Source organism: Anastrepha obliqua, chromosome 1, assembly GCF_027943255.1.
Source record: "Anastrepha obliqua isolate idAnaObli1 chromosome 1, idAnaObli1_1.0, whole genome shotgun sequence".
In the NCBI taxonomy this organism is placed as follows: Eukaryota; Metazoa; Arthropoda; class Insecta; order Diptera; family Tephritidae; genus Anastrepha; species Anastrepha obliqua.
This window is the reverse complement of record NC_072892.1, coordinates 38,588,058-38,731,114: the sequence shown is the minus strand read 5'-3', so window position 1 is coordinate 38,731,114 and position 143,057 is coordinate 38,588,058. Positions and strand designations below refer to the sequence as shown.

Below are 143,057 nucleotides of genomic sequence, written 5' to 3'. Positions count from 1 at the left end.
AGAGAAATTAAAGACATCAACAAAAAACAAAAGAAAACAAAAAATTCATAAAATGCAATATCTCTCAACTGTTGTTTTATATATTTTTAAATGGCAATGTAAAAAAAAACATAAAAGACAGACGAACGTGAAAAAATCTGTGGGTAAACTGCAGCGAGTGTATTGTGTGAAAGGCTGAAGCCCACCGTCAACCAACTGATTGGACCTTATCAGTTCGGCTTCAGACCTGGAAAGTCTACCATCGACCAAATATGCACAATACGCTAAATCTTGGAAAATACCCATGAAAAGAGAATTGACACAAACAATCTTTTCGTTGACTTCAAAGCTGCATTCGACAGTACGAAAAGGAGCTTCCTGTATGCCGCGATGTCTGAATTTGGTATCCCCACAAAACTAATGCAACTATGCAAGATGACAATGCTCAACACCAGCAGCGCCGTCAGAATCGGAGGGACCGCTCCGAGCCGTTTGATACTAAACGAGGTTTCAGACAGGGTGATTCGCTGTCGTATGACTTCTTTAACCTGATGTTGGAGAGGATCGTACGAGGCGCAGAACTTAATCGCTCAGGCACATTTTATAAGATATTTTATATCGATATCATCGGCCTTAACAACCATGCTGTTAGTTCTACCGTCTCCAAACTGGATAGAGAGGCAAAGCGAATGGGTCTGGTGGTGAACGAGGACAAAACGAAGTACCTCCTGTCCTGAAACAAGCAGTCGGCGCACTCGCGTATCGGCACCCACGTCACTGTTGACAGCTATGATTTCGAGGTTGTAAAAGACTTCGTTTATTTAGGAACCAGCATTAACACCGATAACAATGTCAGCCTTGAAATCCAACGTAGAATCTCTCTTGCCAACAAGTGCTACTTTGGACTTTGTAGGCAATCGAGTAGTAGAGTCCACTCTCGACGAACAAAACTAACACTCTACAAGACTCTCATTATGCCCGTCCTAACGTATGGCGCAGAAGCGTGGACGATGACAACATCCGATGAGGTGACGTTTGGAGTGTTTGAGAAAAAGATTCTGCGTAAAATTTTTGGACCTTTGCACGTAGGCAACGGCGAATATCGCAGGCGATGGAACGATGAGCTGTATGAGCTTTACGACGACATAGACATAGCGCAGCGAATAAAGATCCAGCGGCTACGTTGGCTGGGTCATGTCGTCTGAATGGATACAAACGCTCCGGCTCTGAAAGTATTCGATGAGGTACCAGCTCGTGGTAGCAGAGGAAGAGGAAGGCCTCCTCTGCGTTGAAAAGATCAGGTGGAGAAGGACTTGGCTTCACTTGGTGTGTCCAATCGGCGCCGGTTAGCACGAGAAAGAAACGACTGGCGCGCTTTGTTAAACTCGGCCAAAATCGCGTAAACGATTATAGCGCCAATTAAGAAGAAGAGTAGAAACTGTAGTATACCCATTCATACAGATGTGTTCTCGGAGGAGCCCATAGAGTATTCGGTATAACCAAGCTATTTTGTGGCGAATTTGTATATTACATTTTTGCATTAATTTTCTATTGATAAAACTAAAACTCCTATAATAAACTAATTTTCTATGGAACGATTCCATGTCAGGTGATCGAAGTATTTTGGATACTATCGTCAATTCATCTAAAAAATGGGTATTTTTAGGCTTGAGTGAAACAAAAAGTAAACTGAAATAAATCGAAAGAAAATTTAATAATTTTGAGTTTTATTCAATGTTGAAAATTATGGTCGTTGAACCGAAATACAGTCTTTCGAATAGAAGCGCGACGGGCAAAATTCATGCTTAGAGTTTCCTTATAAAAAAATTTAAATGCTGCTTATAAATAAGCGTATCCTTTTCGCAATACGCGTTGTGCAATTTGTTAGTTTCGTGAGAAATTTGGAAAGCTTCCGTTGTTTTTTTGACAAAATTAATATAGTTCCGCGAATGAAAAATGATTTGAAGCATTGGACATATGTACACACAATAAAGGTCCAAAAATGTCACATGCGCCTGCCGTAAAATATTTGAAGAAGTCGAAGACATTCACAAATATGTAGGCGCAATGGTATATGCATATATAATTGGCGCCTACATCCTTTTTGTGTGTTCGGCCGAGCTCTCCTCCTTGATGTTGATCCACAAATGGAGGGACCCACAGGTTTAAGTCGACTGAGAGCGGTAAATGGTGTTTTATGAGGAGCTTTTTCTTATGTATCTTAATGGCGAATCAAAATTTAACGAACGAAGTCCAGTACTCTCAAATAAAATGACCGACTGGAATTTTTTCAAGTATAAACTCGATACGTATATGGAAAATACCGACACAATTACCACCGAAGAAGATATTGAAGACGAAACAATAAAACTTACAACACATATTCAGAAAGCAGCTTGGATAAGCACGCCAGCAAGTAAACAAACACGAGATAACCATCAACAAAGATATCCACAAGAAATATTAAAAATATTAAGAGAAAAAAGAAAAGTAAGAAAAAAGTGGCAATCAACAAGGGTGCCCTCCAAGAAAACTGAACTAAACAGATTAACAAAATTGCTCAGAGAAAAAATACAGGAGCATAAAAACAATATCACAAAAAACACTCTGAAAAACTTATCAGCAGAAAAAACAGGTGAATTCTCGCTTTGGAAAGCGATGACGTGTGTCAAACGACCAATTCAACATAATCCGCCAATAAAACAGCAAAATGGTATTCACATTTGGGCTAAAAGCGATGCAGAAAAAGCTGACGTATTTGCCAACCACCTGCAGAAAATCTTTCAACCGCACGGAAAAACAATAAATTTCACTCCGCCATCAACTGTACAAGAGTTCGTTAAAATAAAGCATTTCAGTATAGATGAAGTTGCTACCGAAATTTCCAATTTAAAATTAAGGAAGAGTCCAGGGTTCGACTTAATAACCGCCGAAGTTTTGAGAAATATATCAACTAAGGCGCTAATGAAATTGACTTTTATAATGAATGCATGCCTAGATTGGAAATATATACCATTCCAATGGAAAGTATCCGAAATAGTAATGATACCTAAACCAGGCAAAAATCCGAATGAAGTGCCATCTTACCGGCCAATCGCTCTGCTTCCAGTAATGGGTAAACTTTTCGAAAAGCTGTTTTCCAAACGCTTAAAATCTATAATTGCATGTAGAAACATCATACCCTCACATCAGTTTGGCTTCCGGGAAAAACACTCTACCGTCGAACAAATACACAGGATAACGCATACAATAGAAGACGCGCTAGAGAGTAATAAAGCCTGCTCAGCAATATTCCTTGACGTTGCCCAGGCATTTGATAAAGTATGGCACGAAGGACTACTTTGTAAATTAAAATCCCTTCTTCCGTTGCAGTTCACTGACATTTTGGAATCGTATATAACAAATAGGTACTTTAGAGTAAAGCAAAAGCAGGCGTATTCGGAAATAAAACAAATATTGGCCGGAGTACCACATTCGCTGACGATACATGCATCTTAGCCGTTGGATCAACTGAAAACGAATCCATCCAGAAACTGCAGAAGTCCATTGACGAAGTAGTCACATGGACTGAAAATTGGAACATAAAGCTAAATTAAACTAAATCAGTTCACGTGGATTTTACTAACAAAAAAATTATCTACAAACCAGTTCATATTTTGTCAGCAATAGTGCCAAATGCTAATAGTGCAAAGTATCTAGGCATGACTTTAGATGTAAAGCTCAAGTGGAAAGAGCACGTGAAAATCAAAGCTGCTGAGCTGAATCTAAAGATGCAAAAACTCCAATGGCTAATTGGCAGAAACTCTGAGCTATCAACTCAAAATAAACTCCTCATATACAACCAAGTGCTAAAGCCGGTGTGGACCTATGGTCTTCAATTATGGGGATGTACTGCAAAGACCAACATCGACATTATACAGCGCCTCCAAAATAGAGTAATCAGGGGAATCGTTAAAGCTCCCTGGTACGTGCGTAATGAAGATCTGCACAAGGATTTAAATTTAAAAACCGTCTCAGACACAGCCAATTTCTGTGCAGTTAAGCATGCTGAAAAATTAAAAAAACACATTAACGCAGAAGCTTCCGTACTAAGCGATGAAGCAACTGTAAAAAGAAGATTGAAAAGAAAGAAACCTCAAGACTTAGTTGTCAATATTGTTTAAGCTACTTTAAATTGTCAAATGAAAATTACTTATTAGTTTTATACTAGGTGTAATCTTTATGGAATGTAAATAAAAATTTATAACATTTCAATAAAAAAACTTTCAATTTGATATTTCATACCTGGAGATTCGAACCTACGCACTCCTGAATGCTAGTCACAAACCAACTCATTCGGCTACAGCGGCCAGTGTACGGTGTTTAAGGGGACTTATACCTGTAAAATTTCGAAAAAAAAATTTTTTGTTTTTGTCATCAAAAAATTTTTAAAACGTAATTTAAGTATGTATAAAATTTTGTCAAAAAAGTCTTGCGGCATTTTTATTGAATTTTCAATTGTTCATAAAATTGGTTATAATAATGCGATTTAAGTCAAATATGCGCCGTTTTGTTCGATGACGAGTTCCCAACGAGATGCCAACTTCATAATGCCCCTCTTATAGAAGCTGGCTTCCCTATTGTCAAAAAACTCGGAGAACCAATTTTCACAGGACTCTCTTGTTGACAACTTCCGACTACCAAGCTCGTTCGCCATGGACAGAAATAGGTGGTAATCACTTGGTGCGAGATCCGGACTATACGGTGGATGCAAAACAACCTCCCATCCGAGCTCCCGGAGCTTCTGGCGTGTCAGCAAAGATGTGTGTGGCCTGGCGTTGTCCTGATGGAAGACAATTCGGCCTCTGTTGATCAAAGATGGCCTCTTCTGCATGAATGCTGCATTCAAGCGGTCCAGTTGTTGGCAGTACAGGTCTGAATTGAGCGTTTGGCCATAGGGGAGCAGCTCATAGTGGATGATTCCCTGCCAATCCCACCAAACACACAGAAGAACCTTCCTGGCCATCAATCCAGGCTTGGCCACCGTCTGGGCAGCTTCACCACTTTTCGACCACGACCGTTTGCCCTTCACGTTGTCGTAAGTGACCCACTTTTCATCGCCAGTCACCATCCGCTTCAAAAACGGGTCGATTTTGTTGCGATTCAGAAGCGATTCGCATGCATCCATACGGGCAAAAATGTTTTTTTGCGTCAAGTCGTGTGGCACCCATACATCGAGCTTCTTTTTGAATCCAAGCTTCTTCAAATGGTTTATAACGGTTTGATGACTCATGCCCAGCTCTTGGCCGATGCTACGACTGCTACTATGCCGGTCTCTTTCGATCAATTCAGCGATTTTATCGCAATTTTCGACGACAGGCCTTCCGGGTTGTGGCGCATCTTCGATCACCTCTGCACCAGAACGAAAACGTTGAAACCATCGTTGTGCGGTGGAAATGGAAACTGTATCGGGTCCATAAACTGCACAAATTTTATTGGCAGCATGAGATGCATTTTTGCCTTTATCGTAGTAGTACTTTAAAATATGCCGTATTTTCTCTTTATTTTGCTCCATGTTTGCGACGCTATAACTCACGAACGACTAAAAGCAAACAACAATTAATCAAACACGTGTTAGCACGTGAAAAGAGCTTTCCAAAAAGCTCTAGCGTGAACCGATGCGACGAATACAACTAGAACTACGTGCTTGCAAAGACAAGCTTGCGGAAATACCGCAAGACTTTTTTGACAACCTTATATTATATTGTAGATCGTCAACCGTGACGACTCTATTCTTTGAGTTCGAGCGCTGAGAGAGGTTTAGTTACCTTGTATTCAAACTTTAGACGCGTTTTTCTCAAAACTATATTTTTCGCTTTGGCGTTCACGATAGCTCGAAAAGTTCATGACCGATCTCCCTGAAATTTTGCACACATCTTTTTTATGATATTACTTTCTATGTGAATACAAGTTTTCGAAAATAATTTTTTCGAAGCAAAAATAGTAGGAAAGTTCGCCCCAAAATTAATTTTTTTTTAAGCATTTTATTCCTCGATTTTTTTTTCCATTTTTTTTAATTCATATAGAAATTATGATATTAATAAATAAAAAAAATTTTGGTTTTTTGTATTCAGGCCACTGACGTCGATGCTACAATGCCCGCCGATTGAGAAGCCCCGCTGCGACCTTCCTGGAAGAATTGAGTGTGCATCCACCATTTTAAGTGATTAAAATAAAAAGAACAAATTTTTATATTATTTAAATGTATAAATAAACTATATGCCAACTTTAAAAAAAAATATATTGACTTCTTTATTTTCAATAATTTTAATGAAAATTAGGGGAAATATGGCCGTTTACAGGTATCTGCCCCCTTAAACGATGACGACCTTCCCGGAAGAGGCCAAACAAAAAGCATCGCTACATCAGAAGCTCATTGATTTGTTTGTCACAAAGCTGTACTAATCGTTGCTGAAGCAGTTTTAAAGAAAATTGGTCTTAATATATCCAAATAAATAAATACTCAAAAATTAATGACTTTATAATTTTGCCTCTACCTTTATGCATGCAATAAGCTTTATTCGCTAGAATATGAACCAAATCGAATCAAAATATAATTTTACCAAATGTCTTGATTCCAACGGTTAAATGTTTAAAATAGTGGTTGCATTCCATCTAAGTAAAATATGTTCTAAATAACAGCAAAAGCGAGTCCTAAACATGGCGCACCATTAATCATAAAATTTAATTTTTGAGAAACCTTCTATTAAATCACGATTTCGTGTGATGGAAATCTTTATTTTGACTTCTACGCACTCCGTTGCTTGTCGGTTTGCACACTGCGGCTGTCTAGTTCTCAAGTGTCAAATATGATTGGCGTACAACGTCATTTGCAAATAGGTTGATTAACTTTGTGCCACCTTATATAATTTAATGTTGAAATGACTGCAACATGTAGACTAAACAAACAAGAAACAAAGCGACCTAATAATAATAAAGGGTGTTTTTTTTAGAGGTTAGGTTTTCAAGTTGGCACTACTTTTTTCGTAGATAGTCTTTTTGACAGCTGTCACTTGATTTATGCTCAGTTTGGTTTGCCATTTCATAATGAATAGACTTACACCTGAACAACGTTTGCAAATCGTGCAAATTTATTACGAAAACAATGGTTCGGTTCGCGCGACGCATCGCAAGAAAATTTTGTTCAGCGATGAAGCTCACTTTTGGTTGAATGGGTATGTCAATAAGCAAAATTGTCGCATTTGGAGTGAACATAATCCACAAGCCATTGCTGAGACGCCGTTACATCCTCAAAAAGTCACTGTTTGGTGTGCTCTATGGGCAGAGGGAATCATTGGTCCATATTTCTTTAAAAATGAAGCCGGCCATAATGTTACAATCAATGGAGAGCGCTATAGAGCCATGATTAATGACTTTTTCGTGCCTGAATTGGACGATGTTGATGTGGATGACCTTTGGTTCCAACAAGACGGCGCTACATGCCATACAGCCAACGCAACAATCGATTTATTGAAGGAAACTTTTGGTGAGCGCATTATCTCGCGCCGTGGACCTGTGGCGTGGCCTCCAAGATCGTGCGATATAACACCGCTGGACTATTTCTTGTGGGGCTATGTGAAGTCGCTTGTCTACGCAGATAAGCCCGAGACGATTGACGTCTTGGAAGAGAATATTCGGCGCGTTATTGCTGACATACGGCCCCAATTGCTGCAAAAAGTGGTCGAAAATTGGGCCTCTCGGCTGAAATTTATTCGAGCCAGCCGCGGCGGCCACTTGCCCGAAATAATTTTTAAAACATAATGGCAAACTCTTATCTTTATAATAAAGCTAAATTCTTGGCCATAACATTAAATTATATACTTTTTATTTCATCTTGAAAACCTAACCTCTAAAAAAAACACCCTTTAATTGGTTGGAAATTAGGGGTCTTTCAAAGCACGCGCCTAAAAATTTAGATACTTCCAGGCTTAACTAGTTTTGTTGAAAATACAGGTCTTAGCAATCGTATGTGAAAAATAACAAAATTTAAATGCCCACCATGAACATGTCTACAGGTAAAATTCGCCAAACAGTCGGTTCATGGAATGGCTAATGTTGAGAACGTCGAGATATCGATGTTGAATGCTGTTCGGTAACACTTGGCTCTATAGCAGCGATATTTTCAATATAACGTCCAGTTTTTGTTCTACCAGTGCTTTTTCTATCCACTACATAACGAGTTTCTTAAAAATTTTTCACCAACCTTCGAATTGTCTACTCATTTGCACAATTATTCCCATCAAAAAAATCTCGAATTCTCCGATATTTTGAAATTTTTTCACGAATTTTTTAATTGCCGACTCATTCGGACCAATATTTCCACCAAAAAAAATAATGAATTTTCCGATATGTTGTTCTTAAAGGTCGACCATTTTCATAATATCATTCGTTTCAATAGTTTGAACGCGCTGATCTATCGGGTAAAATTGTACGTCTGTTTACTAATCTTGACGAATGCCAAAAATGACATAAAAAAGGTAGCGTCTAGGAATTATACCTACACTACTGGCATCTAGGCGTCAGTTTTGGAATACTCTTTAGGAATTGCTTGCGTTTATGAACTCGTGGTAGTACTACTAAGTGCAGATTTACACACAGAGACATTTGGAAGGGAGACACTGGAAATTCGCTTTTGATGTTTCATTCGCGGCCCCTCGGACAAAATTATTTTCGGCGATATTCTTTGCTTTTGACGTTTCCTGTTTTAGCATCTTCTGTCTCGGATATATTCTACAATCCGTGAAAATGTAAAGTGGAGAACTTTTTTTTCACTTACTTGCTAAAAAAAAAATAAATATATATACTTCATATATAAATATAAATATATATATATATATATTTATAAAATTGGCACGAACACACTTTTTGGGTGTATGGCCGAGCTCCTGCCCCTATTTGTGGCATTCGTCGTGATGTTGTTCCCCAAAATGGAAGTAAATACTTAATTTAAAATTACCTTGGGTATCTAGAAATTGTTTCCATTTTGAATTCAACATAGAAATATCCCATAAGTTTTTCAAATAATACCTACTTTACTAGCACAATTCATCCAAGCAGCATTCTGATGTTTGTCATCGTTAAGTTCTTCCATTGGATTGAGAACCAACACAGAGCTCAGAACCATCTCCCACGAAAGAAGAAAACGAATGAAGCAGCTTATTGCAGCAAATTGTGTTGCAACCAACTTTTAGTTTGACAATACGAATAAGAAACACAAAGCGTGTCGCCAATACGGGAGACAAAATTCCCTTTCTCTTCCCCATCCGTCCTTAACCCCCGAATCTTTCGGCATCCTCGCTCCATTGTGGCAAAACAATAGTATCAGTCTTCACACCAAACTGCACATCTTTAACTCGAACGTCGAATCCGTTCTAATATATGGTTGCGCCACCTGGAAAGTAACTGCGCAGATCACGAAGCACCTGAAAACGTTCATAAATCGCTGCCTTCCAAATGCTTCCCTGTGTAAATCGGCACTAAGAACAGAGTTACTTTTTACTTGAAATCCTCGAAATGCACGCATATGTATGTGCGGGTATATTGCAAAACTGTTGGCTGTTTGCTGAACTAATTATAGTTTTATGTATTTATTTATTTAGATGAAATATAATTATAGATAATAATATAACACAATTAAGGGAACTTGCAGCAAAGGCTATTGGCCAGTGATAGTTTTGTATGAAGCAACTCGATGATATTAGCCTTAGAAATTACATTAAATTATAGTCACTCAAAATATAAAATAAACTAATAAATATTTTCACATATATTACATAATTCCTACTTAAGATATAACAGAGCGAATTTCCATTAACATATTATTACGAGCATTTTAATTGCAAATTTGCAACTGACAGCCAACAAGCTGATAACATATGCGCACAAGTATGCATACATATGTACATAAATAGTGCAGGCATACATACATATCCTGATACGTTTAACATGCGCCGAGTTACATACTTGCATTCATGTAAGTCCCACTTGTGTGCAACTACGCCGGCTGAAATTTCGATAGTGAATGTAAATCTCTATAAACGAGCGTAAAAGTGTCAAAGGAAAACGCTCTAAAGGTTTAATTATCATTTTAATAATTTACACTGGTACGTATAGTATGTATATATGTATATGTATGTATGTATGTATGTATGTATGTATGTATGTATATATGTTCGTACGCACATGTTTATGTATGCGTATGGTTTTGACCGTAATGAGCAATTACACATAACATGCCAGCAGCAGTGTGATGCACAGGCGTACTTACATGCCTACATGCAGGTAAATGTATGGCCATTAGGCCGGGTTGTGGAAAATCATTGTACGTCTGTTACATAAGTGCGTGGTCACTGTTAAATAATAACGACAAATGATTTTTCGAAAATTCGCAAATTTATTGATAATTTGGTCGTCAACACTCAATGCAAATACCTAAGTAGCAAGTCCAATCTCCTGCATTGTCTATTATGGCCTGGCACTGTGGGGCATACTTTCCACTAGTTTTTTTGCATATTCTACCGGAAAACACATCAAAATTTTCCGAATTTGTCGAGAAAGTTGATCTAAATTACATGGCTTTTTTTTTTGGGATTTGCATCCGGTGACTGAGATGGCCAATGTAAAGTGACAACTCCGTTTTGCGCCTTCCACTCGCTACACGCTCTACTCCGATGTTTCGGATCATTGTCCTCTTGAAGGATCCAGCTTTCAGTTTTTCTTGATATAGCATTGCTTAGCACATGGTAACAAAGCCTTTTGATATACACTGCTGGTCTTAGGTTAGACGCACCATCGTTTTTTTTAAACAAAATCAATTATTTATTATCATCCTTGTTCTAATTGTCCAAAATGCTTTTCTTATCAAAGTGCGAATCTTGTTCGAAAAAAAAAATGCTGACAGCGGCTTGATTTGCGAAAAGATAACTGTACATTCGGAGATTATAGAAATTTCTATGGCAATCACACGTGTTTTCGGTTGGTCATTGAATTAGACGCAGCTAAAATTTCTTTCCTATTGCGTGGACAAGTATAATCTTTCGTATTGAAAAAATATCAAAAATAAACAAATAAAGTGTTTTCGAGCTACATTTGAAGAAAAAAATGGGAAAAGCTGCTGTTATGAGCTTATTGGAACGTCAAAAAGTAGACTTCCTTCACTCCCAAGGACTGTCCAATCGGAACATTGCCAAACAAATCGCAGCTCCAGAACTGTTGACAGATATTTGAAGGATCCAGAGGCATATGGAAATAACTTCAAAGGGGGAAAAAAGGCACTATCAAAACAAGCAGTACGCCAAATTGTTAGAATTGCTTCGAATTCGACTAAATCTGCTGCTAAGATCAAGGAATTGGCCGGTGTAAAAGCAAGCCTATCAACTGTTCAGCGTACGATCAGAAATGCGGAACACCTGAAGCGTCTAAAAATCAAGAAAAAAACCCCTTTGAATGCAATACGCAAAGAAAATCGGCTTCAATTCCCGAAAGAATACATGACGTGGACTGTCCAATCTGACACTCGACTAAATGATTGGCGTTCAGTTGTATTTACTGATGACATACGTTTCAATTTAGATGGCCCTGATTGATTCCAATATTATTATCACGATTTGCGGAAAGATGAGCTATATATTTAAGTCGCCACCATAGCCGAGAAGGAAGAATAATGGTGTGGGGTGGTATCACGTTTTATGGAACAACTGACTTGATTTTCATCGATCAAAAGATGAACGGCGATCGCTTCAAAACATTGTTGGAGTCCGTATTTCCAAAATTAAAAGATCTCTTTGGACCAATTCCTTGGATTTTTCAACGAGACAATGCTCCTATTCATAACTCTCGAATAGTAAAATCTTTTATTTCGAGTCAAAACGTTAATATCATGACCTGGCCACCATATTCTCCAGATCTTTACGTAATTGAAAATGTTTGGGGCTGGCTAACACGGAAGGTGTACGAAGGAGGAAAGCAATACAAAGATAAGGAAACCTTAACTGCAAATATTAAACGTGCTTGGAGCGAGATTTCCTTGAACTACATAGATTCCTTGTATCATTCTATGAAGGACCGGATTTATGAAGTTATTACTAACAAAGAAGGCAGTACTCATTACTGAAATATTTTTTTTTTTGATTTCAAATAAATCAATTAGTAATTTAAGTTAAAATCCAAATACTTTTCTTATAAAAATTAAAAAGCCAAAGTGCGTCTATTCTAATGACCATGAAAAATTCGCCTTATTTTGAGTAGCTTTAAGAAAATCTTTGAAAAACACAATTTTGTTAAATATGTATAATCATTTGAATATTATATTTAAAGTATCATTAAATAAGAAATGTTTTTGCATATCAACTTTTTTCCTATCGTCCTTTAATAAATAAATATGAAGCAAAGTTGTATGCAACTAAACGTGCGTCTAACCTAAGACCAGCAGTGTATTTTATTCATTTTTTCGGCACTTAAATTCTCGGTAAATAAGAACAAAGTACCGAAACCTTTGTTTGAGAAGCACCCCCAAACATGGACCTTGACGAGGTGTTTAACAGCTCGTTGAAGCATCCTACTGGTGGAGGTTGTCCAGGCGTATTTGATGCTCGGAAATGCCCAGAAGGAGGAGGAGGAAGTGCTCCAATCGCGGTCCAAGTTTTTCTTCGCTCATTCCACTCGTTTTTCAACGTGTTTTGCACTCAACTTTGGTTTTTCCAAAGTACTGCGATATTTTAGTTTATTGGCAAGCAAGTGCCTGCGAATCGTTGCGTCAGATATGTCAACACCTTTTTCAATTTCACAGCACCTCCACGTAAAATCAAATTTGGATCTTTCGAAAATAATGCAAGAATCTTTTTTTCGCCTTTTTTGTGACTTTTCTTGCACTTCCGCGATCAGGAAAATCATCAACGTTACCGACCGTTACGGCATATTTTAAAGTACTACTACGATAAAGGCAAAAATGCATCTCATGCTGCCAATAAAATTTGTGCAGTTTATGGTTTCAACGTTTTCGTTCTGGTGCAGAGGTGATCGAAGATGCGCCACGGTCCGGAAGGCCTGTCGTCGAAAATTGCGATAAAATCGCTGAATTAATCGAAAGAGACCGGCATAGTAGCAGCCGTAGCATTGGCCAAGAGCTGGGCATGAGTCATCAAACCGTTATAAACCATTTGAAGAAGCTTGGATTCAAAAAGAAGCTCGATGTATGGGTGCCACACGACTTGACGCAAAAAAACATTTTTGCCTGTATGGATGCATGCAAATCGCTTCTGAATCGCAACAAAATCGACCCGTTTTTGAAGCGGATGGTGACTGGCGATGAAAAGTGGGTCACTTACGACAACGTGAAGCGCAAACGGTCGTGGTCGAAAAGCGGTGAAGCTGCCCAGACGGAGGTCAAGCCTGGATTGACGGCCAGGAAGGTTCTTCTGTATGTTTGGTGGGATTGGCAGGGAATCATCCACTATGAGCTGCTCCCCTATGGCCAAACGCTCAATTCGGACCTGTACTGCCAACAACTGGACCGCTTGAATGCAGCACTCATGCAGAAGAGGCCATCTTTGATCAACAGAGGCCGAATTGTCTTCCATCAGGACAACGCCAGGCCACACACATCTTTGATGACGCGCCAGAAGATCCGGAAGTTCGGATGGGAGGTTCTTTGCATCCACCTTATAGTCCGGATCTCGCACCAAGTGATTACCACCTATTTCTGTCCATGGTGAACGAGCTTGGTAGTCGGAAGTTGTGCACAAGAGAGTCCTGTGAAAATTGGCTCTCCGAGTTTTTTGACAATAGGGAAGCGAGCTTCTATAAGAGGGGCATTATGAAGTTGGCATCTCGTTAGGAACTCGTTATCGAACAAAACGGCGCATATTTGACTTAAATCGCATTATTATAACCAATTTTATGAACAATTGAAAATTCAATAAAAATACCGCAAGACTTTTTTGCCAACCTTGGAAAGTATTATATATTGGTGCACTACACAAAAATATCCGAAAAGACTACATTACGTGCGTTTCCACCAAGTGTCGACCAACATGGAAGCTATCGTACAGGGAGAAAATTTGAAAATCTGAATCAGTACCTCTCGTTAAATAAGAATAACAAAATTTTTCAACACAAACATTTTCAAGGATATTTAACACTTGTTAAGGCCTCGGCAGGCAATGGCAAACCTCCGAGAGTATGTCTGCCATGAAAAAGCTCTTTATAAATGATTTTTTTTTCACTACTACTAAATTTTCAGTGAAAAATAATTCTTATTTACATATATTTGTATGAATGTTTATATGTAAAGATTATAAACCAAAGGAGCAAAATTCGAATGAGTATAAGGAAAAGCTGCTAAGTTCAGTTCTAAACAAATATTGCGACGTTTAGCTTCCGATAACTTAAAACTTCCTACGGAAATTAATATTGAAATGCAATCAAAAGTTTGATATTGATAAAATATTTTCGCATGCACTCTAACAGTAATTTTAGCAATCATCGTTCTCGATATCAAATTAGAATTTTGCAAAGTCTTATTGTCGATTGTAGAATTAGAGAAGGTAAATCATCCTTAGGCATCCTCGCTCCATTGTGGCAAAACAATAGTATCAGCCTTCACACCAAGCTGCACATCTTTAACACGAACGTCGAATCCGTTCTAATATATGGTTGCGCCACCTGGAAAGTAACTGCACAGATCACGAAGTGCCTGAAAACGTTCATAAATCGCTCCCTTCGTCGGATTTTGCAAATTTTCTGGCCCCGCACAATAACCAACGCCGAGTTGTTGGCGCTAGCTAACTAGAAATCAAAAAGGAAAACGCGATGGATTGGCCACACGCTAAGGAAAAATGACGACAATGTCACTAAACAAGCGCTACGCTGGAATCCATTTCAACAAACTGGTAGGGGAATCGACAGGCCAGGTACCACCTGGCGGCGCTCAACAGAAACTGAAATGAAGTGGAACGAAGTAAGATGCCTAGCACAAAATCGTGTCCGTTGGCGAAGAGGAGTGGTTCACACCCTATGCTTCAAATAAGAATTAAAGGATCGCATATATTACTGGAAAGTGCTGAGCCATACATTCCAGTTCATGTCCGAGATAAAGTTAAAGAATATGCGCTGGAGTTTAAAAGACAAACGATAGAAGAACAAAGAAATTTGCAGTCTTCCTCATCCAATGTAATGATGTATTAGTATTTCTCGAATTGGATGAAGAGGCCACAGATATTCGATTAAAAGAAACCAACTTGCAAAAATTTTTGTAAATAACTTCCTTTGTTTTTAGTTCAAAACCCATATATAGACTCTCAGGGCGGAGCTATGGTGGAACTATGGTTGGAATTTTGTACTTGATTGACGTTGAGAGAGCACTGATGGTTTACACCGCTTTCCTAATATAAATTATTATTTTTCCTCTGTGTTAGGGGAACAACTTTTTTCCTTTGCCGGAATTGGCAATCGATCGACAAGGCAAACTCGTACTGGCGGTAAGAAAGTGCCCGTGAATAAGGATTTATGAAAAAATAATCTGTAGAGGAATCGCCAACGCTGAACAATTTTTTAGGGGGGAGCCTGCTTTAGAGGCTTCAAAAAATCGATTTTTTTGTGTTTTTTTTTGGATAGCAAAGAAATTATCGATTGAATCGAAACATTCTGGTTTTATTGTTATATATTCAACAGTCTTCTCAAATTTTTTCATAAAAATATATGTCATATTATGCCTGGTACAAGCATTTTGCCGAGGCGCCTCGAGTGTTCATGTGTCGTGCGGCGGGAAAGATGCAGGTCGCAATTTTCATCTGAAACCAAAAACTCAAAAAGTTTTTATTTTGGTATAGTATAGTTTTTAGCTAAACCAAGAAAAGTAAACAAAAAGTGAGAAATTCAACAATTTTTCGCTAATTAAAAAAAAAATTAATTTTTTGGGAAAAAAAATTCACTTTAGATTGTTTAAAAAGTGGGTTAATCATAACTTTCTTAAGGTTTTTTAGGTTCAACTAGAAGAGAATTTAATTCCGAATACAATCAATGTTATCTCATTTCGATAGGACGTTTAACTTTTTCCGTATCTTTCCCGCCAATTAGGAAAAATCGTAAAAATAAAAAATCGAGAAATCGCACTTCGAGCGATCCGGCCGCTCGTAGGTATATCTGCTCGACGCTTGCTCACAATTTTTTCTGTAACTCCGAAAATATTTTGAATTTGCTTCTAAAATTTTGAGGACACTTTCTTGAATAGTTTGGGAAGACATTTGTGCAAAAAAAAGTCGATTTTTTGAAGCCTCTAAAGCAGGCTCCCCCCTTAAGCGAAATAGCTGAAAACCACCTGCATCTGTAAGTGACGACGGTTTCAGAGAAGGCATCGCTTTAACATGAAATGTGTAGATTGCCAAAATTGAGAGATGAAAATATCTCGGATGAAAGGGAATACCTCATCAGCTGAGACATAATTAGGCATAAAAAATTTGCAAATAAGTTAGCTACTTCGCCAGGTGTACTTGTAAATTATCATCCAACATTAACGAAGCAGGTATACTCGAACTGTACTTTTTAGATTTTACAAGATTCCAAAATGACTTCGGATTAGCTTTGACGTTCCGCTCAGTATTAAGTATATAGTTTTTGAAAAGCAGATTATCTGTCTTATTTTTGTTGCGATATAATAAGAAGTTTTCACTCAAAATTATGGTTTATTTTGAAAACATTTACTTTTACTGCTTCAGCTCACATAGTCTTACTCTTAGTCTTCAAGGATTTATGTTATGTTATGTTAGTTATCACTAAAGGTTTCGCTGTCACTAAATATTCAGTACGAACATTCGTTCCCGTTCCGTTCGAACATGGCGATCCCCATTCTACCTTATTTTTATTGATTTCGAAAAAGCATTTGACCGCGTAGAACGCAGTGCAATTTGGGAAGCGATGAGATGCAAAGCCATGCCATCAAAACTAATAAGGTTAGTAAAGGCACTCTATGCAGACGCCAGCTGTAAGGTTATTCATGAACGGATGGTCAGTGAACGAATCCTAACTGAAAAGGCGTGCACGCCAGGGATACGTACTTTACCCCCCTACTATTTAACATCGCTCTCGATGTGATACAGACGACGGCTCCCAAAATGAAAAGAGGTATTCGCTGGGGCTTAACAAATCGTCTAGAAGACTATCGCGGCGAATTGAGGATCCAGTGCATATATTAAAGAGCGAATAAGGAAAGCACAAACAGCGTTCAGTAAACTAATCCCCATATGGCGCTCGCAACAGATAAGTAGAAATACCAAACTAGGGATATTTGAGGCTAGCGTAAAGTTGGTCCTCCTTTACGTCTGCGGAATGTGGAACTTGTTGCAAAAAGTTGCGCAAGCACTTCAAAGCTTTGTAAACCGCTGTTTGCGCAAAATCGTATTCTGGCCAAATACAATTCCGAACACCGCGCTCTGGCAAGCCATAAAGCAAAAAACGATTGAAATTGAAATAACAAAACGTAAGTGGAACTGGCTTGGCCACTCCTTACGCAGATCAAGCAACGACATCATCAGAAATGCGGTTGAGTGGAACCCGCAGGGCAGCCGCCGCAGGGGAAGACCGTCAAACACTTCGAGACGGATGATAGAGATGGAGACGGAGAAGAGGAATACAACATGTTTCCACGACAGTCGGTTCTACGTTACCGAAACGACCCGGATTTGTATCCGGCCAAGGACTGTCAACCCAGCATAATTCTAGCTATGTAAGTATAGGGAATGTTTATGCTGCTACAACAACAATAACAACGAATAAGACATGGAACGAAATTAAACTACTGGCGCAAAATCAGGACCAGTGAAAACAATTTGTTGAGACCCTATGTTCCATTTAGGAATAAAATAAATAAATAGGAAATAATGGAATTTGAGTCTTTACTGACACTGAAGAAGTAGTGGTAGTGATTATGCCCAACTCTGATACGGAGGTTTGCCATTGCCTGCCGAGGGGTGATCGCTATTAGAAAACACTTAACTACCATGCCTGGGGTTTCGATTCTGTGCACTTCCGAAAATTCACGCACCAACCCTTTATTACAACTACGTTTGAATGGGTTAGGCTACCCTTACTCCTATTTTGATTTGTTTTGCGCGTGGAATTCCTTTTGTGCGCGCGCTTACAGCTGAAAGTGAGTCTATATTTTATTCCGCAGATGCGATAGATTCATCTGTCATTTAGCATTGTCTATTTTTTATGCATCAAAGGGCACTTGCGGAAGTTGTAGGCGAGTTGGTTTCCTCTAATAATATTTGAACTTCGGTAGTGGCAAACTTTGGGTTATATTTCTGCTATGAAAAGATCCGCTCTCTAAACTTTGGAGTCAACTATAGGGCGGGCCATGTAAAATTTGCTTTTTGAATCGGCTATAAAAAAAAACTAATCAATATTTTTTCAAACTTTTTTTTTATTTTGAAGATTGAACATTGCTATTTATGAATGAAAAATAATAGCGTTCAAATGACTGCCATGACTGGCTTTACAGTAGGTCATTCGATCAACCCAATTTTTAAGCACTGGTGGGTTAGTTGGTTAAAGTGGTGATTCTTCCAGAATCCAACTAGCGCTTTTGCGCCATTTTGTTGCCACATCCTCGTTGCCAACTTGTTTAACGGTTTTTTACAGCATAACTATATCCAGTCTGTGCGGTTAAGGAACCTTATTAGGTTGTTAACGTCTAAGCCAGATAGTTGTTTGAGGTTCTCGAACAGTGGTTGGCCCAGGGTTAAAATTCTGTCCTTCCATAGGGCAGGGCATTCACAGAGGAAATGGAAGATTGTCTCCTTTTTCTCTGGTTGTTTACAACTGTGACAGTATGTATTGTGAGGGATACCCATTTTGGCTGCTTGTTCTCCGATAGACCAAAAGCCAGTTATGACTGCCGTTAGTCTCCAGGCGTCCCGTCGTTTCATTCTTATTAATGCCGACGATTGCTTGAGGTTGTAGGTGGGCCATAACGTTCTGCTAATTTTGCATTTCGTCTGGACTTTCCACCTACAGTCAGCGACTCGGAGGTATTTTTGGGAAATTGTGCTCTTGACTGCACCTAATGGTGTGAGTACCGATTCTGCCAGAACGTTGTTCATGGCAGATCCCCCTCTTGCCAGTTCATCTGCTTTTTCGTTACCTTCAATGTTCCGATGTCCCGGGACCCAGATTAAGGTAACTTTATGGTTTTCACTCAAGATGGTGAGGCTATTCCAACTTTGTTCCACCACTTTGGAGGTGGTTGTGGCCGAACCCAGGGCCTGGATTGCAGCTTGGCTATCCGAGAGGATAGCGATATTACCCTTAAAAGAGAAATCTGCGATTAGTAGCCTGCAAGCTTCCCCAATCGCCAGTACTTCCGCCTGGAAGACACTGCTGGTATTAGGGAGACGCACAGATTTCTCAATTTTAAGTTTGTGAGAATATATACCAGCTCCAACACCGCAGCCCATTTTACTTCCATCCGTATAGACTGTAGTGTCGAGGTTGTTTAGAGAGAATCCCTTATTCCATTCTTCCTTAGTTGGAAAGAGAGTGGCAAAATTCCTATTGAAAGTTACCGTCGGACGATGTAGTCAGTTCTCACCAAGATTAACTGAGTTTGTCGCAATAATAGACTAGCATGACCATAAGTTTTTTCTCTCCAGCGACCCGCTTCGTTTAACCTAAATGCACTCATGGTTGCCGTCTTCTTAATATGTAGGTCTATTGGAATAACGTGTGTCAGTGCATTGAGAGCCTCTCTAGGACAAGATCTGATTGCACAGACCGTTATTTTTAAGCACATTTTCGATTATTTTGGCTCCAATTTCATGAATGGCAACTTCGATTTCGTGTTTTAAAGCATCAATCGTCACTGGATGGTTCACATAGCATTTGTCCTCAACGGCTCCCTACAAAAAATAGTCCAACGGGCTTAAATCACAGCTCCGACGCGGCCAATTGATATCGGAATTTCGGCTGATTATTCGGTTTTCAAAAACGGTAGCCAAAAGTTCGAGAGTATCTTTGGCAGTGTGACAAGTTGCAGCGTGCTGTTGAAACCAGATGTCGTCCATGTCATCCTCTTCAATTTTTGGAAACAACTCGTTGAGCAAGTCACGGTAACGCTTGCCAATTATTGTAACCGCGGCTTCTCGCTCATTTTCGAAAAAAATGGCCCGATGATGTCGCCAGACCAAAAACCGCACCAAACAGTGACTCGTTGTGGATGCATTTGCTTCTCTACAGTAACGTGTGGATTTTCTGAACCCCAAATCTGACAATTTTGCTTATTGACGTAGCCACCGATGTGAAAATCAGAAAAGAAGAAGAAAACTCACCACTTTGGAAATAGGTTTTCAATATTTCCCAATTTTGTTCAAGCGTATAGCGTCCCATTTCGTCATTATGTCAAACCTTTAAAAAAATTATGAACACATTTGACATGTCATTTGTGTTACCATTCTCAAAAAAATAGGTGGTTCAAAAAGCAAACGCTATATGGCCCACCCTGTATTAGTTAGTTCCTTAAAGATCCTAAGGCGGTATTAATTTTGAGTTAACTCTTCCTCGAAATCCCTGAAAAATAGTGAAAATACTTTCAGTGCAATCATAAAACTGATTGTGGAGTTTTGCCATTTGTTTTTTGTGTTTTTGCATACCGTGTCGACCTAATGTTGATTTGTACAACATATACATATGGTATGTGTGTATGTATGTGTTTATGAGCTTCTACAATTTGACCTACAATACAAGTGGCGTTGATTAACCGAATTGCTCAACTGAGTGACTGTTTGATGGCCACACTGACCAGCTGAGTTAATGCTCGTTAATAAATACTTACATACATATGTACATACATACATATATGCGTACAGATGTATATAAAATCATTTCATTTATTTCATTTTCACGCACAGGTGACATTTTACAGGTGTTACAAGGATATTTCTGCTACTGTTCGGCTCTTGTTTTTGCTGCTGTTGTTTATGCAATAATAACAAATTGCGGCAAATTGCAATACAAAAGTCATTACTATCATATACATAAGTGAAAATGTTGTGCAGCCATAATGAACAATTAAGAGCGAAATAGCACGACAATTGCAAAGCAAACACAAGAAGCAGAAGGAAGTCAAGTTGACGCTGTCTGGTTTTGTTACTGCAATTCCTGTTAATCCATCAAGGATACAGTCATATCAGTTGCATTGGAAATATAATTGAATTGCTTGTGCTTGAATTCTAGGAACGAGATGGGCGAATTTTACTTGGATTAGTTTTGTATGCAGCAGGAATCTGCATAAACCCCCATTTAGTTTAAGTTATAGAAAATACTTTGTATTATTCCTACAGGCATTCTTTCTTTGTTATACCTACAGGCATTCATTCTAAAATAACAGTAGAAACATCCGATCTCTGTAACCGTACCAAAAATTAGCATGTACATACATATAATATTGTTATCATATTTGCTTTTCCATCTGTATTTTTCGTTAAGCTAACAGTGCCTGCTTTGCAGATTTGATACTATAAATAAGGTTGCGAAAATACATTGCACCCTCTTCTACTTGGTGCGTGAACAAATCCACATATTGTTTTTCACTCGGAAAAAATAATTAACAGGATTAAGAAAATACTTAATTCCTCAAAACATTGGTGACCCCGACGTGATCGAATAAATCATAATATACATATATAATTATTCGATTAACCGCATCGTATTAGAATTTTCGTATCCCAAGTAGAAGTAATTTCGGTACGCATATTTGTACGCACATAGTTTAAAACATATGTACATTTTCGTCGCGGCCGTGAGTGTTTGTATACCCATTTACACAAGTACAGCTATCGAAGGCAAACAGGTTGTTTTTCGCTTAAAATAAAGACATTTAGTGTTTTTTCTATTAACTGTTAACGATTAGTACAAACATAAAGACAATTAGTGCAGTGAAAAGTAAATAGAACTCAACAAAAGAAAATATATTTATAAAATGCCAAAAGAGTGTAAATCGTCTGATGAGAATCCTGGTGTAGCAGGTGAAATCGCTTTCTACAAAAAGGAAGGCAATGCGTTTCAACGCCAGCTAGATAATCTCAATAGCTTCCTTACGAACGAGCAGCTAAAAAACTTAGATGAGGCCGAACTTTCTGCGCGACTTAAACATGCTGAGCGTTTGCAGGCAAACTTCGAAAATGCACGATCAACACTTAGGCGATTGGACCGCAAGGAATTTGAGTCTGATGCTGACGAAATTTTCTCCAAAGTGTATATTGAGGTAGAGGCAAAAATTAATCGTTGGCTGAATACAAAACATAAGTCATCTGGCGCGCACTCTTCAACACTACGACAATTCTCTTGGGACGACATTACGCCGCAGCAGTTACAACGACGATCCAGGCTACCTGAGCTTAAAATTCCAGTTTTTAGTGGCTCCTATCTCGACTGGCCATCGTTTTTCAGCACGTTTACTTCAGCAATAGACAAAGACGTGGAGATGTCCAAATTAGAAAAAATGCAGTACTTGATCACCAGTCTCAGTGATGCAGCTTTAGACACTGTGCGCTCACTCGAGCCTAGTGAAGAGAATTATGACAAAGCTTTAGATTTATTAAAAGTACGTTTTGATAATAAATTACTTCATTTCCAGGCACACATAAAGGCAATTTTCGGGCTACAAGGTATGGAAATGGGCGCATCAGATGGGTTACGAAAATTAAGCGATCAAGTAAATGCACATCTTCGAGCGCTGCAAACTTTAGCAACTACTGAAGATATATATAATGGCTTACTCATTCACCTCATCACAAGCAAACTGGATCGACAAACGCACGAAAAATGGGAAGAGAACTTATCTGCACACAAATTACCTACATGGACTGACATGTCAACGTTTTTGGAAAGGAGATGCCGTATGATGGAGAATTTGGAAAACGCTATGGTCATACAGGCACCTAGCAAACAGGTGAAAAATATTGTATCTCAAGCAAAATCAAAAGCAAGCGTACTCGTTACTGTAGGTGGTGGCAAGCCCACTCCACTCTGTATTTTTTGTGATTCCAAAGAGCATTTCATTACTGGTTGCACTTCGTTTTTGAATCTTTCTCCAAATTTGCGTTATAAGGAAGCAAAAAAATTCCATTTGTGCTTAAATTGCCTACGCAAGGGTCACACTATCAAGCAATGCAAATCTGGCAACTGCAGGTATTGCCAAGCAAAACATAACACATTACTGCATTTAAATGGCAAGCAAGATAGTGTACCAAAACCAATTGTGGCATCGCCTGTAACAAATAGCCAGGTTACAACATCGCAATCAGCCCTATTAACATCATTAGTTGCAAGTCCCAAACCTTTAGCCTCGGAAAATGTGTCTAACAATTGTGTGCTGTTAGCAACGGCCATCATTTTAGTAAAAAATCGTGCAGGCACATTAATTCCATGTCGCGCGATTTTAGACTCTGCATCTCAATTAAATTTCGTTTCATCTCGGTTAGCAAATCGACTTCAACTTCGGTCTCATCATTCACCAGTTTCAGTATCTGGCATTGGAGAATCGAGTCTCAATGCAGACAGATGCGTCGACATATTTGCCCAAGCGCAAGATGGTCGGTTTTCGACATCGTTCACAGCTTCAATAACACAAAGAATAACAGAATATCAGCCGAATTTTGATATCAGAATTGAGGGGTGGAACATACCAAACAACATTAGCTTAGCTGACCCGTCGTTCTTTAAAGCAAATCGCATTGATGTTTTGATCGGTGCGGAATTATTCTACGACTTAATTTGCGTTGGACAATTTAGAATTGCTGATCACCTACCAACACTGCAAAAAACTAAGTTGGGCTGGGTAGTTTCTGGAGGCGTATCACATATCAGTAATAAATTAATAACTCTTTCGGCATTTAGAAATTTAACACCGCCACATGATAGCATTAATACACTTTCAAACATTGTTAAACGCTTTTGGGAGATCGAAAATGGTTTCGATTCTACTCCAGCATTATCGGAAGAGGACGCTTTTTGTGAGCAGCATTTTGTACAAAATTTTCGTCGTTTGCCTTCAGGGGACTACTCAGTTAGACTGCCACCTAAAACCGATCTTGATGCTCTTGGTGATTCGCATTATCTTGCTTTACGTAGATTCAGGGCGCTAGAAAGAAAACTCCAAAAGGATGAATCCACAAAACTTTTGTATTCGGCGTTTATGCAGGAGTATAAGGATCTTGGTCATATGTCGCTGGCATCATTTCAAGCAGACAAACCAGTTTACTACTTACCGCATCACTGCGTTAAAAAGCAAGACAGTACCACTACAAAACTTCGCGTGGTTTTTGATGGGTCCGCTAAAACTTCTTCGGGGTATTCGTTAAACGATTTGTTGCTACCAGGGCCAATCATTCAGCCAAAACTTTTTAATATCTTGCTTCGCTTTAGACTTTTCAAAGTTGCACTACTTGGCGACATATGTAAAATGTATCGCTGCATTAAAATGAGTAGCCCTGATGACCAGTTGCAGTGCATTCTTTGGCGCGATGACCCATCTGAGCAAATCAAGACATACAAGTTAAACACGGTCACATATGGAACGAGGCCTGCTGCTTTCCTAGCTATTCGAGCTATGCATCAGCTTACATTTGATGAGGAGGAATCATTTCCACTTGGCGCTAAAATCATTCGAAGAGATTTTTACGTGGATGATTTGATATCTGGTGGCGATTCAATCGAGGAGGTCATACAAATGAAGCAAGAGATCAGACAGCTACTCCTACGAGGAGGCTTTCCAATTCGAAAATGGTGTTCTAATGAAGTTGATGTTTTGAAAGATGAAGACGAAAGTAATTGCGAAAAATTCATAAAGTTTCATGATGGTACAGATGTGACAAAGGCACTTGGCCTTGTGTGGGAACGTATCTCAGACAACTTTCTATTCAGTTTCACACCAATCTTGAATTCGCAGAAAATTACAAAGCGATCTATTCTTTCAGTCATAGCGCGGTTCTACGATCCACTTGGCTTAATATGCCCAGTTATCACAAAGCTGAAGATCTTTATGCAAGCCTTATGGAAGGAAAAACTGGTTTGGGACGAAAGCCTGCCGCAATCGCTACAGTCCATTTGGTTAGACTTGTGTGGTCAACTTTCATTCGTTAGCAATCTTCATTTTCCACGATACGTGCTTGCACTGCAAGCCCGCGTTCAAATACATGCCTTTTGTGATGCTAGTTTATCCGCTTATGGTGCTTGTGTTTACACACGCGTTGAAAAGCACGGCGTCAACAAAATACATCTTCTATGTTCCAAGTCCAGAGTTGCACCTTTGAAGTCGATCACGGTTCCGAAACTCGAGTTGTCTGCTGCGTTATTGTTAGCGGAATTGGTTTCAAATATTTTGGAAAATAGCCAACTATCATATGAGTGCCATTGTTGGTCGGATTCAATGGTTGTATTGTCGTGGCTACGATCTGCTCCCAGTAATTTCAACATATTCGTATCAAATCGCGTGGCTAAAATACAATCGCTTACATCAGGTATGACCTGGCATCACGTTCCAACTGAACTGAATCCTGCGGATATTCTTTCGCGCGGCTGCACTCCAAAAGAGCTTCTAAATAACACCCTTTGGGCTAATGGACCTTCATTCCTCCAATTTGATTCAGCACATTGGCCAAGCAATATGGATTTCTTATCTAATCTTCCAGAAAGACGGCGCCATGTTTTAATTGCTGCAACTCAAATCGATGAAACTTACGGTTGCAAGTTCCAAAATTCATTCAGCAAGTTACAGCGCGTGTTTGCGTACGTTTACAAATTTCGCCACATTAAATCAAAACGAACTTTACCATCAGCTGGATTTCTCACAGTCGACGACATTAAAGGTGGTACACTGCTGCTAATCAGGCATATCCAACAAGTGCACTTCGCATCAGAATACAAAGTACTGAAAGAAAACAAACAGTTGCCTTCCGGCAACCATTTACTGTCACTCAATCCATTTATCGACGACTTTGGTTCATTACGCGTTGGAGGGCGGCTCTATAATTCGAATTTAGAATTCGAGGCAAAACACCCACTTTTGCTACCTAAGCAGCATCCAGTCACTTCCGCACTCATTGAATTCTATCATCGTAAACTATTGCATGCAGGACCGCAGAGCTTATTAGCATCAATTCGTCAGCAGTTTTGGCCTATTGGTGGGCGCAAAACAGTTTCAAAAATCATTAATAAATGCTTGAGGTGCTTCCGCCTTAAGCCCAGGGTACTGCAGCAAATTATGGGTCAACTTCCAACAGACCGTGTGCGACCATCTAGACCTTTTAATACAACAGGTGTTGACTATTGTGGACCACTCCAGTACAAATGTGAGGTGCGCAACCAGCCACCCGTGAAATGCTACGTATGTATCTTTGTTTGTTTTTCAACGAAAGCATGTCATCTTGAACTTGTCCAAGATTTATCGACGTCATCGTTCATTGCTGCACTCAAACGATTTATCAGCATTAGAGGCAAGCCAAGCACTATTTGGTCTGATAACGCTACAAATTTTGTTGGGGCAAAAAATGAGCTAGAAGAGCTGCGAAAACTATTCGCCGATCAAAATCACAATAGAGCAGTAGCTGAAGCTTGCATTGAAAATCAAATAGATTGGAAATTTATTCCTCCCCGCTCGCCCCATTTTGGCGGCTTATGGGAAGCTGCGGTCAAGTCCGCAAAACTTCATTTCTATCGCACCGTTGGCGTCTCTATTTTAACCTTCGATGAGCTTCGCACTCTCATTTATGAAATTTCTGCTATTTTAAATTCTCGTCCCCTTTGTCCAATTACAGAAAATCCAGACGATCTTGACGTGCTTACACCAGCGCACTTTCTCATTGGTGGGTCATTTACAGCCATAGAAGAACCAATTGTTACGCATCTAAATATGAACCGTCTAAGCCGGTGGCAGCGAATTTGTCAGATGCAGCAAATCTTTTGGCAAAGGTGGAGCACTGCGTATCTATCATTACTGCAAGAGAGGTCTAAGTGGCGAAACCCTATGGCAAACATACAACAAGGTGCTATGGTGCTTTTAAAGGATGACAATCAACCGCCTTTAAAATGGAGTTTGGGTCGGGTTGAACACACCTTCAGTGGCGCTGACGGATATGTTAGAGCAGCAATCATTAAAACAGCAAATGGGCCAGTAAAACGAGCTATAACTAAGATTGCAGCACTTCCGGTTGAAACAGATTTGGTTGAAAGCCTACACCTTCCAACGGGGGGAGTATGTATGCAGCAGGAATCTGCATAAACCCCCATTTAGTTTAAGTTATAGAAAATACTTTGTATTATTCCTACAGGCATTCTTTCTTTGTTATACCTACAGGCATTCATTCTAAAATAACAGTAGAAACATCCGATCTCTGTAACCGTACCAAAAATTAGCATGTACATACATATAATATTGTTATCATATTTGCTTTTCCATCTGTATTTTTCGTTAAGCTAACAGTGCCTGCTTTGCAGATTTGATACTATAAATAAGGTTGCGAAAATACATTGCACCCTCTTCTACTTGGTGCGTGAACAAATCCACATATTGTTTTTCACTCGGAAAAAATAATTAACAGGATTAAGAAAATACTTAATTCCTCAAAACAAGTTTATATTGGGTTAGGTTAGATGATCGTTTCAAAGAAAAAAACCAGTCTAACGGTTAGACGGGATAGAAGTGAAACCTTCCGTAAGACAAACTGAGAGAGAATGAGACGAAATCAGCATTAGGGGCGGGATAATTATAGGTTCATTATAATATTGCTATAAAGTTCATATTTTATTTTCTTCATTTTATTATTATTCATCCTCAATGTTTTCAATTTCAACAAATGATACGAGTGGCTTATGATAGCTAAAATATGATACAAATGCTTTGGTTTCGATGTTGTCAACATATCTTTGAAATACCGCGTCAATTGTTGTTTTTGATCGTATTGTCGGTTCAGTGCGATTGTTACACATTTTTAAATTGAATGTTGTATTGAGAAAGTCAATTGAAGGAACCGCTGTGTCTAATGCAAAATTTACGTTAAAATCGCCACTTAAAATCATTGGAACTTTATCGTAATCTTTTCTAAGTATCCGCGATACTTCTGGTGTATACTTTATTAAATTTTCGTGAATGAATTCCGTGATGCTATTTATTGATTTTTTTTTCTGTCGATATTCACGACACTTTTCTGCATTGTTTTTCGGCATAATTGCGGTAAATATTTAAAAATGAAAATATTTACGAATATAAAAATACACACGCGGTTGCTTTATGAGCGTCCCCAGCAAAACCTGCGTGACCGAAACTCTAACACAATTACATTTTTTTGAATGTTACAAACACATATGCACGCAGGTTTTGCTGGGGCGTGACCGAAACTCTAACACAATTACACATATGCACTCGTATTTGTTTGAAAATCGACTTTTTTTTTGGTTCTCCGTCACCTTTGGAAAATGTGTAAACAGTAAGCAAACTTTATTCAAATATTTTCCCTCATTTTTGCATCAGTAAAATTAAACAAACGCCGTAGCCGAATGGGTTGGTGCATGACTACTATTCAGAATTCACAGAGAGAACGTAAGTTCGAATCTCGGTGAAAACACCAAAATTAAGGAAAACTATTTTTCTAATAGCGCTCACCCCTCAGCAGGCAATGGCAAAACACCGAGTGTATTTCTGCCATGAAAAAAAGCTCCTCATAAACATATCATAAAATAAAATAAAATATCTGTTTAAAAAAATTTTTTTTCTTGTGATTCGAACCAAGGATTTTGGATCGGAAGCTCATATCGCTAGTCGCTCGGCTACCGCGCCATGCTGTCGGCGCTGGCCTAAAAGTTATTTAGTTCGTCGCTACGTTTATATCAACATATAATATAACGCTTCGTAACTAAATAACTTTTAGGCCAGCACCTAAAGCATGACGCGGTAGCCGAGCGACTAGCAATGTGAGCTTCCGATCCAAAATCCTTGGTTCGAATCGCAAGAAAAAATAAAAGTTATTTTTATTTAGTTCGTCGCTACGTTTATATCAACATATAATATAACGCTTCGTAGCCAAGTTGGTCGCTTTTTTCGTTTCACTTTTTCCCAAATCACTCCCAACGATTCTAAAGAAGTTTTCACTTCAAAAAACTGAAACAGCTGTGTAAAAGGTCTGCACTTTGTAATACCATGGAAAACACAAGATGGGGCAGCAAAATAGGGTAGCAACAAAGCATGGTCTCGAACAGTGTCTATTAGGAGTAATTGATAGCAAATCGCTCCGAGATGATAACAAAGTTCCACAGATAGTATATGTAGAAGAAGTCTGATAGCTTCTTAGATACGTTTCAAGACTCCAACTCTCACGAAAGGTGCTCTTTCGTTAGCGTCAGAAGCTCGCTCGATCGCTGCCAGTCCACCTGCGGCCAAAAGTACTTTGCAATTCGGCTACGGAATGCTCGGGTCCAACGAGCTTTGAACTGACACAAATCTATTTAGAGGAAGACCGCAGATCTGTTAAAATATCTCACTTAAACATCTAAGGCCCATTGTTTTGTCAGTGCTCTGTATCTGGCGCCGAAAATATCATTTTGTATAATTCATAATGCACATCTTCGCGAGTTTTAACAAGCCGTTCAGCCTTTTGCCAGCAATATCCTTCAAGGATGAAAAATATGTTATTCCTAGGCATATTTGACGAGTCCTACCGTGAGCAGAGCAGTGGCAAAGTGGGTGTTCCAAAGTGCCCCTAGCATTTGCTTCGCTGCATGTGTTATACGGATTGCTATGAACTAATCCCATTTTCGCTGAGTGATGTGCGGTGAGGCAGTGTCCCGTCAGTACACCCATCAATATTTTGCAGTCTTTCCTAGACAGTGATAAAATAAAGTTTGCAGTTTTGGTATTCCAAGTCCTAAGCATAATATTGATAGTTTTGTACAGGGTTGAGTCTTCCCATGTCGACTGCGTTTCCAGAGGTTGTTCCTCATTTAGTTCCGTTTTCATAAAGGAGAGTGATTGGTATATGTTTGACGCCCAATGGGTCCAAAGGAACTTCGGGGAAGTGAACTATTTCTTAACTCAGTTCTTCCCGGGCGACGGATACTTCCGGAGATACCTATACCGCATGGGCAAGCTAACCGATTCCAAGTGCATATACTGCGAAGCACCGAGCGATGACGCTGAACACACGTTTTTTAGTTGTGACAGATGGCTCGCGGAAAGAAATGCTCTGAGGGAGCAGATTGGCGATAGCGCACCGAGCAACATAATCAGGAAAATACTCGAACGCGAGGACAGCTGGAACACGGAAAAGAAATACATCGAGAACGTTCTACGGGGAAAAAAAGATTGACCTAGACACAGCGCAACAAAACGAAGCCGCACAGATAGAGACACAAGAAGTACAGTATGAAAGCTGGCTACAAATATGGTGGACCCAGATGTGGGTGAATAGAATTGGTCCTTTATGGATGCCGTTCTGGGCCCTCTCGAAGTAATATAGAAAGCAGTTCCGGGAAGGGTGTCTCCGCAGAATGAGAGGATGGATCGTTTTAGTGGCCACGCCACACGACGCAGTAGACGACGGTCGCTGTAAGCGTGAAGGCATTTTGAACCCTACCTCACCCACCAAAAAAAATATGTCTCACGTGCTCCATCTCGACAAGCGACTACCTCACCAGCTCTCTCATTTTTTTCTATTCCTTTGTATACTAGTATCCAGTAAATAGTGACTTGCCCGTTTCCGCAAGGTTCATCCATTTTGGATCTGCTTTGTTGAATACGTTTCGAGTTAACCCAAGGAGTAGCTTGATTATTAATGAAAAGGTTTTTCGGAGTATTAAGAGGAGTTAACTCCAGAGCTAATTTAACTGCTGTTTTTTATTACGGCATAGATTTCAGCTTGAAATATACTACAGTAATTAGGGAGTCTGAAAGACTTTTGGAGATAAAATTGTGGAAAAAATGCAGTCGCTCCTATTCTTTTCACCATTTTGGACCATCTGTAAAGAAATTGTATGAACGGTAAGTGGATTCTAGACCTTTCTGTCATCCATTTTGCTCTATAATGACGATAGGTTTTTTTCCAAATTTAACTTGTGGAATTGCATAGTCTGACCCACCGCTCGAATACAGAATTGTCATGACATCTTCAGTCTCAAAGCAGATCTTCTGTCTGAGTATCTTACTACTAGTTTGATTGGATACCAGTTGAGAATTCTTTGTATTGCTGCTGTTGGAGTTGTGCTCATAGCACCGGTTACACATATTCCTGCAATCCTTTGCACGTTTTCCAATCTTGTGACGTAAGTCACTTTATCGCACTCCGTCCACCATATATGTGAACCATAGAGCATTGCTTTGCCTGGTCTAATGACCGCTATGCATATTCAATGTGTGAGTCGAGGAGATAAGTCCAAAGTCTTTCCGAGCATTCTTCCGCACGTCTATAAGGTATTAAAGGCTTTCTTTGCTCATTCTTCCACATTTAACCTCCATGACAGTTTGCTTTCCTCAACAATACCAATGGAGGTATCTAGTCCATGTTTTTGGTATCAATTCAACTCCTCCAAGCCTCGGATGCGACCAGTTTGGAATCTTATGCAGTCTTGTAAAGAGTACTGAGTCTGTCTTACCTGAATTTACTGCCAGTCCGACCTGTTCCGTCCACTTGTAGATCTCTTTTAGTGTCGTTGTGACTATTTCACTCATCGTTTGTGGACACCTATCTGAGATGATAAAATCCAAGTTGTCAGCATATGTCTCAGTTTCAGTCCGCTGTTCCCAAATTTGATGATAATCTGATTTATCACTAGGATGCAATGCTAGTAGCTCTATTTTTTGGCATTCTGCTAATGTGACCCAGCCTTATTCGTTGACTGTTTATATATCTTACTGCATTTGCTCTTCTATGCTATTTGTCTGATACTTTAATGTTTGTGTTTGATACTTTAAGGGTCCAAATCTCGCAATCGTATGTAAGGATTGGCCTGATTAGCGACTCATAACGGGTGATCAGATTGGATGTACTTTTTCCAGTAGCGTTTTCTGACAGATCACGCGTGACTATTGTCAAACCTAATACATAATTTTTTCAGTATTCATTGATATTTCATCATGGAAAAACTTGCGCCTCAAAAATGTTTACAAATCGTACAAATCTTTTACGAAAATCGACGCTCTCCGAAAAGTGTTAATCGCTCGCGTTGGAAGCCAAATTTTGTTCAGTTATGAGGCCCATTTTTGGCTTAATGGCTACATGAACAAGTAACATTGACATCTCTATGCTGAAGAGCAACACAAATCCATTAAAGAACAGCCATTCAGTGAAAACCATTTGGTGCGGCCAATAGGCTGGAGGAGTCCTTGGCAGACATTTCATCAAAACGATATTGGCGCCAATGCACAGTGGTCCGACCAGAAGGCGTTGGCGGACATAATTCAAAAACTCATTTAATTAAGCTGAAAATATATATTTAGGGGTTTTAAGGATCAGTGATGACGAATCTGACCTTAGTTTTAGCAAATTTTAAATTCATTGAATACTATAAATACATTTTTACTTCCGTAATTAGCTGGTGAGTTCATTTCTACATTTTTCACGACCCCAGAGAGTACCACGTGGAGGTTTACGGTAGGGTTATTCTCTCCTCATTTTTTTTTTGTTTTTAGATTTTTTTTATTTTTTATTTTTTAATTTTTTTTATTTATAATTAAAATTTTTTTTTATTTTTAATTTTTAAATTTTTTTTTGTTTTAGTTTTTAAATTTTTTTTTTGATATTTAGTTGTTTTTTTGTTTTTCATTTTTCATTTTTAATTTTTTTTTATGATTCAGAATCCTCGGTTTCTGATGAGCTGTTTTCTGAGGCTGGATCATTTTTCAAATTTAAATGCGCAAGAACCTTTTTTGAAAATGGTTTTGGCTTGTTTTTCGGAACCTTAGTTTTTGATATTATAACTACATCTGATGAACAAATCAAAGCATTTAATAAATCTGTCATTGTGTCCGTTCTCGACATTTTTCGTGTATTGTTTTGTCTAAAATTTTTCAAATCCTTATTGCGTGCTTCCTGAGCCTCTTCGGAGAGTTGGCCAATAGGCAGCAAAGCATGTTTAATAATTAAACTCCCATGAATTAATATTTTGTGCACTGAAGCCGGCATGTAATACCAATCATATAGTTGGACAAATAGTTTAGCAAAATCAAGGGCATATTTTTGAAATGCTTCAATATTAATATCAAGACCAGACGATAATGTTTGTAAAATAGTGGCAAACCGCTTGATTAAATGAATATCAATTCCAGTAATTTCTGCTGATACTTCAGGATCATTAAAAAACCTGCGAGCCGTGTTCCCATGATTTGTCGTTCCACTACCACCCGTTTTAGGAATATCCACCAATAATCCCATTCGACTTTTGAATGCTGCTTGGACAGATGTCTTTTTATTTTTTAAACTATTTTTTTCTTCTAGACTTTTAGCCTGCCATTTTTTGAACTCTAATCGATATGTAACATTAAACATCGATATGTAATAGTAAACATTCGAAAAATCTTATCCATGCATGTAAGGTGGACAAGCCAAACTGAAATGTAGATGGATCGGTTTCCTTTAGAATTGATTCTTCGATTTTGTTCATCATTATCGGCGTTGACCCACATACATAGCATTTTTGGGATGATGATGTGTGGGTAAGAGCATTGCATACTTTGCCATCTACCATGGTGAGTAGCATTTTATGCGAAATTTATATATTTAATTCATTAAGTTTAATTTTACTTGGTGTTAAATTATCTATTTGACTTTGTACCCAATCCCTTTCTTTCAAAGAAACTATCGAACTCTCTTTTATGAACTAAAGTCTAATAGGCACGCAAGTTCGGGAAGATGATGGGCGATCATTTTTCCAAACGATTATTTTCTCTATTGTATTAGACATATTTGTGTACAATTCTGTAGGTACTAGTGAAGTTATGAAGAGGTTTTGGTCATCAAAAATTTCAATTGATCTCTGTTTATAAGCTGAATGGCCCGAACTACCGTCAAAGCCCCACTTAACAATTAAAATCAAATTTGGGATACATTCGGAAGGAAGGGTGATCAAAACAGACTCTGCAATTTTAACTAAACGTTTTGATAAATGGTCGAGCAGTGATTGCAACTGAATTTCTGCACTATGTTCGCTTACTGTAATCTGGTCAGGGTAACACCTTTTCTTAGCTTCGAGAATTTTATGGTAAGAAGGATATAGATCAATTCCTCTTTCTATTGCACCAGATCTTATAGAAAGATACTGATGCTTTGTCAGTCTATTAGCCACCAAGAAAGCTAAAGCTTCATCGCTGGTATAAGAGGTAAAAGTTTTAATGGGCTTAGGAATGTCTTCAACCATTTTAGAAGTATGTGCTACATGTCTCACTAAAATTGCACCCTGAACGTTACCTTCTGAACGCAAATTTACTGATGCAGCATACGCCAATTTAGGCCCGCTTGATTTACATAAATTCTCTACTTTACGTCTCTTGGAACGTTCGCAAACATCATTGAATGTTTGTACGGGGCGGCCCACATTAGTACAGCTACCAAAGCCAGATGAATAGGATTTAAAATTGTCGTTTAAGGGAAAATCAAATTTTTCAGCTAACCAAGATGCATTTAATAAATTTTTTGTTTTTTTTTAGTTGTCTCTTAATGCTGATGGGGTCTGTGATGTCTTTTTCTGTCTTTTACACAAAATTGCATAAGTCATATGTAATGTTTTGCCTGTGGCTAAATGCACAAAAGCTACATTATTTTTAATTTGCGCAACTTTGCCCAACAGGTTTCAGTTTGAGATCATAGCTGAAATATGTGGCTACATCACTCATGTTGAGTTCAAGTGGACCGGTGTGGACCACTCGAAAAAATTATCTTTCAAAAAAAAATTTTCGAAAAATTTTGAAATTTCAAAAAAAAAAAAAAACTTAAGAAAATTATTACTGTTTCCGTTAATATATTCAATTATCTTTTTTTTCAATATTTGGTTAACATTCAAATGGTAATATTTATTTGCAGACATGAAAATGAAACTCTTGTATGAAGTACGATTTGCATACAATTTCATGTTTAAAGTCAAAAAACTACAATGAAAAATTTTTTAAATTAAGTAATATTTTCAGGAAATCTGCCTTGAATATTTAAGAAAACATCTGCATTATCAAATTTTTATTTAAAAAATGTTCAAAAATTGAATTTTGTCCGGCCGCCGGACCACTGTGCAATGTAGCAGTGAATGGCGAAAGCACCATGGTAAACGACTTTCTGATACCGGAAATGGAAGCACGTAATCTCAAAAACATTTGGTTCCAACAAGATGGAGCTACTTGCCATACCGCCCATGAAATTATGGCGTCGTCGTCTTGGTGTGGAATTTATATCTCGTCTCGGACCAATGGATTGGTCACCAAAATCGTGTGATATCACAACTTTGGACTTTTATTTGTGCTAGTTGTATCTAAAGTATAAATGCTTTTTGGATAAACCAGCTTCGATTGAGGCATTGGAAGCCAACAGCGAGTCATTCAAAGTTGGTGTTTACGAATGGCCGATATACGGCGCAGTTCCGGCCAATATGTGAAAGGGATTATTTTAAAAAAATAAATTTCATTAATGGTTCTACATAGAAATAATAAAGCTTGCCCAACCAATTTAAATTTCCTTGTTTACATTTTTTCTTCTGTTTAATTGGCGCGATAACTGCTTACACGACTTTGGCCGAGTTTAAGAAAGTGCGTCAGTCAGTTCTTTTTCGTGATAACCATGGTTACACTACTTATAGAAAAGTAAGTCAGAATTTTAAATAAAAATTAAAAAAATAAACATAAAATCTTCTTCAAAATAGCTGACCTTAACAACCATTACTACTCTACATTTGCGGTTTTCTACTTACCTTCATTTTACTTATTCAAAACTATTGTATAATCAAAATAATCGATAATTTTTGATGCATTGTTGTTATGATACTTTATTTAAATGCTTTGTTTTATTTTTGTTTGAGTGATTCAAAGTGCTTATCAACTATAAAAATTGTGGTATTTTTTATCTATTTATTTATTTTTTACTTTGCCAGCATTTAACATTTCGCATTCAGCGTAAACGCAATTTAGATTGCTGGAGTATGTTTTTTAGACTACTAACTAGCTTTTGAAACTTTAGTTTGGTTTTGCAATAGAATTTTCTGTATTCAGTTTGCACACTATGCGCCTGTAGTCCAAGTGATTATTTATTTAAGCTCAGCTTTTTCGAATTTTAGCTCGTTTTTTTAATTCTCGATTTATTTTACGTCTCTCTATATTTAAGATTTCTTTTCGGTTAAGTTGTAGATTTGCTTGGCAATAACCGACAATTCCACATCGATCGGTTTTGTATCGTCGTACAATGAAGGCGCCTCGCACAAAATCATGAATGTGCCCACAAGCGATGCGATCATGAAGAGCCATAGGAAGAGACGATCCAGCACCATGGCAACAAAGCCCCAATCTTGATCTTCCTATAAAAGAAAAATAGAAAAAAACAAAGAAAGTGAATTAAAAATTGAAAAGTGAAAGTGGAATATGAAAAGGCTTAGTATACGCACAACAGGGATAAGGGATTATGAGTATTCTACCACAAGTACATAGATCTCCATTATGCAGGGTGAACGAAATTAGTTTTTATTGATTTCAAAGGCAAAATTATTCAAAATGATTACAATTTTAACATATATTTACTTTAGCTCGATATCATCACCTTTTGCCTTGACTATAGCCTTCTAACGGTAAAAAAAAGTGGCATGCTGCACGAATGTGATCTTGAGGTATTTTGACCCATTCTCGTATAATCGCTTTTTTCAGCGCATCCATACTGGCATATTTTTTAGTCCTCACATTGCTCTCCCAAAGGGACCAGATGGAATAGTCCATCGTATTTGCTTCTGGCTAATTCAAAAGTCATTGTGTGGACGAAATGAAGTGTGGAATATGATTTTTTAACTATTTTTGGTTCACACGGTGGTTATGAGACGGTGCCGAGTCCTGCTGGAACGTCCATGGTCTACGATCGAAATGTTTGCGTGTCCACGGCTCTAAAGCAGCTTCTAAACCATTTTCCCGATAATAAGTCGCATTCACTTTGACACCAGGCTCGATTAAAACGATTGGAGAGCGTCCATCAGCGGTCATTGCGGCTCAAACCATTACTTGCGATGGGAAATTGCTTCGAGTGGTCATACGTAGGCTCAAATTCTCGTATGAGCGTTCGATCAAGTGAACACGATCGTTTTGAGTGTTTATGAACTGCTCAATTGGGAAATTTTTTTCATCAGAAAACACAATGTTAGGAAATTCGCCACGTTCGTGCAAGCGCAACAACTCCTTTGCTCTTTCGCACCGAACTTTTTTTTGCTGGGGTGAAAGATCGTGTGCTTTTTGGAACTTGCAAACCTTGACCTTGAGCTCATTTTTCAATATGCGGCGAATGCTGTCTTGCGATATTTTCAGTACTTTGGCCATTTTTCTTCCACTTCGACGTGAATTTCGTTCAAGTCGACCCTTCACTTTCCGAACCATTTCTGGCGTTGTTGTGGTTTTTTTTGGTCCACCTCCATAGCGTTTTGCAATTCTACCAGTATCATTGTAACGTTTTATAGTGCGATACACAAACATTTTATTCACTTTGAGGTGACTGAGCTCACGAACAATGGCTGGTTGTGATTTTCCAGCCAAATATAGCGCAATCACACTATTACGTTTGAATTCCATCATCGAAAAAAAAAAATTCAACAAAACTGAGACGCAAATGCTTTGATGGCTTATAAACAATATATTGAACTATCATTAGAACAATTTCGACTTTGATGCCATGAGCTGTTTTACAGATACAAGTAGTGTGAAGTTGGTAACACTTCATATCGTTCACCCTGTACTTGTAAGACTTTGTAAAGCTTTTAAAAAAAATAAACTCTGGTTCGACCAACAAAAATTGTAATACAAATGCATTTGTGTACATCAACAGTCACACCTATCACAATGTCAGCCAACGGAGAACCTCTCTTGCCAACAAGGGCTCCATTGGACTATGTAGGCAAATGAGTAGTAAAGTCCTCTCTCGACGAACAAAACTAACACTCGATAAGGCTCTCAGCATGCCCGTCCTAACGTATCGCGCAGAAGCTCGGACGATGACAATATCCGATGAGGCGGCTTGAGTGTTTGAGAGAAAGATTCTGTCGCCACAGTTTGGACCTTTGAACGTTGGTGGCGGTGAGCATCATAGGCGATGGAACAATTAATTGTAAGTGCTTTACGACGACATAGACATACCGCAGTGAATGAAGCTCCAGCGGCTTCGTTGGCTGGGTCATGTCGTTCGAATGGATACAAACGCTTCCGCTCTTAAAGTATTTATTATAGGTATTTGATGCGATACCAGCTGGTGGTAGCAGAAGAAGAGGAAGACCTCCTCTACGTAGGAAAGAGCAGTTAGATAAGGACTTGGCTTCACTTGGTGTGTTCAACTGCCGCCGGTTAGCATGAGAAAGAAACGACTGACGCGCTTTGTTAAACTCGGCCAAAATCGCGTAAACGGTTATCGCGCCAATCAAGAAGAAGAACTTGTCACACCTGGTGGTTTATTAATAGACTAGTACTTAATGGTTAATGGTTAATGGTAGTAAAGGGTTGAGGTATGACCCTTTAGCACTCTGACCATATTGATCTATTGTGCACCCTATGCTGTCTATTGACTGTTAAGTATGCTTATGAATTGTACCAGCTCCTTCTGAGGGAGTTATTGGTGGTCTTCATCTGTAAGCATGAACTTGTTTAAAAACCGTTTGCTTCTATGCGTCAACTCCGGACATTCGATGATGAGATGTTCTACAGACTCCTCATCTTCGCAGCAAAATCTGCAGGTGCTGGTGTTAGTTATGCCTAATTTATGTAAGTGTTTGTTGGAGGTGAAGTGACGCGTGAGGGCGCCTGTGAGAGTGCGAATGCTCTTTTTGTTTAACGTGAGGGCCATGTTAGCTCTTTTAGCGTTGAAACTTAGGAACTTTTTGGAGTGTCGTTGGCGTCATATCCCTCATGTTCTGGTACCCAAATTAATGAGACATTGTTTTTGGATGCAGGTTATTGTATTGACTAGTACTTAATGTGGCATACACATTTCAAGCCCAGAAGATATAAACAATATTAAAGAAATTTCCGTGCTGGAATTTAGGCCTCTTCTTTTCTTTCTACACGCAACGAAATGGCTATAGGAAATGGCACTGTTGTAAACTCAACCACCAAACCAGAATATTGTGGTATTAAAAGGCGCTAGGCGCTAATTAAGTGTCTTTCAGTGCAGGAAGGCAGCCACTCAAACATTAATAACAATGTGGGAAAACCTGTAAATATCCACTTGTTTTATATATGTATTAATATTCATGTGACCCCACCGAAAATCATCATAGTTGCGCGCTTGTCTGAATCACCAACTTTACTGTAATAACTTTTCTGTCTGTTCCTCATAAACTTTTCGCTGTCTTTCCGCGAAGGCTGCAAGTGAAAGCCTTACTTCCGTAATCATCATCTTCGCGAACGTCAGCTGGCCTGTTATCTTCCAATCAAAATCAACTGCCGAATGACCGATATGAACGGCAAAGTTTCATTTGTTATTGCTATTATTGTATGTAATGTTGTTGCTGCGCAGTTTTATCGTTTTTACTCTATAAAATATTTGTTTGCTTTTTCATTTTAGAAAATCACATCACTCTTACATGTACATACGAGGGTTGTTATTTATATTTCAGGCTTATAATTTTCAAAATATTCCCCTCAATGATCAGTACAATTTTACGTGTATTTGAACCAATTTTCGAAGCACTTTGCACAGGTGTGTTTTTTTTGAATTGCGAACACCGGTTTTTTACCCCAAGGTGATCATGTAAAATCTTATTGTTGATCGTCGTACTAATAAAGAAAGATGCCGGAATTTCTCGGTACGTGGCACGACGATTTTCCTCATTCATTCACGCACAGCATCGCTATTTGCTGGCACAACAACTGATTTCGGATGACTTTTTCGGAATTTGTGTGTATGGCCATCTTGACAAAATTCATTGTTCCAGTTTTGAGGGGCTTGCTCGCCGCATAATGATTTTAGTTCATCGCAACCTTAAAGCCACAGTAAAGAACACTCAAATGGCTCATCGAAATGTTCTAAGTGCGTTTGTCAAAATTTCCACTGGAAATGTCAGGTGACGCCAAACAATACTGCACATGCCAAAGACGAGAAATATTTAGAGCAACCCTCGTATATGTACATATGCATGTATGTGTTCACATATGTGTAACTAGTTATTTATTCTTGTGCTTGTAGCCACATAACATTGCCAAAATCCACTTTTAATTACTTTTGTGCAATTGACCACCATCACCGCCACTCTAACCGACCGCCGCTTTCAATCGCTCGCTTCCTTTGCCAATTTTTCGATTGATCTGTTTGTGGCTGCCAAAATCTTTTTGTCAGATGTTATTGTGCCGCGAGTATAGCGCAGACAGGATTTACCATTGCATTCGCTTGCACAGCATACTTTAATCAACATCAATTGCATGCGAACAACCATTTCGCTTTGCCGCCTTTCGTCATATGTACACATATGTACAAATGTATGTATGTACTCGTACGTACTCTGTAGTGGAGAGGAAAGCTACTCAGCAAACAGTTTAGCTCATGAACTGGTATTTGTTGGAAAAAGTTATACTAGTTCGAAAGTGTCTAGATATGGACCGGTTGTAAAGCAACCTATTAGAGGTACATGCAGAGAAAATATTCTTCTAACGCTATAAATATGAATGCTTAAAATCTTAATGAGAATTAAACGAATACAAATGCTGATTGAGCCAATCGTCTGTTTTCTGGGCCATTATGGGCTAGTTCATTAGTTAGTATAATGCTGATGCACAGACTGACAACTGACGTGTTGTACGGCAAGCCATTTTTAAAAATGCCTGTTGAAGTGCATTGAAATAGGATAGAAAAAGCACTACTTCAGCTGTAAAGCAAACTGGTAGTAAGATAGTAGTGGCTTTACTGCCGGGTGAATATCGGTCGCTGACTGATGACTTGTAGGTCAATATATATATATATACTGTTGATGTGATTTGCGTTGACTTTTTTGAGTCACTCCTGACAGTTCACTGTCTGAATGTTACTGACGAATGCGGTTGGCGGATGGACCATTATTTATTTCTTTATTTATACATAACCCTTAAATACTCAGTGGAATTTGTAGTGATATTTAAAATAAATATAAAAAAGTCAAAGCCTCTTTGAGCTACCAAAATGTAACAATTCAATATGGAATTGTGCGTACTTCAATCCTTCAAACTTTTACCCCTATTTACTATAAACGCGCTGCATTTATTTTAAGTAAATATACCTCTAAAAGTGACCATTTTTTCAAATCGATTTTTTCTGACGATGTTATAGAACCGTATTCTTCCACTTTTCACAATAACCTAGCTTCATCACTAAACTTTGGCTTCTTAAGTCTTACCTCTAATGACCTAATTTGGGCATAAATAAACTCTCTACACAGACTGACATTGATGGTCTTTGTTGCGCCCAGTAAAGAAATACCCAGCACTAATATCACCGCTGAAATTTATTTTCAACTCATCACTAAGGACAGTAGTCTTTTTGGATACCTGCATATTAACATCAATTACCCCAATTTTCAAAAGTGGCAAAAAGAATTAAGTTACTAACTATAGGCTAATCTTCCAGCTGTCTGAAAGAGAGTATGTACTTGGCCGTTAAGAGTTTAATCTCACCTCACCAGTATGGCTTTGTCGCTGGACGGTCAAGGCTTACCAACCTAGAAGTATTTAGCGACTACTGCACCGACACGTTTTGATCAGGGCTCCAAGTTGATTGATTGTATTTTCGCTGATTTTGCTAAAACATTCGACAAAGCATCCCATTGCATTCTATTCGAGTTTGGTTTCCACTCTATATTTCTGAAGCGGCTGAATTTCTAAAGTAATAGGTGCTATGTGATTACAATCGTGGGGAGTTCTTCTATCCACGTTATTGCAATATCTGGCGAACCTCTAGCAAATATCTTAGAACCTTTACTCTTTGTTCTTTTTATTAATTATATAAACAGTTGTTTTTCGTTTTCCAGATACTTACTTTACGCAAACGACCTAAGCCTCTTCGATTAGGAGTTCTGAAGACGCTTCTATGGTTCATTATGTAAGCAATGTCCCTTTAGAGTGTTCACTTCGATCATTCAACGAGATTTCGAATTGTTTTTGCTTGCAGTTTCTTTTCTAAATTATTAAATTCACTTTTATTTTAGTTAAGCCATCGTTTTACTGAACTTTTGTAGATCATAGACTTTTGAAATAAATAAGTAAATAAAGATAGTTTCGGTTAGATTGAATCCTTTTGAAGAAACTGCTTTGAGATCTAAAAGTTGCATTTTAAAGCCCGTAAGGGAAGAAATTGCCAAATACCTCTCTACGTATAACCAGCCTGATACTAAGGTGAATTCAGTCAATTGTTCTAAAAAGACGGCACTCAGCCTGATTCTTGAAGAAATGCAACAACATTTGTCGTAATGTTGAAAATTGGCACAGCAGATTAATGTAAATAGAAATAGTCAATAGCAACTCCTACAGAGTTCATTGGTGTAACTCCTAACCTGTTGGAACCCACAAAATTCTGACCCATCGGAGCGACTACGCTACTAATTTTTATATTATATCATTCTGGACCCTAAACTTAACTTTGATCAACTTATAAAAGCAAAGGTATGATGACGTTTGTGGAATGTTGGTCAAAATATCATAGTTAAGTTATTAAAAGCCATTTTACATCATTGGCATGACCAATTTTTTATCGTGGATGAGTAAAGCCACGATGCTCGAACGATTTACTGGTATGGATATGTACTAATAATTAGAGATGATCTTCCTTTGGAAGCCATCCGCCACTCAACTGGTCATCTTTTAACAACGCGCTTGAAGAAAATTGGACTCGACAGATGCAAGCCGCTTCTTCGGTGGCACGCCGTCAACGGCTATGAAAATATTCTTTTCACTGATTAAAAATGTTCACTGTTGAAGAAATATTTAATAATCAAAACGACAAAATCTATGCTAAAACTTTTAAAGACGGAAAAAACGTTGTTCCAAGGGTTTAGCGTGGCCACCATCCAGCCGTAATGGTTTGGTGGAGAGTGTCTTGTAAAGGCGTTACGTCTCTTTATTTCTGCGAAAAGGGGCTAAGACCTTGGCAAAAATGTATCAGAAGGATGTTTCAGAAGGCGTAGTGAAGCAGTTGAGCAATACTCTCTCCAATAGAGACCCTTGGATCTTCCAGCAAAATTCCGCTCCAGCCATCTAGCAGTGGCTGAAACACAATATTCCTGAGTTCATAGCCGCAAAAGATTGGAAGATTGGTCGTCTGGAAGTACCGATATGAATCCATTGGGCTACAGTTTGTGCTCGGAATTGGAGAACATGGCCTGTCGAGGGCCTCACAGAAATTTGGAGACTCTCAAACAATCTTTGGATGAGCAGCGACGTCAATATCCATGGAAACCGTGCGTGCAGCAATAGGTGAATGGCCTAATCGTTTGAAGACTTGTGTAAAAGCAAATGGTGACCATTCCGAATATAAATTATATATATAGTTATATATATAGTTTTTAATATATTTAAGTGATTAAATAAAACTAACTTCATTAAAAAAGTATTATATAATAATTTCATATCTATAACAGACTTAGCTTGTAACAGAACTTATGGCAGGACTAAGTATATATTGTATTCCCCCCTCGTAAAAGAGGTGTCGCTGCTGATACTATTTTTAAGTTCACTCTCGTAACATACTAGTGATTTGAAGGTGTATATGTGAGGTCTCGATTGCAGTAGTTGTTATTTGTTTGAAGTGTAACGATCCTTTTTTATCTGACGCCAAAAATGTCTACGTTCGTCCCGAAAAACAGCATTTGCGGGAAGTAATGCTTCATTATTATCTTTTAAAGAAAAGTGCAGCTGAAACGTGCCGTACATTGATCAATATTTACGGTAATCACGCTCCATTAAATAAAACTTGAAAATATTGGTTTCGACGCATCCAAAGAGACAATTTCGTGAAGGGTCACCGAAAAAATTTAAAGATATTCAACTACAACAATTATTGGACGAAGACGCATGTTGAAACCTTGATGATATGTCTAAAGAGTTGCATGTTGTCAGATCAACCATCAGTAAACGTTTGCACGCGATGAGAATGGTGCAGAAAGCAGGTAACTGGGTGCCACATCAATTGAAGGAGGGGGATATCGAGAAATATTTGGTGACGTGTGAGATGCTTCTTGAACGGCAGAAAAGAAAAGATTTTCTATGAAAAATGGCGATGAAAAATGGATCTATTTTGATAACCCTAAGAGTCGAAAATATTGGAGTCTGCCAGGTGAACCGGATCCATCAAAAGCGAATGTTCATGCTTCAAAAGTTATGTTGTGTATCTGGTGGGATCAGAAGGGTGTCATCTATTATGAACTCCTTAAACCATCTAAAACCATCGCTAGCGATCATTAGCGACGAGATTCAGAACAAAACTGACAGAAATCTACTGGACCAGACAGTATTTAGACAGTCAGTAAACGACATTTCACATCCCGTCCTGTGAATGCCGTAATCGGAGGCCAACCACCACCTATTGCAGATGAAGAGCTCCAGCTTCCCCGTGAGACACGCGTAACACTGGCATAACAACGTTTTGGATACTGTACAGGTTAAACTCCTACTTATCCAGAGTTTACCCCGACATACCAAATATATGTCCGGCATGTGAAGATACCCCGCACGACACTAACCACCTTTTCACATGCCCTCTAAAACCTACTCATCGAACACCCCTCTCCCGAGCTCTCAAAGAAAAGTGGCCGAAATGGGACGATAGACATGACAAACTGATTTTGCTGCATGACAACGCCAGGCCATATCTTGCTAAATCGGTCCAGACATATTTAGAGGGACTGAATTGGGAAATCTTGCCCCATCCGCCGTATTCTCCGACCTTCGGGCTACCATCTGTTCCGATCAATGCAGTCAGCCCTTATTGGAGAGCGGTTTACTTCTTATGAGAGCATCGAAAACTGGCCCAATAAATGGATCAAGTTAAAAGAACTCGAACTTTTCGTCAGAGGAATCCATATGCTGCCGACTCCGAACGGCAAATGATCTTTTGTGAGGAGCTTTTTCATGGTAGGAGTAAACTCGGAGGTGTTTCTTTGCCGCTATTAGAAAAAAACTTTTTCTATCATTGGGTGATTTGGCTGGTTCATACACGAACTTGTGAACTTCCCATTCGTCTACGATGGCCCCGACAGAAGAAAAATAGCCATCAATCAGCTGTTACTAAACATTATTTAGCAGTGTAATAAAAAAAATTATCGTATTCCAACTGAAAAGTAACCAAGCGGGTGTGAATATCCTTAATATATTCGAAAAACATTCCCATCATTTTGCTTTCTTAGCTGAAAGCTTCTACACCTCCAAATACCTTAAGGAACCCGGTGGTGTAGAAATTTCAAAGACTCGATTTTACCGAAAGTATAGTTTCTTAAGAAAATACTGTGAAATTTTCATGCGGAAAATCCCAATAGTATGGCTTCTACCGCCCATTAACTAGGTAGAGAGCGGTCCGGCTTTTTTCGGTCTGGTGTTGTCAGAAAAAAAAACTATTCAAACAAATCGTCTGAAAATTTTAATATATTGTTCACAAAATCAATTGCCATCCCTCGCCCGTGCTAGAATCATACTACTATTTCAATTATTTCGTATATTTTAGATTAAAAAATTGAAAAAAAAATGATTTTTAGAGTCTGTCAAATTCAAAACTACGCCATTAAAAAAAAAACACAAAAATATTCTAGAATGGGACATAACTTCAGTCAAACTGATTAATAATTTTTTGATTTTTGTGTTGCAGAGATAGAAGAGCCAAAACGGACAACACCGTCCAAGTCCAAGTTTTCAGCGCTATTTTTTAAATTATTAAATTAACATTTTTTTTTTATATTTGTATGTGAAAGAAGTTAAATAAAAAGCCTACAAAATTTAAACATGGTTTTTAATTTTTTTTATTGTAAAAAAATCCCTTAAAATGCCATAAATTTACGAGCTCTAGATCACCGGGACTCCTTAAGCACAAATTCTTTAGCTGCTACTGCAGAGCCACACTGGAGAGTTAATAATTGCCACACATTTTTTATTTATTTTTTTTATATTTGTTGCCAATTAGTCGATAGATAAGCAGTTTTGCCGGTTTCTAAACTTATTGCAGCTACTATAGAATGCTGGTTGTTAGAGATTTTTTGGCCACACAATCAATTATCACGCGCGTGCAACGGCAAATAATTTAACACTCACACTTTCAATACAAGAACAAATGCCAATTTCTCCAAAGAACTCCTGTAAGCGAACAAATTTCGAGTGGAGCGACAGCGGCAGCTAAAATATGGCAGCCAATCACATTGATGAATTACGAAATTCTATTGTTGTTGCTGCCATTGAGCGCAAGATGTACAAATGGCTAAGACGACGATGATGATGACGATGACCAATGCAATTATTAGCAACGGCATTATTATATAACAGTAACAGTAGTTAAACTTACAGTACTTGCAGGTTGCGTTAAATTTTGTTGCTGTCGTGAAGAATTTGAAGTTTATCGCCGGTATGCAACAAGCGGGCAAGCAAGTAAGAGTGCTGAGCGTGTAGGCATACCTTTGTAGATTTTGAGGGGGTTGGTGAAACTAGTGGCGCCAGCTGCTGCTGCTGCTCACAGCAGTGGACTGATTGGCGAAAACAAATGAAGCGATAAATGTGTGAAATGGTTGTTGTACGACTAGAGAGACATGGGTGTGAGTGTGGGTGAATGAAGTGTTGAGCTGTTGGCTATAAATTTACCGAAAAGTTAATACTAGCAAAGTTAAACAATTACAACAAAAAAGTATACTTGTGTAAAAACAATAACAGAAGCCATACGCTCGGCACACAACTGTACAGACGAGGATAGATTGCTGTGAGTAATGAACGTACAAAATCGAGCGTGAAATTAAAATTTTTTAAATAATAACACAAATTTCCAAAAAAACCACAGAAACAACCCACATATATGGGAATCAATATATGCACGGATGTAAACGTAGTATGTATAGCTGAGCCTGCAATCCACCTACGGATAATCGCCTACGGATACACATTTTTGGATAGCTAAAAAATACTAGTTTTTTAAATAATACGTAAAATAGTTTCTATATACAAAAGAAAGAAAGGATAGCAGATGGAGTAAAATGTGAGGAATGTGGAGAACACCGAACGAAGACTGGTGTTAACTGCTTCATACCACTAATGAAATTCATGTGTGTGATATCTAAACCTGTTATATCCGCTAGTGTAACAAAAAAACGCGAAAAAGCGGAAATAATCCCACCACATCCTCCAGACAACTGCTGCAGTAAGCCCTCGAATCATTAGCTAACGGACAATGCCTGGAAGGTTACCTCGCGCGCCGAAGGCAATCACAAAATCTCTGGGTAGGCTGGGGGTTGGAGCCGACCTTTCCCGGCTTAGTGACAGAACGGTCGTGGCAGAGTGGGGCGGCGTCTCTCTCCGCCGGCAGGTGAGCAGGGGCACGCCGCAAGGCGGTGTTCTCTCACCATTTCTCTGGAACTGGTGAGGAGAGGGCTGTAGAGTGATTACCTACGCGGATGATGTGGCATTAATTGTTAGAGGAAAGTTTATAGATACCCTGTACGATTTAATGCAGGGATATCTGAACGTAGTTGTTCGATGGGCAGCAGACTGAGGCTTATCGGTGAATACTCTTAGGACGGAGCTGGTCCTTTTCACGAGGAAGTATAAAATACCCAGAGCTCAACTCCTCTCGATGGAGGGCGCTCCGTTGGTGCTTTCTGACAAGGTGAAGTACCTAGGGCTAATAGGGCAGTAAGCTAACGTGGAAGTCCAACATTGAGGAGAGAGTAAGGAAGGCAACAATGGCCTCGTATGGATGTAAGGGCGCAATTGGCAAGAGATGGGCCTCTGAGTTGTATTTTGGCTCTATAATACCATAATAAAGCCAACCTTGTTATATGGAGTCGTTGTCTGGTGGAACTCACTTGAGAGGACGACATCAGTTAAAAAGCTAGAGAGAGTGCAGAGGTCTGCACTCATTGGAATCAGTGGGGCGCTTCGAATTACTCCTACTCTGGTGCTTAATGTAATGTTAAATGTGCCACCTATAGAAATCGCAGCCAGAATTGCCACTGCAGGTACCGCAATCAGACTGAGGGGCTCGGGCTATAAGCTCAATCTCACATATGGGCACTCAAGCATTCTGGGAGACTTTGAGTTCATCCCCTCGTCGACGGATCAGTGTGTGCCCTCGCTTGGTCCAAGCGGAACTTTCTCCACCCATATTACACCAAGGGACGAGTGGACCGGGGGCAACACTAGAGGACAGGGCCTAGTTAACCTGTTCACGGATGGCTCGAAGCTGGACGGTAGGGTTGGAGGAGGATTATTCTGCAAAGAGCTCCCCATCAAACTCAAATTCAGGCTACCCGATCACTGCAGTGTGTTCCAAGCAGAGGTGGCCGCAATTAAAGAAGCAGCTGACTGGCTACTTACTTGCGTAATAACTGTTAAGAAGGTAAGTATTTACTCCGATAGCCAAGCGGCAATTAGGGCCCCAGGCTCTATTATGGTGCATTCGAAATTGGTCAGGGAATGTCCGGTCTCTCTTTGGATTGCATCAGAAGTCTTCGATATAAAGATAATCTGGGTACCTGGTCACAGTGACATTGCTGGAAACTGCGAAGCTGACGAGCTGGCCAGATAAGGGACCGGTGAGGTAGCGTGCCCCCAAAGGAGAGGATCGGGATCCCCTTGATAACCTGCGCTCTACTCCTGGAAGGATGGGCTTTGCACCAACTCAGCGAGCGCTGGGCAAGTACACGAACGTGTAAGGTCGCGAAGTCCTTTTGGCCACGTTTGGATAGGAGGCGTTCGAGGGATATTCTGAGGATGACGAAATCTCATCTCTCAAATTTCGTGGACAACCTCACGGGACACTATCCGCGGGGTATATATGTATGCCGTGAGACTCGGAATTACTTCGAGTCCTTTTTGCGTCAGCTGTATGGAGGATGAGGTGGAATCATCTCAGCACCTGCTCTTCAGTTGTCCAGCTCTCGTGGGACTAAGATTCAAGCATCGTAGTTCTCACTTCTTTTCTGTGCCTGCTGATATAGGCTTCATAACAAAAATCTGATGAACTTCATCAGCAGCATAAAGCGGTTAACACAACCGCAGACTAGTCACCGTTCATAGTCCACAAACACTCAACCCTCCCCATCCCTTTCCCTTTCGTCCTTTTTTACTTCACCTCTTTTTCCCCTCTTGCAATGGTATCACTATATACCCGTGGCCAGAAAAATTTTGAGACCTTAAAAGTAGGTGTACTTGCACAGCTTTCGATGAGTTAACGTGAAGTGCACGTCTCCAGAAGCAGGCAACAGCTTTTAAAGGGTACCCCAATCAATTCATTACGCGGGTAGACCAATTTGAGGGCTCCTTGCCTAGCTAGCGCATCTACCCAGCAGTTTTCCGCAATATGCCTGTGGCCAGAAACCCAATTGAATGCAATGTCGGAGTATTCAGATTATGTTGAGTGGCGATTCAGGCATGCCCGGCTAAAGTCAGACTCCCCGAACGCATAAATATCGAGCCCAGGCTCCTAATTGGGTGTCCTAGTAAATTTTTACTTCTCTGACAGTAGTCACAGAAGTGAGCAACTAATCAACAGGTGTATAGAACTCAAAACCTATGAAGATATTGGAGTGTTAACAAGTCTAGCTTGTAGCCCGAACACCTCAATTTGATTGCACTACGTGCAGCGGCAGGATAGCTTTCGAATACCATATTCAGCATTCCGTTAAGCGCTAGAGCAAGAGTGGACGGTAGCGCGCTCTTGATTCCAATGGGTGCCAATTAATGACATTAGTTTTGACTATCGTTTTTTCCTTTATATGTATTAGTTTTAATTATTTCTTTTATAAAGATATATTTCATTCTATAAAAAAATCATATAAATGAAAGTGCAACATTTTTACACATTAACCCAATTTACATCAAAATTTCAGACTTTTTATTCTTTTAAAACTTTTAGGTATGAAGTTTGAAGGTACATTCTACAAGATGGCTGTCACAAATACGAGTATTTTCATATAAAAGGAGATGGCAAATATAGTAAAAAAAATTAGTAAGACAAAACCCTGAACTGAAATTTTTGACGTGATAACGTCTTATATTTCGATGGAGCTGGCTGCACGCACCAAAAAATGCGTCGTTATCTTGCTCGTGCGTCGTTATCTTGCTCATGCGTCGTTATCCTGCTCATGCGTCGTTACCTTGCTTGAACTGCAAGCAAACAGTCCTACTTGACTGAGCATATATATGTATGTATATGCGCGTATGTATATAAATTCACATATTTGTATTTGCATATGCCTTGTTCCTGTGTGCATGGTAATGAACCATTTCTCTGTTGAGAATAAACGATGATAGGAAAAATAGGAAATGAAAGGGAATGTTTCGAGTGTAATGTGTCTTGAAAAAGTCAAATCGATGATAATGCCTCTTAGTGTTGTTGACTTATTAACGTCTGATGCACAATCGAAATTGCACATATCTTTCATGAATTGGGTAAGTGTTGCGTAATTTTTCACGTTTGTGTAAATGTAACTTGACCTATTCCATTGCGATTCGATTTACCTCCTTCTCTATATCCATACAAAATATCTATCAAACAAATAAAATTAAAATTTTGTTTTGAAAATTGCAACCATTCCATCAATATTTTCTTATGGCATTGTCCGTTAAATTATCGTCAGTAAACCGACTTTACAGACAACCTCTTTTTTTCAACTTTGAGAATTGTAGCATGTAGCTTATTTTCGTATAAACTGTGTCCAAAAGTGTGCATCACTCACTTCCATATACATTTCATATAAGAAGTTATTCAACGGAAAGACCAAAGCCGATAAAAAGGAGTATGCACAGAAATGTACGCTTTAAATCCTTCGTAAGCCCAAACAAATGGTCCGTATCAATGTATGCACTCACCGCATTGAATTCATCCTGACGTTGCATGTGATGTTGTATGAACATAACATTGTGAATAGCCTTTTCCAACTCGAATGGATACTTCTTGCGCTGCGCCACATCACTCAGTGAATCATCTAGGCCGGATAGCACCGAGGGTAATCCATTGTAACCGCTTAACGTGCTTAAGCCGCCTCCCAAAGCACCTACCAGACCGCTAAAGCTGTACGAAAGCAAAAAGTGAGAGAGAGAGAGAGAGAGAGAGAGAGAGACAGAGAGGAAAACAATTTATCAATGTTACAAGTAAACACAATATATGTAAATAATAAAAACAGTAAAATGAAACTGAAAGCAATCACATGTTCTCACGCTCTCAATAAAATTTAATTACCGATTTGTGGCGCTAGTTGCATGCAGTCCATTGCAACCGCCACCGCCTATGCCGCCCATGCGCCCCTGCATGCGTCGTAGCGAATCTGGACTGGAACTGCCCGAATTCATTTGCATTTCATCCATGAGCGCTTTGCCGAATTTGGTTTTGCTGAACTTGGTGCCATAATTGATTTTACTGGCCGCTAAATCACGCAACAGATCCTTGGGTACGCGCATCAACAGCAGCTTGGGCAGGCGTTTGATAAAGAAGGCACGCACCCATGGCGCCATTTTGTGTGTGCTCGGCTTGCGGTAGTGTATGTTGAGTATAATAATCGTGATGACAACACTCAGCCCGACCAGCAACATAGTGAAGAGTAGATATTTCCCAAGTAGTGGTAATGCCAACGATGTAGACGGTATGATTTCGGAGATCAGCAGGAAGAACATTGTTTGCGAGAGTAGAATGCTGATGCAAAGCGCGATCTTCTCACCAGAATCGGCGGGCAGATAGAATACGAGCACCGATAGATATGAGATGCCTACGCAGGGTATAATGAGATTGACAGTGTAGAAGAGAGTCTTACGGCGAAGTGTTATGTTGAAGAAAATATCTGGAAAGAAAAGAGCGAAAAGAGTGGATTGAGTGAGTGAAGAGCAATGCGGAGTGTAAGATACAAATTAGGTATTTTAAAACTAATAGGTACACTAATAGATTTAGTATTTTTTACTAATAAGATAAGTTTCATAGTACTGGAATCAATCGCTCCGATCTCTCCAGCTGTTATGCAACACATCTTTTTTATTATTATTTTCCGTTACTTCGCCTTAAAGTATTTTTGCAGCATATTCCCATTAGCAAAAAAAAAATGTATCCGGTGGATCTTAAGAGCTCGAGAACTTAAAATGATAACACAAAAAAGAAATATTCCTGAAATAATTTTTTTTATTATATTCTGGTAGATAATTTATTGGCATTTAATTTTAAAACAAGATATTCGGCATATGACCTCCAGGGTTACGAGTCTCATGGCTTCGAGTTCCAATGAATTTGGCCGTATGGCGTCAAGGCTGACTTGAATATTGGCTTCCAATATTTCAAGAGTTTTTGGTTTCTCGACATAAACCAATAAACCCAATAAAAAGTAATCCAGAGGCATAAAGCGCACGAACGACGAAGCCAGTGAACAGCACTACTTCTGGAAAGAAAATCTTCCCCGAATAGATTTAGTACACTAATAAATCGATTGTTAACACGTTCCGTGATTCCGTTGAGTTTCCTGCCGATCCAAGTTTACTGCCGGCGCACTAGAATTTCGACCATAAAAAATCGTTCATTAACCGTAACTGCTTCTGCTTGTTGACAAATCCACCGAGGTGGAAATGGGTCTCATCCCTCAAGATGATTTTCGATGGAATTCCGGATCATTTTAATGCATTTCAACGACCCAATCAGCAAAGACACGACATTGTTGGTGATCGGCGGCTTGAGTTCTTGTGTTAACTAGACTTTATAAGCCTTAAGTCCCAAATATTTATGTAAAATACGGTGTAATGACGTTTGTGGATTGTCTAATTCCAAAAAACGACGAGGAATGGACAAACCTGGGTTTTCTTCAACACTTTCGGCTACAACAGCAATATTTTCGGCTGTTCATGAGCGACGTGCATTCTTCACATCTCTAACTTGCCCCAACAGCTTGAACTTGTTCACCAATTTATGTATTGGGGTCCAACAAGGTGTTTCAGAACGAACCGTCTCACAGTGCGTCCGATTCCCGAAAAGCTGGCCAAAACTCAAAAAATGAAGTAATTGATTCAAAATTTCTTACTCAGGGGTTGTCGGGGTCGCTGATTACGAATTTGATCTTAAAATTTTGAAAATCCACCCCCTTCCACCCCTATTGGCCACCCCCTCACGTGAAATAGCGTATATTCTAGAACATAATCAAGATGCATGTAAATTTATATGTGCACAAAAAATAGCATAAAAGCCAAGGTAGCATTCAGTAACCATTACTTTTTTGAGTAACCTTTAATAGGTTTCAAAGCAGCATCTGACGGCGTTGTATTACTATACAGTTTGAAAACTCAAATTTTATAAAAAAAATTGCAAAAAATGTATCTACGTATTGCTGCAGCTAAAAATTTTGTGTCGAGGTATTGATATGTACTAAAGATTTCTCGTATTTTACTAACCTTCCGAAGATGATTCCATTTGGCTTTGTTCAATTTACTCCATTACAAAATCTTTCAAATGTGTACAACTTTCACTATTCCTCGACAGTAATACGATGCTCAAACGAAGGCCACGTTGCGACTGAAAATACAGAGGATACTTAGGGTACAGGACGTTGCTATGAACGGTTTTCACTACTCAAGGCATTAGTGTAGCCAACCCGAAGACAAAAAAACTCTATCTAGAAACTTTTTTTCGGCTTTTGGCCAGCTGTTTGGGAATCGGCCGCACTGTGCGTCTGGCCAAATTTTCACCATTTTTATAGTGAATTTTAATAACTTCAATGCGTTGTTTAAGCGTGAATCGTTCAATTTTTATTAGTAGCGTAGTTTCTACTTGTCAAATACCAAAAAATGACAGCTTCAAAAGTGACATCTACCGAAATAGCGGGCTATTCAAAATAACACCTGTTATTGCAAAACCCTTTATAAATAAAGTGTCTTTCAGAAGACGTGTCTAGATATTGTTTTAGAATAGAACATGTGCACATTTTGATTCTTTCAGGTCTCACGATTTTTATTCAAAATGCCAGTCCTGTTGCTATCTTCTACAGAACTGGTTTCAACTCATTCGGACGAAAAAGATTAGGAATTTTGCGATGTTGTTCCTTAAGATCGACCATTTTTTAATAAGTTTCAAAAATTTAATTTAATATTGAGTAAATATTCATGGTTCAAATTGCACTTCTGTCTACTCGACAAATATAAAATATGATATAAAAATTGGTACCGTCTAGGAAAGACCTTTTATCTTGGCCGAGCTCCTCCTCCAATTTGCGGAGTTAACTGAACTTTGGCGTCCTAAAAGAAAATGTAACATGCTTTACATTTTACGTTCAGCTTAGCCGTAGCTGCTGCTAAAAAACAATGAATATTCTCATTATTTGGAAATGAAAATGCTGAATCGTACAGAGGACCCTTATTAACTAAAGATATGGACAGCTCTGATAGCCATCTGTAATCGATAGACCTGAAGTGCTAGTTTAGACGAAAATCAGCTACTTCGAGTTACATCTAATATATATATTTCTGAAACCTTGCAGATCTCTTAACTACAGTGGTGGAAATAGCTTACATACGCAAATTTAGCAATTTTTTGTCTAAAAGTAAAGTACCATTTTAAACTTAAAAAATAAACATATAAGCACCAATTTTTTTAAGTGTAATTTATGAAAAATTACAAGATCTGTTCGTCGATTAAATATAAAATCAGGGAGGTGAAATAATCAACTAGAGACTCATAAACAATTTATACCTTACTTTTGGAAACTAAGCCATGAGGGTTAAACGGTCGCAAGGAGTGAGGTGTTTTTGAAAAAGTGAGAATGGTGGAAAGGTACACTCACACTTTTACATTTACACACATACACATAGGTATGCATCATATGCGTGTACCTCCGTTAATCGGTTTAGCTTTAGCTGAATTGAATTTTGAAATGAAATGAAATAATCAACGAGAGAGTCATAAATCTTAGCTGCGCTTCTCTGCTGCCGGTGATTGCTGCCTTCGTAATTCTGTTCCTTTTTATGTATTTTTCGTTATCCTTATTTTTGATTTATGATATGTGAGACTTTGAGGCTTATAAACTGCATGTGTTCGTGTATGTATGTAACTGTGTGCGTAGATGTGCACAAGTGTGCGCTTTAGCTGAAGTGCAAGTGCGTGTTCGCCCATTTTGGCCATGTTGACAGTTTGATTACACTTTGTATGCAAAATAATAAAGTCTTAGACAGGCGCACATGGGCATGCCCGGGCTGCAAGCTCACTGGGAGTATTTGTCAGCAAATATCCCCTCTACATACCTAATACGCTCTATCATGTAGCTAACATAGGCGAAATACATGCACACAAACATAGAGAATTGAAATTTTTAAATGATTTCGTATATTTGCTCAACATTTTTTGTTTGTTTATTTACCATTTTCTAATTTTCAAAACTGAAAATTCTCTGCGAAATTCCAGCAGGACTTCACATTTGTCAATGTGCACACAGTACCAAAAAGGGAAAAACATACACCAAAATTTATGCATGCATTTCAATTGTGTGCGTGCGTGTGTGTTTGTATGTGTATTTTTGTTTTTATAAAGTCATACACAATCGTACATGGAATTGGGGATATTTATTTGTCTGTACAAACGAAAATCCCCAATAGACTGTTTCTCGATTTCAATTCAACGCGCGTTGTCATGCCGGCTTTGTTGAGGTTTGGGACAGACACCAAGCACGCGATTGAGAATTCTTGCTAAGCCACAAACAGTACAATAATTTGAGTTAAAAACCGAAAAATGAAATATTTTCGGGATTAATACAAATCATGGCGCTTAGGTTTAGATAAATGGCTATAAATTTGTGTATTTGCATAGAATGCTTTGGCTCTGGAAGGAAAAATAAGAATGAAGAAATAGAAAAATATGATTGAATGAAAAAACTAAATCAAAGTAAAATAAATGAAGTAAAACCAATTAAAATTAAAGAATAGACTAAATTCAGTAAATTAAGTGATATGAAATAATTTTAAGAATAAAAATATTAATTAAATTTATTAATTTTTATGCACCAAAAAAAAGCAATAAACTTAGTTAAATTAATTCTATTAATTTATTAAAAATAAAATAGAACAAAATGAAATGAAAATTAAAAACACAACTAAATAAACAATAAAAGTAAATTTTATGAACAACAAGAAATTTAATTAAATAAAATAAAGTTAATTAAATGAGCTAAAATTAAACAATTAAATAAATTGTACCACAATGAAATTAAATGAAAATAAGTAAAATAACAAAAAATGCTTTAAAAAATTTTATAAAAAAATGAAACAAAAATTTTGAATTAAATTAAATTAAAAATATAAATGAAATAAAATAAAAGAAAATAAAATAAAATAAAATAAAATGTATTAAAATAAAATAAAATAAAATAAAATAAAATAAAATAAAATAAAATAAAATAAAATAAAATAAAATAAAATAAAATAAAATAAAATAAAATAAAATAAAATAAAATAAAATAAAATAAAATAAAATAAAATAAAATAAAATAAAATAAAGTTAATTAAATGAGCTAAAATTAAACAATTAAATAAATTGTGCCACAATGAAATTAAATGAAAATAAGTAAAATAACAAAAAATGCTTTAAAAAATTTTATAAAAAAATGAAACAAAAATTTTGAATTAAATTAAATTAAAAATATAAATGAAATAAAATAAAATAAAATAAAATAAAATAAAATAAAATAAAATAAAATAAAATAAAATAAAATAAAATAAAATAAAATAAAATAAAATAAAATAAAATAAAATATATTAAAATAAAATAAAATAAAATAAAATAAAATAAAATAAAATAAAATAAAATAAAATAAAATAAAATAAAATAAAATAAAATAAAATAAAATAAAATAAAATAAAATAAAATAAAATAAAATAAAATAAAATAAAATAAAATAAAATATATTAAAATAAAATAAAATAAAATAAAATAAAATAAAATAAAATAAAATAAAATAAAACGAAATAAAATAAAATAAAATAAAAATAAAATAAAATAAAATAAAATTAAATTAAGTAAATTAAATGACCTAAAATAATGAATTAAAATGGAGTAAAAAAAGTTAACTAAAATCCAGTAAATTAATAAAAAAAAGCCATTAATCGAAACGAAAACCAAAAATTGAATCAAATTAAGTAGTTTGGTTGGGGTTGGTTGGTTTAAGGGTGACCCCGCATCGGAGTGCCACATAGACCGCAAGTTGGGTCCGTTGTGTTGCCCTAGAGCTCATTATGTTATATGATTTCCCCACCTAACCGAGATTTTTATTGTAGATTTTAGTCAAAGATATTAATTCGTTTCGAGAATTTGATGCGAGATTCGATTTTCAGCTTGACTGTCGGTGAAAAAGCGGATATCCTCTAGTGATATTCTATTTTCTAAGAGAGTTTTTGCAGCATACCAGATAGCGCATACTTCCGCTTGGAATACGCTATAGTAGTCGGGTTATCTAAATGATAGATTGATGTGAGGGGAATTGGAAAAGATTCCAAATCCCACTTTGCCGTCTTGTTTTGAACCATCTGTATATATTATATAATCAGAGGGCCATCGATTTCGGTTAGATTTGTCTTCCATTCTTCCCTAGTTGGGAGTGAACAGGAGAATAGCAAGGGTGGTGATGGAAGACTTACATGATAGTCTATGTCGGAAGAGATAACAGTGTTCCTGTTCAGTATGGCCGAATGGCCAAGATACTTATTCCATTTCGATATAGCATTCATGGGTGTCGCTGCTTACGCTGCAATCGCTTTGCCAGCCAGATCGATAGGGAACAAGTGAAGCAACGTATTTAGAGCCTTAGTAGGTGTTGTACTTAAGCATCCTGTTATCAGGAGGCAGGCTGTTCTTTGGACTCGATCAATTGTGGCTACTCTACACCGTTTTTCGAGTGCTGTCCACCATACAACCACACCGTAGAAGAGTATCGGTTTGATGATCGAGGTATATATCCAATAAATGATCCGAGGTGAAAAACCTCAGGTTTCGCCTATAACTTTCTTACAAGTATAAAGAGCTATTTCCAACTCAACTTCCTATCTAGAATAACTCCTAGATATTTAGCTGAATCAGATAGGAGTAACTGAGTGTTGTTCTTTGTTTTTGCTGTTTTTAGCAGCCACAATGCAAATAATGCGCTGACTTTTGTGCGAGAGTAAGGATTGGAAGGATAAGGTTTTTGGGGTTGAGAAACGAGGTTTTTAAATTTGTTCGCCAAGCAGATTAGCTCTCGTTGGATACCTCATAATTTGAAAATTTGCTAAAAAGGATTCGGTGTAGAGGGATGTTGAAGCAATTCAGATGCGGTGGTGCAAAGCACGTCTATGCCATTATACTCGTAACGGATCATAAATCTTGGATCCATCCATATGAGCTGGAAACAAAACAGCAACCGACAGTATGGGTGTTCCAAGACTAGCTTACTCCAGTAAAATTTGTGCGCGATAGAAGCACTCCAAGGCAAATGATTGCCTGTTTTTTCAGAAAATCTAATTAAGCCGCATCTTTAGCTTTACCAAGACAATGCGAGCTCTCACGTATTGGCTCACTCAAGAGGGTTTTTAAGCGTCCAAAAGATCGAATTAATGGGTCATCTACCTTACAGCCCTGATTTGACACCTAAAGATTTTTTTCGTTGCCGAGCATAAAATAAAATGCGAGTTCAACATTTTTTAATGCCTGAAGAAGCTGTTGAAGCTTTTAAAAAGCTCGTTTCGGAGGTATCCACTTCCGAGTATCAAAAGTGCTTTGAAAATTGGTTCAAACGAAAGAAGGAGAGTATTTTGAAAACCAATAAAGCAATTTTCATTATTATTTTATTGTTTTTATTATAAATATAATTGGCGCTTACACCCTTTTTGTGGTGTGAGTCTTGATGTTATTCCATAACTGGGGGGCCCTACTTTTAAGCCGACTCCAAATGGCTGATATTTTTTATGAGGAGCTTTTTCATGGCAGAAATACACTCGAAGGTTTGCCATTGCATGCCGGGGGGTGACCGCTATTAGAAAAAATTTTTCCTTCATTTTTTGGTGTTGCACGGAGATTCGAACCTACGTTCTCTGTTTTTCGGAATGGTAGTCACACACCACTGACTACTGTTTTCATAATTGGAGACAAAATATAAACCATGTAATATTTTTTGGTATATATTTATATGTTCGAAGAAATAGTTAGAAAGTTATTTACGAATTAGCCATCGCCTAAAATTTTCTATTGACGAATAGTTTGAAATAGCTTTTTGCTTCTCGACATTGAACTACTTTTAATAAAAATGGAAATAGGGAAAAATCATAAAAAACTTCCCCAGAACACCCTTATTGGTTTTTTTAATATTTTTTCTCTACAGATTCAATGTTTCTAAAGTTTTTGTTTTTATAATATGTTGTGTAGATATACATGTTTTAATTACCTGGATATGGCTCAGCGCAACAGGGATAGTATTTCTCATGACGCTCTGCAGGCACTCCCAATATATCCCATTCCACGCTGGGATAATATTCACGCAGGTCTATGCCGATTTCGACTTTGTTGTCTTTATCGTTCCTTTGATTGATGTGCTTTAAGTCAATCTGTGACAGAGAGAGGAGGAAAAATAGAAAAAATTATTGGAAAACACTATCAACTCTTATACCATAAAATTTTTTTTTAATAAATGTTCGGATAAGAAACAAAACCATACAACTAATAAAAAACTATTTCTGAAGTTGAAAGAGAGTCAGGAAAAATGTAATAAACAAATTACGGATTTAAAAAGGGGATGAATTAATTTAATAAAATTTATAAAAATTTGCTAGTCTAGGTTTCTAAATAATGTATTAGGGGTATTCAGTATTCAGTTAGCATTCAGCATATACCATATTTTTATCTGTGTGCGTCCTTTTTGACTTATTTTTGCTTGATTGGCAAAGCTAGTTTTACTAGAAAACTACTGAGTAGGGGGTAGCGTATTAAACGATTTAGTATGAACACCCCTACCATGTCCTTAGATACAATTTTTTAGATGTTTCAGCATAGTCTAAAACATAGGCCAGCATAGACCAAAATATGCATATTTCTAACAAATTTAAATTTTTTTTTCCAATTTGATGAATTTTTAATTTTGTTTAAATTTTACCTGATCACCATCATAGGTCCATGAGCCAAATTTCATGAAACACGTCTGCTGATCGAACGGGAAGTAGCGTACATCAATTTCACAGGACGATTTGAAAATTGCAGGCGGAGTCCAAACAACTTTCCCCGTGTAATGAAGAATGGCTTTGGTCATGGTGGTAACGACGTACTCGCCATCGGCGCTGTTCGAAAGAGAAAATGAGAATGTGTTACATTTCTAAAGAATAAGGTCTTTTTTTTTGTTTTTCAATAATCTTGTATGATTCAAATATGATATTTGCCAGCTTGCAAAATTCAAAAATGTTTATTAACTGAGAAATAGAAATTAGCATTTTAACAAAAGTATCAAAGCAAAGTTATTTCGAAAAACATAAATCAAATAATAAGTATTTTTATAGCATTGCCATTTAATTTATTATTACGAAACATTAAAAAAATATTTTTTAGTATGGCTGGCACCTAATTTTAAATTAAATTTTGCAATTATCTAAAACAATTGGAAATTGGTCCTCAAATGAAAGGTGTTAAAAAAATGTAATAAAATTTATTTTGTGAATAACGTTGCCACCTAAGGATGGCATTCATAAATTGGAATCTCGTTGGAACAAGTGTATTGATGTTTAGAGAGACTATACTGAATATTTAAGTGTATTTCAAACCTTAAAATTATGTTTTTTTCATCGAACCGCAACACTTATTGAACAACCTTGTATTATTTATTAATTTTTATTTATTTATTTAAAAGAGTAACAGTTATTAATAACTATTCCACTTACGAAATAAGTACTGGCTGCCTGGGCCTTCGGCATGGTATCTTAACTAGAGTAACAATACTCGTATAGGTACGTAACTATACAAGAGGATGGCAGAGAGCAGTTGAGTGAGTATTAGAAGATTAGTGGGTAGTGTGAGTTTGATCGGAGTATAATTTTATATATAGTTTTCGCAAAGAGTAAACGTTTTAATTTAGTTAGTTTAATAAATTTACAAATTAAGTTAATGCTATTGTCATCTGTGTTGTTGAGTAGATTCGAAAGTTTAAGATTAGGATGGATTGCATTTCTAGTGCATTCCAATCTAGGGCGCGCTATCGAGGAGGTGTGTAGTCTTGTAGTCGTCTGAGTTGCAAAAAGGGCAGTCTGGTTTAATTGTGCTGAACATGGGTGGCTATAGTGTGACCGATTTGAAGGCGTGTAAATATCTTGAAGTTCTGGGAAGACATGTGTGTAGGATATATGGGTTTGATGCCACTAGGATTGTACTTTTTGTAGTGGTGTTGATAATTAATCCATTGACTATTGCACGTATCCTGAAGAGATTTTAGTATAGTTTTCCGAATATCTTTGATAGTAAAATGTGCACTGAAGTGAAGGGGCTCTTGGGCAGCTTCTTTGGCTCTAGTATCAGCGAACTCTTTGCCTTGTATTGCGGCATGACCCGGAACCCACATGATCCTTATGGAATTTTTATTTGATACGATATTATTTTGGATTTCGGTGATTATTGGAGTTTCGTTAGAATAGTTCAATATAGTGTCCATTACGGATTTACTATCGATGCAAATAATGAATTTTCCGTCTTTGTTGGAGGCATAAGCTACCGCTTCAAGCAATGTAGCTGCTTCCGCTGTGAATACTGAGCAGTAGGACGGTAAAGCACCGACTGAGATTGTGACACCAAGCTGGTTTGTGACATCAAATGATGTACACTAGTACATCTGTTTTAGATCCATCGGTATAAACGAATTCGTTTCTTAAAGGAGCAACGATTTCATTGAAATGTTGGACGTATTCATTACAGGAGGTGGACTCTTTGGGGAATTTTAGCAAATCCGCGATAAAAATAGTTTTTGGGCTGAAGCCTAGTGGGAAAACTGGAATTGGTGGCAAAATCGCATCTGATGTGACATTCAGCTTTGCATTAGTTCAACATAACGTTGTATGGTGGACTATTTTTATATTGTTGCTTCGCTGAAGGAGCTTGAAGAAGGAGCATTATTGTGTTGCAGTTGACTCTGTGTGATATATCCGGTAATCCGGCTTCTGCAAGAACAGCTTTTGTTGGTGATGTTGGGAACGCGCAGATACTCTTTCTAGCTGCCGCATGGTAAGAAGCATTTAATAGTTTGATGCATTCTTTGGCAGAATGTCCGTAAATACAAGGTCCAAAATCGATTATGGATAACAGTAGGGCATTTGTTACGTTAGCAAGTGTGTGTGGATGAACATGGGAATGCTTAGAAGATAAAAACTTAATTATATAATATTAAGCATTAAAAATAAGCTTATTCTAATGGCTTTACAGTGTTCCTTATATGTAAGTCTTTTGTCCAATGTTAAGCCTAAAATCCTTAGTGTATTAGAATGTGGGATTAGTATTGTACATTGGAAAAGGACAAACTGGGGAAGCAACAATTACGTTTTCTACATATATGGAAAGTAGCGCATTTACTTGCTGAAATGTTGGCGCCTGATATTTCTGACCATTTGCTTATACTGTTTAAAATGTTCAGAAAAGTATAAGTGACTTCGTTAAGGTTTTTTTAATTTGGAAAATACTAAAACATCATCAGCATATATAACATGTTCCAACTCGGCATTAGAGGCAATAATTGAACTAATTTCGTCAAAAGCTATAGTGAACAATGTCACTGAGAGAGTTGAACCTTGTGGTATACCATTAAAGAGGCTATGAGCCCGTGATTTACAATTATTAACGGTGACTGAACACCTGCGATTACTTACAACCTAATATTAGCATTGATGATAGAGTATTTCATTCACTTATTTTTTTTATTCAAGATCAGTTGAATACAAAAGTACAAAAATTAACTCTGTTACAACTACAGTACTTAGAAATTGTAAGCCTCCTGAAGGTCCGAGCAATGAAGTTTGTTTATGAATTAAAAAACTGCAAGCAAATATTAATGAAGTAACCATTTCGAATGACTGCAGCAAAGGATAATTAATCTTATACACCGAATTAATTAATTTCTTTTTTAAGGGCAATTAATTAGGCAAGCAAAACAGAGATTGATTTACCTACTGATTACTTATCACCCCGCGAAGTGTACATTGTACATTCTGAAGTAAGTAACTCAACTATTTGTCTAATAAAAAAATTAAAATGTTTTGTGTACAGAGAAGAAAGGGAAATTAAGAGAAAATAACTTGCTATAGTTTATATATTTAAATTTATTTTATATGCAAGTGAAGTCGCGGGTACCAGTCTTTTAGTGAAATTTAAATTTGGTCTGAATAGTTGCGCAGCAAATTTGTATGAAGATGTTATTTTTCTGCGGTATATACCTATAAAATGAGTTTTTTTTTCAATTTCAAACGTTTATTAACAAAAAATGGTTACAAATTTAATCTTCAAAATAATAGCCATCGCTAACGACACATTTTTCCCATCATCTCAGGCAATTCTTTATTACTTCTTCAATCTTTCACCTAAATTTTTTCTAAATCCTTTGATCTCCTCTAACCTTTCTTTTCTCTTATTTTTCTTTGTTCTTTCTCTTTCTTTTCCTTGCTTTTCTTCTTGTTTTTCAATCTTTCGTACTCAGTTATTAAAGAGCACTTTATCTTTTCTTTTGTTCTTCTTCCTTAATTTCTCTCTTTTTCCTTTACGTTCTTTTTTTCTGATTTTTATTTTTTACATTTTCTTTTTATTCTTTCTCGATTCTTCTTTTATTTTTTACCTTTCTTCTCTTTCTTTTTTTTCCTCTGTTCATTTCATTTTATTTCTTCTTCCTTTTTTCCTCTTTCTGATTTGTTAACTATTTTTGTCTTTTGTTTTCGTTCTAACTTCCTTTTTCTTTCTTCTTCGTTTTCGGTTCCATGTTCCTAATTCTTTATTCTTTTTTCTCACATTTTTATTCTTTTTTTTTATTTTTCTTTTTCTTATTCTTCTGTCTTATTTATTTTTTCCCCTTTCTTCTTCGTTCTTCGTTCTTTCTTTTTTATTCCTTCTTTCGTCTTCTTTATTTCTTCTTTTGTTTTTCTTCTACTTTTGTCTTTTTCCCTTTCATTTTACTTCTTTCTTACCACTTCTTTCTTTCTTTTTATTTCTTCTTTCGTTTGCTTCATTCTTACTACTTCTTCTTTCTGTCTTCAGTTTAGTTTGTACCTTCTTTCCCTTCCTTTTTGCTTCTTCCCTTACTCTTTTTTGCCTTTCTTTATTTTTTCTTCATAGTTTCTCCATTACCTTTTTCTACTCCTTTCTTGTTTCTTATTTTTTTTACTTCCTATCTGTTGTTTTGTTCCTTTCTTCTTTCTTTAGCTTCTCTCATTAGTTGTTGTTGTTGTTGTCATTAGTAATTCTTCATTTTTATTTCCTCTTTCGTTTCCTTCTTCCTACTTTTTCCTTCTTCCTGCATTTTTGTCCCTCTACAATTTTCTTCTCTCTTCCTCCTTTTTTATTTTTTCATCTTTCTTTCCATCTTTTACTTTCTAACTTAAATCTTCTCTTTTCCTTTTGCTTTTGTATTCTTCTTCTTCCTTTTCTCTTTTTTCTTTTTTTCTCTCTTCGTTCTTCCCTCTTCCATACTCACTTATTATAGAGCACAATATCAGGCAGCCAAATATGCTCCGATGGCACGTACAGCTCTGTTACTCCGCCATATTCTGAAGGGTCCCACTTGAATTTGTGATCCTGCCACTCGTGTTCGAGCCAAACGTTTGTTGTTAAAATTTGATCTTTTAAATTCTGTAAGAAAAAATTAAACATTAATACATACTTTTTTTTACATTGCATACTTTTGTCATCGCTAGTCAAATATCGACATAATGATTGCACTAAATTACTCAGTTCTAAGGCAAGAAGGAATAGAAAGAATATAGAAAGAATTCAGTTGATTGAAAAGACAGCACTTGAGCAGAGCAAAAAATGGCTGCTGAAATTGAAAGAAATTCGCTGGCAATTCTCATTGAGTTGCGCTTCGCCTGCTTGCTGTCTGATTGTATGCCTTGATTTTTTCACTTTGCTCATTTAAATTCACTATTTCATTTAGCTATTTTTACTTTTTTCATTTTTTCTTCTCTGTAATTGGTGACCTTTTGTTTCAAAGTGTGCGCTTTTAATTTCGCTGTCATGTCCTTTTCCATTCATTATTGTGCAAATGAAAAGTCTAATTTCTTGACTATTAAATATATACGTATGGGTATGTATATATATCGATGCAATAGAAAAAAAATATATATATACATATATATGTGTGCATGCCACTTTTTATTCACTTTTGCATATTCAATATATATTGACATTGTGCGCCGTCTCTTTGTCTGTTACGTATGTATATATGTTTGTATATTTGTGCCTATTTGATGCCATCAAATTGCTGTGGAATTGCCACTTTTCGTGCCCTTTGTTGGCAATAAAAGGGTCGATAGTGGCGCTAAAATGATTGACTTGAAGGTGCAAAAGAGGTCTCGCCGATCCTTTGTACGTCGGTTTGTCGGCTAAGTGTGTGTGTATGTGCGTGTGAAACGGATGAAAGTGGCACCAATTGCCAGCATAAAATTGGTTACAATTTAATTTTCAAAATGCTGATAAACAGATAGACGAATAGACAGACAAATTTGAAGAAACTCATTGCAATTTCAGTGCAATCAAAGGTGTGAGTGAGAAATGATAAGTGAGCATTTAAATAAAATTTGGAAAAATTATATAATACTTGAAAATGACAGCTAAGCAAAGATATGAGCAACTAATTGACAGCGACTTGAGAGTAGTCACGTTTGCTGGTCCAGGTCAGGTTTCACAAATACACAGCTTGTAGCCCATCGCAAAGAAATTAATTTATGGAAATTAGTTTGAAAATCAGAAGGTCAAGAAATCTGCTCGAAAATTACGGTCAAGACTAGCTCTGCGGACGTTGGTTATTATTTAATATGAAATCGAAAATTCTATTCCATTATAATAAGCATAAAAAGTCTGTGGTGATAGCGCAACAAACATCTGTTTATAAATTAAAGCTTTCCAGTATTTCAGCAAAATAAAATTGCCAAAAAAGTAGGGCGGTAGGCAAATTCTTAGAATTGTCCAAAGAGTTTCTTCATCTAACATACATATAGTCGATGATAAGCAAAGCCCATGCGTTTATCTAAAAAAATATAGGAATATAAGCTAAAGAATGTCGCTATCAGTTCGGAGAGGTTTATTACATATTCGTCACAACTTCCACGTTCATCTGCTCTGCAGAAGTAATTGGGCATTTAATATAATTTTAAGCGAACCCGAATTTCAGAACGATGCAAAAATGGACAGTGAAATAGCAGGAGGCATAGTCTACAAGCAACTCTCATTGAGAGTGAGTAGTTTACAGAATTTCAAACTACTGAAGACGACAGCTTTGCAATTGACATGGCGCGAAATTAGAAATCTCTACCACTTCTGTAGAACGATTTATCTTTTGCCTCAAAATAGGCCTCAGTTTCAGCGATGGCGATAACCTCTTCATTCGAGCGAAATGTTTTACGATTGAGCATTTTTTTTAAGTCTGCGAACAGCCAGTAGTCACTGAGAGCCAAATCTGGCGAATACGATGGACGTGGGTGGAGTTTCAAAGTTCACTTCATGTAGTTTTGCCATTGTTTTGATTGACTTATGACACGGTGCGTTGTCTTGATGAAACAAGAACATTTTGAACAGAGCTTTCTCATAGCCAAATGCTCATGCAATATAAAGGTAATACATTCTTTTGATATCTGTACGATGTCAGCTAACTCACGCGACTTCACTTTTGGGGAATTTTTGATGTTTCTGATGTTACTGCCCTATTTGGACGTCCACTGCGTTGTGCCTTTCGGTATCTCTACGACCACGTTTGAAGTCAGCAAACCATTGTTTTTTTGTTGTTTCTGATGGAGCTGAGCTCCCATAACATTTTTCTAGCCATTGCTTCGCTCGAGCGGTATTTTTTCCCATAAAGAAGCAGTGAAAAATTAAAATATTTTTGATCCATTGTTTTGAAAATTACAAAAATAGCGTTACTCTTAGCGCAATAACTCACGAACTAGCGAATAGAATATCATGAAAATTTAACAACTCTTTTTTAAGGTTAGTATTAACTGGAAAATAGGCGAATACAATAAAACTAGTGCCATCTATGTATTCGGCACGGGACTTTTCAGCCCCTGTGTTATGTATTATATATAAATACTTATTGGCACTTACATCCTTCGTTAGGTGTTTTGATTGAGCTCCTCATCTAATTTTTGTTGCAAATCTTAACGTTTTTCGATAAATGAAGGAACCTACTGTTATGACGCTTTCAAACGGCAGATGGTTATTGTGAGAAGCCTTTTCATGGCTGAAATATATTCGGTGATTTGCCCTTGCCTGCCATGGGGCGATCCTTATCAGTAAAAATCTTTTCAATCACCCTATAAAATGTTGGTAATTTGCGAACTTACTTGGTTACGGCGGTCGGAATGAAGAACTCTAAAATTTCCATTACAACACAGCTTAAATTTGCACTGGAGCTGAAGTATAGTGGACTATGAGGAAACAGACGAGAAAATTCTTTCCCCCCTTGGAATTTAAGTATCTATAGATATAAAGATGTGCTGCCTCCTTCAATCGCTTTTATGACCTCATACTTCTTAAATACACTGATTGAGGGCGAACATTTGCTTTTATTTTTGTGTCAATAATTTAATTTTATTCAGCTCTCAATGGTGCTTGTAAATTAAAATAAGTTTTAACTCGGCAAGTGACAAATTTTGATTCTCTTGATAGAGGCTATAGAGGAAAATGTTACAATTCTATACTGTTGAGCCTCAAAAACCTTCCTTAGTTGCTTGCGCCTGTTACTTTACTAAATACCTTCAAAAATGAGCCTAAAACTAGACCCCTCATCAATATAGACCGGCCTTACATTAGTACGGTGGTTAGTATCATCACCGATCACTGTCCAATGAGAACCCCTTGAAAACGTAGATTAGAGCAGGTACTTGATTCCAATTTTGTGGTGTCAAGTGGACCGCTACTAAACTTTTTTGGAGAGTGGCCACACCTAACCTAACCTACTTTTCATTGATTTGTTCAACCCAACACTCGCAAAGTTAATAAACTAGCAGTGAATAGAAAATGTATGGGAAAGTTCTTATAAAAAAGTTTACACAATTATTTTAAACTTTTTCTGAGGCTTAAGTTTTTAAGGTCCGAAAGTCTATGCAGGAAATTTCTCGCTCAAACCCTAAATTCAAAAAACGTTCCAATCCTATTTGGGACTAACTAGGAATTGTTTGCAATTCGCATTTGCACCTTTTCAGTAGTCATAAGTTTTCAACCAATAGTGTGCGAACTTCAAAATATTAACGCAAACCGTAAGAACTCAACATTAGCTGCAATAGGCTGAAGAGAATTCTCCATAAAGACTTCGGCTTATTCATTTATGAGTCTCCATTAAATGATAAAATTACCATTAACTTCTGTGCTGTAATGATGATTTGTGGCTCGGGAAACTATCGAGCAGTGGCAGAGGAGCTATTACATCCTGAGGGGAAATGACACAGGTTTTTTCTATTTTGCTTGAATAGTTAATAGTACACTCATTTTAAAAACAACGGGGAGCGGTACAGAGGCCATTTGTTGCATTACTTTGAGCTAAATTGGGGTCAGCTCTAATTTCAGTTCGACGACATAAGGCGACAAAAATTTGGAATCATGATCTTGATTACACTTCTCGGAATTCGTTGATATGCGAAACTAAGTAGCAACACATAAAGAGAATAATATAAAACAAAACCCTGTAAATCCCAAAAGGTGGTATGTCAGAGGCAAATAAATACTTGTTTATGCCTAAAAGTGGGCTTAGAAAGGAAAATGTTGTACTTGAAGATATTGTTACAAACACATTTAAAGTAACAAAACCTCTTGAAAAAGTGTAATCTGCTTTGAGATTGTAAGGGTTCAAGAACTTAGAGCTATTGCGCTGTACAAAATCTAAGATGGAGTAAGAAGTACGATACAACAAAGCTAATGCGGTTGTTGAATGAAAAATTGAAGTCAAAAATCACACCTAGATCTTTGAACATATGAACAGATTGAAGTAAAATATTAGGAATACTCTGGGATGGTTGAAAGACATTATGCGCTTTGACGAAAGTAGCGTGACAATGCACCGACGAACAAGGGCATTAAATCCTCTTTCAACATAAAAACATCTTCCACATTTCTAACCGCAAAAAAATTTTCAAATCATCAGCACGTAGAGCATAGATCGTTGATAAATAGAACGAATAATAGAGCTCCTAAAATACTGCTTTAAGACACTACTAAAGAAGCAATGAAAGGGTGTTAGCTCTCAATCACTCTCAATCACTACCATACATCGCTTATTGGGTAAATAAGAATTCAACCATTGAAAGAAAAGAGAATGAAATACGAGTTAGGCTAATTTATGTAATATAAATTTGTGGGAAACTCTAACACTTGGGGTTTATCACGCTCTCTGATGCATTGCTGCTACACGGCAGTAGTTAGACCGATACTGCTGTATGGGGCCTTAGTATGGTGGACTGCGACAAAAAAACTGACATACTTAATGCCACTAGAGAGGATTCAATGACTCGCTGCTCTGTGCATAACAGGAACGATCAAAACCACTCCAACGGCGGCCCTGGAAATAATGCTCAGCATGCCACCTATTGATCTTATGGCGGAAAACCTGGCAGGAAATCCGTGAGCAGGTTGGTGTCTGCTGGAGTATTAACCTGCAGAACCTTCGCTCACAGCTCAATAGGAAAGTGGAGCTTAAGTTGCACAGACTACATGACTCCGCACTTTAGTTGGGAGAGAAGGTTTCGCACTACAATTGAAGAGGAGGGATGGTACAAAGGCATGAAGCCTGGCCAAAACTTTAGATGGAGTGGGAGCGGGTATTTACTGCTCAAAACTAGGGATAAGACAGCTTATCAAGCTGTCATACCACAGCAGTATTTTCCAAGCGGAATTAACCTACAGTAGAACAAGAAAGAAAACAACATTTAATATATACGTGGACAGTCGAGCAGCAATAAAAGCAATAAGCTCATATTGTATTAAGTCCAAAAATGTTCGACTGAACAGGGGGGCCATAGAAAGGCTAGCCGCAAACAGTAGACTGCATATCTACTGGGTACCTGGTCACAAAGGCATTATGGGGAACGAAATAGTAGATGAGATAGCAAAAAGAGCTGTTAGACTACCTTTTGAACAAGAGAACGACATACCAAAAACACTAAATACAATATACAATGAAATGGGCAACTACATGAAAAGGCGAGTGGAAGCCAGGTGGACTAATGTGACCAGATGCAAAACAGCAAAAGTCATGCCAACTAACGCCAAAAAACTGACTTAATTCGTACATACGCTCTCGCAAAAGGACTGCAGAACTATCATAGGTATGCTGACAGGTCAAAATCTATTGGCTGCATATACGTACAAGATAGGGATTGCTAACACGGACAAATGCAGGAAATGCAGAGAGGATGTTGAGGAAACTTTAGAACACCTTCTGTGCGTTTGTCCGGCATTATTAAAAACGCGACTAAGATGCCTGGGAGCCCCACTGTTTGAGGGTCTGGAAGACGTCTCAAAAGCGGAGCTCCCAGCCCTACTTAGATTCGCCAAAAGCGCTGACATCCTACATGATGTCTACTTTAGGTATTCATAGAGGTCGGTCTCCATCTGGTATCGTTAGTGACCAAAAGGTCTATGCGTGGCTTATTGCCAACCAGGCTAACCTTACCTAACCTAACAAATGTTCTAGAAATGCCCATGCAAGCACAGTCCATGAAAAAAATTCGGAACTTACAAACGAAAAAGTAGATATAGTGAACTACAAATTCAGAAGCAATTCCTAGCCACTTGTAAAATTAGGCTTCGATATAACGCGCGTTCGTAAACCACAGCCATATTCAAGAAATACCAGAACTAGATTTTTTATGTAGTTACGCTAGAAGTAGCATTTGCTAATGACCAGCCTAGCTCCTAGAGGAAGCAGAAGAAGAGCGTAGGGCATAGAATCCTCACAAATAGAAGTAGGATTTCGGCCAAACAGCCCACAAAGTGTGTGAGCGCGAATCATATAAATAATAATACTAAAAAATCCTTACTACAGGAATAAAGGAGGTACTTAAAGGGACTTGCCTATTTCAATTATATTTGGAATCTTTATTTACTCCCAAAATTTATAGAGCCGTACTACTCTGCGCTGCCAAGACCTTTTTCCAAACTACTGCACTGTGCTTTAGGGACTGCCAAAGTCAATACAAATCTCGAATTAGGACAATTTCTTTTCTAATTACTGAAATATTTAAAATGGCAGGTAAAATAATATCATATGCCGATGATATTGTAATAGCAATCTCGGGGAAACACCTTCCAACATTATATGATCTCCAACAAAGATCTCTCAATAGATTATCACTTTGGTGTAAAAGTCGAGGACTAGAAGTAAATCCGGAAAAAACGGATCCGATACTGTTAGGAAGCTAAATTGGGGGCTCACAGTCGCAGACAGAGTACGCAAAGCTATGACCGCAATGTACTCCTGCGGAAGGCTTATTAGGAAGAAATGGGGATTGGAACTCAGAATGATATATTGGCTCTACACAGCTGTGGTTAGGCCAATTCTCTACTATGGTATTGTAATATGGTGGGATGCCCTTCAGAAGGGTGTGAACATTAAAAAACTTGACAAGGTTCAAAGACTAGCATCTGTTCTGATAACCGGCGCCATGTCAACCACACCATCGCAAGCATTATATGCGACATTAAACTTCCTTCCGGTAAATCTGCAGGCAATATATAACGCACGCAGTACGGCAATAAGGCTAAACACTCTAAATAAGTGGTCAAACACGGATTATGGCCACGGTAAAATCTTGGCTGGCACTTGGGGGCTTCCCGGACTGGTGGACTATGCACTCCCTGCTACCCTCAAGGGAAGAGTGGGAACGGGACGATGTGAGACAGGGCGAGTCCATCCATGTATACACAGATAGCTCAAAGCTCGAGGGCAGGGTGGGCGGAGGTGTATATTCCGAACATCTGGGGATCTCTTTCAGTTTTCGGCTCCCCGACTACTGTAGTGTCTTTCAGGCTGAACTGATGGCAGTAATAAAAGCCGCGACACTGATACAGTGTGATGCGATATCCGGAAATGATATCTGCATTTGCACTGATAGCCAAGCGGCGATAAAATCCCTAACAAAACAGTCAACAACTTCCAGGGTAGCCATGAAATGCCGCACATCTCTTAACGAGATGGCTGAGTAATTTCATCTAAAGGTAACATGGGTTCCTGGCCATCGCAACATTGAGGGTAACTGTAGAGCCGATGAACTAGCAAGACTCGGTACTAAATTGTCTGACGAGCACATAGATAATTACATAGGGATACCCTTACAAACATGTAAGCTACACCTCCTTGAAGAAATTGTAATGAAAGCAAACGAAAGATGGCGTAATGAAGCCACCTGCAAAATCACCCGTCAACTGTGGCCGACTCTAAATGTTAAACGCACAGAATCTCTGCTAAGCCAAAATAAAAACGGTCTTAGCACATTGATTTCAGTCATAACGGGGCACTGCCTAATAGGTGGACACGCCCAAAGGATGGGTGAGCAAACACATGACTTCTGTAGAAGTTGTTTAGAAGAGGACGAGGAAGAGACAATCTCGCACCTACTGTGCCACTGTCCTGCTCTATCCAGACGCAGGTTTACTATTCTGGGTGAACAATTTTTTGATGAGTTAGAAGATCTCAGTTTTACAGAAATCAGAGATATTTTAAAATTTTGAAAAGCACACACTGGTTTTAGGAGAGATAGGGACAAGCTCCCCACGCGGCATCACATTGGGCTATGAGCCTGAGTGTGTCCTACAGGACATACGCTTTAACCTAACCTAACCTACTGAAATATTTCACTTTTCCTGATTTTCAAAAATGAGAAGTTGGCGTGGTTGCTTCCCGATTTCGTTAAGTTTTAATGCCGTACATTTCATAAGAGTAAATTATGTGTTGAATTTCGTTAAGATATCTTTGTGGCGGCCGCCGTAGCCGAATGGGTTGGTGCGTGATTACCATTCGGAATTCACAGAGAGATCGTTGGTTCGAATCTCGGTGAAAGCAAAATTAATAAAAACATTTTTCTAATAGCGGTCGCCCCTCGGCAGGCAATGTCAAACCTCCGAGTGTATTTCTGCCATGAAAAAGCTCCTCATAAAAATATCTGCCGTTCGGAGTCGACTTAAAACTGTAGGTCCCTCCATTTGTGGAACAACATCAAGACGCACACCACAAATAGGAGGAGGAGCTCGGCCAAACACCTAAACAGAAGTTTGGGCGCCAATTATTAATTTTTTATTTTTTATCTTCGTATTTTTGCTTAAATCAAAATATTATATGAGTTTTGAATTTTTAGCTATAGGTCCAAGTGAGGTACATTTATGGAGTGAGCGTAATTTAAATTTACGAAATTTCTTTATCCTCGGACCAGCATTCATATTCAAAAATTGTAGCAACTAATTGAAAGGCTTACGCTTTCTAAAAAATTATTAAGCGTTTGAACTTTACTGCAGGGCTTATTTTTATTGCCATATTAAATCCTAACTTTTTGAGGTGCGCCTAAATTGCAGAAAAACCGTCAATGTGGAACTAGTGAGCTAAGCTGTATATACTCGTACACATATGGCCATTAAAATAGGTACACAGCCTTTATCAATCGGCTTCCTTGTGCAGCTCATAAAAGTTTAAGATTTTTATTGAAGCTTTGCTTTTTTACAGGTGTCACACGACTTGTCAATTTAAAAGGCCCATTACACTAATTTGCGTTACTGTTTTCACAACACCGTTTATTGTCATAAAATGCAATTTGGCGTGGGCACTAAACTGGGTACTTTCTGTATAAATCTCGCTCTTTAACTTTTTTGCATTAAGTGGACAATATTGAATGTAACATACGAACGATATGAAGCGTTACCAACTTCACACTGCTTGTATTTGTAAAACAGTTCATGTCATCAACGTCAAAATTGTTCTAATGACAGTTCAATATATTGTTTATAAGCCATCGAAAGCATTTGCGTCTTACATTTGTTGCATTTTTTTTCTGTGATGGAATTCAAACGTAATAGTGTGATTGCATTATATTTGGCTGGAAAATCACAACCAGCCATTGTTCGTGAGCTCAGTCACCTCAAAGTGAATAAAATGTTTGTGTATTGCACTATAAAACGTTACAATGATACTGGTAGCATTGCAAAACGCTATGAAGGTGGACCAAAAAAAACCGCAACAACGCCAGAAATGGTTCGGAAAGTGAAGGCTCGACTTGAAAGAAAACCACGACGAAGTGGAAGAAAAATGGCCAAAGAACTGAAAATATCACAAGACAGCATTCGACGTATATTAAAAACTGAGCTCAAGTTCAAGACTTACAAGTTTCAAAATCACACGATCTTTCACCCCAGCAAAAAGAAGTTCGGTGTGAAAAAGCAAAGGAGTTATTGCGCTTGCACGAACGTGGCGAATTTCCTAACATTGTGTTTTCTGGTGAAAAAAATGTCCCAATTGAGCAGTTTATAAACACTCAGAATGATCGTGTTTACTTGACCGAACGCTCATACGAGAATTTGAGCCTACATATGGCCACTCGAAGCAATTTCCCATCGCAAGTAATGGTTTGGGCCGCAGCGATCGGTGATGGACGCTCTCCAATCGTTTTTATCGAGCGCGGTGTCAAAGTGAATGCGACTTATTATCGGGAAAATGTTTTAGAAGCTGCTTTAGAGCCGTGGACACGCAAATACGGGGGGTGCCTTTTATTTGGCAGGGTTTGGCAACCCTGGTGTTGCAATCTGGCAACTGACAGCTGTATCGCAAAGTTTGACATTTTTTGGCTTTTACGTACTCAGAACGTTTTGAAATACCAGCGCCATTTGTGTTGTTTACAGTAACTTAAAAGATTCCTCTCGGTCCAAAAATGGAATTAAATCGTGAACATTTTCGTGCGATTATTTTTTACAACTTTCGACGTGGATTAACTCAGCAACATTGCATGGATGAACTTAATTCATTTTTTGGCGATGAAGCTCCATCAAGGACCAGTGTTTATCGATGGTATGGTGAATTCAATCGTGGTCGTAGTTCACTCCAAGACGAATTTCGTGAAGGTCGTCCAAAATCAGTTGTTGTTCCGAAAACCATTGATGCTGTGCGCGATTGCTGTGCTGATATTGCAAAATCGTCAAGTGACCTATCGTGAGATTGAGACAATCTTAGGCATTAGTGGGACCAGCATACGTTGAATATTGCATAAACATTTGACTGTTAAAAAAATTTGTTCGCGTTGGATCCCACACAATTTGTCAATCGCTCAAACAAAGGCTCGAGTCGATTGGTCGAAGGAAATGCTCAAAAAATACGATCGCGGGGCTTCGAAACACGTCTATGACATCGTGACAGGTGATGAATCATGGATTTACGCGTATGAGCCCGAAAGTAAACAGCAGTCGACTGTATGGGTGTTTCAAGATGAGCCAAATCCAACAAAAGTTGTTCGCGCAAGAAGCACTTCCAAGCAAATGGTCGCGTGTTTTTTTCGGAAAAACTGGACATGTCGCAACCGTACCACTAGAACAATGCAGAACAGTAAATTCTGAGTGGTGCACAACCATTTGTTTGCCAGTTGTCTTACAAGAAATTAGGAAAACCAATCGCCAAAGACGGATCACTCTTCACCAGGACAATGCGAGCTCTCACACATCGGCTCAAACAACTGCACCGAATGACTTCTTTTTATTCCCGTACGTAAAAAACAAACTGAGAGGTCAACATTTTTCGACACCTGAAGAAGCGGTTGCAGCATTCAGAATGCATGTTTTGAAGGTACCTCATTCAGAGTGGCAAAAGTGCTTCGACTATTGGTTCAAACGCATGCAAAAGTGTATAGATCTTCATGGAGAATATTTTGAAAAGCAATAAAGTGATTTTCGATGATTAAAATTTGTTTTTGTTCTCTAACCCCGAAATATAAAAGGCACCTCGTATTTCGGTCGTAGACCATAGACGTTCCAACAGGACTCGGCACCGTCTCATAAAGCTCGTGTGAACCAAGAATGGTTAAAAAATCATGTTCCACACTTCATTTCGTCCACGCAATGGCTTTCGAATTCGCCAGATGCAAATCCGATGGACTATTCCATCTGGTCCCTTTGGGAGACCGAAGTGAGGACTAAAAAATATGCCAGTATGGATGCGCTGAAAAAAGCGATTATACGAGAATGGGCCAAAATACCTCAAGATCACATTCGTGCAGCATGCCACTCATTTTTTTACCGTTTGAAGGCTATAGTCAAGGCAAAAGGTGGTCATATCGAGCTAAAATGTAATCATTTTTGAACAATTTTGTCTTTGAAATCAATAAAAACTAATTTTACACAAAAAAGTTATGGTGTTTTGAATAGGTAATACTTCACATCGTTTACCCTGTAAACAATGAAGTAGAAGCTCATTCAGTAAGTAAAAATTAATATGTATATCTTTTAAGGATGTGTCGGGCTCGACACTGCAATATGCAACTACGGTTTGGAATCCAATTTACACCTCTCACGCAAATATAATTGAAAGGGTACCAAAATTTTTTATACGACTTGCTCTGCAACCTCTTCAGTTCTTTGATCCGCTACCAACCTACGGTGCTCGGGTGGTGGCTCGCTAATAAATCTGAATTACCTTGCAAATCGCAAATAATCTTCACTTCTTGATGTTTGTTTTTGCTGTTATTTGTAGTTGTTTTTTACATTTTTGAAACTGTAATTAGTGCATATAATTGACTGCAGGTGCATATTTACACGTTTATATTGTAAGTTATTATTATTTTTTACTTTTTACTAATCTATTTGAAATGCACTCGATTTAATGAAGTGTAGATAAATAAATAAATAATTTATTAAAAAATGTATTTTCCATATCGACGTGGGCGTACCCATTTTAATGACCATTTTACAATCGCTGTTCGTGTATACAATCCTAATTTATAGTGAAGTTTAACTGAAACACACACACACACACATACAAATACATTGTTATACACACAAACTCTCATACACTTACCAAATCGATCAGCTGTGATAAACGCAACCCGAGTTTCACCAAAACAGTATCCGTATTATTGCTGACCGGTCGTATGAGGCGATTGTAATTGCTTAGTAAATCATCGTAGAGACGTTTGGCGTCCGGATTCGCGTGCACCTGCACAACGCTCTCGCATAGCAGTAGTAACACAATCAAAAGGCAAATAAATTTGCAATTTAGCCAAAAAGTGGCTAAATTGCGTAGCGATGACATTTTCTACAATTCGCGTAATTTATGGATTATCAAGTGCATTGAGTGCCGTTAAATGGAATCTGTGTAAAATAACACAAACACACATACAAATATGTGTACGAGTACGAAATGATTGTCTTGCAATGCAATTCAGTGCATAACTATAGGCGCGTGTACGCTTTTGACGAGCGAATACATGGGAGCCGGTTGCAGCGGCGGTTACCGTCTCTTTTTGCTGCACTTGCTTGCTTCTGGTTTCTTGCTTTCTATGATGTTTCTTTGTTTTTGTATTCTACTGTTTATTTTGTTTTATTGTTGTCGCACCGTATTGTTCGTCTTAACGATTTGCTATTGTTATTGTTTTTTATTACAGTATGCTCTGACGTGTATGCCAGATTGTACTAAAACTTGTGCTAAAAGTCTGTTGCAAGTGGCGAGTAAACGTCAGCAATTGTGATAGCTGCTGACTGGCGCGTAGCTTTTGCTATTGACAGTGGAGAGCAGAGAGCTTGTCGCGCTGAGAGTTTGTGTGAGAGCGCACTTTTGCCCAGCGCTAGTGTGCGGTGTGAGTGAATGTGTTGTTATTGCTCTTTTTGTTGTTTTTGTTTTTTTTTTGTTGCGATGCAGTAACGACGTTTACTTTGCGCACGTTTTACTCTTGGGTGTGTTATTGTTATCCCTGATGTTTGCAATTGTATGTGTGCGCCACTATTTTTTGCGATGGTGACTTGTGTCATTGACTTGGAAGTTGGTTGTGGCGGCAAAGCGCCTGAATATATACAACATTTTTTTCTTTGCGTATTTTTATTTTTGACTGCAATCTTTTTTCAACTTTTGCGTGCTAAGAGTTTGGAGGAATGTTATATTAATTAATTATTTTATTTAACTTTTATTTTCGGTGCATTTGGAGGCAAAAATTGTGGTTTGTCACTCTTTAGTACAGTAAATATTTCACTTTTTAATCGCGAAATTTGCTACACTTCACTTTAATTTTCACTTTATTAGATTTTTTAGCGCTCCCTTTTCGCTGCCATTTGAACTACTTTCGTGCGCTCGAAACGCAACGCATCAGCACCGTTCCTTGCGCAAAAATATCAAAAATCGTACTGAAGCGCTGAGTATTGTTTTTGTAGCATCGCTGGCAATGCCGCAAGGAGATAGTTAGCGACTCAATGCAGTGTCAGATTTGTCGCTTTTGTAGCGAAAATTCTTTGTCGTACACTCACCGCGAACAGGGGATGCTGCATGAGTAGCATGCCAGCTTTTGTGTCGCCTAAGCAGCTCAGTGGTAAGAGAAATTCTCGTATTTAACTATGGCGGGAGTGAGTCGTGCTCGCAGAGAGAGAGAGAGAGAGAGAGAGAAAGTGGAGAGCGGTGTCAAACGGAGTGTGTATGTGTATGTATGTGTTAGTTATGCTCGCTATATTAGTTTTCAAGTTTGCTGTAGTTAATTTATTACATTTTAAGGGCGTGCTACACTTTAGGTTTGAGTCCTGTATCTAATGGCTGCTAACTGCTGCTTTTTGTAATGCTACTGCTTATGTTGACAGCATCATCGGCCTCATTGGTACATGCGCCTTGAACGACAGGGGAGACCCTGTGCTTTGAAGATATTTTTGTTAGGCCTTTACAAATTTGGCTTTTATTGAAGCTATGAGAATTATTTAAATAAAAAAATAAATGCCTGTCCTTTTTAAAAGCCTTTTTATATTATCTCTCAATTAGTTATCTCCGAAGTATTTACTCATTCTTCGCTTATTTCTTAAATTTTATTTCATTTGTCATTTCTAATACATTTTATGCTTCTAAGTATTTGTGTTTAAGTTTTATTTACAAAACAATGCTCTCTTCAATACACCAGCTTCGCTACCAATGCTTATGAATGCATCTCTCACATATGATTTGGTGTTCTCTTGCGCTTTTAAAGTCTCCAAAATGTTAAGAACTTCATAACAGCCTGGCCGCAGCCCAATGTGAAAATGAGATCCTCTGTTAGGAAATCTGTATGCTAAGCATTTTTATGTAAGACATAACAGAACATATGCAGATACCAAATCAACTTTCAATAACTCTGCCTGTGGACTTATGCCCGTGGTAGGATAGACATCTACTCAAGTGCAATGAAGATATTATAAACGCTGTCGAGCACTTTAATAATTGTCTTCAACATGAGCAAGAGCCATTTTTTGTTTTTCCTCAAATCGGCTCGTTTCTGGCGAATTGCTTCACGCAAATTGCCCATAACTTGCAGATAATATTCCTTATTGACCGTTTTACCCTGTGGGAAGAACTCATGATGCACAACGCCCCTGCAATCGAAGAAACCGAGCAAAACTTTTACATTTGACCGAACTTGGTTCGCTTTTTTCGGTCTTGGTTGGTGCGGCAGCTTCCATTGAGATGATTGAGCTTTGGTTTCTTCGGCATAACCATAAACACACGATTCGTCACCAGTTAGGACCCTCTGGAGCAAATTTGAGTCGACGCGGAGTCCAACATCTTATTAGCAATATTCATGCGATGCTGCTTTTGGTCGAAATTGAGCAGTTTTGGTACGAATTTTGCGGCGAGCCGTCTCATGCCCAAATCATTGAAAAAAAAAAAACGAATGGCAAGAGCCAATCAATATGTCTAGGTCCTCAGCAATTTCTCTAACGGGGATTCGACGATTGCCCAATACCATTTTTTTCACTTCATCAATTTTTTCGTTTGTTGTTGAACTGCTCGGGCGTCCGGCACGCTTTTCGTCATTCAAATCTTCTCGGCCTTCTGAGAACATTTTGTACCACCGATAAACATTGCTTTGGGTTTTCACACAAAATTTGATACAGGTTGTTGGATCCATTTTTTTGAATAGGTAAAAATCGACGACGAGCTGAAACACGTGGAAGCAAAGCGGCTGCCAACAATTTACTGAACATTCAAACTCGTCGGGATGAGTGAGAGACATGAGTACCAACATATCGCCACAAAAAAATCGAAATTCGAATATAAGTAACCTGCGAAAATTCAAAATTCGCGATACTTTTTGAGTACACCTCGTATATCCTGATGACAAAAGAACATTAAACTTACTTACCAAGGAGATATTCTCAAAAAAGAATATAGCTCACAACCAGAACTACCTCAGTAACCTCGATGTAACCCCTGCCACTGACTACTCACTTTGGAAAGCTGCCAAAAACCTAAAAAGGCCAGGTTTAACATAAATAGCCAGCAAAATGGAAAATGAGCTAAATTAGATCTTAAAAAAGCTCACACATTTGCTCGGCACTTATCCCGAGTTTTTATCCCACATGAAAGTAAACCCTCCCTAAGCGCTGCTCAGAAAGTCAAAGACACCGTGGAACTCATTCACGAAATGGACCCACCCATAAAAAAATGTTCAAAGAAAGAATTAAAACGGCAATAAAAAAGCTTAAAACAAAGAAAGCCCCCGATATGATGTCATCACAGGAGAAGTACTTAAACTGCCAGATGAAGGAATCTCTTTTCTCACGTCGCACAAATAAAAATGTTCCCTAAACACGGAAAAAGTGCTCAGAGAGTGGAATCTTATCAGCTTATTGCCCACTACCTTTAAAGTTTTGGAATCCCTATTTCTCAAACGAAAGGTGGCAATAATTGAAGACCGAAAATTAATCCCAAATCATCAATTCGGCTGCAGGAAAACACACGGTAACATCGAACAACTCCACGGACTCGTGCATAGTATTCATAAAGCTTTTGAGTAGAAGAAGTATTGCACAGCCGCTTTACTCGATATATACCAAGCCTTCGACCGCGCTTGGCATAGCGGCTTACTCTGCAAAATAAAACTCACTCTAACCATTAATTATTATACTTCAATCAAGTCCTACCACAAAGACCAACACTTCTGTGTTAAACAAAATGAAGAACAGTCTGAGCTCTGTGAAAGATTAGCTGTTGTACCCCAGGGTAGTATAATGGACCCAATCCTATATTTGCACTCACTATACACTCACAATTTACCAGTCACTGAGGAAACTGTCGTCGGAACTTTTGCAGATGACACCGCTGTTCTCGCAATTGACCTAAACCCCAAAAGGCTTCACTTGGAGATTAAAATCCAATGAAACGAAATCAGTTCATGTAACTTTTACACTCAATCGAAGCAATTGCCCTCACGTGAAACTTAATAATGTAATCATACCCCAAAATAATGTTACGAAATATCTTGGTATGCATCTTGACTCGCGCAATGCAAGCTCACATGGAAAACACATTTTTTCACTAAACGTAAGGCACTTGGACTCTAACTCCGAAATCTATACTGAATACGACTGACACAGAATTGCTAACAGGTTACCACCTCACAGGTTAATAGCGGGGTAAGCACTGGAAATCAAAATGATCTCAAGCAAACCTGTTTACATATATCCCCTTTTATTAGGAATGAAGTAAGTAAATAGGACGAATTTAAGATTATATGTTAGGTGACCGTGACCGTGAGGTAAGGGCTACCTTAAAGGCTACTAGTGATGTAAGTACGGAGGTTTCAACAAACAAAACTTCTCAGATACATTTTGAGGAGGGAATAACGTAAAATGCTTGAATTAGACTACGAAGTCTAGTAGTTATAGTCAGTCGGCTGCACTTACTTCTGCACCAAATGGAGGACATTCATACATATAAAAGATTCTATGAATAATTGGAGTGCGGCAACCAACGCACACTGAATCTTTAATAGATAGTCTGTAGGTGCCTTGAGGGTTTGATTACGGTATACTTGAATGGTATATAGGACGCGCTGTCTCACGGCTCTTGTTGTATCCAAACATTTATTTTCACTTACCATATCTACAAACGATTAATGATAGAGTAAAAAAAGCAGCCACAGCACTCTATACATGCGGAAGAATTGTGGGGGCGAAATGGGGCCCAACCCCAAAAATAGTACACTGTCATGCTGCATTTATTACCGATTGAGGCTTACAGCAAACAGCTGGCGGCGAAATCGGTACTTAGATTAAGATAATCTTTTAACTTAGCCATTAAAAGAAGGTGTCACGCTAGAATATAAGACGAATACCCCTTCCTACATCAAACGACAGACTTTTGTAGCTCAGTAGAGTTGCATTTAAACACATCCTTTACCACAACTTTCCCAACGAGAGAAGATTGACACAATGGGGTAATGGGCAATAGAAGCGGAATCATCATCTGTACTGACGGTTCCAAGCTAAATGATCATTCTGAAGGAATGAATGCCAACATCTCATTCCGGTTACCGGATCACTGCAGTGTATTTCAAACTGAAATATTGGCTATCAGGGAAGGCCTGCCCTAAAGCCCTAAATAAAAGTGTCCTCACCACAAGAGATATAAACATATATTCAGATAGCCAATCGGCCCTGAAAGCGTTAACACTGCTTGACGCTTTGACAGAACTATCACAGTACTTTGTAATAAACCTGTTCTGGGTGCCAGGTCATAGAGACATAGAAGGCAACTGCAAAGCAGATGCAGCGTATACCTTTAGCAACTTGTAAAATGCTTATAAATAAACACACTATCAGTGCTCCCAACAGGCTATGGTCTCAGTCCCTGACCTGTGCAACTACATAGTAGAATGACATGGCCGGAATGGAGTAGGGGCCGCACAAACCGACTGTTGAAACGAAGCAGAAAAAATATGAAAAAACTTCTCGGGGTCCTAACGGGGCATTGTCTGATTGGTAGGCATGCCAGTAGACTGGGAGCACCCTATAACGACTATTGCAGAAACTGTAACGACATTGTAGAAGAAGAGACTATAGAACACTTTCTAAGCGGGTACATGACACTGGATAGAAAAAGGTTCAATATTTTAGGAAAGAGTTCCCAGAATAACTTGGCAGAAGTAGCCAATATAAAAATAACAAGTCTTGTTAGATTTATTAAAGTCACAGGTTGGTTCAAGTAGAGTGAGAAGAGGGAACAGCCCCGGTGGTATCACAATGGGCCTACAGCAGGCCTAGGTGTGTCAACCGACAACCACCATACCTACCTACCTACCATATCTTTTATGGAAATTAAATATAGAACCGTTACAATCTATGAGTACATTACATTTACATTTCTTCTGACATTTCACGAAATGACTTGTACGAAATTCGCTGTATATTAAGCAAACGACGACGAAACATGACGGCTTGAGATGGTACTTCATCAGGAAAAGTCGCTCATCGCAGAATATCATCACGATTTAATTCTATTTTTTTACCAAGATGTATGTTTGAAATAACTGTAAATAGCACAGTTACTCATTGGACTGATATGACAGAATATTATAAGTACTATTACTACTAACAACGTCACACTTTACGATGGCAATATCAGGCTTGCCATATTCACACTGGTGTTGCCATAGAAACCTTTAGTAGCGTCCCTAGTAAGTAATCAATATTGAGTTAGGCTACAGATGACGCAATATATCCGTAGTCTTCAGTAAACATAGATAGACTTAAAACTGTTGATCGATGTGAAACGAATCCATACTAATTATTTAACTAAATTTTTAGTTGTAAAAAGTTATTTCTGTTTGAAAAATTTTGAATGAAAAAAAAAAAAAAAATTTTTGGTTTCTGAAATGTGAGAAATGTTTAAAGCTTTAATAAATTGAATATTTAATTGCAAAATAAACGTTTTCTGAAATTTTTTTTTTAATTTTGGAAAGGCTTATAACTTTCATAAATTCAACTTTTACTTCCGAAATAACTTTTCATTGAAATTTTTTCTTTTGAAATCTCAGAGATGTAACTTATAACTTTCATAGTTTTTATCGTGTGTAAACTACTTGGATCACTTGACATGGAATCGCTCTTCTGCTTACTTCGCCGATATTTCAATAAAGGAAGAGTAGCTGTCTTTCCGACCCACTCGTACGATTTTACTCGGGAGAATGAAATAACCCATTTGTGAATTTGGTACAGCGCCCAAAAACAAATCACAATTAGTATTTTGAAAATTTTCTTTCCCAAAAATTTAAAAAAGGTTTATAATTTTAATAAGCTCTATATTCAATGAGGGTTCTCTAAAGAAACTATTTTTTAATGCGAAATAAATCTTTTCTTCAAACTTTTTTTTCACCAAGTTTGAGAAATGTTTATAACTTTCATAAACAATATTTTTAATTGCAAAATTTTTGAAAATTTTTCAGAATAAAAATAATTATGAAATGTTCAGAATTTTCATAAATTTCTTATTATTGCAAGCTTTTTATTAATTAAAAGCTTTTTATTATTTTTTTATTATTTCTTTTCTTGTGTAAGCGAGTTGCGCTAAATTATCTTCTCTGCAGCAGGTTACGCTTTTGGCTTTCAGTTTCATTTGTCGAGCAAATCGCTGCATCTCACAACGGTTTGTGAGAAGCTAAATTGAAAGCGTGCGCTGCTCGCACACTGCAACTATGCCTTGCATCACGCACCAGCTCAACGAGCAAGACTCATTACAAGAGCCTTCCGCACCATAAGGATCAATCAATTAAATGAAGGCTAGTTAGGCGCACCAGATTGGAGGAGGAGGATGGTTCTACATGTCCACGCAAGTGGGTAAAGTCACGTGGTTGTGATTGCCATTCACTTGGGAGTGGCCAGGACGATTCTTCAACATATAGTTCAAGCAGCTCACAACTTTCGGGCTTAGCCCAAGTATCCTCTGGGTAGCTTCCGAACAACTATTCGAGAGCTAGCTAATGTGAGAAGGCAAAAAAACCCAGAATAGCTCGTTGTGCGCTGGGTTTGGGACCAGCCACGTAAAATTGACGAATAAAGCCTCGGATGAGAACTATTTATACTGATGACGATCACTACGAACGAACTAAGGATTACGATTTAGAATGTCTGGTTCCTTAATGAGGAAGGTGTTCCTGCCCGGCTGGTTGATGTCCTCCTAAGAACAGGGGCTAAAATCACTGCCATTCAAGAGATCCGATGACCGGGGCAATGCAAGAAAAACATAGTACCTTGCGACATCTACTACAGCTCCCATATAAAGGAGCACAAGTTCGGTGTTGCATTTGTTGTGGGAGAGATATTTCGCCGCCAAGTACTGTCGTTCACTCCGGTGAACGGGCGTATCACAATAATCCGCATCAAAGCGAGATTTTTCAACAAGATGCTGGTATGGTGATATGATAATTTTAACTGCAAAGTACATATTTTCTTTGAAAGCGGTGAGATTGGTCTGTAATTGAAGAGGTAATTTTTTTACCACTTTTAAAAATTGTAGTACCAACTGTCATTTTCCATTCATCGATAAAAATGCCAGAAGCTAGCGATTTATTGATAGTAAATTTGAGGGGCAGAGCAAGAGGAGAACAATTTTTGAGAAGAACAACTCAAAGCCGATCAGCATCCGTTTTTTTGGAGGATTTTAGGTATCAAATACTCTTCTCAACATCCTCCAATGGTAGACTCAAACACCCAAAGTTAAGAGACGAGGTAAGACCTATAGGACTAATCCCGTTAAATAAATCAGCTGAAAGGGTTACCCGCTCCGTCTGAAGGGGCGGTGGCTAATTTATAATTAAAAAAAAAACAGCAGATGGGACACAAGAGCTGGACTGGATCTTATTTTCAACATTTAGAATATAAAGGGTGTTTTTTTTAGAGGTTAGATTTTTAAGATGAAATAAAACGTATATATTATAATTTAATGTTATGGCCAAGAATTTAGCTTTATTATAAAGATAAGGGTTTGCCATTATGTTTTAAAAATGATTTCGGGTAAGTGGCCGCCGCGGCTGGCTCGAATAAATTCCAGCCGAGAGGCCCAATTTTCGACCACTTTTAGCAGCAATTGGGGCCGTATGTCAGCAATAACGCGCCGAATATTCTCTTCCAAGACGTCAATCGTCTCGGGCTTATCTGCGTAGACAAGCGACTTCACATAGCCCCACAAGAAATAGTCCAGCGGTGTTATATCGCACGATCTTGGAGGCCACGCCACAGGTCCACGGTGCGAGATAATGCGCTCACCAAAAGTTTCCTTCAATAAATCGATTGTTGCGTTGGCTGTATGGCATGTAGCGTCGTCTTGTTGGAGCCAAAGGTCATCCACATCAACATCGTCCAATTCAGGCACGAAAAAGTCATTAATCATGGCTCTATAGCGCTCTCCATTGACTGTAACATTATGGCCGGCTTCATTTTTAAAGAAATATGGACCAATGATTCCCTCTGCCCATAGAGCACACCAAACAGTGACTTTTTGAGGATGTAACGGCGTCTCAGCAATGGCTTGTGGATTATGTTCACTCCAAATGCGACAATTTTGCTTATTGACATACCCATTCAACCAAAAGTGAGCTTCATCGCTGAACAAAATTTTCTTCGATGCGTCGCGCGAACCGAACCATTATTTTCGTAATAAATTTGCACGATTTGCAAACGTTGTTCAGGTGTAAGTCTATTCATTATGAAATGGCAAACCAAACTGAGCATAAATCAAGTGACAGCTGTCAAAAAGACCATCTACGAAAAAAGTAGTGCCAACTTGAAAACCTAACCTCTAAAAAAAACACCCTTTAGTTATCAGGAAGGAATTCAGTTCAACAATTAAATTTTTGTAGTAATGCTGATGCATTGCAAACACTTCCTCCCTATTGTATATTTTAAACTTTTTAAATAATTTGTTACGCTTATTCTTTAGTCTTTTTAGCTCGCGCGTGAACCAAGGAAACTTGTAGTGACTATTTTTAATTAAAGGAATATTTACGCGATACGCACGCAAAAAGACTCCGTCGAAAGTGGCACACCCAATTGTCGCTCGATTCATAAGGCAAGGGGTTAAGTGTACTTGGCTTCCAGCCATAAAGTCTTCTAATCAAGAAGTAGTATACTTTTTTTCTATTATAATATTATCATTCAGATATAAATAAAAAAAAATAGAAACTATTTCAAAGTTTAGCCCATTAAAATAACCTCCGGGTGATAATTTTACATCCGCCCATTATGCCGTTAAGCCTTGGCAAATCTACTATGTGTAAACCTCAATTAAATTTGGCAAAACTACTATCGGCAAGCCATTTGAAATACTGTTATCAGCAACGTAAATAACAACACAACCAAATAATAATATTTACACGTTGAACAACAACAATAAAACAAACAAGAGTCATTCAGTGAACATTAATTGACAAGTTATGTCATAAAAGTGACAACCGATACCGTTGTAGCTAAGTTGTTAACGTTAACTGCGCAAAAGTCAACACTCACCGATGAAAAGGCCAACACAGAAAGATAGAAAGGATAAAAGGTGTGCGCAGAAGAAGAAGAAGCAATTCGAGAAAATAGATTGGTAACTCAAGTAGAAAAGAGGTTATTCCGAAGTGAGTAAGGGTTAAGGAGTCAAGCATGATTTCACGTCTAAAAGTATGCTACGAATAGTGCGTTACTAATGCGTAATGGCTGGTAACGAAATAAATTAACGCAATATAAGCCAAAGAGAGATGGAAAAGTGGCCTGGTTGGTGGAGCAGAGGAGAGATGTTTTGCACAAAAAAAAAAAGGCATGAGCGACGCTCCAGAGGAGTAAAAATGTGTAATGACTTGCAGGCTGTTGAAAATGCTATGCGTTCTAGTGCGTTCTGTGCTTTTACATACACATACTTACAAATATGAGAGGAAGCCTTTGCGTGTGTATGCGAGCACATCAAAGTGTGCAGGGCTGTGTGTGTGTGTGAGTGCTGGGAATACAACGAAAACTCAATTAAAATTTAAATTTCGCAACGCAACAAAGTAAATGACAAAAGTTTTGCGTGATTGCTTGGCATAAAGCAAAAACAAAAAAACAAAACAAAAAAACTGGTTAAAAACGGAAGCAGCAAAAAACAGACTTCTGCATAAATAACTTAAAATATACCAGGCTGCCTCTAAGTTTCAGCAATAGTGAAAAAGTGGAATGGCATACAGCTGTAGCGAAAATTAAACATTAATAATCTCTGCTATAATTGCGTGGTAGATCAGGTCCTCCTGCTGCTGTCAAGGTACAAAATGCTAAGATAAACGATTGATACCACAAACAATGAGCCACAATAAACAACAAGTTGTATACAAAAATGCAAAATTCAGACTGATTAATAATTCCCAATCTGTCCAGTGCCAACTTCCGGCTTTTTCGCCTTCATCGCTTTCGAAGTTTTCCATCATCAGACATACATATCAAAAAGAAGAAGAATGCAAAGACATTTTGTCGGCAAAGTGGCGAATTTGTGTGCGGCTGCGTGTGCGTGTATGGGTGTCTTTGTGGCAGATTCATTTATACATACATACATATAATACATTTTGTGAACGCTACCCGCAAGGAAATGAGAAAACTTTCACTGGTTGACTTTAAAGTGTGCTCAGCTGAGCTGCCGTCACTAGACTTGCCTGCCCTGATTGCATTTAAAAGTATGTAGTTTAGTCTGCTATCTGTGTGTGTGACAGTTAATTTATTGCTGTTGCTGTTGTTGTTGTTGTTGTTGTTGTTGTTGTTGTTGTTGTTAGAGAAGAGTTCAGACTGTTTTTTTTCTTGGTTTTATGTGAACTTATTATGCTTATTGCTCGTTTTATTTCGTACGCAGCATAAAATATCATCACATATTTTTACGCAAGAGTAATAAAATTTTGCGTAATTAATTTGAATGATTTGGAAATAAATTTAAATAGCTTTCTGGTGGACATATGCCCCGTTAGAATTAATAGATTTGCCTCTCGGTTTTGGGAATATTTTCTCAAAAAACTGTAATTTAATTAAGCAGCGACCCATCTCGAGCTCTGCTTTGGGTTTTACTTCAAAAGTAGTTATGTGGGAGTGCTGAACACACGACTTTCTAGATAGACAAAAGTTACTTTTAAATATACTCATTTTTGCTTATTTTTGCCTGCTGTACCAAGATAATAAATGGACTCTTTCTTTCTGCCAGTAAAATCGCACGAGTGGGTCCGAGAAACAGCAGTTTTTTCTTTATTGAAATATCGATGAACTAAGCAAAGAAGCGATTTCGTGTCAAGTAATCCATGTGATTTGGAGAATATCGGTAATTCTTCTGCAAATTTTTTTTTATTGCAAGTTTGAGTAGAATAAGCAGTAAACTGAAAAAAATTACAAAAAAAAAAAAAAATTATAAATTTGAGACTCATTCAATGCTGGAAATAACATGGCTTTCTTATTAAATTTATTATTATTTTTTTAATTATTAATTTTGAGCTTCTAAAGCGAAATATATTCGTAGACTTTTAACATTCTTATAATACTTTTTTTATAGCATAGGTTAGGTTAGGTTAAGTTAAAATGATTGCCCAAGGAGTGCGAAAAGTTGGATGAAGGAAACGAATTCATCCTTTGTGATACCATTGTGAAGGAAGTAAGGTGGAGTAAGACCGAATATGAAGGGTGGTTAAATTTTAAGGGCCGATGTTAAATGTAAACCACACCTAAACATCAAGTTTTTTCTGCATTTCATTTAACATTTTTCAATTTCAGACTAACTCAATTTGAATCAAGGAAAGATACATACATCGAGCAACGCCTTAAAGTTATTCAGGCTTATTATGAAAACGGGCGTTCAAATCAAAATGCAAATTGCAGAAAATCATCTTCTGTGATGAGGCACATTTTCACCTCAGTGGATTCGTCAATAAGCAGAATTGCCACATTTGGGCGAATGATAATCCAAGAGTGATTGCCGAAAAACCAATGCACCTACAAAGAGTGACTGTTTGGTGCGGTTTATGGGCCGGCGGGATCATTGGGCCGTATTTTTTCCAAAATGAGGCCGGTTAGGCAGTTACTGTGAATACTCGTAGTGTTCGCTATCGTGAGATGATAACGCACTTTTTATGGCCCGAATTAGAAGATATGAATGTGCACGATATGTGGTTTCAACAGGACGGTGCCACTTGTCACATAGCTAACGAAACAATGGCTCTTTTGCGCGAAAAATTTGATAGCCGAATAATCTCACGTCGCGGCGATGTCAATTGGTCGCCAAGATCATATGATTTGACACCGTTGGACTTCTTTCTTTGGAGTTATTTGAAAGAAAAGGTGTACTCGATAAGCCAGCAACAATTCAAGAGCTAAAAGATGAGATAATTCGGCACATTAACGGCATAGAACCTCAATTATGACTCAGCGTCATCGAAAATTTGGACCATCGGATGGAGGTATACCACCGAGGCCGCGGCGGCTATTTGGCAAATATTTTGTTACATATATAATTGAACCACACCAGTATTATCATAATAAAGAAAAATGACAATAATTTCCTAAAAACATTGTATTTGATTCAAAATCAACACCGGCCCTTAAAACTTAACCACGCTTTATATTATTTTATATTTAACATCCATGTAACTGCTGAGGATAAATCGAAATTTCCTCAGGTTCTCAATGATTATGTTTGCTAATGACAGATGCAAATAAAGTTCAGAAAGCCGATCGTGGCGGTATCTCTGGCTATACAGAAAAGTGTGACATTGGACTACAAGCTCTTAAAAATTTCGGAATGTGTTGTGCTGTTTGTCTATTTCCTTTCTATGCTATGCGTACATTGATTATTCCATAACACGAGTATTTGAATTGCAACAGATGGTTGGAAGATTTTAATCGATTATAAACATTTTTTTTGGAGCACCAAACGGATTGATTTGTAATTGGCACCTTAAACGGATGTAGTGGTAAGGCACAAACCATTAGCGAATATCTATAAACCGAATAGCCTGGAGTTACTGAAAAAACGGAATCTAAAGACCCGGGAATAGATTCGAAAGGGGAGATTATTTCGAATGGCAAAATACCTGATGATAAACTTGTGAAACTGACTTTTTGTGGGGCTGTAGGAAGTTCGGTTATCGATTATGCTTTTCATACGTTCGAGTTTACACCGCGGGTGAAGAGTTTTAATATTAGTAACAAAGAATTTTCTGATCATCTGCCATTAACTGTCGCACTTACAGTACCAAAGATGGTTAATACTCCTTTAAGTATTACTACCGAAATTTTTTTACGGAAACCGCAACGGGTGTCTAAGTAAGAATTGCTCATAAAAATGCCTAGTTGCGATTTTACGAATATGTTCGATAGTATTGATAACTTAGTATCGGCTTTGACGGACAAGATGAAGATCGCTTCAATTGCCAGGAGAAGCAAATATCTTTTTACTAAATCCCAACTCCTACCCCTGCCTTTATCTCTATTTTTTCATACGTTTTCTACCAAAAACGGTTTAGAAATGTTGGAGATTTGTAAATTCTTTAACTATTATCAAGCTTCCAAATCCCTAATAAAAAAAAGCAAATAAGGATTTTTAAAGTTTTTAGAGCCCAACCTCAATAGCAAAATGCTCTTCGATCGCTAAAAAACTAGTTTGCATGGTAGGTAATACTTTGTCGGACTGACACAAGAACACGGCGAATATATAATTCCATATATATCCCGGCGCTGGTTAGTTTGCTACAAACAAACTTAACACACCATTGATGTTCATTAAACTCATAAAAGAAAATAAAAGAACGAAAAATTGCCTTTATTTAGTTAGTAAGTTTATCAGAATACAGAGAAGGAAGCAAATGGAAGTTTACTGCTACCCCAAAAATGTTGACGAAACTCATCACTAAAGTTGCCAAGTCATTCACTTGATAACTTCCGTCCGTCTACGCAATGACGCCGCTTATGGCTTTTGCACTTAAAGCTACTCACTTTGTATAGCAGCAACATATGAGGATGTTAATTGGTTACTTTTATGTGTTCGCGGCTACCAATAAGTAGGTTGGGCAGCTGAAGTGATGCATATGAAAGCAAAAGCGAGAGAAGAAATCAGTCGTGAGCTGAAACATCTGTATTTATAAGACTATTTGAGGGTTTTCAGGATTTTGATAGCTTGATTGGTATTTGGTTTTATCGAAGGAAGATAGATTTACTAGGTTTGGTCATTAACTATGGTGGAAAAGCAAATTGTGAGGGGAGCTTCTGCTGCCACGTCACTGGGGACTCGCAGCCGAATTATGCATAATCATTTCACATGTATATTATCACACTCGTCCAATTGTCCAAAAATGTAGTTCATCCCCCAACGGGCGTTGGACGTACCGCTTGACTTCCATAATCTCCAAATGGCTTAACCGAAGACATAGACCTTTACACTTTTATCTTACCCCAATAACTGACTGGGCATGGTTGTTTTAAATCCCATCTCTATAAGTTTAAGCACGAAGACGATTCGTACTGCACCTATTTTGCGCTAACTGTAGAAGACGCAGACCGCGCAAATCCGTATGAATCGGCAATATACCGCTCTGCCACCCGTGAAGTTATACTTGACAGTAGGAGTCGCAATAGACCGCTCATCCTTCCGTGAAAATCTTCATGCGTTGGCGTGAGGCTCCCAATTGAAGTAATACTTAACGGTAGTTCCGCGGTGGGCGGAACACGGAGCCTGGATGGGTTTTTAGTGGATGAGCCGAATGGCAAGTCCCACACTTTTCAGCTTTCAATGCTTTGTTCCACGTCAACAAAAACAAACTCGTCCAATCAGTTATTGTTCAGACGGCAAAGAAGTGACATTGTGTTAATTTTTTTTGTATATTACCAACACAATCTCAGTTTCTTTTATAAACACATCCCTTGTTAAGTCAGTCCATCAGCTGATTCTGCCGAATTCGCTCAGAGCCGAATAAGGGTATGTTATTGAGCACAGCTTCTCAATTTTTTTCACCATGGGACAGCCCAATACTTTAAGTGATCTTATTTTATTTGATACTTATAAAAATTGTACTTCTAAGTTGATAGATGGGGTCTGTTTTCTGTGTAGCGAGCCTATAATTGGAGGCTTATACTTATAATAAACTCAAGCACTACCTCAAGTTTTATACCATATCTGCAATGGACTCTACCCGAGTGGGTGAGTGAGTCTTTGCCTTGCATGAACTATGCATTTGCAGAGGATGTGCTCTGGTATTTCATCGTGCACCTCGCTAAAGCAACAGATGCTTGCTTCTACTAGTTTGAGTTACCTTAAATGATAACGAAGACTACTACCAAGACTATACAGTGTCCAGTGAGAGTTCATAAGTCTTCTGCATCCATAATTAAGAGTCTACTTTACGCTCTTCCAGAAGGAAGAGGCACCCTTTGTCCTGGACTTTTATTGCAGTGTCGTATGAATTTTCTGCCTTCCCAGTCATTGCTAACTTCTGTCAATGAGGACCTTGGTAAGCCCGAAAAAGGGTTCTGATTCATGGTGCTTTTATGTAGCGTCTAATTGCGCTAGGCAATGCGCCTGTTCTTTAGTGTCATACCAGTTTTTTGTCCTGGTATTTAGTCCACTAAGGCACTGTTTCTTGCTTTCAAAGAATTTAGGGCAGTACAGAATTACTCAATGATTTCGAAAGTTATTATATGAGATTGCTGTGAGACTGCACATAAGATTGCATGGACCGATTATAACAGTATCTTTAATGAACTTCAAGCTGAATATCGAAGGAATCTCTCCTTAATAGTTAACATATTTAATTTAATAAGTATTATACAATTAAAGTTCAATGAAGAGAAGAAAACATTTGCCTTTTTCGTCGATTTTTTTTCGCTTTCGACACTGTTCCACGTAACATGGCATTTTACAAGTTTGCGATCTACGGCATTTCTACACATATGATCGAGATCATACGCCTTATATACGAGGGCTGTATATCGGGGCGTTTGGCTAGGTTGCGTTTTAAGTCTTGTACTTTTTTCACTATATCTAAACGATATCAATGATTACCTGAAAGGAGACATACAAATTGCAAACACTAATGCCAAAGTTCTAATGGTGAGTCACCCTCTGACCTCTAACACATGATAGATGCACTACACAGTTATTGCTCGCAGTTGGCATTAAAAGTTAATTTTTCCAAATCAAAAGTAATCGTTTTAGGATAGGTGGAAGAGTTTCAAGCAATTGTAACTGAAAAATGGAAATATCCCAGTAGAAATAATTAATGAATACAAATACGGGAATTAAATTAAACTATAGTCTCGCGTTTCTAGATAAGAAACTAACAGATGCCAAATCTGCCATCACCACATGGTTAAAATGTATTAATAATCCAAGGGATAAACGCTAAAAAAACACTTTTTTCATGAATTTATTGTAGCGAAACGGTTCAAGTCAGTTTATTAAAAGTTGATGCATATTATAAAGTAATATTTCAAGAATATTTGATAAAATTTTCATGTAAAAATATTGCAAAATGAGCGAATGAGAGCACATTTACGTAGACGTCTTTTCAAAAATACATTTTGCAGTAGTCAGCATATCTCAGCGTAGAATCATCTGAAATCAAAAAAATCGAATAATTTAGTTAAAGCATAAGTTAAACTTCCTCCCAACGTTTATTTTGACGATTTATTTTCATTTTCAGCCATTTGGTAGTCGTTTGAAGTAAAAAGTGATTTTTGACGAAAAAATGCCGCCATTTTGAAGGTGTAAAACCACCTTAATATAAAAAAAAATGGCGAAAAAAAACGTTGGGGGGAGGTTTTTTATATGTAAAATATGTGTGCAAAATTTCAAAAGGATCGGTTGAGTAGTTTTCAAATGCCAATGACTACGCACTTAAAAAAAAAGGTTCGAGAAAACCGCGTTTAAAGTTTGTAACGGACTACGCGCGCAACTGCTGCGTCTCGGCAGATGTTTGAGGCGGCTCGGCTTTATGCTCTATAACTTAAAAAGTTTTGCTCGGATTGACTTAAAATTTTAACACGGTATTTTTGAAATGTTTTACTACAATAACATGCAAAAAAACAAAAATCGATTTTTATCCCTTAATTATTCCCTTCCCTGGCGAAAATGCAGCGATCGTTGGAGCAACGTTACTCGATCAAATTTTGCGTGAAGCTAAAAAAAAAGAGTACCGAAACCATTGGGCTACTCAAGGATGTTTAAGGGGACCAATCTCTATCCAGTGCCCAGGTAAAAGGGTGGCACAAGTCGTTCAAGAAAGGCCGGGAGGACGTCGAAATCCAAGGTCAAAACCATGCTGATCATCTTTTTCGACTCTCGAGGCATCGTCCACATGGAGTTTGTACCTCCAGGAAATACTGTAAACGAGGCATTTTACAAAGAAGTGCTCCTTCGGCTGAAAAACCGCGTCGCCTGGGTTTGGCCCGAACTCGTCAACAATTGGACCCTTCATCACGACAATGCGCCGGCGCACACCGTCTTCCTCTGCACCTCTGCATTGGCCAAGATGGGGGTTCCGGTGCTTCCCCACCCTCCCTACAGCCCAGACCTGTACCCTCCGGACTTCTTCTTGTTCCCGCGCCTGAAAAGACAGCTGAAGGGGAGGCGTTTCGATTCCATCGAGGCCATCCAAACAACTGTGACAGCCGAATTGAACGTGATTCCGGCGGATGAGTTTAAAAAATGTTTCCTGCAGTGGAAGGACCGCTACCAGCGGTGTATTGACGCTCAAGGGTTCTATTTTGAAGAATATTAGTTGTACAAGCCAAAAGGTTTAATAAAACTGCTTAAAAAAAATAAGGCTCATTACTTTTCAATCAAACCCTGTGTCATATAATGGAGTTCATGCCTACATTGCAAAATAAGTTGATTAAAAGAGAATTCATCTCCTTCATTCAAAGAGCTGCTGTTTAAGGAATTTCCTAATGAAAATCCCTTCTAGAATGGAATGGCTTGAAGAAGATTCATCACCCAACACACTCGTTAATATCTACCCGGACGGATCTAAAATGGACACCGTTGTAGGATCAGGGTTATATTGCGAAGAGCTTTTTATCAGTGAATCTTTTAAACTACCGGATCACTGTGCGGAAATAAACGCTATTCATGAAACCTTAATGGTTAGAGATTAACAGAATATCATCAACAGATATGTGCATTCTATCAGACAGCCAATCTGCCCTGGACGCATTCCAAATAACATCAAGGAGTGTCTTACCTTGTCGCCAATCTCTTAATGGTGGGTTCCACAGAGATATACCAGGGAACTGTAGGGCTGACCAACTTGTACCTGTGTGCAAACATAAATAATTTTATTTTGAAATTGAATTTTTAATAATTTTCGCAACTTGTAGGCTTCTTGTTAAGGACGCACTAATCGTTTCTGTAAATCAAAGTATTAGTGCCAATACCTGTGAAACTGCTAGGCAAGCGTGGCCAAGGCTAAATCTACGTCTGTCCAATAATATTATATTATTAAGTAGATTTCAAATTCGGCCCCTTAGTAGGGGCCTTCACAGGACATTGCCTCATAGGGAATAACGCAGGGAGATAAGGCATTTACATGATTATACATAAGGCATGATTTCTGTCGTAGCTGTAGGAATGAGGAGGAGTTGGAAACAGTTCAACACCTTCTTTGCACATGCCCAGATCTAGCAAGAAGCAGGAACCGATATTTAAGATCCTACTTTTTAATGAATATAGATAATCTATACACTTTAGGTATCAACAACCTTTTACGCTTTGTCGAAAGCTCAGGACGGTTCAATATGGAAGGAGAAATGTAGTCCAGCCCCTATGGATCACAACGGACCAAGTTCGTGGTCTAACTGGCATTGCTGTCTCTATGTGCAATGCGGCTGCCAAACCTAACCTAACTTTATCCGCAACTTATACCAACTGATTTGCCTTATTTCAATGATGATTTCTCTGCTTATGCCATAAGTCAAATTTTTCGAGCAAGAGGTGGCCTCCTCAACCTTAACGCAAGATCTTTTAAAAACACTTTCTCCGTGACTTGCCCAGCTTGCAACCTCGGCGGTGGCGAAAGCATATCAGTTTGTTGGCGCTTGCCCGATTTACGAAAATGTTCATGCACTTTATTTTGGTGAAAAAGTTTCAGATTTAACGAAAGTGGTAACTCTCTTAGGGGGATAGAACTATTATGCGTTATTCAAATATATAAGTACGCTATATCTGACAGTGTTAAATACAGGAACTCTATTGTAAATGGATTTGCTTAAAGTGGCTACCACATTTTTGCTATTTGTATAGCACACAATCTCAAAAATTATTGCCATGATTGTTTTTATTCATTTTTATTTTGCTCTACCTATTCCGAAATATTATATCATATTCACTGTATTAAAAATATCGTAAAATATTTAAAATACTACTACTACAACTATGATACTACTGCATAAGGTCACATGGCTGTCTGAAAAATACAGATGCGCCTCGAGTAGTACCTCTTCGAGGGCATTCTTCACCACAAATTTCTACACCACGGATCACCACTTGGAAGACTGTGGGATAACCGCCCAACAGTATCGATCTTTTAAATTTCAGGTTAAAGGCACCCGCACGAGTCCTACTATCTGCAAGCTTCGACACGTCTATGTATTAAATAGTTTTCTGAAATTTCTAGAAACCTTTGGCTTAAAGTGATACCAGCTCAGCTAAAAAAGTTACCAAAAAGTCAATACATGAATTAATGAAAAGTTACTCCAACTGCAACAATAGTCGCCTTATAAGATCTGGAGCCAACACAAGCACTGACAGAATCTGAATGCTTCTTGGTTTAATTGAAAATCAAATACAAATAAATTCCTCTTTAGCTATAAACACGCTGTATGTGTTGGCACATTCTAGAATCACACGCTTATGTAAGAGTTATTGCCGAAAAAACAGCAAACTATACACACACACCCACGCACACACACGCATACGCACACTTACAAGGAGCTCAGTCATTCACTTATATTCGCATATTCTGATACATATGCGCCATGCAAACACACTAATTTCCGGTTGTGGCTGCACTAAAAGTCGTGCCACTGACGCAAACAGTCAACGAAGGAATTCTCCCTTCTAGTCATCTATCCAACGCCGTGCACTATGACGTTTATACAATACGCTAGTGTTGAATTCTAGACAGAGCACACAAGCTCACGTAAATTCACATCAAAGACGCTTTCGCATTCTTCTATAAACACTCACTAGCACATACATATGTATGTATAAAATTTGAAATAACTTGTTTCTATGCTTTAGCGCTTTGATGGCTGCGATTTGAAGCTTCTTATTGCATTCACAAAATCTTCGTTCCTTTTTCGCTTGTCATTTTTAATGTTTGTTTTTGTGGTTGTAAGCGCGCGTTGTGGCTTGTGATGCGACATGAATTGCTGTTGTAATTTGTATACGAATGACAGCTTAAAGGTTAGTTTAACGTTCGTACACTTGTGCTTACAAAATTAAGTAACTTTACCTCTTTGCAGTATTCGCAGTATTTTTTCTTTTAATTATTTATAAAAATATAGTTCATTGCATGACTAAAATCTTATAAATTAAAGTTATTGACTTTGTACAAAGCCCAAAAAAAAAAAAATTTGCAAAACCGCCATCAATAAAGTATGCGTCCGAGGTCGCTCAAAATTGCACGCTCGAAAGACTTTTTTATGCTATAAAAATAAACCATGAAAAATATTGTGAACATTGTTAAAATATAAAGTAACTTAATTATGTGAGCTCCAGTGTATGTGAGAATAAAGTTGAAAAATGAGTAGAATTGCGAAAACAGAAATTTCAGATAAGAAAGCGTTACGTATACGCCATGCCTGACCTCAAATTTTCATATTTCTTATAAATACATGTCCGACAAATAATCTCTTGTGTATTATATTGAATTTCAGGAGAATATTTTAAAGTTCTAATAGTAAATTCTAATCGTTGTAACAAAAACTCCATCTACTTATTTTACGGCTAGCTAATGCATACTGAAAGGTTTTTTTCCAATAGCGATCGCCAGACGGCATGTTCGAATGTAGTTTTGCAATGAAGAAACTTCTCATAAAAAAACCATCTGCGGTGCGAAGCGGCATATAACTGTAGGTTTCTCTATTTGTGGGTACTTATATGTGTATTTAGTGGAGATGAAGGAGGCCTTAAGTCTCGTATAGAATGCGTCTCTTGAATGATTGACTGTCTACTAGAAGAGGAATATTTGAATAGTTACATACAGCCTCACAGGAGGGTTATATCTAAAGGGGTATTACTCTAAAACTATACGACAACAATGGTTTTGTTGACCAAAAGTTGACGGGCTTAGGAAAAGTGATGCGATACCAAATTTGTTGACGACTTTATCCAACACATTGGTCCTTGCAAACAGCAAAAATCGAAGAGAGATTGCCGTCTTTGTCTACAAGGAGGCGAAAAGCTTCGCCGAAAAACTCGTTTCTTTTGTATTTTATGCAAGAATCCAGTATGTCAACAGCATTTAAAAACCTTCCGCGTGCCTTCCACTGAATCGACAAATAAATATAATTCATATTGGTATGGAAATAAGTTTCCGCCCTCGTAAAAGAGGGGTCCGTGCTGATACTATTTTTGTGTTCGCTGTAGTAATATAATGGTGACTTGAAGGTATATACACTGCTGGTCTTAGGTTAGACGCACGTTTAGTTGCATATAACTTTGCTTCATATTTATTTATTAAAGGACAATAGAAAAGAAGTTGAAATGCAAAAACATTTCTTATTTAATGATACTTTAAATATAATATTCAAATGATTATACATATTTAACAAAATTGTGTTTTTCAAACATTTTCTTAAAGCTAATCAAAATAAGGCGAGTTTTTCTTGGTCATTAAAATGGACGCACTTTGGCTTTTTAATTTTTATAAGGAAAGTATTTGGATTTTAACTTAAATTACTATTTGATTTATTTGATATAAAAAATAATAATAATTTCAGTAATGAGTACTGCCTCCTTTGTTAGTAATAACTTCATAAATCCGGTCCTTCATAGAATGATACAAGGAATCTATGCAGTTCAAGGAAATCTCGCTCCAAGCACGTTTAATATCTGCAGTTAAGGTTTCCTTATCTTCGTATTGCTTTCCTCCTTCGTATACCTTCCGTGTTAGCCAGCCCCAAACATTTTCAATTACGTTAAGATCTGGAGAATATGGTGGCCAGGTCATGATATTAACGATTTGACTCGAAATAAAAGATTTTACTATTCGAGAGTTATGAATAGGAGCATTGTCTTGTTGAAAAACCCAAGGAATTGGTCCAAAGAGATCTTTTAATTTTGGAAATACGGACTCCAACAATGTTTTGAAGCGATCGCCGTTCATCTTTTGATCGATAAAAATCAAGTCAATTGTTCCATAAAACGTGATAGCACCCCACACCATTATTCCCCCTTCTCGGCTATGGTGGCGACTTAAATATAGCTCATCTTTCCGCAAATCGTGATAATAATATTGAAATCCATCAGGGCTATCTAAATTAAAACGTTTTTCATCAGTAAATACAACTGAACGCCAATCATTTAGTCGAGTGTCATATTGGACAGTCCACGTCATGTATTCTTTCGGGAATTGAAGCCGATTTTCTTTGCGTATTGCATTCAATTTTCATTTTTCTTGATTTTTAGACGCTTCAGGTGTTCCGCATTTCTGATCGTACGCTGAACAGTTGATAAGCTTGCTTTTACACCGGTCAATTCCTTGATCTTAGCAGCAGATTTAGTCGAATTCGAAGCAATTCTAAGAATTTGGCGTACTGCTTGTTTTGATAGTGCCTTTTTCCACCTTTGAAGTTATTTCCATATGCCTCTGGATCCTTCAAATATCTGTCAACAGTTCTGGAGCTGCGATTTATTTGTTTGGCAATGTTCCGATTGGACAGTCCTTGGGAGTGAAGAAAGTCTACTTTTTGACGTTCCAATAAGCTCATAACAGCAGCTTTTCCCATTTTTTTTCTTCAAATGTAGCTCGAAAACACTTTATTTGTTTATTTTTGATATTTTTTCAATACTAATGTTTACACTTGTCCACGCAATACGAAGAAATTTAAGCTGCGTCTAATTCAATGACCAACCGAAAACACGTGTGATTGCCATAGAAATTTCTATAATCTCCGAATGTACAGTTATCTTTTCGCAAATCAAGCCGCTGTCAGCATTTTTTTTTCGAACAAGATTCGCACTTTGATAAGAAAAGCATTTTGGACAATTAGAACAAAGATGATAATAAATAATTGATTTTGTTTAAAAAAACGATGGTGCGTCTAACCTAAGACCAGCAGTGTATGTGAGGTCTCGATCGCAGTAGTTGACATTCCTTTGAAGCGTAAAGATCCTTTTTTATCTGACGTCAAAAATGTCTACGTTCATCCCGAAAAAGCAGCATTTGCGGGAAGTCATGCTTCATCATGACCTTTTAAAGAAAAAAGCAGCTGAAACGTGTCATATATTGATCAATATTTACGGTAATCACGCTGCATCAAATATATACAACTTTTAAAGAGTTGATTCGACGTTTCCAAAGTGGCAATTTCGACGTGAGTGAAAGAGATCGCGAAGAGGCACCTAACAAATTCGAAGATATTCAACTACAACAACTATTATATGAAAGCGCATGTCGAACCCTTGATGATATGTTTAAAGAGTTGGATGTTGACAGATAAACCGCCGGTAATTGTTTGCACGCGATGGGAATGGTCCAGAAGCAGGTAACTGGGTGCCACATTAATTGAAGGAGAGGGATATCGAGAAACGTTTGGTGACGTGTGAGATGTTTCTTGAACGGCAGAAAAGAAAAGGTTTTCGATGAAAAATGGACCTATTTTGATAACCTTAAGGGTCGAAAATGTTGAAGTGTGCCAGGTGAACCAGGTCCATCGACAGCGAATGTTCATGCTTCAAAGGTTATGTTGTGCATTTGGTGGGATCAGAAGGGTGTCATCTATTATGAACACCTTAAACCATGACCGCCGATCGTTATCGACTGCAGCTAATGCTTTTGAATCGAGCTCTCAATTCCTTGAGCGGCGAGAATGGGAGGGTAGACATGACAAATTGATTTTGCTGTATGGAAACGCCATGTCACACATTGCTAAATCGGTCCAGAAACATTAAGAGGGACTGAATTCCCACCTACCATATTCCCTAGACATTGCACCTTCGGATTAACAGCTTTTCCAATTAATGCAGTCAACCCTTACTGTAGAGCGGTTCACTTCTTACGAGAGCATCGCAAGCTGGCTCAATGAATAGATCAAGTCCAAATAACTCGAATTTTTCGTCAGATGAATCCGTATGCTGCCTGAAAGTTGTAGCTTCCAATGACACATGCTTCACATAATGTCATATATTTATTTAAATATTAATTCGTAACTTTGGCTAAGAAAGGACGGAAGCTTATTCCCGTATCCAATATTTTACCATAAATTTCTTTGTAATCAACTTTTTTCTTTAACCTTCTTCGGAGTGAGTCAAAATAAAGATCAACATGAAAACAATCATAGTCAATAGGACTATGAATAAGTTCGTGCGGTTTTTTTTCGAAATTTGAAACTTTATTGACGTAAAATGGGTACAAATTTAATATTCAAAGTATTGTCCATCGCTTACTACTACTTTTTCCCATCTTTCTGGCAATTCACGGATTCCCTTTGTGAAAAATTCGGTCGGTTTTGCCGCAATCCACGAATCGATCCATTTTTTGACTTCATCGTAATTACGGAAGTGCTGGTCAGCCAGGCCATGTTGCATCGATCGGAAGAGATAGTAATCGGATGGCGCAAGGTCTGAACTATACGGCGGGTGGGGTAGGACATCCCATTTGAGCGTTTCTAAGTATGTTTTGACCACTTGTGCAACATGTGGCCGAGCATTGTCATGTTGCAAAATAACTTTGTCGTGTCTATCGGCGTATTGCGGCCGTTTTTCTCGCAGTGCTCGGCTCAAACGCATCAATTGTCGTCGGTAGACATCCCCCGTAATCGTTTCATTCGGTTTCAGTAGCTCATAATACACAACACCCAGCTGGTCCCACCAGATACACAGCATAACCTTCAGGCCATGAATATTCTGCGCCGACGTCGATGTTGAAGCATGGCCAGGGTATCCATACGTTGCCCGACGTTTTGGATTGTCGTAATGGACCCACTTTTCATCGCCAGTCACAATTCGATGCAAACAACCCTTTCTTTTGTGCCGTTGAAGCAGTTGTTCGCATGCCATAAAACGGCGTTCAACGTCTCTTGGCTTCAATTCATACGGCACCCAATGGCCTACCTTTCGGATCATTCCCATGGCTTTTAAACGTTTGGAAATGGTTGATTGATCAACTCCCAAAGTTTTTGCAACCTCTTCTTGCGTTTGAGCCGGATCTTGATCGAGCAATTCCTCCAATTCGGTATCCATGAACTTTGGCGGCGCACCCTCGCGTTCTTCGTCTTCCAAGCCAAAATCACCACTTTTAAAGCGTGCAAACCACTTCTGGCACGTTCGCTCAGCTAGAGCATGCTCACCATAAACTTCCACCAAGATACGATGACTTTCGGCTGCTTTTTCTTCATATTAAAATAATGAAGAAGAATTCCCCGCAAAAACACATTATTTGGCACGAAATTCGACATTTTCAAGTGTGGTAAAAATATTGTTGTTTACGCTTCAAATAAAAAACTTATACTGACGTTTGTGCCTTACGACAGTAGCTCTCCAATGAATGTTTGGAAATGTGGATCGATGGAATAATAATCAAGTTACGCCATCTGTTGTAAAACCGCACGAACTTATTCATAGTCCACAATATTTTCAGCGATTATTTTTACTTCTGTAGGTAGCTCAACGCACGCCAAAACCGATGAAAAAGGTAAGAAATTAAAAGTATATACCTATATGTACCACATATTCCCACTCAAATGCTTGTAAATACATACCTAGAGGTCCAGCCAGATTCGTGGTGCCCAACCGAAAATGTAAGTTTTTAAATTCTTTTTTCCGTCCTGTTCGAGGATCCTTTTTAAAAGTTTATATTCATAAAACGTTAGAAAATTAAATTTTAAGAAGCTACCTGGAAGCTCAACTAGCGACTTGAATGACTGTAATAGAAATATGTTAAATTCATGTTCAAAGTCGAGAAAGGTCTGGCAAGGCATGGGTACCCAACGGGGGGTCAAACTTAAAAAATTGTCAAGTATTTCCTTACTTTTAGTGTTGGCGGGCTGCATCTCAAGAATTTCCTCTCTTATCACTTCTTCTGTGGTGATGATATCTTATAACTCGTATTGAAGTCGATCTGAACATAATTATGCGTAAATCGAGACCTGTTACTGTGTCGTACAATTTTTTTGGGTGGAAGCTCCAATTCCACAACTCCGCAAAATTCTGATTGCCTTACACAGAGATTTATAAATGACAAGTTAAGCGAGTTATCCGCACAGGGAACAATTTTCGTTTTAAATTTCATTGAATTCTGTATGCCACTCGTATTTTGGAATATTACGAAACTTGTCTCTCAAATTGAATTCTCACTTTGGGTCATTTTCGTGCGACCATCGCATGTTGATAATTTCGCAGCTAGCTGACGAAAATGCAAAATTTAATGATTAAAACTATCTATACTTCACCTTCTTTGTGGAAAAACCCCCTGCCGGCACGCCAACATAGACACCTACACACTCACCCCCAAGCAAATATGTACTGTCAAATTAATATCACTCATACGCCCCGGGGTACAGACGCCACTTCACTTATTTTACGATGCTTGCAATGCGGTTCACGGTTCTGCCAAGGGTAAATCATGATTAATTATTTAAAAGTGCATTTCTTTACTAAACTCTACCACATTTTTTACCAAGCTTTAGCTGCAATACTAAATACCATTTAACAAAAAGGGAGCCAAAAGACAGTCTAAGTGCAATCCAGGCAAATGAAAGAGGGAAATAGAAGAAGCAACAAGAAAAAAGTTTTCGCTTTGCAAAGGAAAGCAGCTTTAAAAATTTATTATTATTGGCATTTGCAATTACACTACCGCATTTTATGCGAGAGTGCGGGAAAGTGTTGCTGCAATGCAGGAAAAATGGTAATGGGGCTGCACCTAAAACTGTGCAACACTTTTGCAAACACAGCTGCTGCTGGTAAGAAGGACAATGGCGTTAACGTATTGCTTCATTTGATGCTCGCTGAGCGGGCGGTAGCAGCTGCTGCAACTGGAAAATGCATTTTTACTGATTACTTAGCATTCGGCAATAGGCGAATGATGGAGTTGAGTGGATGAAGGTTAAATGTTAAGTGGAAGGGAAAATGTCTTGCTACATAACTACTTGCAGCATGTAACTGCCATTTAAGTAGTTTAGAGTAGTTCTGTTATTTAGCTTCCATGTACGTTCATATGCGCCAATGGGCCAGCTTCGCCAGAGGAAGCGTAAACAATTTTGCTTAGATTGCATATTTTTCGTTTGATTCCGAAGGTTGAGAGAGCTGTTGGTCAATTGAAGAATTTCGGAATTTTAATTTTATTAATGAGAAAATGGTTTGTATGTTTCGCACAGGGGAGAGGATAAAAAACAGTGCATTAGCGTGATAAACCTTGTTTACCTTGGAAATAAAATGATTATAGTTTGCTTATTCTGCGCATTACTGAGCTTTATTTATTAAGCAATTTCAATGGAATATATTGCATTGGCTTACAAATAGTTAATGATTTTTTACGCAAGGATCAAATCTTTCAAAAGCACTCATCACTCCAGTGTGTATTGGAAATATCTCACAGGGATGAACGCTGTTTTATTCGGTCTGGCCAAATATGCGCCAAATGGCACGATGTGGCGGTAAAGACTGGTACGTTTTGATAAACTCGGTCAAACTCGCTTTTGTGTAAGTGGCGCACATTCAGAATTTGAGTAGTAGCCGTATATAGTAGTTATAGTCGTAGTATTTATTGTATAAAATCATCATTATGATTAAAAAGTAAATCAAAAATGAAAAAGGTAAGAACGAAAGGTTTGCCAAAATATCGCGTTCTGACAGCTTAGCCCATTTTGTCGACATATTTTGTTTAAACTATTTGAAAATTAACAGCATTTTCAGTAAAAAAGGTAGCCTATAACCTGTTCAGAAAAGTATTTTGTTATATTCTGTTGCACTTCTTGTATTATCTAATCTTTTTAATTTTTGATGAAATTCAATACGTGCTCTTAAAGTAATTTTTTTGTAATATGATATTTGAAAAATATAATAGTAAAAAAAACAATTATTTGTTGATATTGAAAAGTATCTTTCTCATTGTACTCGGAAATATATTAAATGTTTTTTATGGTAATGGTTTAAAACTCGGATTAAAATATAATATTAAAGATTAAAGTATTAATAATAAGGGCGGATTGGAACGAAAGTACCATGCGAGGGTACACCACAGGGTGGTGTTCTATCGCCACTTCTCTGGCTACTCGCTGTGAATGAGTTACTAAAGAAATTCGAAGGTATGGCATCGAAACTAGTAGCATATGCAGATGACATAGCCATAGTAGTGACAGGCAAATACCTAAACACCGTGCGTGACATAATGAATAATACACTCGCAGCAGTGCACCGACACAGGCAGGCCTAGGGATAAATGCTGATAAAACGGATATGATACTTTTTACTAGAAGGTACAAGATCCTCTATTGGCAACCCCCTAATTTTGGATAGTAAACTATCATGGAAGTACAATATATTAGCGAAGAAGGAAAAGGCCAGCAATGCACTATACGCAAGTAAAAAAAATGCTGGGCGTTACATGGGGTCTATCTCTTGCTATAAAGTATTGGTGCTACTCAGCTATAGTAAAGCCAATATTACTGAACGGCGCTCTGGTGTGGTGGACTGCGCTAAGAAAACCGACATATAAAAAGCCTATGGAAAGTATTCAACGCCTTGGTGCACTTTACACAACAGATGCATTGAGAACTACTCCAACGGCAGCGCTTGAAAGAATACTCAACTTGTCACCGATTGATATTGCGGCGGAATGCCTAGCAGCTAAGACCGTAAGACTCAGCGCGATAGGCGAATTTACCTGTAAAACATTCAGACATAGCTCAATAGGCATTAGTTATAGGGTCCAAACGGACTATATGACTCCAAAATGCAATTGGGTGAAGAAATTCCGAACAACAATAGAACAATAGGGGTGGAAAAATGGAATGAAACCTAATCCCAATACTCTTAATACATTTACCGATGGCTCGAAAATGATAGACGGAGTAGGGACAGGGATCTATTGCACAGAGCTAGGCATCAGGCAGCCATTTAAGCTTCTTGACCACTGTAGTATCTTTCAAGCAGAAGTCTTTGCGGTAGGAAAGGCTGCAGAAATAGCAATCACAAAGACATCAAGCAACTCCAAAATAAATATATACGTTGACTGCCAAGCTGCGATAAAGGCAATAAACTCATATGAAAATTCATCCAAAAATGTTCTAAAAAGCAGGGAATCTATAGAGAGATTAGCCGCAGACAGACGGTTGCATATCTATTGGGTACCCGGAGATAAGGGCATTGCAGGAAACGAAATTGTAGACGAGATTGCCCAAAGCGCTGTTTAAAGAAAATTCAAACAAGAAAACGACATACTGAAACTTTAAATACGGTATACAAAGACATCGCTGCGGACATGAAAATACGGATAGACAGGAGGTGGAATAATCTTGCCACTTGCAGAACCGCGAAAATCATGTGTACAAGAGTGTAGATAAATATGTCCGATTCGTACTAGCTCTGTCTAGAAAAGAAAGCAGAACTATCGTAGGTATGGCCTGTCACAATTTGCTAGCGGCGCACGCATACAAGATAGGAATCACAAACAGTGAACTAGAAGAGAGGGAACCCTTCTATGTTCCTATCCTGCATTAGCTAGAACCAGATTAAAATGCTTAGGAGCTTTACAATATGAGAAGTTAGAAAACCTCTCGAGGATAGAGCTCCAAAGTTTACTTAGACTCGCAAAAGACGCAGACGCATTACAAGATGTCTACTACAAAGAAACGTAAGGGTCTAGCTCCATCTGGTAACACTAAGGTCAATAGCCATCACATAGAGGCTTTCAGCCTAACGTAAAGTATTATTAAGTTGAGTTGAAATAGTTTTATTTCTTTGGTTGGCCAATATTTCAACTTCGTACCTGCATTCTTGCTGGCCTCGAAGAGTTCCTACAAACGTCTTGAACTAAACTTTAAATTTTAGTGCAAAATAGAGGTTAACAGATTCTCCAGATATTAAAAGTTTTTATGATCTACCTTTTTTCTTTAATCCCACAAGATTTCATGACGATATCTCGAAAAATAAACAACCGAAACAGGTATGCATGCTAATTTTTTAACAAGGATTGAATGCGAAACTCTCCCAAAAACCTTAAAGAAATCTGTATACACAAAATCGACCAGGGATGAAGCCGCGCTGCTTGGGACATATTGAGCTTTTGACATCAAAAAATATTTTATCTTTTACAATGCATTCAAAGAACTTAGAGGTAGTCGCAAGCTTGGTAATAGGTCTATAATAGCTCACATCACCTTGTTTCTGCTTTTAAACATTGATCGATTTCCACTCATTAATAAAATTACTTGTAGATAGTGATCTGTTGAAGATCACCTGGAGCTGATAGGTAAGCGAAAAACAATTTTTAAGCAAAACAGAGGAAAGTCCATCGATATGTATTGTTTAGCGATACCTTTGGCAACATCATCCGAAGATAACAAGATAGCCAAAGTCAACAGACGAATTCGCATCATACTCAAACTTGCAATCATTAACAGACGAAGGAATAAAATTAGATTTAAAGATCGCGAAGGGGTTAGCCAAGCCTTAAGCAAACTTCACACTTTCGTCATTGAAAAATAAGTCAGCTGGAGTACTGGAGCACTTTTTTTAGATGTTGTGAAACTCCGAAAAGCTTTTGGATTCGTTGTTATATTATATCTATACTATAAAGGTGAATGTCTGTACGTTGTCCGCGCATCACTACGAAGCGACAACACCAAATAACTTAAACATTTTTATACATTCATATTTTCACCCAATGAAGGTTATAGGCATGTTTTTATGATGGAACTCCCTTCCCACAGCCCCCAGGGCGCCACCACTCTCATTCGTCACTAATAATCGAATATTTGCTTAAATTTAATCTAAAAAATCTTAGTTTTTCCTATTTCCCACTATTTATAGCACACTCTAGACTTCATAATCCGCATAAGCTGTTCAACTATGACCCAAATGCAAAGTTCAAAAACTTTGAGATAGAAAATTAATGAAAATAATTTTGCTTGAAATTTTTCTGATTGGTTGTTTTGATTTTATTCAACGAGGCATATCAACGGATGTCGGGTATTGTAATATTATGGTTATTAATAAAAAATTATTTTCTATGAAATTACTGTTTGTAATTTTTTATACATCCTAAATCCCTCAAAACTACTCCTACGCGAGCGGGGCCGCGAGTTAAAGCTAGTATATGTATATATATAATTGGTGTAAAGAAGGGTGTAATTCTTGGGTGTTTGGCTGAGTTCCTCCTCCTATTTGTGTTGTGGTGTGCGTCGTGATGCTGTTTTTTACATTGAGATTTTATAATTCAAAATGTAGTTATGTTAATATTTTGGCGTGAGTCTTGCCATTACCGCACTGATTGTTACATTTATATGAGCTCCGTCGATGTGCTCCATAACAAAAGTACAAAACATAAACAAAATAAAGCAAAAATAAACATGAATTGTAATTTTTTCAGAAACTTCCTTTTATTTTCAAAATTAAATTTTTAAAGTAAAAGAGTAGGGCATAATTAGTAAATTTGATTTATATAAATAGTAAATATTTCGAATTTTGGAGGACATCAGAATTCGTTTTAGAGGTATGGTTCCTTCGGCAAAGTTTCTTATTTTGATCACTAGAATATGATTTTCACAGAGCAATGGGCGATTTTTTTGCCTCCCCACAAAAGACACTAAAAGTTCAACCCAAATTGGGGGACATCAGAATTCGTTTTAGAGGTATGTTTCCTTAGGGAAAGTTTCTTATTTTGTTCGCTAGAGTATGATTTTCACAGAGCAATGGGCGATTTTTTTGCCTCCTCACAAATCGACCCGGCCTAATATATATACATACTAGCATTTCCCAGTGGGCTTCGCACCACCATACATAAAATGTTTTCTTTATATCGCAAGAAATTTTTCATATTAAGTTTTCTTTATAGAACTCGTAAAATGTTTAAACAGTTAATTAGGTGATTTTTTTCATTCAACATACTTTCTAAAGATGTCACAATAGCCTTTTCTGTACTTTTTTAAAATTTGATTGTGGTGGTCACCTATATACAGGTAAGGTGAAAGAGCCGATAAAAACTTGTAATTAAACTTTGATTCTTTAATTTCCATTTCAATTTTTTACGCTAAATAAATTATGCTAAAATAAATAAAGTTAAAAATGTTTTTCCAGTTCCTTGAATGGTCCAGTTTTTATTATATTTTCGTCCAAAATTAATATTAACATAATACAACACACAACACTTACAACCACAACAGTACAACAGAAACGCTCATAAGCGGCTGTGTATTTGTTGTTGTTTTTCCCATACAGGCATTTCGTATGAGAGGAAACCATTACTCACATAAAATGTCATAACTCAGGAACGGCTGCACCGATTTCAATCAAACTTCACACAAACCACCTCCTCAAAGACAGAAAAGAACTCTGAAATTTTTGTGTTAATCGGTTTGGCGGTTCTTGAGTTATAAGATTACCAAGGAAATGTAACTTCTTTTTATATATATAGATAGATATGGCCCACCTACATATGATAAACGCAAAACGACGGGACGATTGGAGACTCGCGGAAAACAAGCAGCCAAAACGGGCATCCCTCACAGTTGTAAACCATCAGAGGAAAATCATTCCATTTGCTCTGTGAACGCCCTACACTATGGAAGGACAGAATGTCAACTCTGGGCAAACCGCTGCCTCGCTTAGATGTCAACAACTTAGTAAGGTTTTTGAACCGCACAAACTGGATATACCTAGTCATGCTATAAATAACCGTTAAACAAGTTGGTAACGAGGAAATGGCAACAAAATGGTGTGGAAGCGCTAGTTAGATTCTGGGTGAATCACCACTTCAACCAACCAACGCTTTTGCTTTTTTATACTCATAAAAATAGTTTAAACTCCTAGCTAGCTTAAGTCACTTGTGGCGTAACTCGGAGTACTTAAACGAGTTTGAATGCACATAAAAATTTGCAGCAGCTCTGAGTAGGTCCGCTCTTGAATACCCCTTGAATATATTTTATGTGCTCAATAGATTAGAAAATTTATTTTGAATTTCTTCAACGCAACACAGTTGGGCCACATATCCGTTTGAAGGTAAAAATGTAACAGAAAAATTAAATAAATAAATCAAAAAAGCGCACTTTGAATTTACCCCGGCATTTTTGTTTCCTGCTTCGATTTTCCCTTCTACTATTTTTGTTGTTGTTATTTGAAGGTTCGTATTAAGGTGTCTATTTCAAATTGTTTTGCATGCACTCAATTGCGAACAACAGCTGTTATAACCCAAATCCAATGTTGAGAAATATCAGTGCGCTCCAACAACAAAACTAGCTCAGGTTGAAGCTATTAAACTATGCACATCCATACATATGTAGATACATAAATAGCCGTCTATGCATGGATGCTATTTTGAATGTTGCATGCAACATTCCAAACATCAGCTGACCATTTAGTATTTGCATGCCAGTACGCTTTTACACTTGTTACCTCCAATCCTTTCAATTTAGTGGATTTACAGTTTGCTGTTGAATTGTTGGCTTTGATGAGAGTACGAGTATGTGGCAGCTGTCTATGTGTGGGTACATTTTTGCTGCTCGTCGAAAGTATTACACGAGTGCTCTTCATTTCATGTATTACCTAGGCTCTGAAAAATGTGCAGATACATTTTGGTAACTTCGCTTAAAAGCATCTAGCAATTTGTGTGTAAATATTTTGAGTGTAATTGAACAATTTGACCATTCGTAAACTATGTAATGTAAATGTGTGTGTATGTACGTCAAAGTATGCATGCATTTAGTTTGGTTGCAGTTCTGTTCTTGTTGCACTCAATGGCTACTAGAAAAGTAAGCATTTAAAAGATTATACCTAATACACTGGCTCAAGTACACGACCAGAAATTTATATGAAAGGATTTTTCAGCGCCCATCTCTGGCCTTCGCTTTTACGCTTGAATTATTTTCAAATTGTATTGGTTTGATTAAGAGAGAGAGAGAATAAAAATAGAAAAAATATCAAAAGGACCTGGTTGCGTGCTACTGCCAAAGTGGGAAAACAACAAAACAGCGCACTGATTGGCCAATTCTTAACTTGAATAACACTTGCGAAACGTCATGGAGGTGGTCATCAAAACACTGCGACGTCCCTTGAAATGGTTCAAAAAGTGAAGAAGGGACTTGGGCGAAATACCCGACGAAGTGGGGAAGAAACTTTTTTAAATTGAGCTATTCGTATACTGCCAAAACGATAAGGATTATTTGACCGACCATTCATACGAAAATTTGAGTCATCGATGGTCCACCAGGAGGCAGCACCCGCCACAGGTAAAAGTTTGAGCAGCTGTAACCGCAGATGTGCGCTCTCCAATCGTTTTCATCGAACCTGGCGTCAATGCGAAATATTATCGGGAAAGTATTTTGGAGGCTGCTGTGAAGCAAGTTTATGCCATCTTGAATGTGGCGTACTGGCTAATTGCGAAAAAGTGGCGGGGCAACAGTATAGGAATTTGTAGCGACAGTCAAGCTGCACCGAAAGCCCTTGCTAACCCACGCTGCTCTTTGAAGTTAGTCGGTGAATGTAAGACAAAACTGAACAGTGCTGCAAAACACAACAAAGTTCGCCTTATTTGGATGCCTGGAGATTGTGGTATTGCAGGGATCGAGTTAGCTGATAAATTGGGAAATGAAGGCTCTGCAAGTATGCCACTAGGCCCTGAACCCTTTCTAGGTGTCAATTCCGCATCGATTCAACTATAGATTGAGGACTTCATGAGGTCTACCCACAGAGGTCGTTGGTCTGAGTTGAACTCGTGCAGAGTAGCCAAGTGCTTTGTGAAAGAAAGAAGAAACAGAAACACAGCGACCTTTCTCCTAAAACTCAGCAGGAAGTACCTGAGAGTATATATATATATATATATAATTAGCGCGTACACCCTTTTTTGGGTGTTTGGCCGAGCTCCTCCTCCTATTTGTGGTGTACGTCTTGATGTTGTTCCACAAATGGAGGGACCTACAGTTTTAAGCCGACTCCGAATGGCAGATATTTTTATGAGGAGCTTTTTTATGGCAGAAATACACTTGGAGGTTTGCCATTGGCTGCCAATAGGCGACCGCTATTAGAAAAATGTTTTTCTTAATTTTGGTGTTTCACCGAGATTCGAACCAACGTTCTCTCTGTAAATTGCGAATGGTAGTCACGCACCAACCCATTCGGCTACGGCGGCCGCCTCATTTTCATTAATATACTATCTGACTTAAACACTTGGTCCGAATCATCGGGTGCCAACGTATCTATTAATAAATGCAAAAACTTCCATATTTGTCGGAAACATAAATGTAATTACTTTAGTTTAAGTTATAATAACATACAAATTGTAAATAGTGTTAACTTAAAGTTTTTGGGTGTAATTTTTGTCAAAAAATTAACTCTCAAAGAACATTGTACATATTTAAGGAAGCAACTGGCTGCTAGGCTTAATATTATCAAATATTTGTCGTCTAAGGACTGTTTAATTAACTCTTCAACGCTAATAAATGTAACCATGGCACTCATATTATCGAAGATAGACTACGGCCTTCGCATTTATGGTAACTGTGCGAAAAGCAACATAAAACTTATTTAGTCAGCTTACCACACAGCAGAAGCATCCGTGCATTGCTAAATCCCCAACAAAATTTATACTGACGGAAGCCGGCCTCCCCACAATTGAAGAGAGATTCACGACGAATACGAAGAAACTTATACCTAAGCTATTTCTTTGCAGTGGCAGGCGAGCTTCAAAGAAGTAAGACCCCACGTCGCAAATCGACGATTGCACTGTGCATCGATTACGCCAGAGAGATTGGTATAACTTCCGCTTCACTTCGCCAAAATATACTGTTTCACCCATGATTGATGAAAGAGCCTAATTTTATATTAAACCTAGCGAAATATGGTAAAAACCACACCAATGCTACTGTTTACCAACGTCTTTTTACAGAATTCACAACTCCTCTACTTCCCGAATGGAGCTTAATTTTCGCTGATGGGTCAAAAACTGATACTAACACCTCGTTTGCAGTTGTCAACTCGAAAGGAGAAACAATCACGGCCGGCATCCTCCCTAGTTATGCCTCCGTTTTTACAGCCGAAGCTGCGGCGATCCTTCATGGTATTACCTTCACTGAAAACTCTTTATTGAAAGCAGTAATTTGCACGGATAGCAAATCAGTCATTTACTCGATAACGAACACAATGAACAAGACGCATATCATCTCCTGTACCCGGAGCAAATTATTAAAAAATAGCGACCGCATAAAACTTATGTGGGTTCCAGGCCATGCAGGCATAAGAGGGAACAACCTAGCGGACGAACGAGCTAAACTCGCTGGGAAAGAACCACTAATAACTTTCGACTATATTTCGAAAAAATACGTATGCAAATTTATACATCAGAGGCACTATAATACACAAATGGTCAATTGGAGATCCTCTTCCCATCATTATATCGTAAATACTCCAAACAGGATAAAACCGAACTACCCACTAAATTGCCGTTGCAACGATCTCAAATCATTTGTCCGCCTTCGTCTAGGGCACACAATCGCCACACATTCATACGCTTTCAATGGTTCAAGCCCTCCATGCTGCCAACACCGTCTTTAACGGTCTGCCACCTACTCGACGACTGCCCACATTTTGAACAAATCAGGAAAAGTATCTTCTGAAACCAAAGACCATCTACACTGTTAAGAACTACCTCCTCAGAAAATATATCAAAAATGTCAGAATTTCCAGTTAAATCAGGATTGAAAAAATTGATTTGATGTTTGCTCCTCTAACATAGTTACTATATTTTTACCATAGTCTTAATTAATTAAGTTTTCTAGTCTTCTTTTACATGTAAGACCTTTAAGCTAACTATCTGTTACTTCTACATCAGCGAGCCGAAGGTCCTGGCAGCCAGTGCTCCTTTTTTATGTGTAAGAATAATTGTATTATTACTCCACGACTGTAAATAAATAAATAAATAAGAATATTGCAATAATAATCAGACTACAAATAAATATTTGTAAGACATGCAAAAAAAATGTGTGCGGAGAGTTTACACAGATGAAAATCTATCTATGTAGAAATTGTGACCGACAAACTGTAAACAATCTGTATTTTGCTATTTGACGATGTCTATAAATCCATTTATCTATTCCAATTAATATTGTTCAACTTTTTTTGTAATTTTTTAGGAGTTATAAAGTCACAATGAGCAGGTTTTCTTATACACCAGTCTATTTGACTGGTTTTGGTAGAAATGGGAATATTTAAATAGCTGGTAAATCTAGTGTAAATAAATTATAATTAATAAATCATTAGTGGTACATGAGTTAGAATCAAAAAATATTAAATGTTTATCAATTGACTTATTCCTGAAAATGTTAAGCCATATTCTGTAATATTGTAATATTTGATGATATTTCTACTGAACAGCAAAGTAATATTGCTAATTGTTTTGCTTGCCGTAGACAATTATTATTAATGTCAAAGGTATTCAAAAATTCCTACACAATTGATCAGAGATTATGCGAACTACCTAAGTTTATTAAAGCTAGATAAGACTAATGAAATTGAAATTTGAAAAGGTCGAGCCAAGGAGTACCAGGAGATTTGGTGGCTCCTAAAACACTCAGGCTAAAAAGCCCATTGTATTTAAAGCTCTGGAAAGGGGGAAGATTGTCAAGGAGGGAAGGAGAAAAGTATCAGAGAAAGAGATAGGAAAGAATAGAGACAGAGATAGAGATAGTTAGTCCTGTGAGAATTTTCCAGATTCTTTGGCAAATCAGTAGATATCCTCCAGTTTGAGAGAACGAATATTACTCATTCTCACGATATCGGAACCCAATACTCGTACGAGTAGCCGTGCTCTAGCAAAGGCAGGACACTCACAGAGAAAGTGAGAAAGTGCTCAGTACTATCCGCCTCCTCCAAGCATGACAGGCATACCGGGTCCTCGATGATTCCAATGGTGGTCATATGCTGACCCTATGAGTTGTGTCCTGTAAGGATGCCGACCATCAACCGAATGTCTTTCCTTCTAAGTCTTAGTAGAAAGTTTGACAGTTTTCTGTTCGGACTTGTGACAAAATACTTTGCAGTTCTGCAACGTTCTAGACCAGACCATCGCTCTTTATGTAGATTGCCTACATAATTGCTGATCCAGTTCATGATTCCTGCGGAACTGATTCCGATTATTGGCTCTGAATAAGATAAGACTAATACAAATGTATTAAGAGTTTTATTGAGAAATTTCAATTTTAACATATGGTTGGCTAGTTTGGTGGGGAGCTCTCAGAAGGGCTACAACACCACTAAACTAGAGAGAGTGCAGAGAACTGCATGCGTGGGCATCACAGGTGCTTGTAGAGCATGTGCCACTGCTGCGCTCAACGTTATTCTCCACTTAATTCCTGTGGATCTGCAGGTTAAGTCCATTGCTGCTCAGAGCGCTATTAGGTTGAAGGAGCTTGGCCTCTGGAGACAATTCCCTGAAGGACATAGTAGCATCTTGAAGCAGATCTCCGCTTTCTTCTCTGTTCTTCGCACTGATTTCTCCGCCCGCAAACTGGGATTTGAAGGTGGTGTTAGGGCTATCTTTCCGAGCAGGCAAGATTGGAAAGGGGGAGAGCCGGTACGGATAGAGATACCTCTGTTTTCACTGACCGATCCAAAATGGGGTCTGGAGTGGGAGCGGGGGTATACTCTAAATCTTTTACTCAATTTCGGTTTCCTTTAAACTGCCGAAAACGAGCAGCGTTTTTCAAGCAGAGCTCTTCGCGATCCTGCAGGCATGCAAAATGCTTAGGGATCGCTGTTGGGAGGGAGACATTAATATTTTTTCCGATAGACAAGCTGCGATCAAGGCCCTACCGTCGCCGTATTGCAGCTCTCTTCTGTTGAACTCCCGTAAGGAGCAACTCAAACATCTTGATCGAGCAGGAAGCATTTCCCTTACCTGGGTTACTGCGCATAGGAATATAGAGGGGAATGATATTGCCAACGAGCTTGCCAGGAAGGGGTCGACAGAACCGGTTTCAGCTGTCCCCCTCTCAGACAACGTTGTCCCTTTGTCCGTTGTTAAAGGGAAACTACACTATTTCTTTCTAGAAAATGAGCGCAAAACAGATGGAGGTCTGTCTCATCGTGTGCTTTTTCGAAAACACTATGGCCTCAATACGATAGAAACAGGACGCTTAAGGTGATGGGAATCTCCCGCCATTCAATTTCCACTCATTGCAGTATTCACTGGTCACTGGGTGATCGGTACTTATGCGCAGAAGCTTGGAATTCCGTACAACCCCTATTGTAGAAGCTGTGGGAATCCTGCAGAGAAAGAGACTGTTGAGCTCTTTCTCTGCAAATGTCCGGCTCTGGCGGCTAGGCGCTTGAGATTCCTTAGCCTGTCCTTTGGGGATGACTTGAAGAAATTCTCCAGCCTAGATCCCTTTTCTCTCCTCCACTACATCATCAGCACTGGTTGGCTGTAGAAGGCTTTCCCTTCCCAAAAATTTTTCTTTGCACATTATGGTATCAAAACGCCCCTAAGTGCTACTTGAAGTGTGCCAGTGCTCTTACAATTTTACCTACCTACCTACCTACCTTTATTGAGAATATTTTTAACATTATCTCTTCACTTATCTTGTATTCTTTTGCATAACTGCACTTGAATTTAAATTTTTTAATGTAGCAAATAAACATACCAAATTACATATGTACCTTAATTTCCTTGCATAACTTTCTGATATATTATATTTTTTATACCGACCTTTTATCATATGAAAAAATTAGTTCAGTAGTTAGATTTATATCAGTTTTCTTGACAGTTTTTGTGCTGGAGAATCCATGTCAACAAAATTATAACTTCTTTCTGTGATTCAGTAATTTTTACCAGAGAATGTTAAACAAATGAGGCGCAAATGTTAAATGAGCTTTTTACGAGTACTAAATTGAAGCAGAGAACCAGAGAATGTTAATGAAATGAGAAGACGCAAATGTTAAGTGAGCTTTTCTCGAGTACTAAATTGAAGATTCGTTGTAAGGAATTTCAGATTTTCACCACGCTAGGAGAGGATTTCAGATTTTTTCTGTTTTCACCATACTATTAGAGCAGCTCAGGGCGAATCAAATAAATGAACAATTTAGAAAAGGTGTTAAGGAATTGGGCATTAGCACAGGCGTGAAGGACAAATAGTCAATGCAGTTTTTGTTCCGTATTTGACTCAGTTTCAAGTCCCGTATAACAATTTTCTTTGTTTGATGTTTTTATTTTATTTTTTGGAATTGGTTTAATTATAATTACTTTAAAATATTGCTTTCTTCTATCGGGTGTTTAGAAATTTTTTTTCTATATAAAAAAATTCATACTGCTTTTGAACTGATTTATGTATATGTAAAACAGCCATAAAGGCGATGCATATGCACAGTAGGTCAAGAATGATTTTTCACATAGAAAATAAATTATATTTTTCGACTTCATTAGCAAAAACTGGCATTCCATATTTGTCTTTGACTCCTTTTTGTACTTATTCATACTTATTCACAGCATTTAAAAGGAATTAATAAGAGAAAACCTGAAAACCTTTGGAAAAACAACAACACTCGACACTGTCAGTACACTGTTCTCACAAACTTTAATAAGACTGGTTTTATTAAATATATAATGTGAATACGTAATTTTTTGCTTAATTTAATATTTGGCATGATAATCGTTATCTTCAATAGCATCTTGCCGTCTCTTTTTCATAACACGGACCAATTTGTTTACGCCCTCGGTATATTCCGCCATTCGTCCATTATTGCAGTTTTAATGCTGCTGCATTCCTTCGATGTCTCTGGTAAATCATTGGCGGACTTTCCGCTACTTATTGTAAATTATTTATTGCATGTGTCCGAAGAAAACGGTTCATGTAGTAAACATGTTTTTTTCTGTAAATCTGAGGAAGGTCGCGACCCCACTCTGGAATATCATTATTTTCTATATTAATATCAGTATTTTTATAAAAAATTAAAAATCTAATATAAAAAATGTTATTAATAAGGATGACAAAACATGGTGGAAAAATCTACCATATCAGAGTTCTACTATATAGGGGCGAGAACACTGAATTATTTCAAAAATTGCTTCTTCTTTTTTAGAATTAATAATTAAATAATATAAACTTGCTTCATTTAAATTAATTTCTTTAGAATCATTAGTGGTTGACAAGTGGCTAACCCCCTCTTAGTTACATGAAACAAATTTTTTAGAGAAAGTCTAAAATTTTATGATATAATATTAGTACGTAATAAATATGTGTCATATATTTTTTAATCTTAGATATGCAAGGTACCTCGGAGTAATACTAGACAGTAAATTGCTGTGGAAGCACAATGTTGAGGAAAGGGAGGGAGGAAAATGGCCAGTAATGCGTTGCACGCTTGTAAAAGAATGCTGGTCGTTACTTGGGGTCTATCACCCTCTCTTATGCATTGGTGCTACACGGCAGTAGTTAGACCGATATTGCTGTATGGGGCCCTAGTATGGTGAACAGCGACAAGAAAACTGACATACTTAATGCCACTAGAAAGGATTCAACGACTCGCTGGTCTGTGCATAACAGGAGCGATGAAAACCACTCCAACGGCGGCGCTGGAAATGATACTTAGCATGCCACCTATTGACCTTATGGCGGAAAACCTGGCAGGAAATCCAAGATCAGGTTGGTGGCTGCTGGAGTATTCACCTGCAGAACCTTCGGTCACAGCTCAATAGGAAAGTGACGCTCAGGTTGCACCGACTACATGACCCCGTATTTTAGTTGGGAGAGAAGGTTTCACACCACAATTGAAGAGGAGGGATGGCACAAAGGCATGAAGCCTGGCCATAGAACATTTCACATCTATACAGACGGCTCTAAAACTTTAGACGCAGTATTTTCCAAGCGGAAGTTTTTGCTGTGGGGATCAAAAGCGGATCTCCCAGCTCTGCTAAGACTCGCCAAAAGCGCTGATATCCTACATGATGTACACTTTCAGGGACCAAAAGATCTATGCGTGGCTTATTGTCAACCAGGCTAACCTAATCTAACTTTAGATATGCATAGTGGGGGGCCATTACTCCCACACCTCAAATTCTATATTATTAATTTCAAATTTGCGTTATACTAATTCTTCCAATGTGATTTTAAATTTATCATCAAGTCTAGAAACTATATTTTATACCGAGTTTTTTTTGTGTTATGATATGTTTGTATATCAATGAACGGTTTCCGAAGTAAACATTTTCAAACACAATTTTTGAATAAAAAAATTGAGTTACAACCTTTCAAGACAGCTGACTACCATCATCCCTATTCTCATTAAACTACATATTTCGTTTTAGCCATGGCCTGATAGTTTCTCCTTCTTGGTGTGATATCTCTCTTTTAACATTCTCTGCCATTAGTACTTTCCCATGGCTAGAACGAAAATTTGTAGTTTAATGAGACTAGTGATGAAGATAATATGAGTACTTATATGATAGTCAAATGCCTTGTAGGGGATAATGCGCATGTATTAGAGACCAGTAAAATACTTGTTAATGTGTTGGAGTTTTTGTAGAAGGTGCTCAGCACTGTCTTGTCGGGAAATTATACAATTTTAGAAATGCTGAAAAAAAATATGTTAGAAATCTTAAAAATTCCTGTTAGAAATGTGTCCTCATACCGGGGAATTACATACTACTAAGTTCTATAACTCGGTTTTCCTCCGATTTGCTTAAAATTTTGGCAGAAAATTACGGAAACATTTATCATCATTCATAGTACTACAGCTCATTGTGAGCCTTAGCTTCCTCCGAATTCTTTTCCGTGTATCTCGGACCATAGCCGGACTACTATAGTTGGTCACTCTTTTACTTCTGAGATCGTCCTCAACACCGTATAACCACAGTTTTCACGGTCGTCCTTTCCGCTTTTCACCAAGAACTTTGCGAGGTATTCTTTCATCTTGCATTCTGCAAACGTGCCCTAGCCATCGCACAAGGTTTTCGCCTTGTAGAAGTTCCTCTATCTCGCTTTTATATCTGAATGCGATATACCCCAGTATTCTCCTCAGTATTCTTCGTTCCAGATTGTTTAATTCTTTAATTGTATACGCCTTCAATGTCCCCGTTTCGCATTCATACGTTGCCACTGGTCGAATCAGGATTTTATATATTTTCATTTTCCTACTCAAGATCTTGCTTTTTAATAGTTTAACATGGGCAAAATATGTTCTGTTTGCAGTCTGTACACGGTCTTGAATAGCAATTGTTGTACCATATGTTCTACTGAGTCCGAGGAAATTAATTTCATCCACGCTTTCAAAATCGTGATCGCTAATTCTAAGATCTGGCGTTTTTCTCAACGTGTTCAGCCTTGCGTGATACTTCGTTTTGTTTTCGTTGTTCTTAAAATCGAAGAATTTAGCTTTTGGTCGGAGTGCTCGAAATATTTCTCTAAGAACATTTATATTTCTCGCGAAGATAACCAGGTCATCAGCAAAGCCATATATTTCTGAAGCTTTATTGAACATAGTGCCTGATAGATCAACCTCTTTAACTATTTGGTCTAGGATCAGATTGAACACAAGCGTATACAGCGCATCTCCCTGCTTTACTCCTGATTCAACTTTGAATAAATCAGATGCTTTGCTTTGTCTAAGCACTTTCGAATAGGTCTCAGCCAGGGTTAGACTTACTAGTAAAGCTAATTTTTTCGGTATACCTTGCATGCGTAGCACCTATTCAATTTTTCCTCTATCAATACTATCGAACGCTTTCAGAAAATCTATAAAGAGGGCATGCACATTGATTTTACACTCATAAAATTTTTCAGATATTTGGCAAACTACAAAGCTTGGGTCGGTCGTCGGTCGGTTCCCAAAACCACATTGGTCACAGAAGCATTAAACTTTCCAAATACGTGAAAAACATAAAAATCGGTTGTTAAAAAAACGGCTGTTAATAAAAATTAATTTTAAACCGAAGCGTATAAAGTGCTGATAACTGCTGAGCTAGTGCTGTTTTCCCGTTGCTCTGTTCAACTTCCCACAAACACCTAAACATATATGCAAGTACTTTCATATCGCTCATTTCAAAGCATGTGAAATTAAACACAAAAACGTACACCATTCTCCACATTTGCCTTCGGTTCACTAAATCGTTTGGCGCTTAGCGTGAATAGCATTTATGATTTTCACACTTTCTTGCAACCCTCTTAGGTACCATTCGTCTATGCAAAATTCTTTCATTCTAGCCAGGATTTAAATCAAATTATCTATACCAATATTGAATTGCATAACAAAAATTCTTACCACGTTCAATTCGATGGGTTGCTGGTGGTTAGATGTTTGCTGAGATTGGATAGCTGGTCAGTAAAGCCAACAATTCCAGGCAGTTGGATTGCAGTTGAAGCATGTAAAGTGAAATAAACGAAAGAAGGGGAGAAGCTGAATGTGCGGTATGCGTGTGTGCATAAAATGATAACTTCTATGGTTATCTCGAACTTCAGCTATTGATTCAGCAGCTTACGGTGAAAAATGTATTTAATTAAAGATTTTCTATTTGAAATTTGCAAATATTTTGTGTGGAGATTCAAGTGTTCGAATAATTGAAAACGTGTGTCAAGTGGAGAGCGAGTATGGCAACGGTGGCGGTGGCTTCGATAACGTGATGTATCAGTGATCTGGCATTGACAGGCTCTTTTGGAGTTTGTGTTGGCCACACTGAATGCATTTGTATGTGTCTAAGGTGAGTGTGATGATTTGGCCAGCGCATATTTCAACTACGGTGCATTGACGGCAACAGTGCCGTCAAGGAACTTTTGTACTCGTACTTATATAGCAGCAATTAATTATATTGCAATTTTGAAAGTGGAATATTGAAATTGAAAATCAAATGAATGAGTAGTAATTTAAATAAGAGCAAGCATTCCTGGTGAATTAGAGTGGAAGATTCTGAAAATATCTACAAAATGTTAAAAATTGCACATGCATCAGCATTTTTATTGAATTTAAACTTGTTATAAAATTTAACACAAATGTTATGTTTCAGTTAAAGCTTCGACACATCCAACAGCACAGCGTTAGCTCCATATTTCGTTGCGTTCCTCTAACTTCAAATGATTTCGCCGCAAAACAGCTGTTTTAGCAACAAATCAATTCCTAAAAAAGAATTTGTTTGTTGATTTTTACTTGCTTTTATTCTTGGTTTATGTTGACAATAGCAGGCAACCTGCACCGTTCACGCGTAGAGCTTTCACTGCTCTTTACAGCGACACGTTTATCACTAGTTAAATACAAGCTTAACGCCTTTTAATTTATATTTATATTTCCGTACTAATGAAACTCGACTGCACTTGCTGACTTATCACAGTTGTTCCCTAGCAAATGATAGAGAAAAATAAAAAGTTTAAGAGTGGAAGAAAATTTGAGTTGGCACTAACCAATAGTTTTTTCTTAGGTCGAGGTGGCTGGTGAACATTTGTGAAAACGTGCGAGCTCTTTGTTATATCACATGGATCCAATGGCTCCACTCAACTCTAAACCAACCCACACAGTCATTGCACCTGAACGGTGAAAGAACCCTATACCTTAAAATGTTTGCGCTCTCCTTAATTTCACAAAGCAGTCACTTAGCATATACCTGGCAGCTTTTGGTGCTTAGTACCTTCTACCAAGGTCATCGCAGAGACCCTTGGTCATAACTAATGCTTTAACATTTCGTTTGCTAGTACTGCATATTTCATTTTCATTTGTTAATCCACAAAATAAAGCTCAAGTGCCTCGCTTCATTGGGTCCTTTTTTGCTTCATTTGGTGATAAAATTAACTTAGTCTGGATTATCCAATTTAAATAAAGTATGCGGCGTTTCGGTGGTCATGTTTTTTGTCCTTTTCGAAGGAAAGAAATCCCGTTCTCCCCGTTACCATTCCCACCCCTTCAAATGCTGTGCACAATCGTCTTCACTGCTTTATAACCAATCCGGTCTTTGAAATATCTTTTCAAATATGTATATTAACTATGTGCAGACGGATCTTTCTGAACTTAGTTCTTTGAGCGCTGTTGTTTGTGTTATTCACTTCAAGAGTGCCGAACTAAAGGATCTTTTTTCAGGAAAATTATTGCCTATGCGTGGTCAAGCCAACGCAGTTATTGTAGTTTTATACATTTTAAAATCTTACCGAAAGCTCTTATATATTATCTGCATCGTCTATGTTTCTGTATATGGACGGGATCTGTAGAGTAGTGTTACAGTTTGTAAAGAAATTATTTGTTTTGTCATTTCTTTCGTTGAATATTTCAAAAGTAGTACATATTGCGAAGAGATATTCTGACAAGAGTTATTCATCACTTAATTTCGCTGTTTCCCAATTTTGTCCTTGTTTGGCACTGAACGCACCCAGCCCCTTTCTTCTCTCCAAAGCTGTAGAAAACTGTACTGTACTAAACGTAATTTTCTTGAATACTCGTACAGTGTCACTGCAGCTGAGACTGGTGCATGTACATATTGCGATTTCTAGCATCAAATTGCCTGAAAACTTGCTTGTTTTAAAAAAGCTAGAAGAGGTTCTTCTCTTACGTGAGGTATATCTGGCTGATCTGAATAGATCTCACATAGATCACAAGGGTTTGTAGTGTTGCCAGTGTTGTTGGAGTTGTTTTAAACATAGTGCGTGATGGAGGTCTTGGGAAGTTTTAATAAACAGTTTAAAAATGTGTCATCAATATCGTTTCAGAGATGATAAGTATATCGATCACAGGCAGTTGTAAAGAGTTCTGCTTAGAGCATGGCAGTGGTCAAGGAAGTGTTCTAATGTATCCCTTTGTTCTTCGCATATATAACACATGGCGTTCTGGACCAATCTCATCTTAGCTCCTTCATTGGTGATGTGATTCAGTAAAGTTTGTTGTTTTCGAGTTGCAAGTTCGTAACATTATTTCGGCAATCCTGTGGGAGGTCGAGGCTTCCATATAGACTATGCTGTAGTTAGTTTCTCGTCTAGTTCCATTTTCAAAACTGAGACTGACGACGTACTTATCCTAGGCAATTGGGTGCCTACCATGGCAAGTTTATCAACTCTCTCATTTCCCTCTATTGCCTTGTGCCCTGGTACCTAATATTATAAATTGTGCCTTGTTTATTCTCGCAGAGCTCGCCCATTTTGAATCTAAATGCATTCCGAGTTAGTCACTACAGGCGTTATTGATTTAATAGCAGCTTGACTATCGATGAAGATGTTTGTGCGAGTGTCGAAGGTAGTAAATTCCAACGCTAATTCAACTGCTTAGGGTGCAGCATAAATCTGAGCTTGAAATATAATACAGTGATTAGGAAGCGTGATAGACTTATGGAGATAAAAATGCGAGCAGAAGACAGCCACTCCTTCCGTCTTTTTGAACACATCTGTAAAGAAATGGTATGCGCGGTAATAGGATTCTAAACTCTGCTGCCAGCCATTCTGTTCTATTACAAGTCCAGGCCTCTTGCCAAAGTTTACTTGTGGAATAACGTAGTCTGACCTTCCGTTTATGTTCTGAATGTTACTGTGATAAAAAAGCCTTTGTGAGAACTGTTCAGTCATCCTCAGTCTTAAAGAAAGTTTTTCAGTAAGTTTCGATGAATCCCGAAGATGAAACTAATACTTTGAGAAATGGTTTCAAAGCCCATTTGTTAATTGTATAGATTACTGGAATTTGATTCTATGTGAACTAGGTTTTCTGATATGAATCTACACACCTACATATATAGGGTTCATTTAGTTGATTGAGCACGGGACTCAATTGCAGAGCTGCCTTTCATATTGGTTGAGCGGAATACATCTAGATTCTGCCACATTAATCTCGCTCATCATCTGGCGTATGTTACTATTAAATGTTCACTTCCAGCTCAGCGTGTGCTTCATCGGTGAAATCTCGTCCCTTTAATCTCGCCTCCTCTGATTTGAGCGGAGATGCTTGCACTTTATACCTGGTGTAAGGTCTTCGCCTTCATGTTCAAATCGTCATTACCATTCATTAGTTTTGAAAAGTTTTAGCTTCATATCTTGAGTGTTCACTGTTACCAGACTTCCATATCTGCTTCTGTAGGTATTAGCCACGCTTGTGAAGACATTGGCTTGCTACTTCATTCTTCGGCAGCATATTTAAGCCACATTTCTTAGAGCATGTCAAGCTCTTAACACTCACGTTTCCAAAATATTTATTCTTCTATTTTTTCCAGATATTTCTCGCATGCGTTGAGATTTTAGTGGATAATTTGCCAGCGTCGATATTTACTTTTAATTTATAATTTGAGTATTAAACACAGCTTGCCGCAGTCTCTGACAAGCCACAGCCATATATTTCGTAGCGGTGTAGAATAGACCTGAATTTAAATTTGCCTTTATAGCCCCGCCTGCTCAACTCCAAATTTGTGTGGACCATTAATCGTTGGTGAGGCTTTGGGAGGTTCAATGGTTTTACTTACCAAAGTAATATGAAAAGGCATTTCTTATTTTGCATATATATATATAAGCTTCATATAAATATGTATGTATATGTGTACAATTTGGTACAGTTTCTCAGATTAAATCTTTTCACTATTGCTGCTTCATATTTGCGTACTTGTGTGCCGCTCCGCACCAGCAAATGACTTTACTATTCGAGTTGGAGTCGCAAAGCTGAAAGTTATATATCGCCTGCTGTGCCAATACGGTTTGTCGTGTATGTATGTATATTAGGGTGGTTTTATAGAAATAACGTTCACGTTTGAATTGAAGCGGAAAATATGAAAGTTGTGGGTTTTTCAGTGCTAAAAAGGCACGTTACATTTGCGTGTATTGGGGTGTTCCTTAAAAAATGATACATTTTTCATACATGGACATTCTACTATTTCTTATTAACACACTTTTATTAGCTCGGGTTGTATGTATGTAACGGAATCTTTGAGCTTAATTTTCACTGGCTTCTAAAAATCTGATCGACTTGGAATTTTGCACACCTATCAAGGACCGAAGTTTTCCATTATCCTTATTAGGATTGCCTGGATTAATATTTTCTTTTTTTACCTGTGGGCGAAAAGTAAGGTGAATTTGGTTTTAAAATGAAAAATCTTTATTTATTCTTGTAAATCAATTTCATCCCCTTCAAAATAATCCCCTCCCGATGAAATACACTTATGCCAACGATTTTTCCATTCCCCGAAACATGCCAGCTTCACGTAAACGACGCATAACGCTCAAATAATATTCCTTATTAACAGTTTGGCCAGGTGGAAGGAATTCATAGTGCACCACACCCCGAAAATCTATTTTTGAACGACTTTGACGTGCTCTTTTCGGTCTGGCCTCGCCTTTAGCACGATATTCGCTTGATTGGTCGGTTGTTTCAGGGTCGTAAGCATAAATCCAAGTCTCATTTCCCGTAATGATGCATTTGAGCTTGTCCTGATAGTCTGAAAGCATTGTTTCACACACATCAACGCGACGACTTTTTTCCAAGAAATTGAGAGTTTTCGGTACCAAACGAAATTTGACTTTTCGTAGGCCCAAATGGTCTTTAAAAATGGTTTTCACAGATCCTTCTGATATTCCGATCATATCAGTAAGGTCTTTAACAGTCAACCGACGATTTTTGAGCACTAACTCCTTCACTTTATTGACGTGTTGGTCATCTGTTGACGTCGATGGTCGTCCGGAGCGCTCCAAGTCATCAACACGTTTTCGACCCTCTTTGAAGTCTTTGTACCACTTATGTATAAACATTTTTCTGCGACATGGTCGAATCACCAAATGCCTTCTGCAACATGCTAAGCGTTTCCGTAGCCGAAATTTCATTCCGCAAACAAAATTTGATGGCACTTCTCTGCTCAATCAAATCAGACATTGTAAAAATCGAAAAATGCACACTTGGTCGTTTGGTAAACACAAGCCTAAATATATTACTGATAATGACATTCACATGAAAGTTGGCCCAGATGTTATTAACAGTGCTGCCAACTCATGAAAAAAATAACTAGAGCGAAATTTTAATCCCGCGAAGTTTGACAAATAAATTCCATTTACTTTTTGCCCACAGTAGTAGATCTTCTGTAGAAGAGTAAGAAAGACAGAGCTAACGCGCGGTCTGCGCATGCCTGCACTCTCTGAGTTACTCTTACTGATTTCGGGAGTCTACGACTTACTCTTTCGAATTTGAACTTGCTCGGGCACGCGGCACTGCAGTACAAATAGAAGGCTAAAACGTTTTCAGGGGGTAGTTGCATTCTCACTTTGTATAGTCTAATTTACTCTATTCAATGTTCATATAAGATGAAATAATTTTCATATAAGATGTAATTTTGTTAATTAAAATAAAATAAGCAAAACATAAATTTTGAAATTATTCTACGGAACAAATTTTTGGCAAATAAAGAAGGAATTTATCATTACCATAATTTCATTTATAAAATTTTATCGATTAAAGTACAATTCACAACAAAAATGAACTAAAAAAAACCAAACTGGAACTTTACATCTCGTTTTGATTGTGTCAATATAATCCACGGTCTCCTTTTTCTATGCTGAGAGTATCTATTCTGTGTCAAGGCCAATGCTGGCCTTTCTTTGGATATATAGTCGGTAAAGAAGGAATTAAATATAACATAATTAAATCGGACTATAAATCACTGACTAAATGAAAACAATAATTTTCATTCAGAAAAACAAGGCTCGACCTTCAATCAATGATCTATATGGGAAAAAGTATGTAACATATTGATTATGTCAGTATATTTTGTTGTTACCTCTCCGTTTCAGGAGTGGGGTAGCCGTTTCTCAGGCTCCCTCCACGAAACAAGTACTTCATCCCGATTACTTCTTTATCACGGCCGATAACTGCATAGCTTTAGACTCACAGTCGATAAGAAAGGAATTAAATATAACACGAATATATCGAATCATTAATTCACTGACCGCAATGATACTAATAATTTTCATTCATAATAAAAAATAGTTAAAAAAAAAAACTAAAAAACACGCTTTTATTGCCAATCGAACTAAAAAGTAGAAAATAAATTTTAATGACAAAGAGACCTATAATGAATTAATAGAAAATCGAACGATCAGTCATAGTCAACTACCTCAGAACAGAGTTATTACAAAAATTAAGATACAAATAGAGTAATTCAAATTAGAGTTAAAAGCGTGGGATGCATTTTGATTCACTTTCATAACCTTCTGTAAATACATATTGTAGGTAGTTGGCAATAATGATTGTAATATTTACTATATCAAGCATCCCACGCTCGTTCGATTTGCTATTACTTCATTATAGGTCTCTTTGTCATTAAAATTTATTTTCTACTTTTTAGTTCGATTGGCAATAAAAGCGTGTTTTTTAGTTTTTTTAAACTATTTTTTCTTTTTATATTATTTTAACAAAATTCTACAGTACAAAATACCTTACAGAGAACACAAAAATGTAAAAAAACGAGCTAAATTTGATAACTAAAATATTAGCATTCAATATAATTATAATATTAAGCAACTTAATTTCAACATTTTACAAAACAAGATTTAGATAAAGCAAAATCAAGCTGGCTGGAATTGGGCAATGAATTCTAGTCTCGAAATGCGCGAGCAATAGGTGCATTACTCGCAATTTTGTACTTAAAGTTTTCCTATAAAAAGGACAAACATTGCAAAAACTTCTTTGTGGAACGTTGGAGCTTATCCTTTTAAGTAGAACTGGACAAATGACGATGCCATTAACGGTATTGAAAATAAACGAGAGTGAATGGAATGCCATTTCTTTTTAGGGTTTCTAGATTAATTAGTTTTAGCTGAGAAATATAGAACGAAATAGGGGCCTCAAATGGTAGGGAGCATAATATCTGCATAAGAAATATGTTTGGAACCTGTACAATTCTATTTATGGAAAGTTGGTCGTAAGGTCTCTAAATGGTAACAGTGTACTCTAAGTGTGAACGAACAAGAGGAATAAACGGCAGTTTATAGTTATACGAATCAGAAAACTCGGATGTATTGCGGCAAATGAGGCCAAGAACCGAGTACAGTTTTATATAAATGGGAAAATTAATGTGACCATTGTAAGAAAATTTCGCATCGGGCCCATCTATTTTTACCACGCACCGTCTGTCCATCACATATGAGTTGAACCATTGTACAAACCTGGAGTGAAAATCAAGCTAAATTGTTAACTAAAGGGCGATCAGATTCGAAGTATTTTTTCTAATAGGGTTTTTTTGGCGTAACTCCTGTCAATATAAATACATAATTTTTTCAGTATTCATTGACATTTCATTATGGAAAGACTTTCGCCTCAACAACGTTTACAAATCGTGCAATTCTATTACGAAAATCGTCGCTCTGTGAAAAGTGTTTATCGCGCGGGTTGGTACCCGAATTTTGTTCAGTGATGATTCGCATTTTTGGCTAAATGGCTAGGTCAATAAGCAAAATTGAAAGGTAACACGAAACCATTCAAGAATAACCATTAGATCCATTGAAAACAACAGTTTGGTGAGGTCTATGTGCTGGAGTAATCATCACCTCATATTTCTTTAAAGACGAGGCTGACGTAACCGTGAATGGTGAATACTATCGCGCCATAATAAACGACTTTTTGATACCAAAAATTGAAACACGTGATCTCCACAACATTTGTTTCCTACAAAACAGTGCCATAGTTGCTATACAGCTCGTCAAACAATGGACTTTGTGCGTCGTCGTTTTGGTGAGCAATTTTTCTCTCGTTTCGGGCCAGTGGATTGGACACCAAGATCGTGCGATATCACACCTTTGGACTTTTATGTGTACGGGTATAAAGTCTAAATACTTTGCGGATAAACCAGGTTCGATTGACGTATTGGAAGCCAACATTACTAAAGTTATTCACGAGATACCGACCGAGTTCCTCAAGGGAGTCAGTCAAAATTGGTGTCTACGGATGGTCGAATTACGGCGCAGTTGCGCCTTTGAAAAGGACTATCTCCAAAAATAAATTTCATGAATGGTTCTACACAAAAATAAGAAAAATTAATTCAATTTAAAATCCGATACTTCGAAATCATGATACTTCACCCTTTATAATCTTCTTCGACATTTTGTCTTTGAGAAATCAGTGTAAATGCAATGCCCTTTGAGTCCTTTGAAAAATGATGGCATACAGAGTTCACTAAAAACAGCAAGATTAGTTGTTGTAGGGCGACCAGTTGCAAAACCATGTTGTTTTGGGTTAATTAAAGACTTAACGGAAAAATAAATTTTGTCCTCTGAAATGTATTTAAGCTGTTTAGAGATGCTTGATGCTTGGAAATCGTTCTATAATTCCGAACATAATTTTTTCTCTCGCTTTTAAAAAAGTTGTGAGATTGTGAATTTCCACTCATTTAAGAAAGTGCCTGCTGATAAAGATTTGTTGAAGATAGTCTCAAGACGAATCACCAACGTCAGACAATTCTTCAGTAAGATAGCTGAAAGATGGTATTAATCACTGGAAAATAATTACAGCAATTTTTATTTATTTAGCATAATTTTAAAGGTTGCTACCAGCTTTTAACCTTAAGGATGATCCTGAAAATGAGATAATTTTCTTCATGTGGACAATCTGCCACTTTTCGTATTGTCTTAAAAAAGAGTTACAGGAGTTTTTAATTTTTTCGTCAAAGACTTTAAAGTTTGGGGTGGTCTTTAAAGAATTTTTACTTATTTTATTCGTACATAATCTGCCGATTTCTTATAATCATTGAAAGAGCATTACTGCAATTATTTTTGGAGAAGTTTAAGGATTATAGAGACATATTGCAGACACTTTTTTTATTTTTTCTACTTAGTTTTAAAGATTGCTACCACCCTTTAAAGCTAGGATTTATTTAAAATTCTACTAACAAATAAACATTCATATTTGTAGTGAACAATTCAATTAATTCTGCAGGAAACGCATTCATTATAATAGGCATTTCAAGATGAAGAAAATATATCATTGATTTAAAATTCTTCCTTTAGGCTGAATTAGATTTCTATATAACATACTAATGTAGCCTTTTCAGGAGTCTGGATATTTGCTTCGATAAATTGTCTCTTATATGAAGTTTGTGCATTCTTCCATAGTGCTACCCTTATTCGTCTACACCATTAACTTAACTTAAGAATTGATGCCCTATGTACCACGGGGGACTGAAGACCATAAGAAGAACTTAAGAAAAAAAAACAGTTTTTATTGATTTTAGTGTAACAAGCACGCTATCTACATCTTCCATACTACTCTCAATGACTCTTATTTTTTAATAGAAAAAGATTCAATAATATTACCCGTTGAACTTCAATCAAAAAAGTGTTGCCCAAATTTCATTTGAAAGAGTATAATTCCTGTATAATCCAGTATTATGGGATGAAAAATAGTGAAGACATAGTACAGATATTTATTATTCCTGATTGTTTTATTATTACCTGAAAAAGTTTTTTTTTAATTTTTTTTTATTCACATTTTGTCATCACATGCACATAATTTAGGTCTGCACCGTTTTTTGGGGTTTGGTCGAGCTCCTCCTCCTATTTATGGCGAGCGTCGTAATGTTGTTCCACAAATGGAGGGACCTGCAGTTTTAAGCCTACTCCGAATGGCGGATATTTCTTATGAAGAGTTTCTTCATCGCAGAAATACTCTCCAAGGTCTACCATTATTTGCCAAGGAGCGATCGATACTAGAAAAAAAATCTTTCTATCATTTTGGTCTTGCGTGCACGGATGTTTGAATGTACGCATTTCCGAATGATAGTCGCGCAATTGGGACTGTGGCCACTAGGGCTTCGTGTCCGCTCTATGACTTATTTTCATTCAATCTAGTTACATTTGTTTCTGAATATACAGAGGTTAAATCCATAGCTTCAACTGTTTCCTGCTTAGAGAATTCATACTAATCTTTAAATAAGTAAATATTGAGCCAGTACAAAGACTTTGCCATACATAATTCTCCATGTTATATGGTACACCTGTGACCTTAAATTGAACTCAGTTAGTTTGTGTTTTACAGCTACCTTTATCAGACTACCCAGTAATTTGAGGAGAAAATAGAAAAAACTGAATTTCGTGTGCTTATTAAGCCGATTCACCCTTAGAAACCTATTGTTTCGACTGTTGTTTGGTCTCTGGTGTGTGGTGTGGTGATAGATCTATGTTTCGTCCACGGTTACAAAACGGCGCAAAAACTCCTCCATTTTGCGATTAAACAACGCCAAACCTTCCTGTGATGTTGTTACACGATTGCGTTTGTGGTCGACTGTGAATTACTGGGTAGTCTGATAAAGGTAGCTGTAAAACACAAACTAACTGACGCAGCACGTTCAAATTTTGACAGGAGTCAACTGACAGATGCCTGTTGACAGGAGCAGTATTTCTTTTTCAGTAAAGAGGTCAGAAATACAAAAAGTCACGGACTTATTGACCCGCCCTCGTATGTTCCTATGCTGCGAATCATTAAGTTGGATTTGAGAATGTTATATGATTTTTAGATGCATAGATATGTATTTTATAGAAGTCTGGAAAATGCTATAAATGCTAAAGGTCCATGAACTTCCAAATCATTTCAATTATTACCAAAAGAAACATATAGTAGTAATTTTAAAAACATGCATCCAAGCCGATCAAAGCATATTTTTGCTTTTTTCAGAAAACACGAGCTCTTGATAATTTGGTATTAAAACTTTTATATGAAATTCGTAACACATGGGCTGAAAAGTCCCGGGCCTAATACATATATGGTGCTAGTTTTATTGCACTCACCTCTTATAAAATTAGTACTAACCTTAAAAAGACAGCTGCTAAAATTTTATGATATTCTATTCATTACTTTATGAGCTATTGTGACGCCACTTTTGTTATTTTCAAAACAATGGATTAAAAATAATTTTGTGTTTTAATTTTACGCTGCTACTTCATGGGAAAAAATACCGCTGAGGCAAAACAATGGCTTTAAAAGTGTTATGGGGACTCCGCCCCATCAGAAACAACAATCAAATGATAGTTTGCTGACTTGAAACGTGGTCGTAGAGACACCGAAGATGCACAACGGAGTGGACGTCCAAATGGGGCGATAACATCAAAAACATCAAAAAAACGACAAAATCGTTTTGAATGATCGAAAAGTGAAGGAAAAAGATAAATCGTTCTAGAAAACTGGTATTGAAATGTTAGAGCGGCGCTGGAATGAGTGGGTTGTTCTTGATGGAAATTACGTTGATGAGTAAAGCTAATTTTGAACAAAAAAAGAATGTTTTCTTTGTTAGACGCGAAACTCTTCAGCCAATATGTTAAATTGATTGTATTTCCGCCGTATTTTCTCTCGTCTCCATATGCTCGAGAAGTTTTCCTTGAAGCAGTTCCATCACCTGTTTTGGACTGAAGTTTCCTTGAAAATGAAGTATCTGGTCAATACCTGCATAAAAACAATTAATAGTTAATAATGCTTCTATGGTGTGTAGCGCTGAGCTTTGTTATAAAAGTTTGCCGTTCTAATTAAACAAAATTCATAAATTTCGAATACAAAAATATTGTAAAAATGACAAAAAATTTTAAAAACGATAAATGATAGGCTTTAGAGTCTCATATCGTTCTATGTTTGTATTAGATTCTGAATGGAATATGAATTTGTATTAATAACTAGCGGACTCGACAGAATTCGTTCTGTGAAAAAAAGGTTGAATGTGGCAGTTTATATTTCGACCTAAAGACGTTTTTACCCACTAAAAACTCCGACTGGGATGTTTGCCAGAGGGCTTCAAACTAAGAGGGGAACTAAAGGTTCAAACCTGATTGAAAAATAATCTAAAGGAATAGTGGGAACCTAAAGGTGACAAATATTTATAAAGTGGGTGATTCAGTGATAAAATATAGAGGTAATTATAATAATTATTTATTATTATTATTATTGGGTAGTCGAAAAAGTCTTTTCGTATTTTGTCAATAGATGTCGTTGGAGTCATCTATCTCCAGTGCTACCAATCACATTGTATCATATCATATGGTATTAGAAAGGTGACATTTTAAGTTTCATTTAACCAAAAAAAAATTAAATTCGGAGTAGTTGAAAAAAAGTTATAGCTGTTCAAAAATGAGTGAAAATAATGAAAAAATTCGCTATACTTTGAAATTTTTGTATAAAAAAGGGAAGAATGCCACGCAAGCCACCAATGAAATTTCTGAAGTTTACGGAGACGATGCTGTATCAGTTCGCTAGCTTCCGTTCTGGAAATTTCGATCCGGTCGACCTATCGTTGAAAAAGTCGATGAAATTATGGAAAAGATTGACCAGAACCGTCACATAAGCTGCCATGACATCGCCAAGGTACTAAACATTCATCATCAAACGGTTTTGAACCATTTAAAAAAGGCTGGTTACAAAAAGAAGCTCGATGTTTGGGTATCACATGAATTGTCTGTGAAAAATGTAATGGACCGAATTAACATCTACGATTCTCTGCTGAAATGAAATGAAATCGACCCATTTCTGAAGCGAATGGTAACAGGAGACGAAAAGTGGATCAAATGCGACAATAATGTGCGAAAAAGATCATGGTGCAAGGGTGGTGAAGCTCAAAAAATGGTCGCAAAGCCAGGATTGACGCCTCGAAAGGTTATGCTGGGTGTTTGGTGGGATTGGAAAGGAATCATCCACTATGAGCTGCTCCAGCCTGCTCAAACGATTGATTGTACACTTTACTGTCAACAACTGATGAGATTGAAGCAAGCAATCGAAAAAAAAGGCCAGAACTGATCAGCAGAAAGGGCGTCGTCTTCCATCAGGACAACGCTAGGCCACACGCATCTTTGATGACTCGGCAAAAACTGGGAGAGCTCGGCTGGGAAGTTTTGATGCATCCACCATATAGCCCTGACTTTGCACCATCGGACTACCATTTGTTTCGGTCAATGCACAACTCCCTTAATGGATTAAAGTTGGCTTCAAGAGAAGCCTTTGAAAATTACTTGTCGCAGTTTTTCGCCGAGAAACCACAAAAGTTTTACACTGATGGAATAATGTCTCTAGAAGAAAAATAGCAAAAGATGGTCGACCAAAATGGTACATATTTGGTTTAATAAAGTTCATTATAAATATAAAAAAATTAGTTGAAGTTTGATTAGAAATACGAAAAGACCCAATATTAACGTAGGGTTAATAACCGATATAATAAGGAATAATGAAATAAATCGTATATACATAAGTATTTTCAGTAATCGCTTTAATGTAAATCAAGTGAATCATAATTATTAATAAAAATCTGATGAATATACAAACAAATCTGATGGTTATCCAACACGGGAACAGGCAACATACAATTGACCATGTGAGAAACATGGGTTTTGTAGAATAATACCACAAGCATACCTAATGATTGCCCCTGGGACTTATTTATGGTCATAGCAAAAGCAAGCCGCACTGGAAACTGTAGTCGTTTAAATTCAAATGGCACATCAGTCAGAATCATTGGGATGCGTGGTATGAAAACGTCTTCTTTCAGTATAGTTGCTTCTATCACGTTGTTCAATAATTTTTTTATCGCCAACCGTGTGCCGTCGCAAAGATGCGGTTGGTTGATATTTCTCAACATTATAACTACCGATCCAACCTTTAATTGAAGAATGAGAGGTGGCAATTCTGATAAATCCTGCGAGTTTAAAAATTCAGGCGAATAGTTGACGAAATCATCTTGGTTTGTAGCCGAATCAACTGATTTATATATCCTCAATTCGCCTGTAATTTGATCTTGAATTTTGAAACTTAATTCATTTACATCTATGTTTTTTGCAGCCAATACAGTGCGTTCGCTCAACCAATCATGGGTTCTGTAATTTTGAGCAACATCTGGAAACAGCTTTTGAATGAGTTCATCTTTTGATCGAGTTAACTGACAAAAACTTTGAGGAAAATTAATGCAAGGTCAAGGTGTCTATAGGATTACCATTACCAATATCAGGGAGTTATTTAGAGAATATGTCTCCATATTGGTCATTTTGCAACTCGACACGCATATTCTCCCTTAAGCGTAATACCTTGACATGTTTTCACAAATTGGAGGACTTTAAACATGCATTGAGTTCGTCAGCTGGCATTGATCGTGGAATCACTGGCAACGTTTGACGAAAATCTCCTGCTAATAAAATCATTGCACCACCAAATGGGTTATGATTGCTCCGTAGATCTTGTAAAATATATTTGTCTTTTGCTCTTCTTAAAATATGTTTATCTTTTGTTATCACTTTTGTGTGAAGGCATTAGATCACCCAACGCGAACACGCACACACACGAACGCGCAATATTTGTATGGGAAAAAGAAAAGGGCTGTTTTAGGGTTTTCTCGGAAATTATTCGAATTTTTCTCGCCGTACAAAGCATCCTTGGACTTTAAGGAACATTTAAAAAAAAATTGTTAAGTTTGGTCCATGCGTTGTTGAGTTATGCGCTTACCAACACATTTTGCGATTCATTTTTATATTATAGATTTATAACACAGGACGACAAAATTTAACCAACATTCAGACCCAGAAACAAGACTATATATTTCCGAAGGTTTATGATGCGCTGAATCCAAATCTGGCCTCAGAACTGCTCTATCAGCTCTGGTTTTCGTACACTTATGGTGTGAGACAATATTTTAAGAAAAATAAGACTCAATTCAAGAAAATTAGTAATCGACTATATCATGTCTATGTTATCTCAATCGATTTTCAGGTGTAGGAAAATTTAGAAATATGAAAATTTCAAAATGCGATATCTCAGCGAAAAGAAATGATATTTGAGCAATCTTAACGCCATTTGAAAAAAGAAAGCTTGTATTTACAGATGTCATCCTTTAATTTTGGTGAAAGAAAACATCTGCAAGGCTATATAACCTCAAATATGGGCAAAAACGGTGTTTTTTGCACTTTTAGGTTAGGATATCTCGAAAACCAGAGCTGATAGAGCAATTCTGAGGCCAGATTTGGATTCAGCGCATCATAAATCTTCGGAAATATATAGTCCAATTTCTAGGTCTGAGATGCTGTCGGCCTGTGTAATTGAATACCAAGATATATAAGTATTTAGTTTACTTAAACCTTGGTAATGACCCTCAAAGCTTGGGCTAAAATTATGAATTTAATTCGTAGAACAAAAAAGTTAAACATCTAATTTTTTAAGTTCTACCCTAATGCATGCATGCGTATATGTATTTGACGTTGCTTGTTTGTTATGCTTATTTTTATGCGTATGTGCTTTCTAATGCTGCCTTAATTCAGGGTCACTAATTTTTCTGCCACAATGCACACAAATCTTAATTCCAATAAAATTCATTTGCAACAGCAAAATAATTTACCTTATTAAGGATGTGTGATTTTAAAAGCATATATTTATTTGTGAAAAATATGTAAATACAAGAAATCAAGAAAATTGATAATGATGTGATTCCACTAACTTTTAATTCTGTGACATTTGGGTTTTATGAATAATTTCCGGTCTATGATTACCTCGATTACCAGCCGTTTCGTGCAATTTTCAACCACTCCTTGCAAATTAATCGAGTTTATCTCGCTAATAACGCAAGAATGAGGAGGCCTACACTCGTATAATGTAAGCAGTAGACAATAATTCTGCATTGTTGTTTTTTTTTGTCACTAAGCCACTGGTAGAAGGGAACGTGGATTACATGCATCGATTTGTTTTGGCACACAGAGCATTGCGTGACATTAAATTTGATAAGTTCGTATTTTTTGCGATGCAAAAAAATTATTAAATATAAATCAATTGAAAAACAAAATTAGTAGATTAAAAACTCTTTCTATTCTTTTCAGGTTTTCGTCATTTAGTTTGCGAGATATCACCAAATATCGTAATCGAATAAAAAAAAATAAGTAGATCATAAGAATGTCTAATAGCTGGATATTAGATATCCATCACCCGAAGAGAAGTTTTCTCAAAATGTTCTAGGTGGATGTTTTTGCCATCTGTTTGTGTGCAGAGATCAACTTCCACTATTGGCGAATTGACATTCTGCTTTGCCATCATTAGTCCTTGAGAGCATCGAGAAACTGAAATTATTCGGAATGAACTATCGCATCCAGCTTCTATGGGTGCAAGGACGTAGTGGTATTCCTGGGAAGGAAGCAGCGGATGCATTGGTTAAAAAGGCGGAGCATTGGATCCGAGCCCTTCCTTGCTATAGTTTAGGGAGAGAGTTTCTGCAGAAAACACTTGAAAAAAACTCCTGACGGACAATGTGCTATAAGGATACCTAACAAATTCGAGAGCTACGGCTGTGAAACCTTGACCTTAGAAGTTTCCTCGAGCGCCCCCGATCTATTCGTGGCAAGAAGGATCTCGTGACTTTCTATGATCTTTCCTGGAGCAGACCATAGCTTCTCAAGGTAATCTCAATCCTTTCATTTTGCAATGAAACCGTCTCCAGGGTCCTCTGTCTATCCAGCTCATCATCTCTCTATGCCACTGTCACCGGCAAGGATACCTACCAAATTCGAGAGCTACGGCTGTGAAACCTTGGCCTTAGAAGTATCCTCGAGCTCCCCCGATCTATTCGTGGTAAGAAGGATCTCGACACTTTGCACGATCTTTCCTGGACCAGACCATAGCTTCTCAAGGAAATCCCAATTATTTTATTTTGCGATGAAACCGTCTCCAGGGTCTTCTGTCTATCCAGGTCATCTTCCCTCTATGCCACTGTGACCGGGGACCCGGCATTAAGCATAATATTGTAGTGATTCGAAGCAATCGAGGGAGAAGTCAGGAATTCCCCGACTAATTTCGAACGCACAAACAACGAGCCCAAGGTCCTAATTACCGCTTGGCTGTCGGAGTAAATATGCACAACCTTTACAGTAATTACAGAAGCAAGCAATCAATCCAGTACTTCCTTAATTGCGGCTACTTCCGCTTGGAAAACACTATAGTGGTCTGGAAGCCTAAATTTGAGCTTGATGGGAAGCTCCTCCTATATTTCATATTTACTACCAGTAGCGGCAAATTTTTATAAAAAACTGTATTTTTATCTTAATTCTTTCGAAAAATGTCAGCACAAAAAGAGTGCAGAAAGGCTCTTACGTAAAATTTTCCCGCTAAAAGAGTCCAAAAATGCACATACGTACCGAACGGAAATTTAGCGAGTAGCTGTCTAGCAGGGAGGCTCTCCGCTAGAACTTCTGTTCTGCCTTGTCTGTTTGTGTAGTTATGTATGTAAACGCTCAACGTTAGACTTCAAAGTTTGCTGTTTCGGATGATAAACTTGTTTGTGGTTTTGCGTTTTTCTTTTTGATTTACTGTTGCAGTTACCCATATAAGGACATGTCATTGCTTGCTAATATTTGGGTTATTAAATAAGTTATTAAGCTTTATACGAAAACTTAGATTGATAGGAAGTTTTAACACGTGAAGTACAAGTACACATCTGTATATACACGCGCTTAAAGGGTAATTAACATTCAAACTCGGATAAGACATCAAGAAATTGCATTAAGCATAAATAATCGATTCTAAAACCTTCCCGAAAAAATTAAAAATTCACACTCAAACGAAGCTAAAGTATTAATTTATGTATGTTATGTTTGCTTAAAATCTAGTGATTGTGTTGGAAAATCGTCTGAAAATCTAATAGTTTTGAGCTACATAACTACCAGCTCGCTTTGCAGGTGCACTAGTTCGTCTATTATTTTTTTCAATGCTCGAAAAAAGGTATTTTTAACATGGTGATACCTTTCCAAATGTTAAGTATCAGTGTCTGTATAAGCATCATAATATAATATTAAATGAACTGGGTAGCCACTGCATCAGCATCACATCAATCTATGAACTAGTTCATAATATACAAAGGCGAGTAGTTGATTAACTGCTCCAACATTTATATTCATATAATTCTCATTACATACATCCTTTACATTTGGATCAATCTTATTTACAGTAATGAAGATTCTTTGGTTTTCACACACACATAACAACCAGTTACCGAGTTACGGCCGACCTCACTAGCTCTTTCCAGGCGTCTCTGCGCGCCTTCTCCAATTCTGTACACCAAGCGACCATAGGGTTTCCTCCACCTGGTCTTTCCACCGGAGCAATGGTCTTCCTCTGCGTCAGCTCCCTTCGACTTCGCCCTCGAACACCTTCTTTGCTGGAGCTTCTTCATCCATACGCACGACATGTCCTAGCCAACGCAAGCGTTGGATGGCGATGCGTTGAACTACGTCAATGTCGGCGTAGAGCTCATACAGATCTTGGTACATTCTTGAACGGTAGTCTTCGCCAACGCGCACAGGACCGAAGAACTTTTCTCTCGTACACCCCAAGAGCGGCTGCATCGCTTTGTGATACTACTCATGCCTCTGCGCCATAAAGCAAGTCACGGGTATACGGGCATGATGAGGGTCTTGTAAAGTGTCAGCTTGGTCATGCGAGAGAGGGCTCGACTACTCAATGGCTTACTTATCCCATAGTAACACCTATTAGCAAGAGTGATTCTCCGTTTGATCTCCAGGCTGATATCGTTGTTGCTGTTAACAGCGGTGCCAAGATAAATAAACTCTGGCACAACTTCGAAGGAATAGTTGTCCGCAATGACTTGTGTTCCTACACGCCGTGTGTTCCGCGTTGTTGACAGCATATACTTCGTTTTACCCTCGTTCACCGTCTGGCCCACTCGTGATGATTCCTTTTCGATAGCAGAAAACGCAGCGGTGACATCTCGCTTACAGCGGCCGATAATGTCAATGTCATCGGCGTACACAAGGAGCTGGACACATTTGTAGAAAATAGTGACATTACGATGAACACCTGCTTTTCGGAGCACCCTTTCCATCACGAAGTTGAAGAGGTTGCATGACAGTGGATCGCGTTGTCTGAAACCTCGAACGGTATTGAATGGCTCGGAGAGGTTATTTCCCACCTTGACGGAGCTGGTTGTGTCGCTCAACGTCATTCCCCAATGCCGTATGAGCTTCGCTGGTATACCGAACTTAGATATGGTGGCGTACAGGCAATCCTTTATCGGGCTATCGAACGCAGCGTTATAGGCGACAAAGAGATAATGGGTGTCGACTTGCTTTTCATGGGTCTTTTCCAGGATTTGCCGTAATGGGACAATCTGGTCGATGGTGAACTTACCACGTCTGAAGCCGCACTGATAAGGCCCGATAAGTGTGTTGGCAAACGGCTTAAGTCTTCCACAT

At 37.8% G+C, this 143,057-nt stretch overlaps 2 protein-coding genes across 2 annotated transcripts; one reads left to right on the top strand and one right to left on the bottom strand.

The window, feature by feature from the left end:
* Window positions 1–21,988: 21,988 nt before the first annotated feature.
* On the top strand, window positions 21,989–27,289 carry LOC129248196 (uncharacterized). Its single transcript, XM_054887695.1, has one exon. The coding sequence runs from the start codon at window positions 21,989–21,991 to the stop codon at window positions 27,287–27,289; it is 5,301 nt and encodes a 1,766-aa protein (XP_054743670.1).
* Window positions 27,290–36,194: 8,905 nt separating this feature from the next.
* Window positions 36,195–78,637, bottom strand: LOC129248666 (acetylcholine receptor subunit alpha-like 2). The gene is made up of 7 exons (XM_054888300.1): window positions 77,605–78,637; window positions 65,047–65,201; window positions 60,493–60,673; window positions 59,788–59,947; window positions 51,603–52,197; window positions 51,233–51,434; window positions 36,195–36,546 (listed from the first exon to the last, which is right to left on the bottom strand). The coding sequence occupies exons 1-7, from the start codon at window positions 77,836–77,838 to the stop codon at window positions 36,352–36,354; spliced, it is 1,722 nt and encodes a 573-aa protein (XP_054744275.1). The 5' UTR covers window positions 77,839–78,637; the 3' UTR covers window positions 36,195–36,351.
* Window positions 78,638–143,057: the final 64,420 nt, after the last annotated feature.

Excerpts from the sequence above, each read along its gene's own strand:
- LOC129248196 (XM_054887695.1), top strand. The coding sequence starts at position 21,989 with ATGCCAAAAGAGTGTAAATCGTCTGATGAGAATCCTGGTGTAGCAGGT.
- LOC129248666 (XM_054888300.1), bottom strand. The coding sequence starts at position 77,838 with ATGTCATCGCTACGCAATTTAGCCACTTTTTGGCTAAATTGCAAATTT. Across the intron at positions 59,948-60,492 it reads GGACCTATGATGGTGATCAG|ATTGACTTAAAGCACATCAA; the intron begins GTAAAATTTAAA and ends TCTCTGTCACAG. Across the intron at positions 36,547-51,232 it reads GTCAGGATGAATTCAATGCG|GAAGATCAAGATTGGGGCTT; the intron begins GTGAGTGCATAC and ends TTTCTTTTATAG.